At 42.5% G+C, this 144,179-nt stretch overlaps 1 protein-coding gene, 2 long non-coding RNA genes and 1 other non-coding gene across 7 annotated transcripts; 1 reads left to right on the forward strand and 3 right to left on the reverse strand.

Moving 5' to 3' along the window:
* Positions 1–16,847: 16,847 nt before the first annotated feature.
* Positions 16,848–16,954, forward strand: LOC112939757 (small nucleolar RNA R71). Its single transcript, XR_003243627.1, has one exon. It is a non-coding gene; the product is annotated as a small nucleolar RNA R71 (small nucleolar RNA).
* Positions 16,955–62,333: 45,379 nt separating this feature from the next.
* Positions 62,334–66,044, reverse strand: LOC107281501 (uncharacterized). The gene is made up of 4 exons (XR_010742692.1): positions 65,657–66,044; positions 63,641–63,728; positions 63,459–63,546; positions 62,334–62,799 (listed from the first exon to the last, which is right to left on the reverse strand). It is a non-coding gene; the product is annotated as an uncharacterized lncRNA (long non-coding RNA).
* A 19,815-nt stretch (positions 66,045–85,859) lies between these two features.
* Positions 85,860–90,477, reverse strand: LOC4342855 (uncharacterized). 4 transcript variants are annotated; one of them, XR_010742730.1, is made up of 5 exons: positions 89,858–90,476; positions 88,947–89,002; positions 87,928–88,848; positions 86,994–87,318; positions 85,860–86,261 (listed from the first exon to the last, which is right to left on the reverse strand). It is a non-coding gene; the product is annotated as an uncharacterized lncRNA (long non-coding RNA). The 4 variants fall into 4 exon arrangements; XR_010742732.1 differs by having other exon boundaries at positions 86,994–87,096; positions 89,858–90,474; XR_010742729.1 differs by having other exon boundaries at positions 88,947–90,477.
* A 46,195-nt stretch (positions 90,478–136,672) lies between these two features.
* LOC107281585 (uncharacterized) lies at positions 136,673–137,389 on the reverse strand. Its single transcript, XM_015790442.2, has 2 exons — positions 137,245–137,389; positions 136,673–137,148 (listed from the first exon to the last, which is right to left on the reverse strand). The coding sequence occupies exons 1-2, from the start codon at positions 137,387–137,389 to the stop codon at positions 136,673–136,675; spliced, it is 621 nt and encodes a 206-aa protein (XP_015645928.2).
* Positions 137,390–144,179: the final 6,790 nt, after the last annotated feature.

Genomic DNA, 144,179 nt, shown 5'->3' on the forward strand with positions numbered 1-144,179 from the left:
TAGCGGTCAAGCCGGATGCCAAGCTAAGGAAACAGAAGCTACGCAAGATGTCTGCTGATCGCCAAGAAGCAGCAAAAGGCGAAGTCCAAACATTGCTCAAGGCTGGGGTCATTCAAGAGATCGACCACCCCGAGTGGCTGGCAAATCCAGTACTGGTGCGGAAATCGAACGGCAAATGGCGCATGTGTGTCGATTTCACAGACCTAAACAGGGCATGTCCGAAGGATGATTTCCCTTTGCCACGGATTGACCAACTCATGGATTCGACAGCTGGCTGCGAACTCATGAGCTTTTTGGATGCGTATTCCGGCTAGCACCAGATCCACATGAACCTGTCCGACATCCCCAAGACAGCCTTCATCACACCATTCGACACCTTCTACCACCTCAGGATGCCTTTCGGCCTGAGGAATGCCGGGGCAACCTTCGCCAGGCTGGTGTACAAGGTCCTTTACAAGCAGTTGGGGCGAAATGTGGAGGCTTATGTCGACGATATCATCGTAAAAAGCCGCAAGGCTTTCGACCATGCGTCCCACCTACAGGAGACCTTCGACAACTTACGCGCGGCGGGTATGAAACTAAATCCTTAGAAGTGTGTTTTCGGTGTTCGCGCAGGCAAGTTGTTGGGTTTCCTTATTTCTGAAAGGGGTATCGAGGCGAACCCAGAGAAAATCGATGCCATTCAGCAAATGAAGCCCCCGTCGAGCGTACGCGAAGTACAAAAGCTCGCAGGCCGAATTACGGCACTCAGTCGATTCGCTTCAAAGGCAGCTTAAAGAGGCTTGCCCTTCTTCAAGACCCTTCGGCGAGCGGGAAAGTTTACCTGGACACCCGAATGCCAAGCAGCGTTCGACGAGCTGAAGCAATATCTGCAAAGCCCGCCCGCTTTGATCAGCCCAACACCAAGAAGCAAACTGCTACTCTACCTGGCAGCTTCGCCAGTGGCGGGCAGTGCAGCCCTTGTCCAGGAAACAGAGTCGGGCCAGAAACCAGTTTATTTCATCTCCAAAGCCTTGCAAGGAGCGAAGATAAGATACATCGAAATGGAGAAGCTTGCTTACGCCCTAGTGATGGCTTCGCGCAGGCTTAAACACTACTTCTAGGCCCAGAAAGTCACGGTGCCATCACAGTACCCCTTGGGTGAAGTCCTCCGGGGTAAGGAAGTTACCGGCAGGCTCAGCAAGTGGGCGGCGGAGCTATCTCCCTTCGACTTGCATTTTGTTGCCCGCATTGCTATGAAGTCCCAAGTCCTGGCTGACTTCATAGCCGAATGGACACCGGCATTCGCCCCTGAACCCGAGCCTGTCGAACAACCCTGGGTGATGTACTCCGACGGCTCATGGTCGCACAAGGGGGCAGGCGCTGCGGCAGTGCTTACTTCGCCAGGGGGCGTGCCGATTCGGTACACCGCAAGGCTGCAGTTCGACACAACCAACAACGCGGCAGAATACGAAGCTATTCTGCTAGGCCTAAAAATGGCGAAAGCATTGGGGGTTCGACGCTTGCTCATCCGAACTGATTCTAAGTTGGTGGCAAGTCATATTGACAAGTCCTTTGAGGCAAAGGAAGAAGGAATGCAGAGGTATCTGGAGGCTGTTCGATCTATGGAAAAAGTGCTTCGCCGGCATAACGGTCGAACACTTACCTAGAGGCCAGAATGAGGAAGCGGACGCCTTGGTGAAATCTGCTGCTTGTGGGGGCCCGCAGTCGCCTGGCATCTTTTTTGAGGTCTTGTACACACCAAGTGTGCCCATAGAGAGCCTGGACATCATGGCAATCGACCAGGCGAAGCTGGGCGAAGACCCAGAGGATTGGCGGACCCCGTTTGTAAAGTACCTCAAGAACGGCTGGCTCCCAGAGGATGATGCAGAAGCAAAACGCCTACAGCTCAGAGCGGCAAAGTACAAGCTGGTCTCAGGACAGCTATATCGCTCCGGGGTGCTCCAACCCTTGCTTCGCTGTATCTCCTTAGCCGAAGGCGAAGAAGTGGCGAAAGAAATACACCAGGGGCTTTGTGGTGCACACCAGGCCGCGAGAACAGTCGCCTCCAAAGTGTTTCGACAAGGTGTATACTGGCCCACCGTGCTGAGAGTCTGTGTCGAGCAAGTCAGGAAATGCGAAAGCTGTCAGCGCCATGGCAGAAGCCAAACCGCGCCCCAATACGAGTTGCAGCCTATCGCACCAATCTGGCCATTCGCCAGGTGGGGGCTGGACATCATCGGCCTATTCCCAGTGGCGCGAAACGGTTACAAGTTCGCAATCGTAGTCATCGAATACTTCTCCCGATGGATCGAAACCGAACCACTCAGGACGATCACTTCGGCAGCAGTATAGAAGTTCGTATGGAAGAACATCGTTTGTCGTTTCGGAATACCAAAAGAATTCATCACTGACAACGGCAACCAGTTCGACTCTGACAGATTCAGAGAAATGCGCGAAGGGCTAAACCTGGAAATTAGGTTCGCTTCAGTCATGAACGACAAGATTCTTGAGGCGCTCAAAAAAAGGCTTGAGGGGGCGGCGAAGGGTAAATGGCGAGATGAAATGCTATCTGTTCTCTGGGCCCTTTGAACAACCCCCATGTAGACCCCCGATTTTGGAAATCGGAAATCTTCTGTGTTTATCCGTACCAATCCCTGGATCAGTAGTTGGTACACACATACATAGTTGGATCACAACGTATCATGAATGAATTCAGGCTAAAAGAGTTAAATACTTACATTAGGGCCAGGTAGGCCAACAACTATCCGAGAACAACAGCGGAAAACAAAATAATATAAGGGCCCGGTTAACATGCCACAGGCAGTCGACTGGGGAACGAGACCTAGAACAAGACCGCACTCTGATCATCTTGTTGGATACGCAAGCGTACCGACAAGGGCTTCTCTTCAACACTCTCCTAAAAGATATATAAATAGCAAGGGTGAGTACCAACCGTACTCAGCAAGCCACCACAGCAACAATGCACATGATAGGGGTATTCAAAGGATGGCTATGGTTCTTTTGCGCAAAGCAAGTTTTGTAATTCTTTTCACAAGCCTAAGACCTAGCATAGACTGATCAAATTTTAGTACCAGTATTCACATTAAACAACGACGGTTCTGTCCACCATCCATTGTGATCCCAAGGATAGCTTCCCGCCATTGAGTCGTCATGGTTTTCTGAGGACGTCCACCTTCCCTCCTCTCAGGAAGTGGCTCCATCAGCATAAAAATCGTCATGCAATAACCCATCCCACACAAGTTAAGAATTTAGAGTCTAGCCAAGTGTAATACACGTCCCGGTGTTCAATAACCGTGAGCACGGCTATTCGAATAGATTTGGTTTACTCACACTGCAGTGGATGTACACTTTACCCGCACTCCGCGACTGCCCAACACATGAGCCTCGTCCCAACACATAAGACGCGTCACGGCAAAGCCTTTCGATAACCTCGCATTGGCAGTACCCGCTCCATGAACTTTATCCCTCATGCACTCTAGGCGTCATACGTTTCTAGCAGTAAGAGGAGTTCTGGCGCTCCCGGGAAGGGAAAAACACACACATTCCTACGTTGCTTCTTGTCGTTGAACCCAGTCCATCATGATTGTTCTCTTATGGGTATCCTCATGTAGTATTGCCAAGCCAGCCTCTGACCATCCGGAACGGGCATCCGCCATCCACCTGGCCATCCGAACCGGACATCCGCCAGCAGACTGCTTGCCGCATCACACACCTAAAAGAAGACCACTACGCATGGATACTGCCTCCGCTCAGCTATCTACTCCGCTAGGTCAATACCCATACGAGAAGTGCGGTTGTACGGGGGTCGTTTCATGCTTAACTTCATGGCTCGGTCCTTAACTGACCAGGGACGGCACTAGCCTTTTCCGGACACCACCCAAATCGTCCAGCCGCCCCAGTCGAAAATAGTTGTTTCACTTTATTTTCCTTTCACAAATCATGTCATCAATATCATGGCAATGTGGCGCTCATGCCTCCACATGCCGCATCTCAATTACTTTCTCAAAGGTAATTGCCCAAGCATATAGCATTTGATAAATATGAGTATGCATGATTCTAAAATAGCATTTCTAAGCAATGGTCATAGTTGACTAGGGACTCATACGTAATCATGGTTACAAAGATTTAAGGGTAAACAATAATCAAGGCATGGCATAATCACAAGTAGGATGTTCATCATTGCATGCAATTTTATTTGTAAACAAAACAATTTCGCAATTGGGATCAACATGTTCAAGGAATAGTGATGACTTGCCTGCTCAGGATAATCCTTATTCTTGATATAATTCTTGATCAACCTTCACCTCTTGGAAGTTGCAGACGTTGTCTCACGACTAACCGATACACAAGGTCTATAATACGCGAGAAAAACCAGTATTCAACAACAATCAAATATGCACAACAAAATGTACTATTCGTGTTTGCTAATGGATTCCAATCATGCTAAGGGCTAAAGTTTCTTAATCTTTCTGTTGTCATTGTGGTCTATTTAGGAGTTAACCAACATAGCATTTATGGTATACATATATATTTGGCTAATCGGTGGTTTAGTCTATCAAATGGTTATGGAAGGATTATGGCTATATATGCATCTATCTAAATAGCACGGATACATACCAGAGGTTCTATTGTTAGATGGATTTAGGATCAATCAAATAATGAATCATTTGTATTATTATTTAATTGATGGAGGCTTTACTTTAATTATGAACATATTTTACTTGTCACAATAAATTATAAAAGGTTAATAATTATCCATGCTTTGTATGTTAGAGTTGTTTAGGTTAATCATATTATGGTTACAGATTATCCCATCACATAATTTTACAATGAATAATCCTAATTTACAGTTGAACTATAATTATAATTATATGAGGTCAAGATTTATAACTAGTATTTATCTAATATACATGTTTGTCATATAGTCCCTCTAATTTAATATATGCAACAAGCAAATTAATACTATACCGTACAGTTATAATGGGATGTACAGTATAGGTGTGTGCACAATATCTTAATATTGAATCATTTATTTGAATAGTTGCTATTTACTACGAGCTACACAGTACATGTGATTTTAAGTGGATTTATGAGTGAGTTACCGTCTATACAACTTAAGGGTCGATTTCCAACCTAAACATATACTACTGTATAGGAAATGCCGTTAATTAATTTCGTGCAGGTGATTTTAGTCACAGTAGCTCTGTTATTATCTCTCATAAACAAGTTAAAGACTCATCTACGTGTGTTCCACTTTTAGTCACAAAGTATGCGGCTAAACATTATTTATACAATTTGGACGTCATGAGTATAATTATATATTGACATATATTAATAAATGGCACTAGTATTTCCTATGCTTTAATTAATTTGAAACAATGCTCCTAATTAGTTTACATAGGTTTTACAGTGAGAAAGCGTGTTAAGGACAATTATTTGACATCTACTTTACAGTACAATATCAATTTTATTTATTAGCACATTTTTAAGTTAACTATTATGCATCATCTTGATATTAATTATTTAATATTTATAAATATATTTTATTAAATAGTGAATTATATATCATTGGAAAGCTTATGAATTTAGATGAATTTAGGTTCAAGTTTCACTCAAATCCGAGTTAAAATGAATAAGTTATGCTAGTGTAAAGATTCAAATTTGAATTAATTCTAATAATTGCGAAATGGTACTGTTCCTAATTCATTATTTTTATTCCTAAACTTTATCCAAAACTCCAAGTGACTGACATGTGGGGTTTAGGATTGTATTTGCTTTCCTACCGGATTATTTTTCTAAAGCAAATCCTATGAACCATTGACAGGTGGGCCCGGCTGCTCTCTCTCTCTCTCATTCTTTCTTTTCCCGTCGTCATCTTCCTCCAGCCGGGCAGAGGCAGCGCGCATGGCGTGGCTGGGCGCAGCCGAGACGGCGCGAGACCGGCACGGTAGCGGCCGGGAAAGGTGCGCGAGGCTCCGGCGACCCTCCAATTTCGGCGGCGGCGCAAGGCGGAGCAGGGGCGAGCGTTGCGGCATGGCAACGCCATGGCCAAGCTCAGGCTGCAAGTGGCTAGGTCAAGAGAGAGGGTTTCCGACCAATTTGATGGGGGCATGAGCATCTACGGCGCATGGGGGTTCCATTTTACTCACTAGAAGGAGAGGAGGAGCTCCGGGATGGCTTGTCCACGGCGAGCTCACCGGCGGCAAAACGGTGGCCGAACAGGCACGGCTTCGGTTGCTAATTGGCGAAATTAAAGGGGGCTCTAGTTTCTATGGAACTAGGGGAGGCTAGAGGAGCGAGGACTTACCGAGGGATGGAGGAACGATGAAGATCGGTGTCACGGTGGTGGAGCGGAGAAGAAGGTGAAGCACGCCCACAAGGTGTTCGACGAAATGTTTTTGAGGGAGTAGAAGAGGCAGAGAGGGGTGGACGAGCTCGTGGGGGCTCTTGGGGCCTTGTGATATGGCAGCCAACATGGTGTGTGGGGGAGGAAGGGAGATGGGAGGGGGTATTTATAGGGTGTGGGAAGGGTGGCTTAATGGTCGACGCGACGGACGGCGCACGGGGCTCGAGGACAACATGATGGCGGCGCACGGGGCTCGAGAGCGACGTGATGGCGCACGGCGTCGTGGGGCTCAAGGCGGTGATGGCGATACGCGGCGACGCGATGGCGCGGCAGCGACGGCGACGCATGCGCGACGCGACGGCGGCAGCGGCGCACGGGGCGCGAGGCACTGATGTGACGGCGATGGCGACACGAGTGGCGCGGGGCTCGGCGCGGCGCGGGTGACGGCGACGGTGACACGAGCGGCGCGGGGCTCGGCGCGGCGCAGCCGACGGCGACGGCGACAGCACGGGGCGGGTTGGAGATGGTGCGGCGATGGCGACGTGACATGACGCGGCGGCGCCGGGCGCGAGTTGGCACGTGGCAGCGGGGAGGAAGAGGGCTAGGGTGGCTAGGAACTCCATCAAACACCTCATGTGCAATGAACAGTGTCCTTTCCTATTAATCATCTCTTAGCCTATCTCCTGTACAATTTTAATCCTATAAGCTCTAATTTTACTTAGATAAATGTTAACTAAATTTAAGCACTAAATCCTCATGAAAATTTATCAAAAATTATTACCACCCATATTTATTTATTTATCACACAAATAAATTCTTTTTAGATTAATTTAAATTATTGGCCCTAAAGTGAACTTATATATCTTTGAAGACTTTTGGGGTAATATTCAATTTAATATAGCGATGTGTTCTTAATAATACAATGGTAGATTGGTCGAATTTATTTGTATAGCAATATAGTTTAAACGGATAGACTTAATCCATTTATTCTGTAAAGAGTAAATTGAGACTCGGTACGATATTAATCTAATTGTTTAATTAAAACTCACATAATCTTATTTATATATAAAGCTTAATTTATTTATATGACCATTATTTTATATGAGTGATTTTCATGTTATGAGGAGCTTGATAAGGTGTTTCACATATTAATTATATATTCTAGTGAGATACTCTATTATAGATGGGGCCATTGCTGTGATCATTATTTCATGTGTACTAATATTTCTAGGGTTAATAATAAATAACATATTCTCGTAAATTATATCTATTGCTTAAATGTAGATCTTTCCTTTACTTTCTTTGTGATTATTTATGGTTTGGCAAGCAATAGCGATCGTAACAACCAGCATGATCAAAAAGTTTTAAAAAGTTTGAAATTTTAGTGATTTTTATTATTGGGAATTTTCAGGATGTTACACCCCACAAGGCCAACCAAGTTCAGCCCGTTCATGCTTCTCTATGGCGACGAAGCAATGACCCCAACAGAGCTAGGGGCTAATTCACCAAAGGTGATGTTCTCTGGGGGCGAAGAAGGGTGCGAGGTGTCGCTCGAACTCCTGGAGGGGGTGAGAGTCAAAGCACTGGAACACATGCGCAAGTACGCTACAGGCACTTCGGCAACTTACAAGAAAAAAGTCCGACCAACGAAGCTGTTGCCCGGCCATCTTGTCCTAAGGAAGAAAGCAAACTCGGTGGCGGTCGGCAAGCTTGAATCGAAGTGGGAAGGGCCGTACCTCATCAAGCACAAGTCCAGGACAGGCTCCTTTCGCTTAGCGACACTAGAGGGCGAAGAGCTCGTCCATTCCTAGAACGCTGCCTCCCTCAAGCGTTTCTATGTGTAGAACGGGTGGCACCCAAATCGCCAACTTGTAAAAATGTACATACTATTATGTAAGCCTTTGGCATTATGTAAGCCCTTCGGCACAAAAATGCAAAAAAAAAGAGGAAAATGAAAAAAGACAAAAAAAACCAGATGTAGGTCTATTATCCATCCCAGAGGCCCGAACCAGTATAAAATCTTGGTGTCTTTCGCCCATTTATGTGTGTGATTGATAATTTGTGGAAAAACCCCAAGGCAAACGCCTGATCAGCAAAAAAATCAGGGGGGCGAAACGAATTAGCCGAAGCATCGCTCGCTGAACGTTGAAACCGCAACAGCTTGTTTCGGGAAACAATTAACCGAACACCGTTATATTCGACCAAAGTGAAAACATAAGCGCTCCTTTCAAACGCGGAACACAACAGGTCGAAAACGGAAGCCGAAAGCTGAAAAGTCAGCAAGCCTATTTCGCTAATATACACAAAGGGGCCGACATGTTTCGACCTAACAAAAGCACGAAAAGTGACAATGCGAGAAATAGCAAAAAAGAAGTAAAACACATCTTTATTAACTTAAAGAAGAATAATCAAAGAATACACGTCCTACAAATATGATACAGACGAACGAAGCAACGGCTTTACAGCCAAGCTTAAAGATAAATTACATCTTCGCCAACACAAAGGTCCTCACCCTTTAGGGGATGGCTCTACGAATCAAGTTCATCGTCACTACTAATATCATAAACAACCCTCAAAGGGGATGGAGGACAAACACAAGCTAAACTATAACGGCGATGGGCGATCGCTTCTTGGCGAGCCGATCTCCTAAAGTTTCACCAAAAGCTCGAACTATCTTCGCGACGCGATACACGATAGCGATCGTAGTCCTCTAAGGTTCGGCCTGGATGCACGCGCATCCGTTCAGCAACACTTACAACCTTATAGCTGTTGCCATTAATCAACATCTCGCGGTAAATGGGCCGAAAATGACACTTGATCTTCGACAGGCTTTTTATCGCCATGAACTTTTCGTTTTTGTTCCGCCATTTTTTAGCGGGAGGTCGAACGCATATATTTCGGCCACAAGCCTGCTAGCAAAGCACAAAAAAAGGGGGGTGCAAAAAACGAGGGAAATATAGACGAAGATCAGTTCCACTTTCAAACAGAACAATTAGATAAGCAAAAGGATTATACTTCGCCAGTAGAACAAAGATCATGTTGATTACAAGGCGAAAGCGGCTTAAAGCCGAACATGCAAAAAGCCTATATACAAAACTTAGGCTACCAGAAAGCCCGAAAGGACCAAAGGAAAAAAATAAAATAAAAAACACGAGGGCGAAGGGCCTCACACCTCAGGGTGGTCTTGGCCTCCGTCGCCTTCGCCCTCGTGCCCGGGGGCTCGTTCCGACGGCCCGGGATCCCTTTCGGCGTTGACAGCAGCGGCCTCCTCGTTCCTCGCGAATCTTTCATGGTTCTCGCGGAGTCAAGTCTTCGCACAGTCCCGGCCGCCATCCTCCCAAAACCCCTTTCGAAAGGCCCTTAACGCAGCCCCAGAGCACTGCGTATTGCTAGGCCATTCATCCTTCACGAAATCGGGAAAACTCCCGATGTGGTCGCAGCCGTGCGCGTGCATGAGGCTAAGGACGAATCCCGCCGAAACACGAGTGCAGCAGTCCCCGTAGGCACCTGCCACTTCGACAACTGAGCCGGCCGCCTCCTGCATCCAATCGGAAAAATTGAATGTTGTCCCGCCTTCACCCGGAGCACCTTCCGCCCATGCCCCAAGGTCGTTAAGGGCCAGCCGGAGAGTGTAATAGGCCTGCTTGGCAGACTCTGTGGCTGGTACCACGGTCGTGGCGACAGCTTCGGCTGACACAAGACGGGCTTCGAGGGATTTAATCTTCTCCTCGGCCGAAGCAAGTTGTCGGTCTCGTTCGGCATCCCGTTTGAGTGCTGTTTCAAGGTCAGAGCAGAGAGACCTATTTTCAGCATTCGCCTTCTTCAAAGTCTCCGCCAAAACACGTCTTTCGTTTTCCTTGTGGTGAAGATCTTCTTCGATCATGCGGAGGCGAAGGCCATACCCATCTAGTCGCTCTAAGGCAGACTTCTTGGCACTTAGATGCGCGGCAAGGCCCTGGTAAAAAAAAACATTACGACAGGGAACTAGCGAAAGGGCAAAGTTTGGCGCACAGAAAACTCATACCTGCACAAATAGGCTTTCCACGGCCACGTAGCTTTCGGCGAACTCATTTAGCTCGGTGAAGAGCCCAAGGCCATCGGTCGGTGCTATGACCTAGCACACCCCGTCCACGAACGGAGTGATCTCTGGACATGTGGCGAAATCAGCAGGGACGAAATGTGGGGCGGTAAGCGTCACGTCCGAAACGCTCGCTTCAACCGCCGGAGCCTTTCCCTCTCGTTGACGAACAGGCGAAGGAACTGCCTCAACCCGTTCATCCTCAGCAACATTCGCCTTAGCGGCTGGGGCTGAGGCACTTCCACCCGTCGCCGCTTCGGTATCGCTAGCAGGTGGCAGAGACATGCGCCTACCACGGGAAGATGCGCGTCGTAAAACCGGTGAAGTAAGAGTCCCGTCGGACCCATCGCTGTCCAAAAAGCCACGGCCGACCTGCGCAACCTTCCCTTTCTTCTTCTTCCTCCTAGCGGTCATCACCGGTTTCGCGACTGTGCTGGAAATCGCCAGGAGGGTGTTCGCCACGACGATATCTTGCGACCGCGTAGGCGAAACATGAGAGCCCGCCGCGGATTTCACAGTAGTAGGACTGGGGGTATAGCCATGAGAGCCATCATCCTCAGAACCAGCCTCCACATCTTCTTCTTCCTCCTCCTCCTCATCACTTTCGACTGCAACCTTTCGCCCCCGCAGGCATGACGAGCGAAACACGGATGCACATAGGAAAAGCATAGACTCACCGTTCGCCCCCACAGGCATGACGAGCTTTGGCAAACCGTCGACCTCCTTATCTTGATCGACCTCGACTTGCCACGACTGGGAGAGGGGGAAAATGCGAAGCATACAGAACTCCTCCACCAAGTCGCGGCAGCTAAGGCGGGAGCAGACCTTTCGCAGCAGGGCGAACCGGGCCTCCATGGCTCCATCGACGGCGATCTTGGGCTTCCTGTTCAGTGAAATCGCCCTGCGCCGCCACCGGAGGGCTTTCGCCGCATCGGACCCAGCCTCGAAGGGGATGGAGTAGTAGAACCACATCGCCATCCAATGGCGATCCCACTTCAACATGGCGGCGTTCACTGTCTAGAGATCGGAACACTCGGGGCGAACGTTAAAGTTCACACTCCCGAATGCCGTCTTCTAAGTCCCGGCCGGAGTGACCACCGTCTTTGAGTTTACAGTGGCGTAGAACACGGTGCCGAAAAGCTCGGCGCTCGGTTCGAACCCGGTGGTCCGGCACGCCCAGTCGAAGATGGCGATCCGGACGAGTGCCGATGGGCTCAGCTGGGGGAGCTCCACCTGGAAAAGGCGAAGGATTTCCGGCAACAACATGCTGCACGGAAATCGAAGCCCCGCCTCAAAGAACACGGCGAATACCACCTTCCGGTTGTCGCCGGGTTTCGGCACCACGGCCTTCCCCGGGGCAAATTCCTGCCCCTCCACCACCGCGCTGGAGGTGACCAACTTCGCCAGCTCGTCATCATCCACAAGCGAAGCCCCTAAAAAGCCGGTGGTGTCATCGTCGATCCGACCGGGATCGGGGCCCGTCGTGGAGGCTGGGTTCAGCTTGCGAGGAGCCATGGCAAAAAGTGTGCCGTGAAAGGAAAGGACGGAGAAAGAGAGAGCACTCGTGGTGAAAATGACGAGTGTAAGGCGGTGAAAAAGGGGAATATATAGCACACCCAGGCGCCGGTTCGCCTCCCCACCCAATCGTAAGCCGCCACGTGTCACAAGGGTAGGCACAGTGATAAGCCCACAAAGGGAAGCCCATCACTGTCCATTTCGGCCCAGAGAAAAATAAAAACTGCTCCGCCCATCACTAGTGATTCTTACAATGCATAAATATGTTAGAATAATAATATTCCATTAGTATTAGGTTTACTAACCTTTTGCAGAGAATAACTATAAAGTGAAGGAGAATCGATATCAACTCAGACGATAAATCAATCGGACGATGTCGAGAATCAGACTTATGCATGAATGGGCCAAGAACTCAGAATTGACACGATGAATTGGGCCAAAATTCACAAGTCTATGGAGTGGAGAAGCCCAGGAGGCCACCAGCCAAATTATGGGCTAGATGGGCCGGCCCCTGGTTCGGCCGAACCAGTGGGTTCAGCCGAACCTTCCTCGCCGCCGTTGGATGCAGGGCTTCTTCTGGATGGTTTAGATTGGCTCCCAATGACGGTTGCAGGGTATTTCCAACCATTCCAACCATCACAACCGTCATTGGGAGGCTATATAAACCCCTCACCTTCTCACTTCACTCACACACCTCAAGTGTTTGTATTTCTTAACGACATTACTAGAAATATAATTCCCAGCAATGACGCAGAAATACTTCTGGTATATTATGGTTACAGAGTTTGTCCGCAAGCGCACGGATATACCATTGTAGCATTTCACCCGAGAGTATTCCAAGGGTATCGTATTTATTTTATCCCGTGGGAATATCATGTAGAGAGAACATTAACTAATAATTTATATATTACTTGTGATAATCAAATTCTAAGTAGGGGTTAAGATAATCTAAGGGTAAGGGTAGAGTGACACACAAGCATTACTACTCATTCCCATAATATATTATCTAGGCTAAGTGGAAAGAAAAGAGAAACAAAATATATTCCTATACTTCTAATATACATAGTATACATACATTTGAGCTACGTGAACTGAGCATCAGCAGATTGTTGCCATTCTTGCATTTGAGCTATGTGTTCTGTGAGCTTGTACTGGATCTCCCCCGTCTGCACATCAAGGGTGTCCATTCTCCTAGTGATTTCACCTAAGTCCCAACGAGAGGAACTTGAGCGCCATTCACTTGGAGCTGGAGGCACACCACTTGATCTGAGAGGTTGGTTGTCCCCCCATTGGATGTCATGAGACGCACACCACAGGTCCTCACTGGCACTCGCCCAGGTTGAGACTCCGATGCTGTGGCGTGGAGCTTGGGTCCATCCGGGTGCATCCCCAGTCGGTGCCCAACCTGCCTCATACATCTGCACGGGTGTTGAGGATGATGAACTTTCTCATTCGTTCCTTGTCATGTTGCGCGTCTCCCTGTATGTTCCACCTGCACGAGATTCTTCTATAGTCTGCAGGGGAATGGTTAGTTCATGGCAGTTGTACAAATGATACCCCGCATTTGGCAACGGGATTTCATTTGCACAATCGAGGAAAAAGTAAATCAAAGATTCATCTGCTCCATGTTTCAAAATATGCCCTTGCACTAGATAAGCCTCATCAATACATGGACGAGCAGCTGAGCAAAAAGCAATTTGGTCGCTAACGACCCCTACCCCTTTTGCTATCCAGGTAATCAGAGAAGTGCACTTAACAAGAGCAGAGAACTTTACACTTTCTAACCATTGCCTTATCATACATTTCACAGGAGCAATTTTGATCTTTCTAAGCATGGCAAACATGATAATCAATTCATCTCCCCTGATGGGTCTAAGATCACCTCTAGGAAACAAAGTCATAAGAATCCATTTGTGCATGAGCCTAAGTGTAGGACTATGGATATCATTTGTCCTAGGTTTCTTGCAAATTGGAGCACCAAAAATGTCTTTCCAAAACCTATTTTTCTCGAATCCAGGAATTCCTTTCTGGAGATCGATTTTACAGGAATCGTGAAAACCAAGAAGTGTACTTAAGCCTTTCCATGTAAGTGTGAACTCCTCATGGAAAAAGCGAAAGGAAATACCATCTTCTATTTCTTTGAAAGTAAGCAGACGAGAACCAGGCTCATCTACTACAGCAAATCTCTGCCAACCAACAGCTTTCCAAATAGAACGAAATTCAACAACCATACCTATCGTTTTGGGAAGCTCTGGTGAGTATTCTCGCGTGTGAGTATACTCCCGGTCGCTCAGCATGTAGTAGGCTTGTCTCTCCCGATCACTGACAAGGTTGAGGTCGGTGTCGTTCAGGAGTCGTCGCAGAGCTTCGGCATCTTCCATCGAGACGTCTGCTGATGAATGACTACTAGACCCATCATGGCGACTTGATGAAGACCCATACCCCTTGAACAGACGAGACAGTCGCCTCCTCATTCTGCACAATGGAGCAAGAACGGACTAGCTCGGCCGGGGTTAGGAATAACAAGAATTTCACCCGCCGGTTAGTTTCACCAAAGCAACTTGTGTATATGCAACTAAGTGTTTGAATTTGAGGGAAACTATCAAAGCTTGAATGAACTTGAGAGCAAACTTTGGAGAGGGAATGAAAATGTGTTGAAATGGGGTGGAGTTCCCTCTCCCGGCTGGTTGGCTTAAGTAGTGCACCCACAATGGTCAAAACTGATATGGGGGCCCACTAGCCGTTGCCTCAAAAAGAGAGGCAGTCGACCATTGGCCTAGCCGGTTCGGCCAAACCACCCCTGGTAGGCCCAACCGGCACCACTTTCGGCCGTTGGATTTCAACGGTCAGTGTGGTCGTGGCACAGCAAATTTTCGTTGCAAATTTTATTTTGGTTTGCTCTTAAAAAATTCATTTGAAAATTTTCCTCAAAATTCAAAAATCCTGAATGCAATTTTGAAATTCAAACATGTGATAATGCAAAAAATTCAAATTATTGAAAGCAAATATGCGGATACATACCAATTTTCCTGTTGGTGAAGGTCGCGTCATTTAAAGTCCGACGTGCAAGACTGTACCTCGTTCCGATTTAGTTCGCGGATTTTCCACCTGTCTCCGGTGGTGATGGAGCGGGCGTCTTTGGCTTCTCCCTCCACACCTTCTTTGGTTTTGGTGCGGACGGCGGCTTCTTCTGAGCCGGCTGCTCTAGCTTCTTGGCCGGTATGGGTGGTTTTACTGTCGTCTTCCAATAACGGTTCCTGGGCATCGTTGTTTCCATCTCCAGAAAATTCTGCATGGATTTCACCAGGCTATCCGTTTTGGGTGGCTCTACTTCGACCACTCAAATATTCTGTGGGTTCGGCCCGTACTTGATTCTGACCATGGAGCATTGCTCCGTCCTCGGTTAAAACTCAAACTTTTCTTCCTTGCCATTGATGTGGAAACCGATACTCCCCGTTCCAACGTCAATGTTGGCTTATGCAGTGCTAAGGAATGGACGCCCCAGGATGAGTGGCGTCTCCTTCCCTGTGTCCATGTCCAGCACAATGAAGTCAACCGGGATGAAGAAATCCCGTATCTTCACTGGAACATCCTCCACTATCCCTGCCGGGTAACGGATTGACGAATCAGCCAGCTGAAGGCGCATTGGTGTTGGTGTCAATACGTGAAGTTAAGCTTGTCGAAGACGTGTTTTGGCATGACGCTGACACTGATTCCAAGGTCGCACAAGGCCTGGTCGAATTGTTGTGCCCCGATCGAGCAGGTGATCGTAGGACACTCCGGATCTTTCTACTTCTCTGGGAGCTTGTGGAGTATCAGGTTGCTGCATTGTTCCGTCAGTTTGACCACCTCCATTGTCGGGAGCGGTCTCTTGTTGCTGAGTATGTCTTTGAGATAACGGGCGTATGTTGGCACTTGCATGGCGTCAAACAACGGCACGTTGATGTGGATCTTCTGGATTACTTCAACAAAACGAGTGAATCGCTCGTCCACTGACGGTTTCTTGCTCCGTTGGGGAAATGGTAGCAAACGTGTGTCACAGTACTCCTGCGGCACTGTCCTTTCTGGCTGAACTTCCTTGTCAGCTGAGTCATTAGATGGCGCTTCTTTTGATATCCCACTCGTTCCTGCAGGGTTAGGATACGGCGGATCACGAGTGGACTTACCTCCCCTCGTCGTGATCGCCTTGACATTTTCAATGAAGGAGTCGGGTTGCCCTGGAATCCTCCCAGTTTCATTTGCAGGGACTAAGGATGCCAACTGAGCTAGCTGGGTTTCTATCATTTTGTTAAAGCTCAGTTGATTTTGAAAAGCGGAAGCAAAGCCATCTAATTTGACATTTATGTTTTCTAGGACCTTGTCATTGGCCGCAAGCTTTTTGCTTAATGCATCAGTGGTTTTAGCTTGCGCAAAAACAAGATCATTCAAGGAGGGCTGGTTAGAAAAATTACCGTTGTTGTTACCTCCTTGTTAATATGGGCGTGGTTCCACCCTTGACCTCCTTGTGGATGATACCCGTTGTTGTTGCCCATGTACATCGCCTCCTCACGGGTTTCCGGGCAGTCATTCCCAGAATGACCCGTGTTGCCGCAGACCTCACACGTAACGTGTGAGTCCAAGGCCTTGACGATGCCTTGTGGCCGTTTCTCGTGCTCGTCCAACCTCTTCATGAGGAGGTCTAGCTTGGCAGCAAGTAACTCCGTCTCCTTGATGGTGTGCATGCCTCGCTGACGGGTCTGGAGTCGTTCCTCGCTCCAACCCATGTTGGAGACCATCTTCTCTATTAAATTAACGGCTCCTTGAACCGTTTTAGAGAAGAAAGCTCCTCTAGCTGCTGCGTCGAGGTGATCGCGGGACATCTGGTTGAGTCTATTCTAAAAGTTCTGCAGAATCAGCCAGTCATCCATCCCATGATGAGGACAGGCGGCCACGTATTGCCGAAGACGTTCCCATGCTTCAGGAATGGACTCATCTCTTGTCTGTTGGAAACTAGAAATCCGTCCACGAAGGGCATTGGTTTTGCCCATCAGGAAGAATTTCGAGAGGAATGCCGTCGAGCACTTATCCCAGGTATTGATAGCAGCACGGTTGGCATAGAACCACTGCTTCACTCTCCCAAGAAGGGAGAACGGAAACAGTTGTATCCTGACGACATCGGGACTGACGCCCTTGATGGTGTACGTGCTACAGATCTCCAAGAACTATTGCAGATGAGCATTGGCATCCTCATTAGGCTTGCCACTGAACGGGCTAGCCTGCGCCATCGTGATGAGGCTGGACTTCAAGTCGAAATCCACGTCCCCTATGTTGACCTGCGGCCCAATGGCCACGTTGTCAGCAGAGGGAGCAGCAAACTCGCGGAGAGCCTTGTTAGCCACAATCTTGAAGGTCTGTGGGGCTAGTACGGCTAGTTTCTCTGTCGGTAGAGTTTTTTGCGGAGCAGCGACTCGCGGCGTGACGCTCTGGAAGAAAGCTTCTGGATTTTCTTTGAAGTTTTCCGGCAAGTTGAAACCAGTCATGCACTACCCTATTTTCACAACAAAAGTGAAAACAACTAAGGTTAGCCTGCAAAGAAAAATGATTATACAGAGGTAAATATAAAGTATTAGTTCAAGTAATCTCTATTATGAATCTTCCCCGACAACGGCGCTAGAAATGCTTGTTGATATTTCTTAATGACATTACTAGAAATATAATTACCAGCAATGGCACAGAAATACTTCTGGTATATTATGGTTACAAAGTTTATCCGCAAGCGCACGGATATACCATTGTAGCATTTCACCCGAGAGTATTCCAAGGGTATCGTATTTATTTTAACCCGTGGGAAGATCATGTAGAGAGAACATTGACTAATAATTTATATATTACTTGTGATAATCATATTCTAAGCAGGGATGACACACAAGCATTATTACTCATTCTCATAATATATTATTTAGGCTAAGTGGAAAGAAAAGATAAAGAAAATATATTCCTATACTTCTAATATACATAGTATACATACATTCTAGTTAACCAATTGTGGACCCCCGTTTTTATAACAGGAATCAATCGTGTAAACAGTACCATTTCCCTGGATCAAGTAGTTTGGTACACACGAATTCATAGCTGGAATATCAAGTGCACATACACGAGTGTTTAATACGAATTATTACATCATAGGCCCGCAGGCATAGCCTTAAATCATCGGACCGAGAGGTCCGGAATACATCCAAAAGCAGAAATAGATAAGGCAGCGGAATTCAGGCAGCGGCATGCCATTGCCACAGGCAACGACCGTGCTAAGACCTACTGGACGCCATCGTCTTCATCTCCTTCCTGATAATAGGCATAGGGATCCTCCGAGGCTTCATCTCCCACTTCTGATAAATTTTATATTTGCAAGGATGAGTACCAACCGTACTCAGCAAGCCACCACAGCAACAATGCATATGAAAGGGGGAGTTCAAAGGATGGCCATAGTTCTTTTGCGCAAAGCAAGTTTTGTAATTCTTTTCACAAGCCTAAGACCTAGCATTGACTGATCAAATTTTTAGTACCAGAGTTTGTATTTAAACAACGACGGTTCTGTCCACCATCCATTGTGATCCCAAGGATAGCTTCCCGCCATTGATTCGTCATGGTTTTCTGAGGACGTCCACCTTCCCGCCTCTCAGGAAGTGGCTCCAACAGCATAAAATTCATCATGCAATATCCCATCCCACACAAGTTAAGAATTTAGAGTCTAGCCAAGTGTAATACATGTCCCGGTGCTCAATAACCGCGAGCACGGCTATTCGAATAGGTTTGGTTTACTCACACTGCAGTGGATGTACACTTTACCCGCACTCCGCGACTGCCCAACTCATGAGCCTCGTCCCAACACATGAGACGCGTCACGGCAAAGCTTTTCGATAACCTCGCATTGGCAGTACCCGCTCCATGAACTTAAATCCTCATGCACTCTAGGCGTACACGGTTTCTAGCAGTGAGAGGAGTTCTGGCGCACCCGGGAAGGAAAGACTCACACATGCATTAAGTTGTAATTATGTTTAAATTCTCACATGGTAGTCCTACTGATGGCGACACCACTGTAGACACCCGCCTCGCGGTTCTACCAATGGCTGCCCCACCGTAGAGCCCCTACCTCACACATCAAGAAACCACTATGCATGGATACTGCCTCCGCTCAGCTATCTATTCCGCTAGGTCTATACCCATACGAGAAGTGCGGTTGTACGGGGGTCGTTTCATGCTTAACTTCATGGCTCGGTCCTTAATTGACCAGGGACGGCACTAGCCTTTTCCGGACACCACCCAAGTCCTCCAGCCGCCCCAGTCGAAAACAGTTGTTTTACTTTATTTTCCTTTCACAAATTATGTCATCAATATCATGGCAATGTGGCGCTCATGTCTCCACATGCCGCATCTCAATTACCTTCCCAAAGGTAATTGCCCAAGCATATAGCATTTGATAAATATGAGTATGCATGAATCTAAAATAGCATTTCTAAGCAAGTGTCATAGTTGACTAGGGACTCGTACGTATCTATGGTTACAAAGATTTAAAGGTGAACAATAATCAAGGCATGGCATAATCACAAGTAGGAGGTTCATAATTGCATGCAATTTTATTTATAAACAAAACAATTTCGCAATTGGGATCAACATGTTCAAGGAATAGTGATGACTTGCCTTGCTCGAGGTCTTGCGGGTCTTGGCCTTCACCTGGATCCGCGGCTCCCTCGGTCTCTATAGTTACGTGCGAAAATTGATTTGAATTCGGTTAGAATTCAAATAAAAATCCAAGTAAATCCGAATGGAAGTCGAACGCGAAAGTCAATTCCTTTTTATTAATTTTACTATCCGCGAACTATGGCAAACCCCAATTTTGGTTTAAATTATTTTGCGGTTACAATATTTTGTTGTCGTATGTTTTTAATTTAATCTACCCTAGCATTATATCCATATATTAGGTTAGAAATTTCTTATCGCGAGCTAAATGTCGGGCGGAATCCTAAAATTATCTTATAATATTATACGACTTAATTTAGTCTATGATTAAATATAATACACGGTTAACACCCTAGTAATTAAATCCGAATCGCTACCGTTGATCGATTATTTATAGAGATTACCCAGAAATAATCCACAATAATTTACGAGAATTCATACATTTGTTTAATTATTAATTACATCTAAATTAATACCGCGAATTGATTTCTTATGGAGAGTACTAAAAGTTATCTATAATCTATAGGAATTTATCCCATTATATTTTCATTAATCCTATATTTAAATGCTAGTATTTTAGGTATTTAATTAGTAAGAGTTTATCTAACTATATTTTCATTAATCCTACAATTAAATTCTAATATTTGCAAATATTTTAAATTTCCCCCTAAATTTTTCTTTCTCTTTTTCTTTCCCTTTTTCCTCTCCTCTCTTTTCTTTTCTTTTTCTTTCTCTCCCTTTCTTTTCTTTTCTCTCCTGGCTTCCTCCTCCCTTCCTCTCCTTCTCTTTCTCGGCTCTCCCTCTCTTTCTCTCGGCTCTCTCTTTTTCCCACCCGAGCGGTGGCGGCGGCGGACTCGAGGGAAACGGAGGGCGACTCACCGGCGGCGGCAGCGGCGATGACGGCGGCAGCGACGGCGACGCACGGTGGCGCGAGAACGGCGGTGCGGGCACGGAAACGGTCGGCGCGGCAGCACGACGGCGGCGGTGCGGCGGCACTACGATGGCGGCGCGACGGCGTGGAGGAGTGGGTGGTGGAGACGGGGAGAAGGGGGGGGAATAGTGAGGCTTTTATAGGGGAAGGGAGAGAGATAAGGGGGAAGGAGGAGGAGGGAAGAGGGAAGAGGGGAAGAGGGGAAGAAGAAGAGGGGAAAGAGAGGAGGGGGAGGGGCGGCGACGCGGCTGCGGTGACGGGATGGCGGCGCGGGGCTCGGGGCGGCGCGGGGCTCGGCGCGCGGCGGGACGCGAGACGCGACGGCGACGGACGAGCGGTGACGGGACGGCGACGCGACGGGCGACGGCGCGCGGCGATGGCGACGAGCGGGCGGCGCGGCGCGGGGCTCGGAGCGGCTCGGCGCGGGAGGGGACGGCGACGCGACGGGCGGTGACGGGGTGCGTGGGCGCGCGTGGCGAGGTGGCAGGCGGCGATGGGACGGCGACGCGACATGGGACGGCGACGCGACGCGGCAGAGGGGAGGCGGAGCGGCGCGCGTGGCAGGGGAGGGGAAAGGCTGGGGACCAGGTCGAACACGTGGCGGGCAATGAACAGTGCACTTTTCCAATAAACCGATTTTAGAGTGTTTCTCATATGAATTTGATTCCGAAATTCTTAATTTTTTGCATAAATGAAGTTTTACCCCATATTTATATTATTCTAACTAAAGATTCACCTAATTTAATATCACTCATATTTTGTTTATATAATTCATTTGAATTTTTAATTAAAGTTAATTCTCATTCCATCGTATTAAAATTTAATTGTTGTTAATATGGTTGCGATAACATTTTATTTATTTCCAAACCCACCTAATCTTTATTTTAATTTATATTTTAATTATTTATTTAGCCCACTTGATTTTTAGGGTTTATTCCTAGTTAATTTCCTCCCATTTGTGATCGATGAAATCCGAAATCAAAATCCAATAAAATCTTCGAATAAAATTGGCATGATGCAATTTATTTAAAAAGTTTTTTTTTTGAAGATCAGAATTTTTTTTTGGAGTCTTTGATTTTGTTGGTCGAATTTTCAGAATGTTACAAACCTACCCCCCTTAAATAAATCTCGTCCCGAGATTTCTTACCGGTTTTCGAATAGATGTGGGTACTCTGTCCTCAAGAATTCTTCGCTTTCCCATGTGGCTTCATCCTCAGTGTGATTGCTCCATTGTACCTTGTACATACGCCACACTTTGCTCCTAGTCCTCTTTTCGGCTTCATCCAATATCCGGATCGGGTGTTCTGGATATGTGAGATCATTGCTGATGTGAATTTCTTCCAGCGGAGCTTGCTCTTCTGGCACTCGTAAACATTTCTTTAGCTGAGATACATGGAAGACTGGGTGTACATCCGCGATATTCTCTGGCAACTGTAACTGATAGGCAACTTCTCCTCGCCTGGCAATGATCTGGAATGGTCCCACATATCTTGGTGCCAGTTTTCCTTTGACCTTAAACCTTTTTGTTCCCCTCATCGGAGAAACCTTTAGATAAACGTAATCTCCTTCCTTAAATTCCAGGTCTCTTCTTCGAGTGTCGGCGTAATTCTTTTGTCGTGACTGTGCTACTTTCAGACGGTCACGGATCAAACGAACCTTTTCTTCGGCTTCTTGAATAATGTCAGGTCCAAATACCGCCCGTTCCCCAGTCTCGGACCACATTAGCGGGGTACGACATCGTCGACCAAACAATGCCTCATTGGGTGACATCTTTAGGCTTGCTTGAAAGCTGTTGTTGTAGGAGAATTCGGCGTAGGGCAAACATCTCTCCCAATCCTTGCTAAAATCCAGAGCACAAGCCCTCAGCATGTCTTCCAGGATCTGGTTGGTTCTCTCTGTCTGGCCATCTGTCTGTGGATGATAGGCCGTGCTAAATGCGAGGTAACTCCCTAGGGCTTCATGGACTTTCTCCCAGAAATGTGAGGTAAACTGGGTGCCTCGATCAGATATAATCCTCTTAGGTATACCATGAAGACACACTATCCTGGTCATGTACAACTCGGCTAGCTTAGCACTGCTATAGTTTGTCTTAACGGGAATGAATCTCGCCGTCTTGGTGAGTCGATCCACGATCACCCAAATGGAATCATATCCTGTTGCGGTTTTGGGCAATCCAACAATAAAATCCATACCTATCTCATCCCATTTCCATTCGGGAATCCTGAGAGGTTGCAACAAACCTGCCGGCCTCTGGTGTTCAGCCTTCACCTTCTGGCATACGTCGCAGAGTGCTACGTATTCGGCCACATCTCTCTTCATGTTGGGCCACTAGTATCCTTCCTTCAGATCTTGGTACATCTTCGTACTTCCGGGGTGCAATGAATATGCCGATTCGTGAGCTTCCTTTAAAATTAATCCCCTCAGTCCACCCTGTTCGGGTACGTAAATTCTCTTTTTATACCATAGAACATCTTTTTCGTCGGTTGAAAATTCCTTTGCACGTCCTGCAGCTAAGCGTTCCTTCACCTCTCGGACTTCCTTGTTGTCCTTCTGGACTTCTTCTATTTGGGTTCTCAGAAGAGGTTGAATGTCCAGGGTGTTTATCTGTCCACGGGGTACTATATGTAGGTTCAGCTGAGCTATTTCCTCCCTAAGCTTAGGGACCATCCCTTCCATTCTCAGATGATTGCAATGGCTCTTACGACTCAGAGCATCGGCTACAACGTTTGCTTTGCCTGGGTGATAGTGAACCTCTAAATCATAGTCCTTGATTAATTCTAACCATCGCCTTTGCCTCAAGTTGAGATCTGACTGGGTGAAGATATACTTTAGACTCTTGTGGTCAGTGTAGATATCACAATGGTTTCCAATCAGATAATGTCTCCAAATCTTTAGCGCATGAACCACAGCTGCGAGTTCTAGGTCATGGGTAGGGTAGTTTTCCTCATGTGGTCGTAATTGTCGCGACGCATAGGCCACAACTTTTCCGTCCTGCATCAGTACTCCTCCTAGTCCTTGCCTCGACGCATCACAATATATAACAAAGTCTTTCCTGATGTCGGGAAGAACTAAAATAGGCGCTGAGGTCAGCTTTTCCTTGAGTTGCTCAAAGCTTTCCTGACACTGTTCTGACCACACAAACTTCTTTTCCTTCTTGAGTAGTTGTGTCATTGGTCGGGCTATCTTAGAGAACCCTTCAATGAACCTTCGGTAGTATCCAGCCAAGCCTAGAAAACTCCGAATTTCAGTCACAGATTTGGGTGCTTTCCATTCCGTGACAGCCTCCACTTTAGCAGGATCCACTGCTACTCCACCGGCCGAGATTACGTGGCCTAGAAAAGCGACTTCTTTTAACCAGAACTCGCACTTGCTGAATTTTGCATATAACTTATGCTTCCGAAGTTTCTGGAAAACCAATCGTAAGTGTTCCGCATGTTCTTCCTCATCTTTGGAGTAGATCAGAATGTCATCGATGAATACCACCACAAACTTATCCAAGTAATCCATGAATACTTTGTTCATAAGATTCATGAAGTATGCCGGGGCATTGGTTAGACCAAACGACATTACTGTGAATTCATACAACCCATAGCGTGTTGAAAACGCGGTTTTGGGAATATCCTCGGTCCTAATCTTCAGTTGGTGGTATCCTGATCGAAGGTCGATCTTTGAGAACACCTTAGCTCCCTTAAGTTGGTCGAAGAGGTCATCAATCCGTGGTAGTGGATACTTGTTTTTGATAGTTACTTCGTTCAGTGATCGGTAGTCTACACACATTCTCATGCTACCATCTTTCTTTTTAACAAACAACACTGGGGCTCCCCAAGGTGACGAACTGGGGCGTACAAATCCCTTCTCTTGCAACTCTTTGATTTGCTTTTTAAGTTCTTCTAACTCATTGACCGGCATCCGATATGGTCTCTTGGATATGGGGGCAGTTCCGGGTATCAGGTCAATAATGAACTCTATGTCACGATCTGGTGGCATTCCAGGTAAATCTTCTGGGAACACATCAGGAAATCGCTGTACTACGGGCATTCCCTTTAGGGGTAGCATGGTAAATATACCCCCAGCACGTTCGGTTAGCCTAGGATCTTGATCCATGGTTGCTCTCATATCCGATCCCCAGGGTGTGGTCAGGGTAACCTCTCTACGTCTACAGTCAATTACTCCTCTATGCTTTGCTAACCAATCCATACCCAGAATGACATCAAGAGTTTGGGGTATTAGCACCATAAGATTGGAGGGAAATACCACATCCCTAAGGCGAATTGGTACGTCTATGCAAGCATGACTCACAGTTATCTCGCCCCCAGGTGAGTGTACTATCATAGGCTTTCTAAGTCCCACGAGGGTCAAGTTGTGCTTTTGACTAGCCTTCAGAGATATAAATGAATGCGATGCACCAGAATCGAAGAGAACTTTAACCGGGGTGGAATTGATAGAGAACATACCCATTAGTACGCCCTGATCTTCCTGGGCCTCTTCAGCTCGGACATGGTTCACTTGTCCGCGCCCAAATCCAGTGGTGGTCCTGTTCGATTGCGGAGTCTTGAATAGGCCTCGCCCGACAGCAGGGGTAGTAGTGCTGCGAACAGTCATTGCATTCGCGCCAGTTCGGACAGGGGTTTTGCGTGGATGAGGGCAGTTGTTAGCGTAGTGCCCGTATTCCCCACAGTTGAAGCAGTCCACATTCTTCTTGGCTCCAGGGGCAGCCAAAGTTGGCGTAGGGGTGCGGTTCTGAAGTGCAACTGGCCTGTTGAAGTTGCTAAGTGCAGCGGGACGGTTGGTCACCATGACAGGGGGCTTCCATCCGGACGGAGTGGCTTCCTTAAGTCGCTGAGGCACTGTCTGAGGTGGGCGACTCATAGCAAGCCTCCTCTTGCGGTTGTGTTCCACCGTCCTTTGATCGTTCTCTAGCCTGACGACCTTGTTGATCAGGCTCTGGAAACTCTCGTGATCCTGCCCGATCATAGGTCCACGCAATTCATCATTCAGCCCTTCTATGAACTTGTCGATCTTTTCTTCTTCATCTGCCAGGTCTCCAATTGCGTAGCGAGCCAACTGAGTGAACTTGTTTAGATACTCCTGCACTGTTGTATTCCCTTGCCGCAGTCTTCTAAACTCGTTCTTCTTCATGCGCATCACTGCAGCAGGTACGAAATTCTCGCGAAACGCTGCAGTGAACTCCTCCCAGGTGGGTTCTCCAGCACCGTCTTCTCGGGCCCCCTTGTAGGTATCCCACCAATCACCAGCGGGTCCTTCCAGCTGGTTCACTGCGAAGATCACCTTGTCGGCTTCGCGTACCCTGACTAGAGTCAGTTTCTTTTCTATGATGCGTAGCCAGTCTTCTGCTTCCATGGGCTCATCGGCCGTAGCGAACGTGGGCGGCTTGGTCCTCATGAACTCTCCAAAGCTTGACCCTCCGCGGTTGCCTTGGTTGCTCGCGATAGCTTGCAGAAGTTGAGTTTGGGTGGCCATAATTCCGGCCAGAGCGTTTAAGTCGGGTGTCTGAGTTTCGTCATTGCTGGTTGTTGCACGACGTCGGCTTGCCATCTGTGTAGGTTGATGGAGTAAGCATCCTAATTTTCTAACTAGCTCCTATGGCTTTATCCCATTAAGGGGGGTTGTGTTGATATGAACTTTGTTTCGCAAGCATGGTGGAATAAACTCATTTATAATACAACAACAATAGATACCATAAATAACCTCACAGAGTTTCACAAACAGTACATAAATCATGATGCAATCGACTGCATACATACGCAGTCCAAATAAGGTTCATCCAAACGATACATCAAACCAATCATCAAACTACTCGTCAATCTAGGTAAGGGAAGAGGGTGTCTCGCATACTATCCAAAAACCATCTGATACGAGATCGAAGCTGCAAGGAGTCCGTCAGTCTAGTCCTCCAGCCATCCGCAGGATCCCGGGGCAGGTAGAGGGTGGTCGCTGGCTCGCGCAAACCGGAGTCCCCACGGCTCAGAGGTAGTGGCCTCTGGATCTGGCTTGGGCCTCTTGCCCGGGGGTCGTGTGCTCTTGCGAGCAGTGCTGAGGGTGCGAGGGCCTCCGAGGAAGGTGATACAGGGAACAGGAGCCTCATCCTCTGAAGGATCAGTGATGTCTGGCTCGATCTCTGGCTCGGTGTCGGTCCCCTCTGTCTCGGAGTCGACCTGGATCGGAGTCTCCAAATTGGAACCCAGCTGCGGAGAAGGTGTAGGGATCAGTGGAGTGTGAACCAACTCCGGAACAGGTGGCTGTGTCGCTGTAGGGTCCACTAGGTAGGGCGCTGACTCAGTAGCTAGCATACTAGCCTCTCCCAGAAGAGCGTGGAACGCCGGTGGGTACGGCGGGGTGAGGAAGAAGTAGCGGTCACGGCCTACCGCTGTGGAAGTAGAAGCCCCTGTAGTGCTGATCTTGGCTGCTCGAAGCTGCTCCTCCAGCTGGCTGACGTGCTCCTGACTCTCTCTCAGCTGCTCCTCAAGAGTATCCATCATCCCGCGGCGATCGTTGTACTGGTCGGATAACTGCTGGAACTGATCGCCGTGGACCTGGAGCTGTGCCTTCAGTGAGTCTATCTCACTGCCCCAAGCCTGGTGCTCCTCCTCCAACTGAAGCTGCTGTGCCGTGAGGTCGGTCACCTCAGTCTCTAACTCCCCCACACGTCTCTGGTGGTCGTCAATCTCCAACAGAGCCTCCTCGTAGTAGTCATCTACTGCCTCAGCCCATCGTGACAACCGAGTCACCATCGGGTTGTAGCAGCAGGGCGTGTCCTGAACTGTGCAAACTGAGTTGCCCTCCTCCCGGAACGGGTGATGAGCAAACTCGGTACTCGCTAACTCAGCTCGGTGGATAGAGCTGAGTCGGAGGAAGGCCTCCCGGGCAGCATCCTGCATCGCGGTCTCTGGCAGGTCTCGGTGGTGACGTGTCTGAAAGCTGTAGTCCAACTCGGAAGGGACTCGGGGGTGAATCTCGACCCGAGCCTCCCAAACTGAGCCACACTGCCTCACTCGGTAAGACGGGAACCCAGGGTATCGCAGACGCCTCAACATCCGATGCAGCTCAATGACATACCCCTCTGATTGAGGTAAGCTCAACTCCCAGGTAGCGGGTGAATCCGAATCTGCCATCTAATTTTAAGAAAAACCCAAGGTCAGTCGAGAGTAAAACTTGCTTTGTAAAGGAAATAGTTAAGAGTAAGATGAAAAGTGTACCGAGTTTTGTAAACATAGAGTTTTTATTTTTGAAAGTATTGCTAAATGGGAATTTCTCCCTTGGCCAACTTAGAAAAGGTGTGGGGCGCCTTTTGGTCTTTTCCTACAGTCGTATGGCTCTGATACCAGCTCTGTGGACCCCCGTTTTTATAACAGGAATCAATCGTGTAAACAGTACCATTTCCCTGGATCAAGTAGTTTGGTACACACGAATTCATAGCTGGAATATCAAGTGCACATACACGAGTGTTTAATACGAATTATTACATCATAGGCCCGCAGGCATAGCCTTAAATCATCGGACCGAGAGGTCCGGAATACATCCAAAAGCAGAAATAGATAAGGCAGCGGAATTCAGGCAGCGGCATGCCATTGCCACAGGCAACGACCGTGCTAAGACCTACTGGACGCCATCGTCTTCATCTCCTTCCTGATAATAGGCATAGGGATCCTCCGAGGCTTCATCTCCCACTTCTGATAAATTTTATATTTGCAAGGATGAGTACCAACCGTACTCAGCAAGCCACCACAGCAACAATGCATATGAAAGGGGGAGTTCAAAGGATGGCCATAGTTCTTTTGCGCAAAGCAAGTTTTGTAATTCTTTTCACAAGCCTAAGACCTAGCATTGACTGATCAAATTTTTAGTACCAGAGTTTGTATTTAAACAACGACGGTTCTGTCCACCATCCATTGTGATCCCAAGGATAGCTTCCCGCCATTGATTCGTCATGGTTTTCTGAGGACGTCCACCTTCCCGCCTCTCAGGAAGTGGCTCCAACAGCATAAAATTCATCATGCAATATCCCATCCCACACAAGTTAAGAATTTAGAGTCTAGCCAAGTGTAATACATGTCCCGGTGCTCAATAACCGCGAGCACGGCTATTCGAATAGGTTTGGTTTACTCACACTGCAGTGGATGTACACTTTACCCGCACTCCGCGACTGCCCAACTCATGAGCCTCGTCCCAACACATGAGACGCGTCACGGCAAAGCTTTTCGATAACCTCGCATTGGCAGTACCCGCTCCATGAACTTAAATCCTCATGCACTCTAGGCGTACACGGTTTCTAGCAGTGAGAGGAGTTCTGGTGCACCCGGGAAGGAAAGACTCACACATGCATTAAGTTGTAATTATGTTTAAATTCTCACATGGTAGTCCTACTGATGGCGACACCACTGTAGACACCCGCCTCGCGGTTCTACCAATGGCTGCCCCACCGTAGAGCCCCTACCTCACACATCAAGAAACCACTATGCATGGATACTGCCTCCGCTCAGCTATCTATTCCGCTAGGTCTATACCCATACGAGAAGTGCGGTTGTACGGGGGTCGTTTCATGCTTAACTTCATGGCTCGGTCCTTAATTGACCAGGGACGGCACTAGCCTTTTCCGGACACCACCCAAGTCCTCCAGCCGCCCCAGTCGAAAACAGTTGTTTTACTTTATTTTCCTTTCACAAATTATGTCATCAATAGCATGGCAATGTGGCGCTCATGTCTCCACATGCCGCATCTCAATTACCTTCCCAAAGGTAATTGCCCAAGCATATAGCATTTGATAAATATGAGTATGCATGAATCTAAAATAGCATTTCTAAGCAAGTGTCATAGTTGACTAGGGACTCGTACGTATCTATGGTTACAAAGATTTAAAGGTGAACAATAATCAAGGCATGGCATAATCACAAGTAGGAGGTTCATAATTGCATGCAATTTTATTTATAAACAAAACAATTTCGCAATTGGGATCAACATGTTCAAGGAATAGTGATGACTTGCCTTGCTCGAGGTCTTGCGGGTCTTGGCCTTCACCTGGATCCGCGGCTCCCTCGGTCTCTATAGTTACGTGCGAAAATTGATTTGAATTCGGTTAGAATTCAAATAAAAATCCAAGTAAATCCGAATGGAAGTCGAACGCGAAAGTCAATTCCTTTTTATTAATTTTACTATCCGCGAACTATGGCAAACCCCAATTTTGGTTTAAATTATTTTGCGGTTACAATATTTTGTTGTCGTATGTTTTTAATTTAATCTACCCTAGCATTATATCCATATATTAGGTTAGAAATTTCTTATCGCAAGCTAAATGTCGGGCGGAATCCTAAAATTATCTTATAATATTATACGACTTAATTTAGTCTATGATTAAATATAATACACGGTTAACACCCTAGTAATTAAATCCGAATCGCTACCGTTGATCGATTATTTATAGAGATTACCCAGAAATAATCCACAATAATTTACGAGAATTCATACATTTGTTTAATTATTAATTACATCTAAATTAATACCGCGAATTGATTTCTTATGGAGAGTACTAAAAGTTATCTATAATCTATAGGAATTTATCCCATTATATTTTCATTAATCCTATATTTAAATGCTAGTATTTTAGGTATTTAATTAGTAAGAGTTTATCTAACTATATTTTCATTAATCCTACAATTAAATTCTAATATTTGCAAATATTTTAAATTTCCCCCTAAATTTTTCTTTCTCTTTTTCTTTCCCTTTTTCCTCTCCTCTCTTTTCTTTTCTTTTTCTTTCTCTCCCTTTCTTTTCTTTTCTCTCCTGGCTTCCTCCTCCCTTCCTCTCCTTCTCTTTCTCGGCTCTCCCTCTCTTTCTCTCGGCTCTCTCTTTTTCCCACCCGAGCGGTGGCGGCGGCGGACTCGAGGGAAACGGAGGGCGACTCACCGGCGGCGGCAGCGGCGATGACGGCGGCAGCGACGGCGACGCACGGTGGCGCGAGAACGGCGGTGCGGGCACGGAAACGGTCGGCGCAGCAGCACGACGGCGGCGGTGCGGCGGCACTACGATGGCGGCGCGACGGCGTGGAGGAGTGGGTGGTGGAGACGGGGAGAAGGGGGGGGAATAGTGAGGCTTTTATAGGGGAAGGGAGAGAGATAAGGGGGAAGGAGGAGGAGGGAAGAGGGAAGAGGGGAAGAGGGGAAGAAGAAGAGGGGAAAGAGAGGAGGGGGAGGGGCGGCGACGCAGCTGCGGTGACGGGATGGCGGCGCGGGGCTCGGGGCGGCGGGACGCGAGACGCGACGGCGACGGACGAGCGGCGACCGGACGGCGACGCGACGGGCGACGGCGCGCGGCGATGGCGACGAGCGGGCGGCGCGGCGCGGGGCTCGGAGCGGCTCGGCGCGGGAGGGGACGGCGACGCGACGGGCGGTGATGGGGTGCGTGGGCGCGCGGGGCGAGGTGGCAGGCGGCGATGGGACGGCGACGCGACACGGGACGGCGACGCGACGCGGCAGAGGGGAGGCGGAGCGGCGCGCGTGGCAGGGGAGGGGAAAGGCTGGGGACCAGGTCGAACACGTGGCGGGCAATGAACAGTGCACTTTTCCAATAAACCGATTTTAGAGTGTTTCTCATATGAATTTGATTCCGAAATTCTTAATTTTTTGCATAAATGAAGTTTTACCCCATATTTATATTATTCTAACTAAAGATTCACCTAATTTAATATCACTCATATTTTGTTTATATAATTCATTTGAATTTTTAATTAAAGTTAATTCTCATTCCATCGTATTAAAATTTAATTGTTGTTAATATGGTTGCGATAACATTTTATTTATTTCCAAACCCACCTAATCTTTATTTTAATTTATATTTTAATTATTTATTTAGCCCACTTGATTTTTAGGGTTTATTCCTAGTTAATTTCCTCCCATTTGTGATCGATGAAATCCGAAATCAAAATCTAATAAAATCTTCGAATAAAATTGGCATGATGCAATTTATTTAAAAAGTTTTTTTTTTTTTTGAAGATCAGAATTTGTTTTTGGAGTCTTTGATTTTGTTGGTCGAATTTTCAGAATGTTACACCAATATACTAGCTAATACCCTCTATCCGATGCCCTCCTGGTACTTCGAGAAGCCACCCCTGACTGCCGAGTTCCTTACGACAGCCCGTCATGACCATACAACCAGAGCTAAATACGGTGGAATACCCTCCCCAGGGAATTAACTTAGAATTACATATCGGCGCGAAGGAATACCCATACTGAGCTGTCACCATCAGCGGCTCACCTCTCATCCGCAATATATAACACCAAATATTGATATCTCGTAATCTAGACACCACGTCTCAACTACAAGATACTACTCTAATATCATCGTCATAACAGAGTAATTGCATAAGCAAACATTATACCCGCACCAAAGCATCTCCCAGATAAGCTAGCCGTATATTCTGTATAACATGAACATAATGTAAAGTAGGTACTCAGATACTCGGAAAGTATTTCAATGCCATAAATGTATCTAGAAGAGTATTCTAATAAAAGTAAAAAGCTTACAAAAGAGAAGAGAAAAGCTACTAGAGCCATACCCGAACTCTTCCGAAGACATCCGGACTCCTGATTTCTACTCTATTCCTATTCTACCAGCTAGATACTACTAAACTAAACTTGAGGTGTGTGAGTGAAGTGAGGATGACAACTCCTTTTATAGCCTACCAATGACGGTTGTGACGGTTGGAATGGTCGGAAATACCCTCCAACCGTCATTGGGGGCTAATCCACACCGTCCAGGCGAAGCCCTGGATCGGATGGCGTTGAGGAGGGTTTGGCCGAACCCCCTGGTTCGGCCGAACCTGGGGCCGACCCAATCCAGCCCAATTTCGGCTGGTGGCCTCCTCCGTTGTTCTTCTCTGCAGACTTGTGAATTTTGGCCCAGTTTGTCACGTCAATTATGAGTTCTTGGCCCATTCATACATAAGTCTGGTTCTCGACATCGTCCGATTGATTTATCTTCTATGTTGATGTCGATTCTCCTCTACTTTAGTGTCATTCTCTGCATAAGGTTAGTATACCTAATACTAGTGGAATATTATTATTCTAACATATTTCTGCATTGCAAGCATCACTAGTTCTCTATTTTGGTAGTATTGACGGTCGAAACTGATTGATAACGACTGTCAACATCAAGCAAGAGCTCTTTCATATTCTCTCAAGTAGTTTAGTGTTCTTAAGCTAGTGGAATAGGAATAGAGTAGAAATCAGGAATCCGGAAACCATCGAAAGAGTTCGGGTATGGCTATAGTAGCTTTCCTTTCCTCTTTTGTAAGCTTTGTGCTTAATTTAGAATACTCTTCTTTATACATTTATGGTATTGAAAAACTTTCTGAGTATATGAATGCCAACTTTACACTATGTTCATGTTATACTGAATATACCGCTAGCTTATCTAGGAGATGCTTTGGTGCGGGTATAATGTTTGTGTATGCAATTACTCTCTCATGATGGTGATATTAGTGTAGTATTTGGTAGTTTAGACGTGGTGTCTAGATAACGGGATATCATTATTTGAGGTTAAATGCTGGGATGAGAGGTGGGCCGCTAATGGTGACAGCTCAGTACGGGTATTCCTCCACACGTGTATATAGTACTAAGTTAATTTCTTGGGGAGGATACTCCTCCGTATTTAGCCCCGGTTGCATGGTCATGACGAGTTGTCGTAAGGAACTCGGCAGTCAGGGGTGGCTTCTCAAAGTACCAGGAGGGCATCGGATAGAGGGTATTAGCTAATATACCAGATGACTAGAATATATATATATACTATGTATACTAGAAGTATAGGAATAGATTATCTTTCTCTTTTCTTTCCACTTAGCTTAGATATTTTATTATGAGAATGAGTAGCTTGCTGCTTGTGTGACACCCTACCCTTGGATTATCTTAACCCCTGCTTAGACTATGATTATCACAAGTAATATATAAATTATTAGTCAAGTTCTCTCTACCATGATCTCCCCACGGGTTTAAATAAATACGATATCCTTGGAATACTCTCGGGTGAAATGCTACAATAGGTTATCTGTTCGCTTGCGGATGAACTCTGTAACCATAATATATCAGGAGTATTTCTGTGCCATTGCTGGAAATTATATTTCTAGTAATGACGTTAAGAAATATCAACAGTGATGAAAATGGTTTTTTAAAAGTTTTGAGTCGATTTGTGGTAGAGAATAGACAAAATGTGTATATGAAGTTAGTAATAAGTACTTCTCAAATTTTAATGGAATACATACAATATTATGTTTTTCAAATGAGTAGGGTTAATCATTCGACATTTCTTAATAAAAACTATAGCTAAAGAGACGTACCACCATGAAAAACTGCAAAACACCATATCATTATTATACTTTAATAAAGATTTATACTTTAGCGCCAGATTTGTTTCCACCATATGTTGTTTACTACCATACGAGACTCATTAACTAATTCTAAGAATGTACTTATTTTCACAAACTTTTTTACACTAACTAATTCGCTAGAGTGCATTTACAGTTGGGTTCAGTGGTGTATACATTTGTCCATCAATTATACCCGGTATATTAGAATCTCTATCAACTATAAAAAATATAAGTAGTTTTATGCGTATTTTATTGGATTATTCATGTTTTTCCAATACTACTTGGAAAAGAAAATACATAATTCTCGTGATGAATTAAGGGTTGTATTGTAGCAAATTAACTGCCTAAAATCTTATTTATTTATTTATTTTCACATATATCTATCATGTATGCTTCTCACTCCTCAAATAGCAATAAAAAATTTCAGATACTTTTAGAATCTCAATCTCACACAAAATAAACTTAAAAATATTCACTTAAAAATCAAATCTAAATTCTGTTGTTTTATTATCACTAGCTAGAATTTAATTTAATTTTTCTCATCAATCTATTAATTATGCTTCTCATAGCTCAAATAAGAAAAGTTATCAAAAATTCCAAATACTTTGAGAATCTCAATCTCTCCCAAAATTAAATAAACCTAAATAGATGTACTTAAAAAACAATGCTAGGTTTTCTTATTTTAATTTTTACATATGTAGATCTAAATTAACGCTCTACATTTGTCAAGTAATATTTGACACCATAAAATATGACATAAAATTAATTGAAACATTATTATCGCGTTTGCTATTACATGCTGGTGTCATTTGTCATGATATATTTATCACTACAATAAGTTTATGATTAATTTTGACTGTGCATGTGTAGTATTATTTTTAATAAGAGTAAAGTACACGAGCGGTCTTTAAACTTGAAGAGGTGTGTCATCTAAGTTTCTAAACTCTCAAAATGCATATCCAAGTCGCAGAACTTGTCATAGCGTGTCATCTAGGTTCCAAATTGCCACAGCCCCTTCAAGATCCTACGTGGCGCTGATGTGGCACGCGACACAAACAAGACGTAGCATAATTTTGACTGACAAATGGGACCCATTTAAAAATTTCTTGTTTTCTTTTTTTCTTCTTTTCTTCTCTTTTTTTTCCTTTCTACTCCTTTCTCTATGACCCGAGCAGAAGAAAGGAAAAAAAGAACGAGACGAAAACGAAAAAGAAAAAAAGTAGAACAAAAAAAAAGGACACATCACGTCCATGTGGCATGTCACATCAGCGTCACGTAGAATCTTAGAGGGGCTGTGTCGATTTGGGACCTAGATGATACACTTTGACAAGTTCTAAGACCTGGAACTACATTTTGAGAGTTTGGGGACCTAGATGGTACAACTCTGTAAGTTTAATTACCGCCTATACACTTTAGTTTTTTTATAAAATCGTAGATTAACGGCTGTTGACAACAAAACAGTGCTGGCACTGATGATTTTTCCTTATTCATATTTCTTTTCGATTCTACTATATATATGTGTGCATGTTTTCTTTTTATTTTTTGGCTTTATCTTTTTTTCGATCGTATATGGTGCAGGTATTTAAGTTTTTTTTTGGGAGGGAGACGATCGTAACGTAAGCATGTCATGTTTTTTTTTGATAGAGATTAGCAGCATGGGAATTTTAAGAGCTCTAATCCAATGTTTAAAATAACGGGTCCACTAATTTAAGTAAAAATATAAGGTTGGATGCTTTTCTTTTTTTAAGCGTCACGTAACAATATAGGAGCGTTTGCTGGACATATAATAGATTTTTAGTATATAATAGATTTCTATGATTTCTCTAATTTATTTGTGAGCCACGTAGCGGTGTAAAAGCATTTGTACAAAGTTTAATTAACTTTTAGTGTATAATAGATAGATTTAGAAGATGGTTTAAAAGAACATTGATTGAATATTTATTATAGATCTTAATTTAACAACATATTGATATTTGTGAAGTAATATATTTTATCTTTATATTGTAGAAAATCATATTTTAAAAAGACCGTTGATTTTTATGAATGTATGTTTTTTCTGTCCTTTTTATGTAGACATGTGTATTTGGTTTCTTCCAGCGAAAATTAGGAAACTTTTATCGTTTTATTTTCACAATCATGTACGTCTGTATACGTACGGAGAGAAAAATCATTAGCATTTGTATCGTACAAACTCATGCCTACGGGCAGTAGTAGCGCTTGTATGTTATAAACATGCAGAAGTTATTATTCCCGTAGTAGCGCTTGTATGTTATAAACATGCAGAAGTTATTATTTTTAAATAATAGGCTTGATCTAATGATGTAAAATAATGCGTCATCAATTTAAGTGCAAATCGACGATAAGATTAGATTGTACCATGTGATGACTTAGAAGCGTTTGTAGGAGTACCACGTGGTGACTTAGAAGCGTTCGTAGGAAGTTTAATAAACTTTTATTATAAAATAATAAACTTGCATTCTACGTACTCAAGTAGTACCTTACCTAACTCACCATAACTCACCTGTTCAGTTAAACAAATAATGAAGTAGTAGATGCATATTGGAAGGTGTAATTTTGTTGATTCCCTACTACTATATATGTTTATTGCCATAAATGTTTGTTCTGGAGATGCACATGCCTAAAATATTTCTATGATATGCATTGCGTTTGCACATGTATTACCACCGTAGCGTTAGCATGGGCAAATTACTAGTACATTATAATTAACGAACTCAAGAAAAAATAAGAAACGAAGTTAATCTAATGGACCAGAGGAGAAATGTTAAACCATTTTGAGCGGGTCCACATAGATCCAATATGGTTATGAGTATTAAAGATATCACCGTACCAGTATCATATATTGTTCGTAGGTGGTGAAACATAGAAGATATATATGATTGGTAGATTCTTTAAGTTTCTGATTTCCAGTGTACATACTAATTGCTGTGTGAATGATAATAGCATGAATGATATCCATGTACGAGCGCAATTCCATGTTTTTCACGAAATAGAAGATCATGATGAGGAAAATATGAATTACCAGAGCAGTTGCGGGTGACATTCTGCCATGCTGTCCATAATAAAGCTAAATAGGAAAGGGGGGTGCTAGGAACCAGAGCAGAAGGGAAGTTAGGAATATCTTGCCCGATTAATAATCCATTTCATATACGTGCCGGATATGATTTACTGATTGTAATCTCGAGTTTAGCCCAAATTCTGAATACCTACCGGATACTGAAGGTTCATGGATTGTTTGATTTACTGCCAATAGAAATATCGGCAAAGGGGCAAGAAAATCTACATGTTTTTTTTTCTTTCCAAAATTTTGGCATTCCCAAATTTTCAGTAGCAAAAACAAATGAACATTTAGGACATTATTCCCACAGTATTTTTTTATGTAAATTACTGCCACGTGAATTTCACTAAAGGAAAACTATTTACATAGAGGATTGCTATGGCACGGGATTCCGTTCCAACGGGATACTTTATGAATCTTCCACCTCTCGTCTTCCCAATGGTCAAGCTCCAATGTTGAAGCAACAGCAACCCCTAGCCTCTTGCCCCCATCGACCACAACAGTAGAGGGAGGAGGAAGGCGTCGATGAGAGGGAGAAGAGAAGATGAGACAACAACAATTGACTTGCTGGTCAGCCAAACGGTAACAACGCACTCTCTCTCTCTCCATGCCTTGACTCTACCGGATACCACATGTACCCGAACTAATACCTAACAACTGATACCTATGGGTACTGGTTGGTACCTAAGGTATCAGGCACGATATCCTGAGATGACCTTGGTAGGCTGGTACCTGGGTACCAGGCATGATACCCGAGGTACTAAACCCTAGTACCAAGGTATCAGGCACGATACCCGAGGTACCAACCCTGGTACCTAGGTATCAGGCACGATACCTGAGGTACTGATCCCCTGATACCTAAGGTAACAGTTGTAACATACCTATACACAACACCGGTGAGTAATGAAGAAAACCGACAACCTCTCATCCATTTCATATACTTCAAGGTCACCATCTATGTCGATACCGGCCGCATCCACCTTCCTGTCGGTGTCCAGGGCCTTTCCTTCTCGTCACACATGACAACCCCCAAACCTCACAGCCATAGTTGGCTCTCTCGCATGCCCTCTCCAACCTCCACTCTCTCACATGCTCCGAATCTGGTGTAGGAAGGAAGAAAAGAGGATAGGGGATGTCATCGGTGTTGACGGTCGTTACAGACAAATTTCGACGTTCAATATAACTAAAATATTGGAGAATTAGCTATGCTTGCAATGTATATTTATTTCAGAAAAATATAGTTCCACATGTACTTGGAGAATAATATGTTGCAGGAATTATCAAATAAAATAAAGAGAAAGTGAAGAAAACCTCACTCCTAAGCAAGCTTATGGATAAGAGGGCCCACAAGTCAGGTGTAACTGTCTGGAAACCGCCTTAACTACCACAACCGCCTAAAAGACCCATCTGTCAGTGAGCAGACCGAAACTGGAGGCCTGTTGGGCCGGCCCAGGTTCGGCCGAACCCGAAACCTGGCGGTGCCCAACCAGCTTGGCCCTCCACGTGTACGCTCCAGATGCTCTCTCAATGTCGGTTGCAGGGGCAAAATGGACATTTCCCATGGCTACAACCGTCATAACTGCCCTATAAAAGGAGGAGCTCACTTCACTTCTCAACCCACTTAAGCAAGCTCAAATTCCTCTTCATACTTTAGTATTAGTATTTTTGTGCTAAGTGGAGTAGAGTAGAATAGTATTCGAAGTCCTCGAAGTCTTCGGAAGAGTTTTGGTAGCTCTTGTACTCTCTTTTGTAATACTTTCGGAATTAATGAAATACTCTTATTTATGCATCTACGGTACTTTGTTCAGTCTGAGTACTATTCAAAATTTATATCTGTGTCATACTAATTGTGTGGGTAGCCTACCAGAGAGGTGCTATGGTGCGGGTTTAATGTCCAATTTATCGGTTGCTCTATGTTGTGTGCACGGGTGTAGAGTAGCATTTAGTAATGTAAGCGCGATGCTAAGATTATTAAATATCATTAATTGGGCATATATGATGTGGGACAGTAGAGGTGGGCCGCTGATGGTGACAGCTCAGTATGGGTATTCCTCCACGTTAGTATATATTCCTAAGACAAATTCCTAGGGAGGGTACTCCTCCGTATTTAGCCCCGGTCGGATAGCTATTACAGGTTGTCGTAAGGAACTCGGCAACCCGGGGTGGTCTCTCGAAGTACCAGGAGGGCATTGTCAGGGGTATAGGCCACACGATTGTATGCTAGCAGATGTAAATTAGGGATTGATTGTATACTAGAAGTATAGGAATTGATTGCTTTCTATTTCTTCTTCTACTTAGTTAAAATTGATTATCATGAGGATTTGAATAGCTTCGCTTCGTGTCACTATATCCTTATATTAAAATTAACCCCTGCGTAGACTTTGATAAGTACACATAATATATGTATAAAGTGTATTAGCATAGTCCACTTCTATTATCTTCCCTTTGGATAAAAAATACGATACCTTGGAATACTTCTGGGTGAAATGCTACAATGGTATATCCGTGCGCTTGCGGATTACTTCTATAACCATAAATATACCTGGACTGTTTCTGCGTCATTGTTGGGAATGAATATCTCTAGTAATGTCATTAAGAAATACCAACAGTCGACGTCGGAGACGATAGTCTTGGAGTCGAGGAGGGAGAGGAGGAGGAAGGCCATTTGGATGGAAGAGTGGATGGAGGAGTGATGAGGACACAACTAGCTCGGATATAACCATGACTACCTTATGTATTAATTAACAAAAGGTGCATATGTTCTATATTAGATTTACTTGTTATATATTTGAACAAACGTTGCTACACAATTAGTTTTGTGTGTTTTCATTTGTAGAGGTACTTGCTTGGGCGAAAAAAAAGAGACCGAGCATACGGATTGCATGGATGATTGAAGAAGTTGATTGGGGACCAAACCAACACCTTCTCCAAGTCTTATTTCATATCACCATGTCACTTTTGGTTCTACACGTTTTGGATTCGGATTCGAGTCTCCTGATAGCATCAACTTCAAACGGACCTAGCTGCTGATCTAGAAGGATTTCATGGCCAATAAGTACTTGTTGGAAAGCTTATGAAGTCTACTTTCAGATGGTTTTGGTCCCACGTCAGAATTCCTACCGAGCCACGTACCTCATCTAGTCCGAATCTGATTTGAGTTTTGGACCTTGTAGTTGTGTCGTGGGCTTAACCCAAGGGGGTGTGCACCCTAGGGCAACCCTAGGACGTCCCTAATCATATTTATTCAGTAGCCATCATCGTCTAGAGTCGGGTTTTGCTTACATTAATCTGTCAAGAATAGTTTCGCCGCTTGATCAGTTTGTGGAACCCCAAATTCAAGTGCTTAATCATTCATATGCAATTTGGTTGCAATCTATCTTATTCTTCCTTGTGTTCTTCGTTTCGCATGCAGGGATTAGCCTTCTCGGCGAGGTCAACCGCGTTTCGGCATAGTTGATAACCAGAGGAGATGTGGTGCTGCAATTATGTGGCTCAGTAGCGTGTTCGTTCAGAAGCCAGATCGAGTTCTGTCGCGACTCCACCCAAATCAACTATTTATCAATACCTAATGGAAGATCGGAACCTAACATCCTTATCAGTTGGTATCAAAGCGCGATTACCCGTTAGGTAATTTATCTTCCCACAACTAGAAAATTGCCACATAAAAAAATTTTATTCTTTACCTAAACAATTTGAGCAATTGCATTGTTGTATTAGATTTTGCTTCGTTGAATTTTAGATTGCATCATCGTGTCAACTGCTGGTTTAGTTCTAGATTTAATTTGTAGTTTTGAGTATTGCGTCTGTCATCACATTGAGTCTAGGGTTGATCAGTCAAGTCGGTGTGAGTTGTACGTCAATTTTGGGTCCAGTTTTGCATTTCGTCGGTTGTTGCCGGGACCTTGAAAAATTGAATCTAATCATTGTCGGGTTTCCGTTTTTGGGATTTGGAGAAATTTTTGTACAACGGTTTTGGAGTTGCTCGATTTCAGGAGTTCCTTTATTGCAGTCTTAGTGCGCGTGTGAGGTAGAGGAAATCTGATCCATGCTGTGACTAGTCCCACCTCTCCCGTCCGTAGCATTAAAATTGTTAAGTAGCGGATTTGATATATTTTAATAAAAATGGAACCTACGTGATGTGAGCATTCCATTTTTGAGGTGATCTAATTTTAGTTTTGTACTTTGCATTTGAGTCCCTGTAATATTCATATTTATATTTGAGTCCCTGTTCAAGGTCAGTGGTCGGTTCTTGTTGAAAAAAATAGTAAAAAATTGAAAAAAAGAACAGGCAGAAAGGTGCAAAAAAAAGAAAGAAAAAACGGCACCTAAAAAAAGAAAAAAAGGGTAGAAAGGTGCTTAAAAAAAGCCGCACCAAGAAAGAAAAAAAATCATTTATCCTTTGAGATGTTTTCAGAGTGCAGAGTTGTGCATTTATTCATATCTAGTCCGTAGTGTTGTCGGGTGCTTGCTTGAGCTAGAGTTGAGTCTAGGCTAGGCCAGCACATTGACTAGTACTTTGAACTATTATTCAACTTTGCATTTTCTGATTAGCATAATTGTGTTCCTTTGCTACTATATATTGTGCCTCCCAAGCTCCACATATATACTTCTGGTCAGCACCACTTTGATCCTTGCAATCGCCATATCACGTCCTTCAAGGTGTCACGAACCAACCACCGATTGTACTGTCCTTAGCACACTTATAAGAGCTTGGTAAGCTTGGTATGTCTGATAATCTTCTTGAGTCCGTGTAAGTATGTTACAACTTTATCACTACCGAGCTCCACATATCAGCCTATAGAATAGGGATAAGATTGGCACAATCTGCCTTGGTGAGGATCCACAAAGACAAAAACATTTGAGTGGCAAGAGAGAGAGAGTCAACAAGAGGAAAAGAGCTGGTTTGCGAAAATTGATAAAAAAAACTCCAAGAGTCTGACAGGTGAAGCAAGAAGGACTGGAATCGAGATCGTTCCATTTATCAATTACCCAAGATGGTAAGTTAGCCACTGATAAAGTTCACAGGTACAGGTATGGTTTTGAATAATTTATATGCTTGAATTATATCTTGGAGAATTTCATTCTACACTGACCTTTACTCAAGGATGAGTAAAGAGCTAAGTGTTGGGGGTTTTGTTGGCGGTCATTAAATGCCAATTCTATACCGCCAACATCTGCATAAAGTCTAGATAATAAAATATCCAACATAGTGATAGGTGTTAAATCTCACATAATCCATATGTGTTGGTATTTATTTGATGCATGTAATAAACCTAGGAGTTAGGAGGAAAATTGGACCAAAGTGAGAGAGAAACATGTATCCATACAAGGATGGGTTGTGAACTTCATCAAAATACCGGAGAATCAGTCCAAAATTCACAGAAATAGATAAGGACGAACAAAGGGAGTCCATAAGCTGGAGGCCAGGCCATGAGGGCCCAGCCCAGGCAGTTCAGGCAGAGGTTTGGCATGGACGTCCCACATTACTCCCTGACGACGGTTGCGGGGCAATTCAGACAATTCACAAAGAGGACAACCGTCGTACCTGCCTATATAAGGACATCATTTCCTCCACTTTCACACACACTTCCAAGCTTGAGCTAAATTACAAGAGACTCTATTGTACTATATTGTATACTAGAATTAGGACGAGAGTAGAGTAGAAGAAGTCGGAAGAATTCCGGAGTTGCCGGTAATCTTCTCTCATTTCTTTTATTCTGTTTGCTAGATCCTAGTTGCTCCTTTATTCTTTTCTTTTCTTCATTGTTTCTAATATATTGATTTCACTCCATCCCCTTCCCAAAAATTCCAAATCAATTATCACCTCCAAATCCTCAAATCGATCATCTCCAAATACATCCCAAAATCTTAAAAAAATTACATAACAACTTCTACAAAATTCATCACAAGTACATTACATATTTACATACTACACAAATCAAATACATCTAAACCCTCAAATCCTAAAAAAAAAAAAAAGAAAACAACACAAATCCCGCGTGGCGCCGCCCGCCGCCCCACAGGGCGCCATCTTCCGTCGGCTGCCCGACCGCCGCTGAGCAGGTCGCCGCCTTCCGCCGGCCCTGGCATCGCGCCGGCCACCAACCGCCCCCTGCGCTGCCCGGCCGCCGCCATGCGCCGCCGTGCCACTGCCTGCAGATCGGGGAGGAGGGGGAGGGGGAGGAAAAGGACAGGATCCTCTGCACGTGCACGATGGCGAGGAGAAGGGGAGGAGAGGAGAAGGAGGAGGAGAAGAAGAGATAGGGTGTGAGGAGAGGAGGAGAGGAGTTAAAGGAGAGGAGGAGATGGAACTGGGAGGGAGGATGTCTCGATCTGATTCGCACACGCCTCGATGTCTCCGCACATGACGATCTTTTTTCCCGGTTGGTAACACCAACCGGGCCTAAAAATAGATCTTTAGTCCCGGATGGTCTGACATCACTTGCCATTTTTTAACCGGGACTAAAGATGGCTATGACCTTTTGAACTGGGACTAGTCCCCATTTTTATTGCAACCGGGACTATTGTGGAATTTGGTCTATCGATCAAAGATGGTTTCTCCACCAGTGGCTTGACGCATTGCAAGGCACTGACAAAGACCCCAGCAGAGAGTTCTTCTCTCCTCCAAGGTGTTAGATTTGCATTCAGAGTTCATCATGTGGAGAAAAATATAATTCGACCATAGAAGACATGGTATTTATGAATTTGAAAGGTGAAATGGACATTTTTTTTAAATCAATGGTGTTTTCGATTATTATTCTATGATTAACAATTGGCATTGGAGATTATTGGTTTTGATATTTGGAATTTATTTGCGAAGTGGTTTTGGAGATAATTGGAATTTACAGGTACTGCTGTGATTTGGGTCCGGTCAGACCGGGCATGTGCTGCCGGTCAGACCGGCGTGTATCGCGCGGTCAGACCAGCTAGCCCACGGTCTGACCGGCCGATGTTGTGTCGGTTTCGGTTTCGGGTTGTTTGTTTGGATATCCGTCATTCTTTCATATTTATGGCTTCTAGATGGATACTATACGTATGTAATACTGTTGTTTGCTAACAATGAGTCAAGTTGGGGATAGTTTGGTCTCGGAATATGGTTTCTTTGTTTGATTCATGTGTAGGTGACATGATGCCTCGGGAGAGTATTGCCGGAGATGGATCGGGAGTCGGCTTGGGGATTGACGGTCAAATATCATGCGCATTCCTAGGCTAGAGTTCAATGCACGTGGTTGGTGAAGATTCCATATGGCATACGATGGAGGTATTGTGTGCGTATGGGATGCGGAGTCGAATTTGGAAGGAGTCCAAATTTGGTATGATTGGAGTTTGTAAAGTTTGTTTCTTGTACGAGAAGGTTTTCTAAGTGGTTTAGGACTTCTAGTATGAGTTTGGTTCGTGGCTTTAAGCTGCCTACCTCATGTATTAATAGAGAGGGAGCGTGAAGCTTCCCGGTATCGCTTTTGAGAGCAATTGAGTTGATAGTTTAGTTAAGGTTTCGAGTTTAGTCAAGATTTTTGTAAGGAGTGCTGTTGGTGCACTTTGTAAACATAGAGAGAAGCAATAAAGTTGTCATCTACTTTGAGAGTTCTTCGATTTGTGTTTCATCAGGTTCGGCGGTCTAACCGGCGACACACCGGCGGTCAGACCTTCAGCATCGCGGCGGTCAGACCGGCGTCAGAACTGCGGTCAGTCCGGTGGCGGCGACAAGAGCTGGCGGCAGATTTCGGCGGTTCGATCGATCGATCTATATCGGTCGGACCGACGTTTCCCGGGCGGTGAGACCAGCGCATCTACTTCGGTCAGACCGCGACCCGTCGAATTCGAGGGTAACTTTTAATTCCGTAAAAAGTTGGGTTTTTAGGTATACCAACAATTCCCCTTCTCTGGTTGGCTTAGTTCTGGTGTTTTGATCCTACAATTTTGTAATAACAACTAATTCTTCAATAATGTACAGTTCGCTGGTGGATTCGATGCCGAGAGCATGAAGGCTTTCGAAGAAATGAGAAGCAAGATGAGTACACAAACGTCTGCTCCACAGATATCAGATGTATAGCTTGGACCTTGCATTGAACACTTGACTGGTTTCTTTGTTCAAATGCGTGAATAGTTCGAACAGCTAAATTGTAGAAACTGGGAATTGTAGATGCCAATGTTGTCCCATCCAATACATATACAGCAAGAAAGGACTACAAGTGTACAGGCTTCTGAATACATGTATACTGAGTTATACTACACGTGTACGTGTCTCTGAATTCAAAGGTTAATCCTAATTTTTTTTCGTTCAGAATATAACGTTCAGTAATCCTGAAAAAGGAATCCGCGATTTTGAATGAAAAATAAATTCTCTTTGAACAGAATAAAAAATAATTTCTGAGGAAAATAGAGAAAGTATAAGAAAACAACATATATATATATATATATATATATATATATATATATATATATATATATATATATATACTCACTCCATACTCATAAAGGAAATCGTTGTGGACAATGTTCAAGTCAAACCTTAGAAATATAAATCATGAATAACTCTCAAGTTGTTGAGTTTAAAAATATAAAAATTATATGTATAGATTTGTCTTGAAAAATACTTTCATAAAAGTATACATATATCACTTTTCAATAAATATTTTTATAGAAATAAGAAGTCAAATGTGTGTTTTGGAGACCGTATCGTTGTCCTAAATGACTTTCTTTATGAGTATGGAGGGAGTATATATATGAGATGCGCGTACAGGGCTCACAAGTTAGCGTGAGACATCAGGAACAAGTAAGGATATGATGACGCAAAGTTGCTAGTGTCAAAATCGAGCATACTTTCTGAAACCAACTTTTTCCGAACTTAGGGCAATGGCCTAGAGATTTGTGCACGTTATAAGTTTCGATTATGTAATTGCATATACTCTTATACTCTACAGTGACAACTATCACAGTAATATATATATAAGAACTTTTACCATCATAATTAAGAGGAACCAAAATTTTTACTGCAAGTTTTCGTACATCCTTGTACCGGAGGTATAAATTTTATACATTTTCTTAAAATCAATTAATACTAGCAGTCTCCAGAACTTTCACATTGAATTTCATCGTGTACACAAGGCTGCTTGGTTATTGAATTGTTTGATTATGTTGTATATCAGGGCATACACCTCCTTTTGCTGACTTACAGATAAATAGCATGCATCACCATATTGATATATATTCAGCATATGGCAAAAAAAACATTGAAGCAATAGAGGACTCTCCAGGAAAATACTAGCAGCAACGAATGAGAGAATATGTGAGTGAAAATCATTACTATCCAAAATTTGAGACGGCCTTCCCAATGGGAACATGAGGCACTAGGAAGATGACTTCAACCGATAGATCCCAACAGATGTTGAGTGCTGATTCAGTTACACATCAAACAAAGAATCGAAGCATATCAAAAACGATTCCAGCTTTAAGTTTTATGCTAGAGGACACATTTGCCATGGTAGTAGCTACATATTCCAATGGCTTTTCCTATCAAAGAAAATCCACATTGTTAATTTCCTTGAGAGCCCGTTTGAAGGCCACAAAATGGTCGGCATTGCCTCCTCCTCATCTGTACTACCCAATGTTCATGCTTTGCGCAACAATTATACAGTGTCTCGGACTCTCGGTGACAATGAAGCTGTGTCTGGCACCATTAGAAAAAGGATCAAAATGCTAATGGTAACTGGCCGGTCACCGCTCCTAATTAAGTTGGTAACATATGTTATCAATCTACTGGTGGGAATATCTTAAACGGAAATTCGAAATTGGGAATTCGTTTATTAGACTGTGTTAACTACATCTTCTCTAGCAAGTTGTTCTGTCGCTTCATTCAAACTGAAGAAAAGGGGAAAAAAGACAGATGCTCACTAGATCCGTTTCAGATGGTTATAGAATGTATGGTTCACTAAACATTTAGAGCAATGACACATGACGAAATCTCTGTGATTTGGCTTCCTGATAAGTGGCTTGGTTATAATGTCATCCGGAATGATATCAAAACTATAGAAAAACAATTACGACTCTTCGACCAAAGGGAAAATGCAAAATCATTTTGAGCAGGGTCCACATAGAGCCATATTATATATTATTGTGCATATTAAAGATGATATGTATCGTCCTACCAGTATCACATATTGCCACATAGGTGATGCAACATATATAGGATTGGTGGATTTTTTAAATTTGTAGTGTACAAACACACTACATTGTGAATGATAATAGCATACAACACATATCCATGTACAAGAGCCAATGCCATCTGTTTCGTGCATGGAATAGGAGGTCATGTGGAAAATATGAATCGATCACTACTGCTGTTGCAAGTGACATTTTCTACCATTTGATCCATAAGTCTCAATGAGAAAGGATGTACTAGGAATCAGAGCTCTAGAGAAGTTAATAATATCTGGCCTAAGTGCTAATCTATTTCTTTAAAAAAAATGTAAAATCGAAGAGAAGTTTAATTATGGGTATTGCACATTTTGCTCGTAGTAGCATGAAATTCAGCCTAAATCCTGAATATTTGGAAGGGACAAGGGAGCCTTGTTTGATTTATTGCCAATACAAGCCTTACCAAATACGTAGTAATTCGTAATGGCAAGCTTTGGCGTTACCAACATTTTGGCATAGAATGGTTACTTGGTTTGTGCACAAATTAATTAAATTTTATTGTTTTTGTAGCAAACCAAATGCTTCCCAGAAGAAATTTCAGCACAATGAGCTACACTGTTAGCTTGCATAGCAAAAACCTTAGTGCCTGTACGTGCTGTGGTACGCTAATGTTTGACATACAATTAATTAAATCATACAACCTATATCAATCTTGTTTTTTTATTTAAATTTGTATTTTATGTTTTGGATGGAGCCTGATAAAACAAATTATTTAGAGTTTTGTTTGAGACATACTGCAATTTTAGTTCGAACATGTTAAGACGTGTTGAAATTTCCTGTTGCTTTTGGATAAACTTGTTGAAAATATATATGACCCAAAATCGTGAACTAGAAAAAAAAAAACCCTTCGCATCATGTTAGAGAAATAAATGTTTTCATATCTAAGTTGGGATTTTTTATTGTACACAAATGTGACCCATTGGTTTGGTTCTATCTGGCGGGTATTACATAAAACCATCCAATGTTACTGAACTAATTACATTTATTATTTTCTTTGGAGTTCATACTTTTTGAGAGCTGACAAGTACAAGACATACTGCCTATTAGAGAATTCAGTTTGAGAGAGAGTTTTCTAGAGGAGTTAAATTGGCATTTACAATTCAGACAGTTCCCTGTGGTTGTAGGAGGAGATTTTAACTTGTATAGATTTGCTAGTGAGAAATCAAACAATAACTTAGATTTTAGGTCCATGGAGAAGTTTAATTCTTTCATTGCTAACTTAGAATTAAGAGAGCTGTCTAGAAGTGGTCCCACATTTACATGGACTAACAAACAAGAGATTCCTGTTCAAGTGGTCTTAGATAGCGTACTGGTCAGCACAGATTGGGATGACAAGTTCCCTACCTCTCTTCTTTCCTCTATCTTGAGAGTTGGTTCTGATCACAACCCACTCCTTTTAGATACTAATGAGCTAGATGTCAAGAGGTGTAGTTATTTCAAATTTGAGTCAGCATGGCTGATCCAAGAAAGCTTTGTGGAGATGGTGAGATTGAAGATGACCCCCAGAGACGACTCTTACATTCTAGAATACTGGAACAAAAAACTGGTTGCTCTGAGGAGATTTTTAAAAGGCTGGTGGATAAATGTACAAAGAGATGCTAGGATTAAGAAGGTAGTGCTGAAAGATCAGTTAGAAGAATGGGACTTGCAGGCTGAACAAAGAGACTTGTCCTGTGAAAAATGAAATGAGAGATATGCAAAAGAGACTGAACTTGAACATATATATGAGTTGGAGGAGCTCTTATGGAATAAAAGAGGTGAAGGCCAATGGCTACTGGAGGGAGATAGAAACACGGAATTTTTCCACAGAGTTGCTAATGGTAGAAGAAGGAAATGCACTATTGTTTCATTAGAAGAGGATGGACGCTTGATAACTAATAAAGATGAACTCTCTGATCACATTGTGGGTTACTATAAAGAGCTGTTTAGAGCTGATACTCCATCTAACATACACTTATCTCAAGGGGTTTGGGAGGAGAGTTTTTCACTTACTAATGATGATAAGCTAAATCTCATCAGACCTTTTACTAGAGTAGAGCTAGACAAAGTGATCAGAGAAGCCAAGACTAACATTGCACCTGGCCCTGATGGGTTCAATGTACACTTTTATAGAACCTTTTGGGCTGAAGTGAGAGAGGACTTATTTGAGATGCTCATTCTCCTCTACAATGGGAAACTTGATCTAAAGAGATTGAACTTTGGTGTGATATCTTTGATTCCCAAGAAAAGTGACCCTTCTGACATTAGACACTTCAGACCTATATGTGTGCTGAATGACTGTTTTAAATTCATTAGTAAAGTAGTTACCAATAGATTCACAGAGGTGGCCAACTCCGTGATCTCACCCACACAGACAGCTTTCATTCCAGGAAGGTTTATTTTGGAGGGATGTGTGATTGTTCATGAGGTGCTGCATGAGTTAAAACTTCGAAGGGATAAAGGGATCATTTGGAAACTAGATTTTGAGAAAGCGTATGATAGAGTGTCCTGGAATTTCCTCTTTGAAGTCATCGAGAGGAAGGGTTTCCCAGATAGATGGCTGAAATGGGTGGAAGCTTGTGTCACTGGGGTTAAAGTGTGTGTCAACATAAATGGGGAGAGAAGTAATTTTTTTAGAACGTATAGGGGTTTGAGACAGGGGGGTCCCCTCTCCCCATTGCTGTTTAATATGGTTAGTGATGCTCTGGCAGTTATGCTTGACAAAGCTAAAGGTAATGGTGTTTTGACTGGTTTAGTCCCTGAAATCTTTCCTGGGGGTATCACTCACCTACAATATGCTGATGATACTGTGGTGTTTATTCCTTTTGATGAAAATCAAATCCTAGCAACTAAATTTATCTTATAATGTTTTGAGGATATGGCTAGTATGAAAATCAATTACCATAAAAGCAAGGGGTTCACTGTGGGGTTGGAAAAAGAGGAAACATATGGAGTTGCTCAGATGTTGAACTGCCCTGTAGGTGCTTTTCCCATGAAATACCTAGGCTTTCCAATTAGCCCAGAAAAAATTCTTAACCATGATTTTGATTTTCTGGGACAGAAATTGGAAGAGAGATTGGGAACTTGGGAAACAAATACACTTTCATGCTGGCAGAGCTGTCCAAATTAATGCTTGCTTATCATCCATCCCCTCCTATGCAATGGGCTTCTACCAATTACCGGAAGGTATTCATAAGAGGTTTGACTCTATTAGAGGGAGGTATTACTGGGCTGGAAACAAAAAAAGAGGGAAATGCCATATGGTGAAGTGGGATGACATAGCTTTTCCTAAGCATTTTGATGGGCTAGGATTCACTGAAACCAGGAAGATGAATGCTGCCTTAATTGCTAAATGGATCATGAAACTGGAATCTGAGGAACATAGCCCATGTATAGAGTTGCTGGGGAGGAAGTATTTACAGAATAGTCGGGTGTTTCAAGTTAACCTAGGGGACTGCTCTCAATTTTGGAAGGGGGTTCTCAATTCCAGAAAATGGTTCATGTTGGGGGCTGAGTGGAAGCTAGGTAGAGGTGATCATATTTATTTTTGGCATGATTTGTGGGTTGGGTCATGTCCTCTGAAAGTGAGGTTTTATAGGATCTTTGAGATCAGTAACCAACAAGACATTCTGGTTAGAGAGGTGTTAAAGGAAGGACATAACTACTTATCCTTTAGAAGGTCTTTTGGTCCAGATGAAGTAGAGGAGTGGAATGAGTTGAAAACTGTTATTTTAAATACTAAGTTGGAAGATAGGCAAGATCTGCTCTGTTGGGGTCTCAATTTGGAGATGGAGAAAATTTGGAAAGCGCCATGTCCAATGAAAATCAAACATTTCTTATGGCTGGCTCATAGAGATCGTATTCAATCTGCTGAACAATTGCAAAAGAAAGGATGGGGGGATGTTAATTGTGGCCTGTGTGGAGATTTTGAGTCTACTAATCACATCCTTTTTGTATGCCCTATGGCTCGCTTTGTGTGGTGTTGGTGTAGAGATGTTCTGAACTGGCCTTACCCTCCTAAAAATCTTGATGAGTTTTTTCTCTTATGCAACCACAGCTATGCATTTATTAATGATAGATTACATATTATGTTGTTGGCTGCCATTTGCTGGTGTTTGTGGCTGACAAGAAACAACATGGTTTTCAGGAAAACTCTGCTTTATTCGCCATTAACTTTGCCGTTTCAAATTATTTCTTTGTTGTTGCAGTGGAGGAAACTCTGTTGTGCTGAGGAAGAAGGGAAACTGGAACAATTTGCTGAGAAGATGAAGGAGCTGACCTCTAATCTGAAACCGAGAAGAACTGGAGTAGGGTGAATTAGTTTTTCTGTTGCTTTCCCTTTTGAGTTGTGCTACCCTCCTTTCCAGGCCGGGGTGTGGCCATCTGAACTTGTACTACATTGTAAGCTGGTTTCCCCAGCGCTACCACTTTGGCTTTCAGTAAAAAGCAGGGTCCCTAAGGACCTTTTGTCTAAAAAAACGATTCTACAGTTATCATCCTGTACACATCTCAGTAAAATATGTATTGACATATATAGGAGTAGCTATACACGCCTACACCTGTTAGCAGCTTATAATTTTCCTTTCTATAGATAGGTATAGATAGGTAGATAGATAGAAAGATATGTATAAAATTAACTAAGGCTCAGATTCATGAAAGAAAAACAACAGAAATGGAATGCAACGAGATGTTATATAGGAAAGGGAAGCATAAGGAATTCAAATCTTTGAATAATTTGTGCATTCTTAGCTTTTTGCGTTGCTGCAATTATCAATGCCTATTTTGTGGCACAATGGCCAAACGAAGGTGGTTCCTTCGATGGCCCAACCAGCACTGATTGACCTAATTCGGCGAGCTCTTCTGCTATGAATTGCAAGCTAATTTCCTTGAGCCAGATTCATACAAACTATAGATGTGATGGGAATGACCATCGATCTCCAACCCTCCATATGACTAGGAATTGAGATATTATAAGGAAGTCCAAAGATCAGACCAGGAGAGGAGTTTTCTACAGTTTGATCTTCATTGATCGGTACTTGCCAGATATCTGCACTTTGTATATAAACTTTAGTGCATCTTTGCTTGGTTTGGATAAATATCTAGTGTAGTGAATTACGATATAGCACCACACTGTCTCCTGACAAATTGTGGGCATACGTACCCTGAATCCATAGCTATTGTTCACAAAATTGTAGCTGTAAAATTAAAGGTGTTTTTGATTATTATTCTGTGATAAACAATTGGCATTAGTGATTATTGGTTTTGATATTTGGAATTTATTTGCAAAGTGGTTTTGGAGATGATTGGAATTTAACAGGTGATCTACAGGTACTGCTGTTTATTTGGTCCGGTCAGACCGGGCATGTGCTGCCGATCAGACCGGCGTGTATCTCGCAGTCAGACCGGCCAGCCTGCGGTCTGACCGGCCAACTCTGTGTCGGTTTCGGTTTCGGGTTGTTTGTTTGGATATCCGTGATTGTTTCATGATTATGGCTTCTAGATGGATACTATGCGTATGTAATACTGTTGTTTGCTACTAATGAGTGAAGATGGGGATAGCTTGGTCTCGAAATATGGTTTTTTTGTTTGATTCATGTGCAGGTGACTCGATGCCTCGGGAGAGTATTTGCGGTGATGGATCGGGAGTCGACTTGGCGGTAAAGCGATGTTCGAGATGGTCAGATATCATGAGGGATACTTAGGCTAGAGTTCAATGCATGTGGTTGGTGAAGATTCCATATGGCATGCGAAGGAGGTATAGTGTGTGTATGGGATGCGGAGTCAAATTTGGAAGGAGTCCAAATTTGGTATGATTGATTATGTAAAGTTTGTTTCTTGTACGAGAAGGTTTCCTATGAGGATTAGGACTTCTAGTATGAGTTTGGTTCGTGGCTTTAGGCTGCCTACATCATGTATAAATAGAGAGAGAGCGTGAGACTTCCCGGTACCACTTTTGAGAGCAATTGAGTTGATAGTTTAGTTTGGGTTTCGAGTTTAGTCGAAATTTTTGTAAGGAGTGCTGTTGGTGCACTTTGTAAACACAGAGAGAGGCAATAAAGTTGTCATCTACTTTAAGAGTTTTTCGATTTGTGTTTTCTCAGGAACGGCAGTCTAACCGGCAACTCAACGGCGGTCAGACCGGCGGCAGACTTGCGGTCAGACCGGCGGCGGCGACATGAGCTGGCAAGAAATCTCGGCGGTTCGACCGATCGATCTACATCGGTTAGACCGACATTCTTCAGGCAGTCAGTCCGGCGCTTTTACTTCGGCCAGACCGCGATTCATCGAATTTGGGGGTAACTTTTAATTCCGCTAAAAGTTTTGGTTTTTTGGTATACCAACCATTCACCCTCCTCTGGTTGGCTTAGTTATTGTGTTTCGATCCTACAGTAGCAAATAGCCTCACTGATATGCACCTACATTTTCTGACTTTAAGTTAAAGATAAATAGCAAGGATGGGTACGTATGTCCATATCGAGCCTGTCAACATCAAAGAAAATAAAATGCTCATGCCAAATGATAGCAGTGGAGAAGAAATATCTTAGTGAAAACAATAATTATCCATACGGTCTTACCCAAAAGGAAAAGGAGGCCCTGGGAACTCGAGTTTACCCAAGGGATCATGTCAGCCAAGTGTCGATTCATTTCGCACACAAAGTTGAAACACAAGAAATACATTTTCTAGGATGGACTTTTAGGGTGGAGATGTACTGGTCTTTTAGTTGTACCAGACATATATACGCCTGCTCCCTCGTGCTCCATATTTATGTTGTTGAAGCATTTTTGGGCTAGATGAAAATTTCTATTGTCGGGGAGATCAGTGAACATTTTACATGAGTTTACCCCTACGGTAGTTAATGGGGCCATGGTTTACATTGTGAGAGAAACATGTTGAGTTCAAAGGTAATTAGTATGGGAGGAGCACTGAATAGACACTCTAATTAATCATTCATTAGTAAATAAGACCGTCCCCATGACAACAGGAAGTATGGAATCAGTGGGCACTACTGGAGAACAAATATTTGCCCGGATGGCAAAAATCACATTAGTTCCGGTTTGATTAAGAACCGGTACTAAAGTGTATATTTAGCCCCGGTTAAAAAGTGCAACGAGACTTTATATGTTCTTAAGTCCCCGGAGTAATTATTGGCTTCCATGAAGCAAGGAAACTGGCAGCGCTACCCTGCAAATTACACAGTTCCATCATTCACGTTCGATGATCTGACTATCATGTGAAGAATTTCTGAAGAATGATGTATTCCTTGCTTCAAAAGTATATTAGCATCTCTTCTGAACTAGTGTTCTCCCAAATTCCATAGTTCTTCAGACTGAGATAATAATAATAATATTTTATCAAGCCCAAATTAGAGAACTTTTATAGTCCTTGAAAAAGTACCTCCAGGTATCTAAATTTTACTAATTTTTTTGGTATCTCGAGGTACTTAGTATCTGGAGGTATCAAAATTTACACTAGAAAGTGTGCTACCTTCCGGTATTTTTTCAAGGATGGTAAATTTACCCCCCAAATTGACATCTTTAAAAAGCACAAGCATCTATTGTTTATGCCAGAGTGGAGTAGAGTATGGAATTCCAGTGAATTGTCAGTACCTTTTTATTTGGAACACTGTGGATAGTAAATAAGCAAAAATCATTTTCATTAGGTATATCCCAGTGTTAACTATCAATATTTTGAATGTATAATAGAAGACATTCTATTCACACTGAATTTGCTAACTATATCATATTCAATTTCATCTTGCACACATGGTAGGTGGTTGAATTAATTATGTTGCATGTCATGACAAACTGCATATGCTTTCGATTATTTACAAATAAATAGGAGGCATCACCATGTCGATATATATTGAGCATACAATAAATAAATATTGAAGCAAGAGAAAACTCTCAAGCAAAATGCTAGCAACAATGGAGCAGGATTTGTGTCACGCCCCGAACTAGTCCCGAGCGGAACTAGCCCGTGACGCTCCAAATTAACCTGTTAATCGATACCAGTCCCAGGAAACAGTGCTGGTATCACAGGAAGACAGAATATCACAGCAACAGAGGTCTCTTTATTATGGAGTAGGAGTACAGTCATGTTGGGCTGCGGACAGATCCCAAGCTCACAACTGCATTACAAAAGGGAAACGGAAGCCAAGACTTGGACCAGACATCACAGGCGCGACTTGGGAACTAGGCCGAAACCCTAAAACTCATCGTAGCCGGCTTGCTCCTGGAAGAACTCCTCGTCAGCGGGATCTGCTTCATCTTCTTCAGCAACTGGGGGGGATTATTTATATAGAGCAAGGATGAGTACGGGAGTACTCAGCAAGCCATGGGAAATAAGTGTTTAATGCAGGCTTCAAGGAAAGGCTGTTGTTTTTGCAATTGATTTTATTTAAACTCTTTTCTGAAACAACTAAGTGAGTGCTTCTCAAACGACACAGATGAGACAGTGCGTCTCGTCCGGTCGGAGTATGTGCAAGGTATCAGTCTTTTGAATTGATCAAGGTTGGCACCCGACCAACGGCTTTTAAATGGCCACCCGGGCCTGGCTGATCCCATCAGCCGCAGGTTTTCCAAACATCGAATCCAAACCACATCAGCAAATTTCACAAGCAGTAGTCAAACAAAACTACGCTAGGAATCACCTCACATCCGCCCATGACCGTGGGCACGGCTGTTCGAACAGTTTAATAACCTCTGCAGAGGGGGTACACCTTACCCACACGACATTACTAACCCGGATCATCCAGCCCGTGCAGAACGGCCACGACTAGAGACCTTAAGGCTTTCATGACAAGGCATTTCGAAAGCCGATACAGGTTCACCATATGCCAACGAGAGGGGTCCCAGACCAACATCAGATTAGGTCCCAGACCATACTGTGCCAGGAAACCCGGGGGTCCTCCCCGACACCACCCCGTTGAATCCACATGTCTCTTGGCATCATGGCTCCCCCGATTAGCTAGTTACTCAGCCAGGGGTGTCCCATTCCACCCATGTGGTCGTACTTGTCTTATGTTTGGATGAAATTCCAAGGAAACGGTCCTTAAGTGCAAGAGCGGGAAACCGTACACCCGGTACGTTCCCCGGTCTGCGATTTTGGAAATTCATTTAGGTTCGCAAGCACCGACCCAGGTGTCGGGTTTTCCAAGTCTTTTGTAAAACCCAAGTTTTACCCAAGATGTTTCTCAGATTTTAAGTTTGAAGGCGTCTGTCGATACTCGTGCAGAGTGCACGATTACCGAGGCGCAACTAGGTGGTTACAAGGGAACATGGTATAACAATTACAATGGAAGGGTCAAGTGCAACAAGTTAGGTAGGTCCGCCAATCTGCCTTGCAGACGGGACTTGCAGATTAAGTGCAATCCTATCAATGCATAATATTTTTCAAGCAACATAATTAAGTTCAAATATAGGCTCAAGATGTTCAAAGGTGGCTTGCCTTGCTCGAGATCTTGAGCTTGATCCTCGAAATCCTCGCACTGCGGGTCTTCGAGCTCCGAAACTACACGCGAAACGGGATAACTCAGCAAACGGCGAAAATAAAGCCCTATTATTGACCTCTAAGCGTGCCATTAGATAGATCTCGAGATTGGAGGAATTTTGGAAGTTGAACGGAGACAAACGGACTTACGGTTGGGAAGATATTGAATTTCTTAGATTATTGGATTTTTGGTCTAAAGGAAAAGGATTTATTTAAATCCTTTTTGAAAAAGAAAAGAAAAGAAAAGAAGGAGGGAGGGAAATTAGACTTTCCTCGGGCGGCTAGGGCGCAGCCCGAGAGAAAGGGGCGGCTCGGCCGAGCTTAATGGGCCGGCCGGCCCAAGAAGGCGGCCCAAAGCGCGCGGGCGGGGAGGAAAGAGAGAGAGCCGGTGGGCCGTGTCCATCCCGCGTGGTCCCCGGTAGGACCCGCTTGTCGGCGACTCGGCTCACCGTGAGCGAGGTGCACGCGGGCCGTGCTAGGGTTTAGGGAAGGAGGCGCGGCGCATGCGCGCGGTTCACGGAGGACGTGGTGTGGCGGGCCCACGCGCAACCTCTCGGCTCACCGCGGACCATGCGCAGGGGGGGGACGGAGGGAGCGGCTGGCCGGGTCAGCCGATCCGGTCGTGCCGAGGTGGCTCCGCCGTGGCGCCTACGTGGCTGCCACGCGGGCCGGCTGGAGGACGACGAAGGTGCCGACCGTGAATGGATGGCGGGCGGCGGCGGTTTCTCCGGGACGCCGTGCAACGACGAGGGGCGACGGGGTGTACACCGGGATGACGAGGGAGAACGAGAGGGAGCAAGCCAACGGCTTGGATTCGCCGGAGGGAGTTCGTCGGCGGCGGATTGCGGCGGCGGCAACCGGCGGAGAGAAAAGGGGGAAACGGCGACGAGGTCACGAGGGGCCGATTCCTGGCGATGAGAGCATCTACGCGGCTACGGGAACCCATCCCTTGCGCCGGATTAGGAGGAAACGCATCGAGGGAGGCCGGCAACGAGAGACGCTTCCGAGCTCGGGCGGCGACGGCGGCGAGCACACGGCGAGCGACGGCAGCAGTCGGGGCAGCGCCAGCTAGCTACTGGGGTACTACTCGAGCGGCTACTCAAAGCTAAGGGGAAGAGATGGAGCGAGGAGGGAGAACGAAGGGATGCACTACCGTGCGGGACGGGGCGCAGTGACGAGGGGCCGACGGCGCGGGAGTGTTCTCTCCGGCCTCGGGCCGGGGAAGAGGAAGAAGACGAGCTCCTGGAGTCCCCTTCCGCGTCCACGGACGCGCCGGCTCCTCCGGCACGCGAGGCAACGAAAGGCGGCGGCGAACAGAGCACGGGAGGCGGCGACTATGGAGTGGAGGCGGTGGGACAAACGAGAGGAGAAGGGAGGGAGGGAGAGATGGGCTTTATAGGGCGGCAATGTCGGTTTGGAAACCGAACTTGGGCGGTCAAGTCGCGAGCAGGCGCTCGGCGCTCGCGGCCAAAACGGCGACAGAGGCGGATGACGCCGGCGGGGAAGTGAAAAGGAAAAAGGAAGGGAGAAAAGGGGCTTGCCCCCTTGCCACTTTGGGAAAAGGAGGAGGGAGAGAGGGCGATAAGGAGGAGCCCTGCCTCCTTTCCTTGGAAGCGCGCACGGGGAGAGGCGGGGCCGAGTCGACGACGACGGCGATGACGGCCGGGCGGTGTGGAGCGGAGCGGCGACACGGACGGCAGGCGCGGACAGGCGCGGCAGAGGCTGACGGCGGCGGCGACCAGGCGGTCGGCCACCACGGTACGCGCGCGCGGGAAGCAACGGGCGGCGCGGCGATTTGGGCGGCGCGGCTCGGGCAGCGAGAGCGGAGAGGGAGGGCTCGGCTCGGCGCGGCTCACGCGCACGCGTGCGCGGCGCGCGGGCAGAGCGGGGACAGAGAGAAAGAGAGATGGGGAGCAAGGGAGAGATGGGCCGAGAGGAGTTCGGCCCATTGAACCCGAGGGAGGCAAAATAGACTTTTGCGGAGGGATTTGATTTGGGAAGGATTTGGATTCGGGATTGAACTTGACGATAGATCGGGGATTTAAGATCTGAGATGGCACGGACACTAGACAACAAGCAAAGAAACAGATTTCGCAATTAGGGTTTTTAAGAGATAGTTTTTCCGCTAGGCGCCACGACGGAACGGGCGCTACAATTTGTGAGTGGATATGATAATAAGTTTCCAAAATTCGGGGAGGTCTTGCCCAATTGGAAAAGGAGGCACCAGCTGCTGAGTGCCGATCCCTTTGCACGGCAGACACATAACAAAAGCACATGCGGAAACGTCGCAAATTGAACTTATATGCTGGAGGATACATTTGCCATGGTAGTTGTCACACACACCTAACAGCTTATCCAACCCAGGAGAATTGCCCATGTTGCATTGACAGCCTTTGCGGGGTCATCACAGATGGCACCGCTTCCTCTTGCTGTTGTGCTGTCAACGAACCATTGGGAATCTTAAATTCAAATTTGAAACATGAAATTTATCTTTGTAAAAAAATGTGCTAGTTACATCATCTCTTATTCTTCAGTTTGGTTATGTGAACATTCCATAAGGAAAAAAAAGGCAGATACAATTTAATTTAGTCCATTGTTACATTTGTGATGGACTATCCGTACTAGCAGCTCCCAAGATCAGTTGTAGATGGGAGGTTTTGTCTTTAGTGATTTGGCATTTTCGTCGTGATGAGTGTCTTGGTATTCACAGAGCATGCCCATGAGGCAATGATCTCAATGAAACCTCATGACTATCGACTCATCATTGTCAAATCAGCTTCTGCGTCTCAGCTCCCAGAGATGAGGCTAACACTATAATGGAGTTGCTGCCTGTTCAATGACTAGGGATAGAGCCATGATCAATCATTTCGTTCATGGCAAATATTGAAAGAGCAGTCCTCGTACTGCTTGACAGCCCATGTTAATTTGATTCTTCGTAACCTTGCAACGTGCTCACATTATACATTAAGCTTAATGTCCCATGTTCGTGTTTTGTTCTTCGTTTTGAGATCGCTCAATGTCCAGTGTTTGATCCTCTCCAACGCGCTCGCCATCCTTCTTAAATCATTTGCACTAAGCTTAGGGTGAGTTTGAGGAGGAGGAGATTAAGAAGATTGGGAAGATACACAAACCGAGGTAAGTCATTAGCACATGATTAATTGAGTATTAATTATTTTCAATTTAAAAAATAGATTAATATGAATTTTTAAAGCAACTTTCCCATAAAAATTTTTTGCAAAAAATACACTATTTAGTAGTTTAGGAAACGTGCGCGCGGAAATCGAAACAAACTCACTCACTTTCTTTAGCTGCCGAACGCAGCCTTAGTCTCCCCTGTATTTCTCTTTGTTTGGAGACTGCCCTATAGTGCACATGGCAAGAGCTACTGCTCAGTATAGCCCCACGTCAGATTTATGTGTCCTATGTAACTGCAATTGGTATTTAATTGTTATGAGTGAAGACCAAATCAATATGCAAATAAATGGAAATTACTGCAAATCTGCACCAATAGTTCCATACCAACTTACAATTAACCTATATGTTCTCTTACAAATTAGAAAAGAAACGCCACATTTTACCGCCTCCATGTAAGGGATAAGGGAAACAAGCAATGAACACTGAACCGGTCAAGTCATGCGTGCGACTCCACTCCATCCATTTCCTTGGTCGAAAAAACAGTGTGTAGTGAAGGCAAGCACAGAGCCAACTTGCCACACAACGACAGCTGTTCATTGATCTTCCTAGCTGAGCTGTTGACAAGGATCACAAAGTATATAAGAATGCTCACTCATCATATATTTAGCATCTAGGGAGATTTTGTTTCTGATATACCCAACATCATTGGCCTATTTACCCTCCACAAATATTTTCCTTTACCAGGTGGATGTTACGTTCCTGAAAACACTGAAGGCTCGAATGGTCCGTACTCAGTAGCATATATGTGATAGTTTCACTTCACTGAAGGCAAGACTAGTTTTTCTCATTGGTTTGCTCGATATGCCAAATTCAAGTGGTGTTGGGATGCCGGTGGCACCAGACAAGGGTGTGCATATGATTCCCCAGCTGCGTGTGGCAACACAAGGCTCGGAACCATGAGAGAGTGGGCATGTCAATGCAACAGTGTAGTCCATCTCTAATACCACTGTGCATGGGCCAAAACTTGTCATGCTGGATGGTGATTAATTTCCAGCATATAGTTTGTTCTTGGACGTCCATGGAGCTAACCAAGTCACACGTGCATATAGCTCATAGAGCTAGATAAGTTGGATCAGGTTGAAGTTGATCTGCTTAAGTACGTATAGCCTCGTGAGCAAAATTCACTAACGAAATACTCCATCCATTTTAGGTTATAAGATGTTTTAACTTTAGTCAAAATTAAACTGCTTTAAGTTTGACTAAGTTTATAGACAAATATAGTAATACTTACATTACCAAATTAGTTTTATTAAATTAATAATTAAATATATTATTATAATAAATTTATCTTGGGTCAAAAATATTACTTTTTTTTATAACTTAGTCATATTTAAAACAGTTAGACTTTTAACAAAGTCAAAATATCTTATAACTTGAAACGGAGCGAGTACACCTTTTTCTTCATATTAACATGTGTTCTGACTCATCCTAGTCACATGCATGCCCTCGTTTGGAATTATTATGAAGTGAAATGTGACAAAAGTGTGGATGGAATTTTTATTCAAATGAATTTATTTTTCTTACCTAAGGTATAAATATTTCACAGATGTTCCTTCGACGGTAAATAAATAGAGCCTCACTTGATAGGAGAAATGGGTGTGCTATCCGTCCTCAAGTCTTCTTTCGGCTAATTAATCAGATGCAATATGATGCTAAGTTCCTCCTAGTATCTTTATTCCAATATTTAAAAATTTAAAAAATTTTTTGGTCTTGCCAAGTAAGCCTAAAGCTATTGCCATCCACCATTCATAATAACATTGTCCGTTTTAGTTGCCCATGTGCATATATATGCACCCTGTACTGATGCCAATACAGGAATGGGCTCAGATAGCCACGAGGAACAAGAAGATATGATCAAACCCATAACCAGACGTGACCTTGGAAAGTTGGAATCGACGGTATTAGGAAAATATGTTGGTCAAGATGTTTGCTTTCAACCACTCCCAACTGTGGTTACTGTTCTTGGGCGTAGTATAGCCCGTCGTAGTCGCTCATTCAAACCACAGGTGTAAGTTGTAATACCACCTGCCACTTGAGAGAATACACCCACTGTTATGCAACAACTGTTCATGTCACTACACCATGGCCAAGTGTTTATAGCAATACAACTGCCCTTAAAAATAGTTTGTATGGCAATTCATCTGCCGGTAAAAGGCTTTCCTGGCACTTACTAACTGCCCTACAAAGTCCTGTAGGGAATGCTCTTAGCCGGCAGATAACAAGTTCCTGGCAGTTAACTGCCGTAGTTGCAATTCGGTTTCCCCGGCAGATGTTCACATTACCGGCAATTAAATGCCCTAAATGTTTGAAACATCCTCAGCACATCATTCAATTATCCCTGGCAGTTATATGTGTTTGCTGGCATGATTTTTTCACAAGGCATGCATGCACCAAATCAATTGTACGATTTGTAAAATAGATAAAAATTCAGATTGCAGACATTAATTCACCATGCATTCAATAGTTCAGATTAAACATACATCCATCAACACTGTATAAAACATTCCACTGTAGAATTCCAAATCAGAACTTCAGAAATAACAAATTCATAAGTAACAATTCTATTGCATCTAGGATAGCAATATATACATGCATCTGCATAGAGCATATGCATACAAGAGTACAGACAACTTTTAGCATTCATTAAATTTAAGTCATAACTTCTCAACAAAGTTTATCGAATTACTCTACATTGAAGTGGCATCTCTTCTAGATAATATAAATACAGAGAGAACTTCATTGGACAAGTGACATCTTAAGCAGGTCTTTATTGGACACGTGATATCTTTAGCTGGTCTCCATTCAAAAATAACTTCATCAAAAAAATCTTCAATGGACAATTTCTAGGACAAGTGACATCTTTAGCAGAACAATTTCAGTAGCCCTTTCGATTTTGACCTAAAAATAATGGTTTGAAATCTGTGAGCAATATTGCATGTAGAATATAAAGAACTATATATCATAATATAAATACATTCTTGATCACAAACTGACAAGACACCATGCAAACTGGCCAGGATCAAAGAAACAAAATAGCTACATATGCAATCAATGTATATTATTGAGGTCACTTGATCATGTAGCACCAATAGGGAACACTTCAGACTGTCCAGGTTAACAGTCTATCCAGACAACATAATATCACAAGGATAGTGTGAGATGGGAAATCACATCAGACCACTAATGGTTCTAGCTCCATATGCCCTTCTCACTGTAGCACATGATCGACAACATAACCTCCCAAAAGGTTTCATGTGGATAAAATGTTCTAGGTGCGGTCAATTTGACAAACAATCATAGGCGGTCCTAAAATTATCAGGTAGAATTGTACCTAGGAAGGTCCATTCATCTCTTATCCATATAGCTGATATTGACAATCAAATTTCACAGGCCACCTAAATTATTCTGTGTTTCAGTGGTGTTTTCTACGCACGCGTACAAACCATTGTGCTCATGGGAAAAATAATAAAAAGACTTTGCACAAGACAAACATAACACATAGATATAACATTTCAGCCTTTAAGCACAGTACTGATGGCAAGTTGGATGATACTAACTGTGGTACGATGTTTTTTTAGATCTCCATCTCGGTAGATGCTCAACAACGTAGGTTGATTGTAGCAAAATCGATAGTGGCAAACTAAACTGCACCATAAATCCAAATAGTTCACATTTAGAAACAGATTATAACATTTCAGCCTTTAAGCACAGTACTGATGGCAAGTTGGATGATACTAACCGTGGTACGATGTTTTTTTAGATCTCCATCTCGGTAGATGCTCAACAACGTAGGTCGATTGTAGCAAAATCGATAGTGGCAAACTAAACTGCACCATAAATCCAAATAGTTCACATTTAGAAACAGATTATAACACTGACTTAAAATTAAATGCTTGCGTTAATAATTTCAAGGAACTCCCAAGATATCAATCATGCTACAGAGTGCTAGAACATTAAAGTGGTTGCCCATTTCCAGATCAATATAACATTTAACGAAATCGTTATGTAGGAGTACAACAGGTTACCTTCCTATAAGCTATGCTCATTACATGACCGACTTTATTGAAACAAATCAACTTCCTATAAAAAAACTAGAGTAAAGTCCATCACCGGTCCCTAAACTTGTACCGTTGTGTCATCCCGGTCCCTAAACTCGCAAATCGACCGTTCAGGTCCTCAAACTTGTTTGACTGTGTCATCCCGGTCCCTAAACTTGCAGATCACTCGTTTAGGTCCTCCAACTTGTTCAGTTGTGTCGCCCCAATCCCTAAACTTGGATTTGAATATCATCTGGATCAAATAGGACGGTCTAAAGACTTTATATTTAAAAATAATTCATAACTTTTTCATGTGAACTCTAATGAAGACAAACTTTATATCAAACTTGTAGCCCACGACGCGATCTAGAACTTTGTAGTTGAATTTTTTTTAATTGTAAGTCATTTTTTGTCCCAAAATGTAATTTTAAAATTAAAATTTCAAAATCTATAAACATGAAACAATATTTTGGGACCCTAAACAGTTTTAATTCAAAAACTTTTCAACTACAAAGTTGTAGGTCGCGTCGAGGACTACAATTTTGATATAAAGTTTGTCTTCATAAGAGTTCACATGTAAAAGTTATGAATTATTTTTGATATAAAGTTTTTAAACCGTCCTGTTTAGGGACCGAGGTGACACAACTGAACAAGTTAGAGGACCTAAACGAGTGATCTGCAAGTTTAGGGACCGGGATGACACAGTCGAACAAGTTTGAGGACCTGAACAGTCGATTTGCGAGTTTAGGAACCGGGATGGCACAACGGTACAAGTTTAGGGACCGGTGATGAACTTTACTCAAAAAACTATATTCATCCATGAGCATAGCTTATAAACAAACGAAATTGATCGATGAAGACAACCAAATTACCAGCATGTTATATGCAGGGCAGAGATATAACAAACAGATTTGTAGCTTGCATATAAGGTGCTTTATACTTATAAGTAGACATACAAGACAGAGGGTTCCTCATGTGTGTAATATTGGCTAACACAAGTATTTAGCCCTAACGCTTCAGGAGTCATTGCTGCCATGATGCACATATTCAGAGAGTGAAGATGAAATCTCCAAATTCTAAAGGTATCAGAATTCAGGTGAAAACTACAAGAACATAGATGGCCCTGAAAAAATTCAGGTGAAATCTTTTTACTACTGTATCTCTGAATTATGTTCATGTATGTAGCTACATATATAGAGTTACAAGCTGCCAAAGAGCATTCCATGGTTCACTGTTTCGTATCAAGGCATGTGCTAAAATTAGTGAGCTGGTAGCCCAATCTGGCTGGTGCAGTGTACTTACATGCAGACTAATTCAGGTAAATCACAGGCTAACCAGGCCTATCAGTCAACAAGTATGAAATATGTCAGGTAAAAAACATGCCGTGCTAAGGGATTACTGTTCATAAGCTCAAACAACACCATGGTTACCTCGTTGATCTAAGATTCATGGCTACCTCCCTTGTCATTCTCTCAATTCTAACACCCGAAACAAATTCTGATTGCAATCGGTGCAAAATTCGTTAAAGTACAGAACAAGCAAGCTGGTCAATCAGTTACCCTCGAATTCTAAGCAACTAATGGCTGCAAGTTCCCCTCCAAATCCATCATGCAAGCACCAATATGCAGACAAATTAAGTAAATCACAGGGCAAACATACATCTTATAGGCAAGGTTGTAAAAAGAAAAACACATATAACCAAGAGATTTGATTTTTACCTGAACAAGGGGACTTCCTTGATGTCAGAAGAGGAGGTGGAGGCAGGCACCGGAGGCGGAGGCGATGGGGAGGCGGCGGAGGAGGTGGGGAAGAGGGTGGAGTCAACTGCGGCGATGGGAAGGCGTTGGGCGGAGGAGCCGATAGCGGAAGCCGGCATGCAGGTCGAGTCGGAGGTGGGGAGGAGGGGAGGGTTTGAGTGGAGTCGGAGTTAGGGAGTAGCGGCGGCCGGCCGGTGGAGTCGACGGCGGCGTGGGGCGGTGTGGGTGAGGCGGAGGGGGCTGCATGGTGGAGGCGGCGCGTGGTGGGAGAGGAGCGAGCAGGCGAGGGGCGCCGGATTTGGCGGAGGAGGTGGTGCGCGGTGGCGGGGGCGCGCGCGGTGGATTTGGCGGAGGAGGCGGCGGCGCGTGCGGTGGATGGCGACAAAGGCGCGCGCGGTGGAAGGGGGCACGAGGTGGCGGCGCCTAGGGTTTTTTTTGCGTCGATTTTCTTTTTGGCGTGGATTTTTTTTTGGCGTGGAAAAAATTTGGGCGATTCTTTTTTTTATTATTTTCCTGCGCACCTAAATTAATTTGCCACCCGAGTATACACCTCACTCTATCTTAACCATGGGATCAAGATCTGACGGAGTTCAGCGGAGATAGGGGAGATTGAAACTCGTTTTCCGCGCGCACGTTTTTCAAACTATTAATCGGTGCATTTTTTGTAAAAATTTTCTATAGAAAAATTGTTTTAAAAAAATCATATTAATCTATTTTTGAAATTTAAAATAGTTAATACTTAATTAATCATGCGCTAATGGCTCACCTCATTTTGCTTATCTTCTCAATCGTCTCTTTTCCTCTCCTCTCAAACACTCCCAGATTTTCATGACATATAATTGGTTTCTGCTCATAATATTGCTGAAAGATATTTTGATCAAAAATATTTAGATTTGCCGACATATAACATGTCTTATTACATAGCATTGCCAACACATAATTTGCCAAAAGCCTTTACCAACAAATAGTCTATCAATAATTGTTAATCTTTACCGACAGATGTTTGTTGATAATCTAGTGTCAGCGGCGCAGATGAGGAATCGGGTGTGGAGTAGGACTATGGCACAGATGAGGAATAGGGTACGCAGATGGGAGTGGAATCAAGTGTGGCCCACGAAAGTTTTCGCACCTTGGCGCCTTGCTCGGCCCAATAATATTTTTAGCCCGCCAAAATTTCCTCAAAAAGTTAACTGGAAATTTGTTTTCCCGGTAACAAAATTCCCGGCAGATTATGTGTTGTCTTAAATTATCTATGGCAGATCAATTGACCTGTTATATTAGTTCATTGGGCACTTAATTTGCTGCTCTATTTTTTTAATTCCCGGCAAATGAGATAATGTCCAAGATTATTTCCGGCACTTGATATATTCCCGGCAAATAGTTCGCCACTAACTTCATTTTATTGCCGGCAGTTAACTGCCATGAATACTAGGTCATGGTGTAGTGTGCTGGCTGGGTACTGGATAGACTATCCTGTCCGGGGATTAGAAATTTTGAACATTGTTTGATGCATCCAGTTCTCATCAGATCTGTCCGTTCTTCTAAATAGATGATAATATACTGTGCAATGAAAACTCGATATATGTACATGCAGTGTTGTCAAGCGTGATGCTTCACTTTCGTAGTTAATTAGTTTGACAATTTAAATGAAAATTTTGGTGCCATTCAGTAAGTGAAATTCTTGTGTGTCATACACAGAGTAAAGCACACACCGTTTCCACGTTCACTTGCATTGATCATGTCTATAATTATGAACAATTACATGCCGGCTCCTTCTTAACAGTATTTCAGTACTTCAAGCATGTCTAGCTACTAGCTAGCTTGATGTTATCTGTTATATACTAAAATCTATTAAACTTCCTACAAACGCTCTTAAGCCGCCACGTGGCACTCCTACAAATTCTCCTAAGTCGCCACATAGCACAATCTAATCTCACCGTCGATTTTCGCTTAAATTGGTGGACCCGTTATTGTAGGCCATTAGATCAGATCTATTATTAAAAAATAATTACTATTGCATTGTTTATAACATATGAGCGCTGTCTGTATGTATGATTTTGTACGATACAAATACTACTGCTGTTCTTCCCGTATGTATACAAACGTACATGATTGTGAAAACAAACGATAAAATTTCCTAATCTTCGCTGGAAGAAAACAAATACACATGTATACATAAAAAAGACAGAGAATTTATATATGCATTCATAAAAATCAACGGTCTTTTTAAAATATGATTTTCTACAATATAAAGATAAAATATATTACTTCAAAAATATCAATATGTTTAGTTAAACTAAGATCTATAATAAATATTTAATCAATGTTCCTTTAAACCATCTTCTAAATCAATCTATTATATACTAAAAGTACATTACTTTGTACAAACACTTTTACATCGCTATGTGGCTCTCAAATAAATTAGAGAAATCATTGAAATCTTTTATATACTAAAAGTCTATTATATACCTGCAAACGATCCTACATTGTCACATGGCGCTCTAATAAAATTAGAGAAATCCAAAATATTTAGAGTAAAAACAGAAAAGCATCCAACCTTATATTTTTCACTTAAATTAGTAGACCCGTTATTTTAAACATTAGATTAGAGCTCTTAAAATTCCCATGCCACTAATCTCTATCCCGGGAAAAAAAAACATAAAGTGCTTATGTCGTACGATCGTCTCCCTCCCAAAAAACAAAACTTAAATACCTGCATTATATACGATCGAAAAAACAGTTAAAGCCAAAAAAAATAAAAAAGAAAACATGCACTAGAATCAGAAAGAAATACTAACAAGGAAAAATCATCAGTGCCGGCACTGATTTGTTGTCAACAGCCTTTAATCTACGATTTTATTAAAATAATACTACACAGTTAAATTTAATCATAAACTTATTGTAGTGATAAATATATCATGACAAATGACACCAGCATGTAATAGCAAATGCAATAATAATGTTTCAAATAATTTCATATCATATTTTATGGTGTCAAATATCACAAATATAAAGCGTTAACTTGAATCTACATATGTAAAATAACAAAACCTAGCATTTTTTTAAGTACATCTATTTAGGTTTATTTAATTTTGGAGAGATTGAGATTCTCAAAGTATTTGGAATTTTTTCAAAACTTTTCTTATTTGAGCTGTGAGAAGCATAATTAATAGATTGATGAGAAACATTAAATTAAATTTCAGCAAGTGATAATAAAACAACATAATTTAGATGTGATTTTTAAGTAGATCTTTTTAAGTTTATTTTGGGTGAGATTGAGATTCTAAAAGTATCTGAAATTTTTCAAAACTTTTTTATTGCTCTTTGAGGAGTGAGAAGCATACATGATAGATAGATAATTTGCTACAATACAACCCTTAATTCATCACAAGAATTATGTATTTTCTTTGCCAAGTAGTATTAGAAAAATATGAATAATCCAATAAAATACGCATAAAACTACTTATGTTATATTTTTTATAGTTGATAGAGATTCTAATATACCGGGTATAATTGATGGACAAATGTTATACACCACGTAACTCAACTGTAAGTGCACTCTAGCAAATTATTTAATGTAAATAAGTTTGTGAAAATAAGTACATTCTTAGTATTAGTAAATGAGTCTCGTATGGTTGCTTACAACATATGGTGGAAACAAATTTAGCGCTAAAGTATAAATCTTTATCAAAATATAAATAATGATATGGTGTTTTGCATATTCTCATGGTGGTATGTCTCTTTAGCTATAGTTTTTATTAAGTAGTGTCAAATGATTAACCCCACTCATTTGAAATACATAATATTGTATGTATTCCATTAAAATTTGAGAAGTACTTATGACCAACTTCATATGAAAAAAATGCATTTTCATCACCTCCTCCTTTCTGTCCCTCTATGCTTGAATGCAGGGTGCAGTACTTGCTATGCCATCGTAAATATTGCATGGGTATGTACATGGTTGAGTTAAGGTGGTGTCCGTGAAAGGCCACCATAGGCAGTGTAACTAAAGTGACATACTGATAGTAAACTAAGTGTTAAAATTGTACTCTAGGATGGTTTTTAGGGGTATGGCTACATCGATGCGGAACCTATATGTTTCAAGGCATTACATACAAAAGCCTTCGTTCGCAGATACAGTCGACTTCATCCATTAGAGAGGCATTCATGTTTATTTTAAACAAAGTTATCGTATTATTCGGTAGATATGGTATATTTAGACTATTTATTTATATCAAGATGCGAAAATAAGTGATGAACACCGGGTTATGCAGGTAGATGAATTTTTTAGTGTATTGATAATGTATTATTTGTTTTAGTGGTACTAATACAGTTTCATTTATTAAAAGTTGACCTAACTCTTAAAACAATGATAGTAAGTAGTGATGACAAACTACAAGTTTATATATGACCAGGACAAAGGTATTTTTATTTAAATCTAAGAGATATTCTTATCATGTTAGAAGTATATTAAAATCTACCGTCTATTTTATGGTAAATGTATTTCTTTTTTTTCTTATTGTAGAGTAATCTAAATTCTCTTACAGTGTGTGTCTCTCTCTATATATATGATTCCTTTTAGCATTATTTTTTTAATAACAAATAAGATGCCTGTGCATATGTGTGAATTTCCTTTCCGATTTATATTCCACAAATGTTCTCCGGTTCATATCCTGTCGTTATAGCGTTTGAAACACAAACTATAATACATGCCCGCACGAATGCGCGGGCTACCTTCCTAGTTATATAAAAAACATGTATAGTTCAATTAGCTCCGAGAGGCGAGAGCTAGCATGCATTCCAGCCGGTACGCATAGTTAAATCCTGGTTGAAATATTCGCTTCTCATGCATGAAACAAGTTTTAACGATTGGAACATTTATAATTTTTTATCAGAATATAATCATGAGAAATCTTGTTTTAAAGATGTAATCGGATTGCACCTTGGATAAGTAATTTAGAAGAAAAAGTTATTTGAGTCTTTTAAATGAGATGGTTAATATATGGGGAGAAAAGAGAGTGGTGAAGGAGAGAAGGCAGTGCATGCATGGGAGACAAGACAGTGCATGCACTAATCCAGTGTCTAAGCAAATCTGGCCAACTGGGATAAATAGCGCACAATCTTTTGGCATCGACACTACTATATGGGGGAAGGACCGCCTATAAGCAAAGGCTAGGTGGCCCTCGCTGGCGGCATATCTATCTTCGCAGGTGTTATATATCCAACTGCATGTGAAAATATTCTCAGCGTACAAAAAAATCCACCGTCACCACCCCTACTCGCCGGCACCGCTGCTGGCCTCCCCATCCGGCCCCTCCTCCTCTGTCCGGCGCCACTGCCCGAGGGGAGCGACACCTCCACTGCCGCCGCCGGCCAGCTCTCCTCTTCCATTCAGATCTGGGAGGGGAGGGGCTGGCTCTGTCTACGCCGCCGTTGCTGTCGCCTTCTCCTCCTCCGCCGCCGCCGGTGGATAGATCTAGCAGGAAGGGAGGGAGAGGATTGGAGCGCCGCCGCTGTCGGCTCCTCTTCTGTCTAGATCTGAGAGGAAGGGGAGGGGCATGCGCCGTCTTCGGTGGCCGCCGCCGCCTCCATTGTCGGCGACGTATCTGGGAGGAAGGGACAGAGGGAGGGAGGGTGCACCATCGCCATCGGCTCCTCTTCCCTTCTCGCCAAGCCACCACTACTCCTCTTGGCCTCGCCTTGCCAAATCGCGCGCTGACTCCCCCGACGGCTTCCGCCTCCTCGTTGTGCGCGGCGACGGTCGTCGGCTCCTCCCCCTCTGTCGCCACCGCCTCCATCGCCTCCTTGCATGCGCCGAGCCGCTGACAGCCGTCGGCTCCTCCTTCCGCGTACGTGGTTCGAGGAGAGGGAGAGGAAGAATGAGAGGGGGGCAGAGGATAAGGATGTGTGTAGTGGGTGATTGTGGGGAAAGTAACATATAAATTTTTTTTTAGCTAGCGGTCCTGTTTTTGCAGGCAGACCTCTTAAGTATTTCACAGGCGGATCTCTTAAGAGATCTGCCTGGAAAAATTAATTTTCACAGGCAGACGATAGTAAGAGATCCACCTGGAAAAATTAATTTTCACAGGCAGACGATAGTCTTACCTCCCGTTGCCATTTTCGTAGGCGGCTGTTTGGCTCCAAGAGACCTACCAGCCTGGAATAAAAACCCACGTCTGTGAAAAGATTGTCGCCAGGCTAGGAAAGGTCGCTTTGTGCTTTTGCATCTGCATCATTTGTTGGCTAGTATCCCAAGATTGAGAAAATTTAGGCATTTCATTGTCATATCAGTGAAGCGACATAGTTTAACAATTATATAATCCGTTTGTATAAAAAAAAAGATACGCTATTTATAACCGTTGCTCGAAAATGAATTTTGTTGTGAGAGAAAGAACAGGTGTATCCTTCTTTAATTAGAAAATAGAATTGCCAGGTGGATAAGAAAGTGATATTGAAGGGATACTTATAGGTTTACAGACTGAGTGTAGAAACAGAGGCTAAGAATCAACACCTTTCAGACAAATTTTCAATGTAAAAAATAAATGAAGACACGCACTGGTGGAGAAACCCTTTGTAGTCCCGGTTCGTAACCCCCCTTTAGTCCCGGTTTCCAAACCGGGAGTACCAATCCGGGACTAAAGATCGCTATCTTTAGTCCCGGGTGAAATAACCGGGAGTAAAGATCGATCTTTACCAACCGGGACTAAAGATGGCTCAGCCGGCCACGTGGCTGAGCCATCTTTAGTCCCGGTTGGTAACACCAACCGGGACTAAAGATCGAGCTGACCTTTTTTTTTTTGCATGCCCCTGTTGCTGCATGGTTTATATATATATATATATATATATATATATATATATATATATATATATATATATATATATATATATATATATATATATATATATATATATATATATATATATATATATATATATATATATATATATAAACCATGCATATATATGTTTCAATACATATATATGCATACATATATATATATATGTATTTATACATATATATGTTATGCAAATGCATATGTATATAGATATATATATGAACAAAATATATTTACATTATAGAAAATGTGTACACATGCATATAGAAACATATGTAGTCATGTATTAATTACAATCCATTATATGTCCTAGCTAGCTACGATTTCGACGTAGTAGTACTCGCTGCTAGCTCAGAAGCTAAGGACCGGTGAATTGTGTTTCCGTCGTAGTAGAATTCACCCTTGGGATCAAGGATTTCTTCGTTGATGAATCCCATGAGTTGTTCTTGAACCGCCGCGATAAATTCCTTGTGTGTGGTCAGGTTATCCCTCATGCGAATAAACTATATGAATGTATGAAATTGATTAGTAATTAAACAAGAAATCGCTACGTAATGAAATTTTGAATTTATTTGTACGTACATCGAGCTCTCTTGTGGTGATGATTTGGTCTGCAAGGCAGTGGCAATACTCGCACACGTAATAGCCGCACAAGTTAGTTCCCTGCTTTTGCTTTGCGCACTACAAATAAATGACGAACAACGAGAGATCTAATTAATATACACTTGTATGTATTTGAATCGGAGAAATATAAATGTAGAGCATGTGTACTCACAGGAAATTTGAACTTCCGCCTAAGTCTTTCTCTCCATTTGCCGCGGACCAAATGACGGAACCGATACCAAGCCCTACATGGAGTTTAAAGCTATGATTCGTAGTAGCAATTAACATAACAAGATTTTCTTAATTAACAAAGGAACTTATGACGGTACCTGTCTATAAGTTCGAAAACCTTGTCAAACGTAGACTCTTTTTTATCCATTGAGTCATATACGTTGACGGTGCAGGCCTCCAGGTCGATGAGTAAAAGCACCCAGTGGAATCTGCAATGTGCGTGGGATGCATTACATATGAAACACTTAGCAAGTTCGTACGGGAATGAAATTTGGTATGTAGGAAGACAGTAAAATTAAACTAACTCTGTGTTGTATGGCAACAGTATGAACGTCTTGTAATGCTGCGCCTTCAGGAGATGGACGAGATTGTCCTCTGTTTCTTGTGGATATTGGTCGAGCATTGCGACGTTTACTTTCCGAGGGTCGATGAATCCAGTATCGAAAACCCTCCGCCGTCGGGCCCTTTGAATCTCCATTCTACAACGATAAAAGGGAGTATATTATTTTCTATGGTCTATTTATATACAAGGACCTAATTAATTAAAGGAGACGTATAGTAAGAAATCTAACTGAACGATATACTTACAAAATCCAGCAACTCATAATAGAGACGTCGAGGGCGTCCAGCTGGTATAGTTCGTAGATTCCCCTGAAATTGATCCAGAGAATGTCATCTCCTTGCAAGAAGTCCGTGTCCCTGATCCTCGCTCCGATCATCTCTCTACCGGTGGCGCTCATCTCCATGTACAGCTGATGGAACTTGTACATTTGTGTGGGTAGGGACTGCAGCAGCTCAGGCTTGACAAGCGGTTTACCAAGTTCGTACATGTATTTCACTTCCGCCTTTTCGATTGGTGCGACTCCTAGCAATTGATCCGTAGTTAGACCGGTGTCAGTAATAAATTGTTCTATCGTCATTTCTTTACCGGTCACCAACGGCTCGATCTCCTGGTTTGGTTGCTCTCCAAGCTGAGGGACTGGTTTGGACTTTCCAGAAGATGCTTTCTTCTGCGTTCGCTCATAGTCCGATAGCTTGATGGCTTCCTTGACAGATGCAGACATACCCCTGAAGAAGTTCCTGACACTGGGGTCTATAGGAATCTTCTTTTCTGGACTTCGAGGCTTGAATTGTCTCTTGACTTCTGATGCAACGTAAGCGTCAAGCTCCTCTTGCGTGCAATCGTACCCCGGGTCCTTGTTCTTGGCGGCGTCAACTTTCGCCTTCTTTGTTGCCCTTGTGTGGGCAAGCGGTGGAGCTGGGGGGGCCCTTGACTTTGAAGGTGCCGGAAGAGGAGCTTGCGGGGGAGTAGGTGTAGGAGCACGAGGAGGAGTCGGTGCAGGATCCTGAGGAGTCGATGCTGGAGCCTGAGGTGGAGACGGTGCTGGCGGAGCATGAGGAGGAGACGGTGCAGGATCCTGAGGAGGAGATGGCGGAGCCGGAGGAGATGGTGCACGAGACGCCGCTTGTCGCCCAGGGAGGATGATGTACCGCCTGCGCCATAGAATAATGGCATGGCATGTGTCTCGTAGATGCGTCTCACCGTCTCCTCCAGGGTAATCCAGCTCGAGGTCCTCGTACGCGCCTTCGACCAACTCAACTTTGACCTTGGAGTATCCTGCTGGAATCGGCCTACAGTGGTAAGTACCTGAAGGGTCCGTTGGGATGGCCATGCCCGACGCCACCTTCATGTTGTGAGAGATTATTTATTAGTAATCAACATATATAAGCAGCAACTAGCGAAATGGCTAAATCTTACCTTTATTGATAAGTTCTTGAAAGGAATATGCAGCTCACATGGTGTCCGCTGAGTGATGTCATCAACGGGACAGGTCGATTCGTCCTGTGTTTGCATGGCGTCCATGCTCTGTGATCCTACCTGCCCCGTTGAGGCGCAGCTGCTACGGTTTCCTGACGGGCTCACCATTGCAGGAGGAATGGTCGGCTGGGGATCATGAGACCGATGTGCGGCCATGCGTTCATCAACCTTCCTTGCCACCTCCTCTTGCATGTTGAGTTCGTAGCTCGATACCCGGAACTCTAGGTCTGCAATCTTCGCCTCGGTATCTCTCTTGCTCCTCATCCGACTCCTGTACGTGTGGATGTCCTCCTTGAAACCAATCTTCCAAGGAATCACCCCTTTCCCTCGAGTTCGTCCTGGATGCTCTGGAGTCTGCAGGGCGAGTGTCAGCTCGTCCCTATCTCTGTCTGGTCGGAACGTGCCCTGAGAGGAGGCTTCCACTGCATCTGTTAGTCGTCGCGCAGCCTCTTGTATCTGATAGCCGAAGACCAGTGAGCCATCAGCTGGGTTGAGCGTTCCACCGTGAGCATAGTACCAGAACTTCGATCGTTCCGGCCAATTGGCTGTTGCCGGTTCGATACCCCTCTCAATCAAGCTAGCCTCCATCTGCTCCCACTTCGGCATCGCGACGCTATAGCCTCCTGACCCCAAGTGGTGATGGTACTTCTTCTTGGCGGCATTTTCTTTGTTTCTTTCCATCATCGCCTGTCCTTGTTCACCTGTCTTATATGCAACGAACTCGTCCCAGTGATCCCTTAGCTTTGGGAATGTGTCGAAGTTCGGTGTCTGCCCCTTCAGTATATACTTCTGGTACAGATCTCCCTTGAAGCTCTGAAACTGTTCTGCCATTTTCTTCAGAGTCCACCTTTTCACTTTGTCCTCTGTACCTGCAGGAAGGGTGAATGTCTCAAGCATTGTGGTCCACAGCATCTCTTTCTCCGAATCTGGGACAAAGCTCTCATGATCTCCGCGTGCCCTTGTTCTTCGCCAGTACACCGTACTGACAGGCACGTTATCCCGCACAACCCAACCGCTGTGACGTACATAGTTCTTGGCGGCTTCGGCCGGGGCACTAGGACGTCCATCTTCTTCCACTTCCGTTATGATGTGCCGACCCTCAAGCTTCTTCGCTGCACCTCGTTGCCCGCGTGCCCTCTTCTGTCCAACGGAGGGTTGACTACCACTAGCCTCCTCCTCCTGGTTCCCCTCCACATCCCTTTCCACGTGCCCCTACTGGTTCCCCTCCGCATCCCTCTCCACGTTCCCTTCCTCGTTCAAGTACTGGTTTGGATCCTCGTTCCCCTCTTCTTCATTCCAGTACTAGCTGCTTCCCTCCGCGATTGTATCGTACAATATCTGTTCCTCATCGCGGTCAGCCATCTGTTGATACAAGAAACATCTACTAAGTCACGAGACATTTATGTTTTAACAATCTAAGTCATGTATGCTAAGTGTAAATGTCGTACATTAGAACCCTACACAACCTTACGTGCTAAGTCTAATTACAAATCGTGATATAAGCTAAGTCTAGTTGACGTATATTATACAACCCTAGCTAGTAAATAATTATATACTAAGTCTAATTACAAATAAAATAATCTTATATTAAAACTCAAATAATATTACATGCTAAGACTAAAATAGTCATGTATATGCTAAGTGTTTCGTGCGTATATGCTAAGTCTAATTAAGACTACAATAGTCAATTGCTACTTGTCGCACCAATTCCGTAGTCAATAATTACATACCAAGTCTAATTACAAATAAAGTAATATTATATTAAAACTCAAATAATATTACATGCTAAGACTAAAATAGTAATGTATGCTAAGTGTTTCGTGCGTATATGCTAAGTCTAATTAAGACTACAATAGTCAATTCCTAGGAGTCGCACCAATTCCGTAGTCAATAATGTCATACTAAGTCTAATTTGCAATAAAATAATCTTATATTAAAACTCAAATAATATTAGAACACTACACAATCTTATATGATAAGTCTAATTACAGGTCTAATAATCTTAATTAATTGCATTACAAATATAACAATCATTTATATTATTACGTCACTTGCCTGCTCCAATTCCTTCTAGGGCTAGCTCTTCCACTCAGGCTTGACGGACGACTCCGACAACACGTCTTTTCTGCAAGATAAAAAAAAGTATTAGGATAAATGCGAAGTAACATATATATATATATATATATATATATATATATATATATATATATATGTATATATATATATATATATATATATATATGTATATATATATATATATATATATATATATGTATATATATATATATATATATATATATATGTATATATATATATATATATATATATATATATGTATATATATATATATATATATATATATATATATATATATATGTATATATATATACATATATTTGTATATATATATATATACATATATATATATATATATACATGTATATATATATATACATGTATATATATATATATATACATGTATATATATATATATATACATATATATGTATATATATATATACATATATATATATATATATATATATATATATATATTGCATTTCACGTTAACGTTCGTCCTCGTTCGTTCGCTCGTTCACGTTCCCTAGCTCGTTCACGTTCGTTCGCTCGTTCTCATTCACGTTCGTTCCCTCGTTCTCGCTTGTCTTCGTTCGATCGTTCTCGTTCTCGCTCTCGTTCGTTCGATCGTTCTCGTTCTCGTTCACGTTGTCGCGGCAACGTACGTTGACGTGTTCGTTCTCGCTCTCGTTCGTTCGATCGTTCTCGTTCTCGTTCGTTAACGGCGGTGTGGCGGCATCGGGGCGGCGGTTGGCGCGGCGGCGTGGCGACGGCGGCGGCGGCCTGGCGTTGTGGGGCCGTGGCGGTGGCGGCGTGGCGTGGCGGCGGTGGCGTGGCGTGGCGTGGTGGCGGCAGCGTGGCGTGGCGGCGGCGGCATTGCGCGCGCGGCGGCGAAGGCGGCGGCGGCGTGGCGACAGCGGCGGCGGCGTGGCGTTGGCATGCGGCGGCGGCGTTGCGCGGCGTCGAAGACGGCGGCGTGGCGCGTCGTCGTCGTGGCGCGGTGTCTCGTGGCGGGCGGCGCGACGGAGAGAGATCGAGATCGGAGAGATCGAGATGCATGAAGGGAGATCTGGCGGCGGCGGCTCTCACCCCAGAGATGCGGCGGCAACGGAGGAGGCGGAGGCGGCGGCGAGGACGACGAGCTCGAGACGACGGCGAGATACGGCGGCGTCGGCGCGGGGATTTGCCCTAGGCAGTGGCGGCGAAGGAGAGAGGCCGAGAGAGATCGATCGGCCGAAAACGTTTAAGTGTTGGTGAAGAAGACGAGGGCGCACCGGGAATATATATACCCCTGGATCTTTACTCCCGGTTGTTCTCAACAACCGGGACTAAAGATATCTTTAGTCCCGGTTGTTGAGAACAACCGGGAGTAAAGAAAAGATTTTTACTCCCGGTTTCTGAGAACAACCGCGACTAAAGATATCTTGATATCTTTAGTCCCGGTTGTTGAGAACAACCGGGAGTAAAGAAAAGATATTTACTCCCGGTTGTTCTCAACAACCGGGACTAAAGATATCTTTAGTTTCGGTTGTTCTCAACAACCGGGAGTAAATATCTTTTCCCGCTATTTCGAAATTCTTTTTAAACCCGGTTAGGGTTAAGAACCGGGACTAAAGATTATAGCACTGCATATGATTTTCGCTTACATATGTGTTTATAAAATAGAAGTTAATGCATTAACATTATTTAAAGTACAAAGATTAATGACAATTACTTCGAAAAATTATTTTTGGCTGTAATAAATTAAGTGGATAAATCGTAATAAGCAAATATAATTAATAAAAATTCCAATAATCATATATACTTAGCATATATATGAATGATATTATTATATTGGTAAAAACTCTAATTAAGATATGTATGTACATACTGCATGATTTAAAATTAATAAAAATTGTAATCATCATATGTACTTAGCGTAGGAATTATATTAAATTAAATGCTAAAAACTCTAATTAACATATGTAAATGCCACATGCATGATTTTAACCTTTTAAAAATTCGAATAGTCATATATAAGTAGCATATGAAAGATAGTAAATTAAATTGTGAAAAACTCTAATATATGAATGATAGTTTTAAAAATATATTAAATTTAATACTTTTAAAAATTCTCCAGTCAATTATAATTAGCATATGAATGATAGTAAATTAAATGTTAAAAACTCTAATTAACATATGAAATTGCCACTTGCGTGATTTAAAACTTTTAAAAAACCTCTAGTCAATTATAATTAGCATATGAATGCTAGTAAATTAAATGTTAAAAACTCTAATTAACATACATATGAAATTGCCACCTGTGTGATTTAAAACTTTTAAAAATTGTAAGTATCACATATAACTAGCATATACATGATTTAAACTTGTTGAAACCTCTAATAATCGTGCGTAATTAACATATGCCATACATCAATTGATTTATATGGATAATCAATACATCCAAAATAGTTTACATCGTGTACACAATAATTACGGCACGTACTTTCTCCTCACTATTGTTCCCTCCTTGTGATCGCTGCGTGAGTAAGGGGTGTCTTCATTTGATAGGAGGATGCTAGGGTCAATCGTCACCGTGAAAGGGGGTTGCCCATCCAACTGATCGTAATCCTCGTCAGTCTTGTCCTCAACTCCAACGATTTTTCTTTTGCCTGGGAGAACCACTTGACGCTTAGGCTCATCAGGCCCTCTGCCCTTCTTTCCTTTGCTAGACATGTCCTTCACGAAAAAGACTTGTGTTACATCATTGGCAAGGACAAAAGGTTCGTCCGAGTATCCAACCTTGTTAAGGTCAACAGTTGTCATCCCACTGTCATCAATCATTACGCCTCCATCAGTCAACCTAACCCATTGGCACCGGAACAGAGGAACCTTGAGAGGACCATAATCAAGTTCCCATATGTCCTCGATGGCACCGTAATACGTGGCAGTTGTTCCATCATGTCCCATGGCATCGACACGAACAGCGCTGTTTTGGTTCGTGCTCTTCATGTCTTGGGCTCTCGTGTAGAATGTGTACCCATTGATCTCATATCCCTGGAATGTCGCGATCGACCCAGACGGTCCCCTCGCCAGGAAGGCAAGTTGTTGGTTGATCGACTCGTTACCCATGAGATGTTGTCGTAGCCACGCGGGGAAAGTATCAATGTGATGCCGTGTAATCCATGCATCGGACTTACCGATGTTCCTTGCGCGAACTAGAGCCAAGTGCTCCTCGATGTAAGGAGCTACCAATGAAGAGTGTTGCAGAACAGTGAAATGGGCTTTACGGAATAAATTGTTGTCTACCGTCGTTATTGCTTTCCTTCCGAGAGTTCCCTTTCCCCGTAGTCTCCCTTCATAGCGTGATTCAGGTACCCCGATTGGGCGAAGGTCTTCGATAAATTCTACGCAAAATTCGATGACCTCCTCTGTTCCATAACCCTTGGCGATGCTTGCCTCTGGACGAGCACGGTTACGAACATACTTCTTCAGAACGCCCATGTACCTCTCGAAAGGAAATATGTTGTGTAGGTACATAGGCCCGAGAATACAGATCTCTTTCACAAGGTGACAAAGCAGATGCGTCATTATATTGAAAAATGAAGGTGGAAATATCAACTCAAAACTGACGAGACATTGCACCACTTCATTCTGAAGGGCTTCTAATCTATCCGGATCGATGACCTTCTGCGAAATTGCGTTCATGAATGCACATATCTTTGTTATTGTTGCCCGGACATTGTCTGGAAGGATACCCCTTATTACAACTGGTAGCAGTTGTGTCATCAACACGTGACAGTCATGAGACTTTAGGTTTGTGAACTTCTTCTCCTTCGTGCTTATTATTCACTTGATATTCGTGGAGTATCCAGACGGTACCTTTATGCTCTCCAAGCATTCAAACATACTTTCCTTCTCTGCCTTGCTAAGAGTGTAGCTGGCTGGACTCAAGTAATGGCTTCCTTTCTCCTTTGTTTCCGGGTGAAGGTCGCCGCGTTGTTCCATATGCTTCAGATCATTACGTGCTTCCAGTGTATCTTTCGACTTTCCGTATACACCTAGGAAGCCAAGAAGGTTTACGCAAAGGTTCTTAGTGAGGTGCATCACGTCGATTGCGTGGCGTACGTCCAAGAATTCCCAATATGGTAACTCCCAAAATATAGAGTTCTTTTTCCACATCGCCGCGTGACCATCTTCGCTCTCTATATGCTGGCTTCCAGGCCCCTTTCCGAACACTACTTTAAGATCTTTAACCATAGCAAACACTGTTTTCCCGTTGCGATGTTTAGGCTTCGTACGGTGGTCGGCCTTATGTTCGAAGTGCTTGCCTTTCTTCCGTACCGGGTGGTTTGCTGCAAGGAATCGACGATGACCCATGTATACAACCTTCCTACAGTGCTTAAGATACGTACTTTCTGTTTCATCCATACAGTGAGTGCAAGCCTTGTACCCCTTGTTGGACTGTCCGGATAGGTTGCTAAGTGCAGGCCAATCGTTGATGGTTACGAACAGCAGCGCTCGTAGGTTAAACTCCTCCTGTTTGTCCTCGTCCCACACGGGGACACCTTCCTTCTTCCACAACTGTTTAAGATCTTCGACCAGTGGTCTTAGGTACACGTCGATGTCGTTACCAGGTTGCTTGGGGCCTTGAATAATAATCGGCATCATTATGTACTTCCTCTTCATGCATAGCCAGGGGGGGAGGTTGTAGATACACATCGTAACGGGCCAAGTGCTATGGCCGCTGCTCATCTCTCCAAAAGGATTCATGCCATCCGTACTCAAACCAAACCGTATGTTTCGTGCGTCCTTTCCAAATTCTTTAAATTTTCTGTCGATGTTTCGCCACTGCGAACCATCGGCGGGGTATCTCAGCATCCCGTCCTGTTGACGCTCTTCAGCGTGCCATCGCAACATTCTAGCATTCCCCTTGTTCGTGAACAAACGCCTTAGCCGTGGTATTATAGGGAAATACCACATCACCTTAGCAGGAATTCTCTTCTTTGTTAGCTGCCCGTCAACTTCTCCTGGATCGTCCCGTCTAATCTTGTATCGTAGTGCTTTGCAAACAGGGCATGCTTCTAGGTTCTCATACTCCTCACCGCGATATAGGATACAATCGTTCGGACATGCGTGAATCTTATGAACTTCCAGTCCTAACGGGCAGACTATCTTCTTAGCCTCGTACGTTGTCTCGGGCAATTTGTTTCCCCCCGGAAGAATGTTCTTAATGAGTTTCAATAAATCGCCAAATGCCTTGTCACTAACCCCATTTTTTGCCTTCCATTGCAACAACTCCAGAGTGGTATCCAACTTTTTGTGCCCCTGCTCGCAACCTGGGTACAACGAAGTTCTGTGGTCCTCCAACATCTTGTCCAATTTATGGGCCTCCTTTTCACTTTCGCAGTCCTCCCTAGCGTCCTGCAACATCTGACCAAGATCATCCGCAACGTCGTTACCATCAGCAGCTATTTCCTCCTTGCCCGTTTGATTTCCTTCAAATCCAACATACTGAGCAAAGTCCGGAATATTGTCGTCTTCCACTTCATCTTCTTCCATTTCAACACCTTGCTCTCCGTGGGATGTCCAACAATTATAGCTTGGCATGAACCCCGACTCAAACAAGTGGAAATGAATAGTTCTGGATGCAGAATACTCCTTCTGATTCTTACACTTATTGCATGGACAACAAATAAAACCCCTTTGCCTGTTAGCTTCGGCCACTCTCAAAAAATAGTGCACGCCGTCAATAAACTCTTTGGACCGCCGGTCAGTGTACATCCATTGCCGATCCATCTACATGAGTCAAAAAAACCGCACACAAATAATTATTCTTACAATAATGACAGTCATACAATAATTATAAGATATCTTTATTCATACAAAAATCATAAAATATTACACCAAATAATTCTTAAAAACTATTTTTAAAGTTTTAAACTATTTTATAAAACCTTGTTTAGCAAATGAACTAAATTTCTATATATTCTTTCTTCCCCACACACATTTTCTCTCTCATCAACTTACAACTAAATTTTGGAGACAAAAAAAAGTGTGCAAAACATAGGTGCAAATGTAGTATGACAAAAAAAACATTGGAGGATGAAGTTGCAAACCTTTTAGGCACCTCCGATTTGTATGTAATCACCAAAATAAATTCAATAGAAATTTTGGCATGACCTCCCCTCTTTTTTGAAGTAATTTTGAAGCTTGCTCGGGCAGCTGGAGGAGGAAGAAGACATATATATAGGGGTGGGACTTTAGTCCCGGTTGGTAGCACCAACCGGGGCTAAAGATCACCGGGATCATTAAGATCTTTAGTCCCGGTTGGTAACACCAACCGGGGCTAAAGATCACCGGGATCTTTAGCCCCGGTTGGACTAAAGTTAAGATCTTTAGTCCCGGTTGGTGTTACCAATCGGGACTAAAGATCCCGGGGGGGCCTGACAGGTCCTGACAGCATTCGAACCGGGACTAAAGATGATGTTTAGTCCCGGTTGGTAACACAAACCGGGACTAAAGATCAAATATGCCCGTTTCCCTTTTGAACCGGGACTAAAGATCATCTTTAGCCCCGGTTTTTATTGCATCCGGGACTATTGTGGAAATCGGCCGACCGACGAAAGATGGTTTCTCCACCAGTGACGTATATGCACTCAATGCATCAGGTTCTAGTCTATACCGCGATGTGATATATATATATATATATATATATATATATATATATATATATATATATATATATATATATATATATATATATATATATATATATATATATATATATATATATATATATATATATATATATATATATATATATATATATATATATATATATATGTTAAGACTATTTTACACCCGGGGTATGGGTATAGAATAGTTATTCTATACCCCCTCCCCTTCTCCTCTGATCCACCCCTCTCCCCCTCCCTCCCTCCCCCTCCCAATCTCTCCTCCCGATCTCTCGCTACCGATCCCCCTCTCTCGCTCCCGATCTCCCTTCTCTCTCTCCCTCCCTTCTCTCTCGCTCCCGATCCCCCCCTCTCGCTCCCGATCTCCCTTCTCTCTCTCTCGCTCCCGATCTCTCTCTTTTTTTTATTTTACTAGTAGGGTGCCCGTGCGTTGCTACGGGGAATTTTGTTGATCACGGGGGATAAAATCTGGCATCAAAATGACAAATATGGCATCGTAATGAAACTACATGTTATAGTTATTATGAGATTAAATTGAAAGCAAGATATATGTTATCATTACAGAAGCGTAGTGCAACCTTTTTTGCGCTTAAAACAATCTCATGGCGTTTATTAAATTATAAAAAGCAACATAGATAGAAGACTATGAAAATTTGATGATGTCATACAAATAAAGCGAACATCCAGCATTTATAGATACGGTATTTCTAATGGATGACCACCTCAAATTAAATCACTCCATATTATAGTTAAATAAGTACCCTAATGTTGTTCCATATAGTTAAATAACTACCCTAATGTTGTGCATTTTTTATACACTTTAGAAAATCTTGTGCGCCGTTAGAGATGTTGCTTTCATACTCATTTTGTTGGTACATCAGTAGATTTATCAAAAAAAAGTTTCCTTAGCTCGTCACCATCCTGCACATGTATTTAATAAGTTAAATATTGGTAAATATGTAATAATGTAATATATGAATAATCAATGCCTGTTACGACTTACATTAATTGCAGGCAAATGTGGTTCTTTATTATGAACAAGAAAACCCAATAAACTCCTAAGGAAATTGAAGAGTTAGCTTCCCTTTCTCTACACAGTTAAATTTGTTGGTTTGAACAAGTTTGTAAGAAGATAACTTACCTGTTGTAAACCGGATTATTGACAAATACTTGCCTCCACAAGTTAATGTCTTCATTCCACCTAGAGCCAGGGCATACCTTCTTCATAGCTTTGTTGAAGTGATCACAAATAGTTATCAGTTTTCTGGTGTATCTCATGTTTGGGTTATTTTTATATTCTGGCATAAGTGGATTTGGGTCTAATACATAGAGCGTTTGACTTTCTTGGTCCACTATAATCACGATAAAACTTCGAGCATGGCGTACTAGTATAAGAATCTACAAAAGATCAACCGTCAAGATAATATATAAAACACGGCCATTTTTATATTCTGGCATAAGTTTTTTTTTCAGTTGCTAATCCACGAGATAGATTAAAGATCAATATAAAGAAAAAGAGAGAAAAGATAAAATTATTTAGCACTAAAATATCAGCACATTCTTCGTAAACCATCTAATTCCAGATTACTCCATATTCTAGTATCATGGAAATGTAATGCATATTTTCCTGTACTCGTACGAAATATGCAAACACGCTCAAATCTAACTTGTCAAAGCTTGGAAGGCTCAATCCAAGAGACCTATGATTTTCAATTAGTCACAGGAACTCCAGTATCCAACTTTTTCTTAAAAAAAAAAGTATACAGTATCTGCACAATAGCTTCATGCCAACCAAAGTAACTTCAAAATGCAACCCTCTCAATCCAACACCAGTATCTAGTATCTACACAATAGAGCTGACTGCACGCATCTGGAGTCAGTGCTGAGAAGCACACAACACACACAGAGGCAGGCAAGCATAGGCAATGCATCAGTTCATAGAAGATCCAGTAATCAGCCATAAGCAAAACAATGGAATAGCTGATGCTTATAAGCATCAGGCTAGTTCTGCTGAAAAGCAGCAGCAACTGCGAAACAATGGCGCCTAAATACACTATTGTCGGAGCATATTTTATTCCTTGCAAGTAAAATCATAGGCAATACCACAATATGCTATGCTTCATAAGTCAAATTTCGTATAGATGAAACGGTGTCCGCGGAGTAGATCGGCGATGTGGGCAGCGGCGACGATCGGCAGCAGCTACAGAGGAGATCGGCAAGGCGGGTGTTGCTGGCTTCGGTGGTCCTCGACGTGGATCGGTGGTCTTTGGCTTCAGCGGTTGTCGTTAGGGGCGAGGCGGCGACGGCGTCAGCGGGAGTCCCTGCTTGACACAATTTAGTTTCTTAGCCCAAACATCTAGGCATTATGTACCAAGAAAAAAGAAAGATAGTAGGTCAGCAGATCAGAGAACCATAGTTGTAACCCACTGAATTCCTGAAACAAATAAGTAAAATGTACAGAAATTAAATCATCAAGTTCTCTCACAATCTAATTCCAACTGATGATATATCATCATGCAACTACCATCTGATCATGAGTAGCAGCAACATAGGTATGTGCACAGATAAAGAGTACAAAACCACATATGGTCAAATGATCAGCGAAAGATAAGAAAAATGAACTAAAATGCCACTGAATGTCTAAAATCAGTAAACAGAGATCTGTAAACAAATACAAGTTCTATTATACATGCAGTTTCAGAGTGTATGTCAAGTCAAACACTGACCAAATAAATATTATTAATATATTAAATATGCCATCAGTCCACATTAACTATATAGATACCCTTATTTGACCAAAAATTTGATCATGCATTCAAAAGGCATAAATGGGTTCGATCTATAAAATCAACAGCTACATATGCAGATCAAAGGCTCCAGGTTTATTTCACCGCACAAAGTTCACATCACATACTTGCCATCTTTTAGCTTCAGGGCTTCTTTGGAACATAAGACTTTACAAAAATTAGTTCAAATCTGGTAAACTTCCTCCTCTCCAAAGAAGTCCTATATGGCGATTGAAATGGAATTGTAAGTTAATTTTATACAATTACCTACTGTTAACAATGAATGTTCATCAGGAAGGAAATTTGTGCTAGATGCATCCCTTCACCATTTCTTGCACACGCTTACAATGCTTCTACTGGGTCTATCCATCTTGCATATGAATAGACAAAAGTGCAGAAATGGTCAGAGAAAAAACAAAAAATGAAAGAAATCCACAAATCCTAAATGTTAAAATAATAGTGGTCCCTATAGTCCATCTTGCTTTGTCATCCTGACAATAATAGATCAAGAGCATAATAATGTTTTAATTTGCTCCTAATCCAGGCACAGCACCCCATTGCCAAAGATGCAATCCGACATCTCCCCAGCTATCTAAGAAAGTAAAATCAATTATTAAATGGAAGATGGAATGCTTCAGATAAATTTGTATTTGTATTATCTAAAGCCATGGAATGCTTCAGATAAATTTCAGGTAAATTGCATGATCCACTATTATTAAATGTGGACCTCATTTAGTCACTGTTGTTTCAAATTAACCTAATATACTTCAGTTATAACTTGGAAAAATAAAACATTTGTGCAATTCTCCTATCCTAATCGGGCTAGTGACACAATATATTTGCAACAGTGATTCCAATAGCAAGTTTTATATACAGGGGGTTCAGATGTAAACATCTTACAAAATATAATTTTTGATGCAGCCAGTTGCACAAGTACTGCTAGGAATTAATGGCATTCAAGTGAATCACATATTTTAAGGAACAAAGGTGCAAAGCAATCGCAGAATTTCAGTATAATAATATTCAACATAAGATATTATCCTCCAAAGATCAGATCTTATAGGTGATTTATTTCACCGTCTTCAGAAAACACCTAATACATACAAAGCCATACGTGAACTAAACTGTGAAGAAGCACTCAGCAGTAAGAATGGAATTTAAGCAAGCATATTGTGGACGGTTAATTAGTCACATAATATACCTTTTCTAATATGTGAGGACCTCTCTAAACACAATATTTTTTGTGTATGTTGCAGCCTGTTTAGACAATTCCTTTCCTTTCTTCTCATTGTCCTTCACGCCAGTACGCTTAGACTTTTTATTTTGTTTCTTGTCTTCTACCGGCATCGATAGTATTTTTATGTTTGTTCTAGAGGTTGCTCTAGACAGCGCGACGTATATTTGACCATGAGAGAAGACAGGCTCTAGTAAGTAGACGCCTGCATTTGGAATGGTTTAACCCTGCGCCTTATTGATGGTGAATGCAAAGCTCAATCTAACCGGAAATTGCTTCCTCTTGAAGCGAAACGGGAACATCTCATCATCAGAAGGACATAGAGGTATCCGAGGAAGGAAAACTCTCTTTCCAGCATGCTTCCCTACAACAATCTCCGCGTCAATAGCATTTTTTCCGAACTGATGAACCACCAGCCTTGTCCCATTGCAAAGCCCGTTGGCTGGGTCAATGCTCCTCAAAAGCATGATGGGGCAGTTTATCTTCAGCTTAAGCACATGCGGAGGTAGCCCATTTGGAGTTAGAGAGTTCAAGAATTCCGGCGGGTAATAGTTATGAGGGTCATCCTTTGCTCGGTCAAAACTATGATATGTCATCACATCCCATCTAAACCGCTCAATCATCTTCACGTTTATTCGATCGGCGAACTCATTCCGAGTGGACAATATGGCCCTACATGTGATGTAGTTTGGGTCCGTCAGGTTATCGTTTAGGTTGGGGAACACGGTATCGATGAGCCTTTCGAGGTCCGTTTCATTCCCTTTGCACGACACGCAAATATCCGAAGGAAGGCCTATGAGTCCTTCCTTGTTCACCTCCTCGGTTCCATTCCCAAATCGAAGGAGGTAGTCCGCAAACCACGTGTCGCTCTAGGGGGAGGATCACCGGCTGAACCAAGAATGGAAAAAATATATGAATGGAACAAATAAGAACATAGGGCAAAGGTTGAGCTATTGACCTATTATTATATTTTTTGAAAAACTCACCTGATCCTGTCAACGATGTCGGTCGAGAGGCCCCAAAGTTGCTATCCATTGGAACCCTGAAATGCATAAGTCAAAATTTTTTAGAGTTCAATCCAGTACAAACCATCAGGCAGAATCCCAGTGGTGCTGATGGTAGTATTATAAAAACGTTGAAAATTGGCAACACACAGTAAAGGAAATTAAGCGAATTAATTGGATATACCTTCAATGCAGGGAAGGAGGTTATGTGGGTGGGAAGCAACTGTTCGAACTGATATGGTAATGAAGGATCGCATATATATATAAAATACGCCTACCGAAATCATCCGTCAAAAGTATATACCAATAATATATACACAAGAATGATTGCAACGCTGCCCTCCTCCAATCATCATGTCATTAGCAAAATAGTGAGGTGGGTTGGAGAAAAAATGGTAGTTCTGCATTTGTAAACTAATGATTTTTCAACCCTCATCTTTCATCTAAAAATATTGTTGTATTCCTAAGCACTCAAGCATGCTACTCTTGACACCATAGTTTTTCAATATAATTAAGCTGAACTGAGAGTCATCATGATAAAAATAACATTACAAGCATTGAGGGGTAGTAATATTATATAGAACAACCCACGTAAAAAGCATGAATCGTTGTTTGTTCTATAGCTCATGTGTCAGCTGATTGAAAGGTTTGGAAGTGAGGCAGGCACATGGTAACCGAGGTATTATTTCATATTCAACCTATGTACATGAAGAATTATAAAAGAAATCATACATGTAGCAATCGATCTGTACAATATTCAAGTGCATGTTCATTTGGTGCTCATTTCCCCATTGCAGATTGAGTCCACGGATGGAGCTTCTTACTGGACATTTCATCAAACATGCGGCGGCCATATCGTCGGGCGTCATGGTGGGGCAGGAGGGGATACATACCTTCAGATGACGGCGTCTGTGACCACCTTGAGTGGTCGAGGGCGTCGAGGGGCGAGGAGGCGACGCAGGTCGAGGGCGGTGGGGAGGCGAGGGGCGGCGGTGCGGTGTGGGGATGGCTTCTGGTGGAGGTGGAGGGGCGGCACGGCCGGCGCCTCTCCGGCTAGGGGTGGAGGCGCGGTGGGGAGGCGATGGGCGGCGGCGCGCAGTGGGGACGGCGGCGACGCGGGTGGAGAGGAGAGGGGCGCCGGGTGGAGGTGGAGGGGCAGTGCGGCCGGCGCCTCTCCGGCTAGGGGTGGAGGCGCGGTGGGGCGGCGATGGGCGGTGGCGCGCAGTGGGGACGGCGGCGACGCGGGTGGAGAGGAGAGGGGCGCCGGACCGCGCCGGCTGCTGGTGGAGGGGCGGCGCGGAGGAGAGGCGAGGGGAGGGTGCGGGGCGGCGATGGAGGCGCGCGGAGGAGGGGGCGCGGGTTGCGGGGCGTCGCGGCGCGGAGGAGAGGCGAGGCGAGAGTGCGGGACAGCGGTGGAGGAGCGCGGAGGAGGGGGCGCGGGTTACGGGCGACGCGGCTTTTTACGCTTTTTTGTTCCGCATTTTCGTCGCTCCAAACATGTCAACGTACGTTCCTACGTTGGATCATATGTCTGCTTTGGTGATTTCTATGTTGGATCACATGTCTGCTTTGGCTTCACCGTCACCAATCCGATTTTTTTCTGTTTCTCTCGCTCCCCCTCCCTTCTCTCTCTCGCTCCCGGTCTCTCTCTTTTTTATTTTATTTTTTTCTTTTTTTTCTCCCTGAAACATTTTTTCTCTTTTTTAAAAAAATAAAAAATAAATTGCCAAATTCAAAACTTGAACCCATGATCTCATAGTTCAAAGCATATTCTTCTAACCAATTCATCTAATGATGCTATTTGTTTTAAAAATTTTATGAGAAATGAATATGATTATCACTTCTAATATCTTTTACTATCGAAACTCATAACATGTTACTATACTCTAGTAGTAACATTGTTGTAAAAGTACAGTAACATGTGACGTTACTATATAACACATAGGACGTTACTGCACTTCTGGTAGTAACGTCATGCACTTCTGGTAGTAACGTCATAGTAAAATTGTAGTAGACCAGGAATCAACATAAAAATATATGGGTTAAAGCCTCACATGCTAACCATATACTTACTGTACAAAAGTAGAAGTGTTACTACATAATAAGCGCATATTACCACTTTTAGGTAGCTATATTATTGCACGATAATTATAGTTTTACTATATCATTTTTACGAGATGAAGATCGAATAGGTGGCTATAGGTAAAGTCTATAGGTGGTTTTGAGCGAGATCTGATTGATGTAGGAGTGTTTTGAACAATTTTATACATTTGGTAAAACCATGTTACTGCATATATATACCTTTGTTACTGCAAGTTACACATTCTGTTACTGCATATGGAGGGTTAAAGTTCAAAATGACAATCTTTGAAAAGCAATATCTCACAAGATATGTATTATTTTTTAAAATCGTTCCCACCATGATGCTATAGTGTTACTGCATGTGGAGGGTTAAAGTTCAAAATACATCTACGCACTCCCCTCTTTAAGAAACCGGTCTTTCTCCCTCTTCTCAAGAAAATCGGTCTCCTCCCTCCAATATAGTGTTACTGCATGTATATGACATTACTGCACTTTTGACAGTAATATTGTGGTGAATTACAGTAAATCAGGAATTGAAACAAAAATATATAGGTTAAAGGTCTCAGATGTTACCCATATACTTGTTACTGCACAAAAGTAACAGTGTTACTGCACGGAAGATGCACGTTACCACGTGTTTATGCAGTAACACTACCCAAAAAATACAGTAAAACGCCGTGTAGTAACATCATGATGCGATTGTTGTAACGTATAACAGACAAGTAGTAACAAGTAATAGTATAGTATTACTACTTGTGGAGAGACAAATTGCAAAAATTTCAAGCTTTGAAGAACAATATCTCCCAAGTGATGTAAGGTTTTTTGAAACCGTTTGCACCATGATGCTAGAAAAAAATAGCTTATCAAAAGTAGATCCGTCATGACTATATTTTAACTATATTTTAACATTGTTACTGCACGTAAGACACAGTGTTACTGCACAGTGGTCGTCGTGTTACTGCACCATCCTGGAACGAGAGCTGAGAAGAGATAGGTTGTGGGGGGAGTTTGTAGGCGGGTTTGACCGGTGGGAGGGGCCTTTGACCGAGGTGGGAGGTGGGTTTTGGGCCTTGGTAAGGAGGGGGAGGTGGGTGTGACCTTTGGGAGGGAGGGGGTATAGAATAGCTATTCTATACCCCGGGTGTAGAATATATATATATATATATATATATATATGTATATATATATATAAGAAAATATGTAGGAAAAAAACCTGAAAACTATTGGTTGGATTTAAAAATGGACGTCTCATATTTGTCTACATCACCAAGTAAAAATTTTATTCATGGGTCAATCTTAGAGTAAAATATTTACACTGGGTGCTGTGGACAAATTTCAAGCGTTCATTTTTAATTCTGCATCTGTGAGGGAAGGGGGAGGGGGGGGGGCGCAGGTGGTATTGGTGTATTTGTGAGGGAAGCGTTTTAGTTGTGGCGTACCCTGGGTGCAGTTTAGCGTATCCCAATGGAAATCGAGGAGGAATTAATTCTGCATGTGCACTCTGCTGACACAGTTCTACTTATGTAAACATTGCAAGTGATGCTTCTTTCGTTAGTTCACCAAAGATGGGCATTTTACTAAGAGAGCTAAACTAGTAAAACATAATCTGCAGGTAATACATATCCATATTTTGTTTCCCTTCAAATCTGCTAGACTTCAACATACAATTTTCTCAAAATAATATATCACTACTATAGGATTGATTTTCCTGAACGTCACCCCATTTTGTTTCCATGCGGTCCATAAGTTAGACTGCACGGAGAAATAGGGGAGAGCGAAGCTGGGTCATCGCCCACACACGAAAATCAATTTTCGTGTGCGGGTCACTTAACAGGCCCGCACGCAAAAATAGGTTATTTTCGCGTGCGGGCCTCCTAATCCACCAGCGCAGGAAAATAGGCTTCCCTCCCATCCTATTCAAAATAATTTAACTTCCTTCTTTCTCCCCTCGGGCCCCCTCTCTCCTCTCTCTCTCCCTTATCTTCTCACCTTCATTCTCCTCCTCTCAAATTCCTCTCTCTCTCACCATCTTCTTCTGCCTCCTTCTCCACAGGCGGGACGGTGGTGAGCTCGGTGGCAGCAGGCGGATGTGGGGAGGCGGCGGCGGGCACAGGCGGGACGGGCGGCCTGCGGCTCCTCCCCTTCCCTGCGGCGAAGGGAGCGCACGGGCGGCAGATCTGGCGGACGGGCGGGCGGCCACGGCTCCTCCCCTCCCTTCCCCGGTGGCGACGGGAGCGCGCGGGCTGCGGATCCGGCGGGCGGGCGGGTGACGACGGCACGCGGCCGTCTCCGCCTAGATCCGGTGGCCGGCCGCCCTGCCCCCGCCACGGATCCGGCGCTGGAGGCCGGCGGGAGGCGGCGCCGCCGCCGACGACAACGATGACGAGGCGGGAGCGGCGACGCCACCACCGCCGCCGACGAGGCTAGAGCGGCGGCGACGACCCAATCTAGGGTTTTCTGTTTTTTTTTGAAATCTTAATTTTTTTTTGGTTTTTTGTTTTTCCGTGCGGGCGGCATAAGCCACCGGCAAGAGAAAATCGTGATTTTCCCAAGCGATTTGTTCCAGACGGGCCGAGGCTCCGCATGCAAAAATCCGATCGACCGCACGAAAAAACGCTTTGTGTAGTAGTGTATGCGTGGTGTGTGTGTGTCAAGTGCTAAGCAATCACACTCTTGTTTTTTGGTCTGAAGTGATTATTTGGTTTTATATAAAATCTTCCTTTTCTAACTGACTTAATTAATTCGATTTCATGGATCATATTTCTGAGTTGATATGAACACTTCCATATAATTAGCTTTTTAGAATGGTACTACAGATTTATAGGATCTCATTTTCTTTAAGTTTGTTTTCACTTGTTAATTTGATGAGGTTAGCTAAATGAAATGAGTTATGATAGGATTATTAAATCTCTTTAGAAATGCACCCTATTTATTGACTTTAACTTTAACCACATGCAAAAAGAGAGAAAAAGTGGATAATGAAGGATAGGATTTTTTTTTAAGCAATGGATGCTTCGGTCCATAATCTGGACAAACATGCTCATTTTGTGATTGTCTATTTCAGTCTGATTCAAGGCTAGCTACTGTGATTTTTGGGGTGTACGGAATGAGATGTCTTGTTTCATCTTTTCCCTTTTAGTATTAGCACAATTCAAATTTATGTGATCAATTAACTATTCATTAACTGTATTTTCCTCTGCAGGAAAGTCAACCATACTGAGGCTTTTTTTAATTTGATCGTAGTATGTGTGTATATGCAGGTGATTTGCAATCACCAACCCGAGAAATTTTAACCCTTGTAGCTAAACTTTGAAGTCCAGATGTTAGGTGCAGAGCGGTAAAGTAGTTTATGTACCTATTTTAATCGAGCAGTTTGGTGAGCGGAGACGTGGAATTATACCATGGTAGTTCAGGAGAATTGACATAGCCTATAGGTACTATTTTTTTATTGATAGATTTATTTTGAAATCTTCCTGGATTATGGAGCGGAATAGCTAAACTTTGCTCTGTTGTCACTTAGCCCGAATTGTGCAGTGTTCATGCTATGTCCGACGTTGCTTACTGCGATGTAGTTTTCTTTTCAGTTTTGGTGAGTTCAGTGCTGCTATTTTTAAGAGACTTTCCATTGTGATCAGTAAACAAGCATGTAGTAATCAGCTGGTGGCGCTGAGCATGGCTCTTTCTTTTTAGATTAGATATGGTGTTTCTTGCACGATCATAGTTGCTAATCGTGTTTCCTGCATGATCATAGTTGCTAATCTCCCATTGCGGTGGCTCTAGATCACTGCAACGATCCCATCTAGAGCACGATGAAAAGCTACATCTTTTCATAGTTGCTGATCCCCGTCGCGGTGGCTCTGTATTACTGCAACGATCCCATCTAAGTCATCTACAGCACGGTGAAGAGCTATATCTCTTCATTTCCCACCTTCACCAGTGACGCACGACGCTCATGAAGAGTTCTCTTCATTTCCCACCTTCACCAGCGACGCCGATCTAGAGCTCCTTTAACCACCGGTCAATACCAGTTACGAACTTTCTCATGCCGTGGCTAATCATCAACCTGTGATTGTTTAGTTATGAACTTTCTCATGCCATGGCTAATCATCAACCTGTGATTGTTTGCAATTTGCTGGTTGTAAAGAGAGGAAAGTCCAATTGCACTGGAATATCTTTTTTGGCTATGAAGATTCATCATACACCATCAGGTGCTATGTTGACTACTATTTGTTATAGAAGACATTGGATGTGGGGTAAACATATAAGTCCTGAATTAAGGAAGTATAGGAGGTGGAGCTAATCTATTTTGGAGCTAGGCATGTCTTTTATGAGATAGCACCAAGTCACCTAGGATGAGAGGAGCTCATACTACATGAGTTTAGTGTTGACTGCTCAAATTTATCTATTACAACTTTTAGGATTAAATCTTCAGTATTGTGAAGGAAAACAAGAAATGATATTTATTTTATGCCATTCTTTATACTTGGTATCCGTTTACAACCTTACATGGAGCTAAATAAACATGCACGATGTATCTTGAATTGTTTGATTTGTATTATCAAATGCAGCCGCCGTTGCGTTAGCACGGACATATTACTAGTTACAATAGCTGAGGGTATAAATCGAACTTAACCCATATTATGAAGATCGTCAGATTGAGATGTTCTTGGCCTAGAAACCCAGTACGTACATCAGTTCATGCCATGAATGTTCAGTTCGGTGACAACAACAAAGTGGCGGTTGAACAAAAGGCAATTGATTGATAGATCTACAGAATAAGTTCTATGTCGATATAGGCTGTGTTCTTCCCCCAATTTTCGCAACTCACATCTCTCGTTTTCTGCGCGCACGCTTTTCAAACTGTTAAACAGTGTGCTTTTTGCAAAAAAATTCTATACGAAAGTTGTTTTAAAAAAAACATATTAATCCATTTTTTCAAAAAAATAGTTAATATTTAATTAATCATACAATGATACGTACTTCGTTTTGCGTGCCCCAATCCCTCCTCCTGAACACAACCATAATGTACTTCTGAATCATGGCTTTAATATCATTTACTCACCCATAAATGCATATATATATACAGAGCAATTTTATGGTTTTTGAGAAGGTATCATGAGGTACCAAAAATATAGTGTAAAATTTGATATCTTATAGTACCTCGGTATCAAGAGGTACCAAATTTACAATAGAAAAAATAGTACCCATGATACCTACTCAAGCACTGTAAAATTGCTCATATATATAACCACAGGACACCTTTTAATTTATGCTCACCACCTCGGTGTACCTGGAATTCCTCTTTTTATTTAGGTATCCGCTTATGAAAACATGATTGATTGACTCTTTTTTTTGTTGAATTTGCCACATACATAGACTGATCAGCCATGGACACGGATGACCTCGACGTCTAATGTGATGTGCATTCGTGCGAATGGTGGACTCGCGTAGTAAGGAATGAGTGGCGTTGGGTAAACACCTTCATCAACCTTTTCCAATCGATCGTTAGGATATCATGATTCGCAAGCTCAAACAAAACACACACTGGGACACCCAGCAAACAGTACAGGTTTGAGACCGTCGTGCTGTCAGTACAGGAAGCACGGGTGTAGAGTGTGAACCTTTTCTTGGCACTATAAGGATTAGACGTATTAAACGCTGCAACTTGTGTTAGAGTTAATCTTGTTGTTTATGTTTCATCATATTCAGTCTACTGTACCTAGTGGTCTGTGTCCAAATTTAGCGTGGTGAGCTGATCAACCGTTAGTGAAAGCACAACGTGTGTGCAGGGAGTTTGGTAAATCAGTGCGTCATTAGTGTGCTAATTGGAGTCAATGGATGCAGCTGCGTGTTCATTTGGCCGTCAGTACGTGTATGTAGGAACGATGAGTGGAGTCTGAACTATATACGCACATCATTAGTTGGTGAGTGGAGAAATTAGTCCGTGCATGCAGAAATAATGGAGGTGATCATGCTGTATTCGTGGAGTTAGTTGTGTGACAGATTGACCGGGTTGTGCGGCTAAACGTGGCTAAGCGTGTGTGCGCGCGTGCGTGTGGGGCTATTTAAGCCATGTAATAACCTGTTAATCGGTGTGGTGAATAGAAGTGCAGCAGTGTGCTTGCGTGTGCATTTGCTGCTGGTGTGCAGTGCCGTTGTGTGTGCCATCCAGCTAGTTAGAATTCTCCATCTCGTGTGTGTGAGATCTTGTGTTCGAGCTAACAACTTGCACCATTAGGATGCGATGTTGAAGTACGAGAAGAACCCTAATCTCCGCATTCTGGTGTCTTTGGACCATTTTTTCTCATTAAAGGTCAATGGGAGAGAGAATCACCAGCCGAATATTTATTCAAACGACAACATTGGAAAAATACATTGTACACGATCAGGACATGCTCGTAGAAGGGTTGAGACTTGAGTGCATCTCTTTTGATGAAGTTATATATTAAATAAGGATTTGTCGAATTAAATACAATTTGCCCAGTGTTTTGCATCTTCAATGCATTGATGGAGGTATCGGAAGATCACACAGTTTCTTTGGTTCCAAACCCTTCACAATCATAATGAAAAGAACGTTTCACTACTACATAAACAATTTTTCTGCACGAGACCCTTTTTAAGTTGTAGAAATCGATCGGCATTTCTGTATACGGCTCCTTAAGAGGGCTCGTATGCAAAAATCGATTTTTGCATACGAACCTCTTAATATATATTCACGAGCAGGCCTCTTAGGGATTCGCCTAGAAGTCTAACTTACCTCCTCTTGTTTTTCCCTCTAAACACTTCGAAAATTTTCAAGTATCATCACGATCCTCTTATCTCTCTCACCTCATCTCTTTTCTCTCTCACCTCTCCTCCTCAGACACCTCTCCTCTCTCTCCTTCTGTCCTCCTCACTGGCCAGCAGTGGCATGGGGCTCAAGCGGTGACGATGGTTGGATGCTGTCAGGACACCCGAAAATTATATTGTCCAGTGTTGTTTGCGATCATCACATAGTTTTGGATGAGTGGAAGCTATTATTATGAATATGCTATTAAAGGATTTGTAAACTTTATATTTACTTAATATTTGGTCACAGGTGGTGTTGTTAGACTTGATCCTTATGTCTTCATAAATACTTCCCAAAGGTATTTGGAAGTTTGTATGCATGTAGATTTGTGTCCTACTTGGTAAAGCTTGAGGTATAATTGAGTTAATATGTTTTACTTATCTTTTATATTCATGAGACCTATTATGGAATGCATTCAAAATCCAAAAACACACAAAAGACTCAAGTCACATCAGTACATTATGCAAATGCAAGCACTCACCAAGTTTTAGCTTTATATGTAGGTTGGTAAGGAAAATGTTTTAAATTATTCACAAATTTACTTATGAGAGCTAATCATATTAGGCTCACCTAGGTCTTTTAGCGGAAAAAATTAGTCATAAATTTAGAAACACATTTTTATTGTTTTATCGAAGTCAAATTTAAAAATCACATTTTGGGTATGCTACAGAGGCCGAGCCTACCTTCGCCCAAGACCTTGTTGGTGCCTCCGCTCGTCATCACCGATGCTGCTGACGTTGCTCCTGCCGTCGCTCGAGAGGTTGGGGAGAGGGGGGGGGGAGAAATTGAGTGGGGAGAGAGATGTTGTAAAAAATGAGAGGTAAGGGGGAAGGTAAGGAGATAGGGATGGAGAGTTAGAAATTTTTGAAGAAGCTGAGTGGGAAGAGAGGAGGGAGGTTAGACTTATATGCGGGCATTTAATAGAGAGCATGAGTGCATTTTCGCATGCGGCTCTTCAACGGACCTCCGAGAAAACCTTTTTTTTCTGGTGGGAGTAGTTATGACCCGCCTACAATCTAAAGGAACTCCCGTCCAAAAAAAAATTTTTTTAAGGGAATTTCCTGAATTTATTTGTAACCTGGTGAAGATTGATTTAGCTGTTTCGTTCGAGTAATGAAGTTCTCTTTTCCTCTCAAAAAGAAAGTATAGCTTTTTTTTTCTTGCCACCTGTAAAAACTTGTACTACCAACTTTAATTTACTCTGTGAATGACGAGTGAGGCACAGTACTCCATCTAAAAAATCACTTTATATATGCATATGTCGTGCCATGCCAGCTGCTGTACTGCTAGCAGGCTCCTTTCCTTCCAGATCAATTAGATGTTTTACAGCTGAAGAATCAATGGATGTATGAGAGATACAACCATACACTGAATTTGTGCATTTTCAATCGGAATGAGTGGCGTTAGGGAAACAGCTCGAGCTGGACGACTTCATCGTGGAGCTCTCCGACGCTTACATTTGAGCGTCCGCACATGAACACGACATGATCGAATCATCGAAGTGATTTTAGTGGCCCCATAGCAAGCACTCTTAAAACTGAGCTTGTGATTCTGCTCACGCGACAGCACCGAGCGAGGTCATCACTTCGCTAGTTTGCTCCCGTGGGGACATTGACATTGTAAAATGCTGTCATGTATGTAGAAGACTACAAGCCATATGAAGATGGTGCTCGTACAAGGATTGAAATTTCAGAACGAAATTTCTGAAATTTGCATAATTTCCCCAACCCCCGGCAAGTAAATATTCGGTCCAAAATTTTCAGAAATTTTCAAATATTTGTGAATTTGATCATAATTTATTCAAATTAAGTAAAAATGTGTTAAAATTTCAAGAGATTGTAATCCTGGTCAGTTTTTTGCGGCCGTGATTTTGCACCTGGAATCACCTCCTGAGATTGATGAGCTGCTCAGCTGAGATTGTAATCCTGGTCAGTTTTATCAATAATACACTCTCTTTTCGCGCAAAGAGAAAAATAAATAATCGAAATTTCGGTGCCCACAAAAATTCTTGGTGCCTTCCCAAAGTGCAAACACTGATCCACAAGGACACTACCGTCGCCACAGTGCATTGTTGTGTACTCCTGCTTCGTGGCTTTAACTACCTCATTTTGTTCATCCATGTGTATAAGCATATGCTAGCCAGCTCTGGGTAGTTGCCTAATACTCTATTTGTTATTTCCATGGTTGCTCAGTTGTTTAAAATTTCAAATGGAAGAGATATACCACCATGAACGAATGCATCAGATGCGACCGTGCCAGGCTTTCTGCCTCAACAAACAACAGTTAACAGTTGAGACAGGACCAGTGTCTCCACTGCAAGAAGACAAGACATTCCAAGAAAGATCATCCTGACTTCCTGATAGTGATCATGGCAAAGAAAGGTGAGAACATTTTTACATTTGTAAATGAATCTCATTATGATTGGTTATTCTAGATCCACATAGTGGATTTATTCTAGAGCAACTATTCATATGTGTAATTGTTTAAAGGGATTCCGTTCAGTGAGGACTACGCAAAAGAAGTGAAAGATCCATTAGAGTTGCCAATGGAGTTGAAGCAAAAGTTGAAGCTGTTGGAGATCTTCGCCTAGAGCTCGTGAATGGCTTCACACTTTTACTTCCAGATGTTTTTATGTCCCTTCTTTGCAAAGAAATAAGTGTATCCAAATTGGATTTTGATATATATGATTGCCATTTTGGAAATGGCAAATGTGAACTATGGTATAATAATGCATGTATTGGTCTTGTGTTGCAAGATCAGCTTTATTTGTTATCTCTTTCTGAGAATGTGAATGTTGTGTCCTCGTTGACAAAAGAAAAGAAAGCGAACTCCTGATGTCTCATCGAAATTATGGTACTGACGTTTAGGCCATATTTCGAGGGGGAGAATTAAGAGACCGGTTAAGAATATAATTCTTCCTCCATTGGAGTTCTCAGTTTTAGAACAATGCATACAAGCATATAATGCATCGGTGCCCAAAACACCGTATGACCTATGGATCCTTCGTGTGTGGGGGAGTCTTGCAAAGGATAAAGTATTTAACCCAAATCTTAGGAAATTGGATCCCAAAACAGTAAGCTGCCATTTTATTGGCTATTCTGAAAGATCAAAGGGTTATCATTTCTACTATCCAAACAGTTGTGCAAAGTTTGTAGAAACGAAACACGCCGTCTTCTTGGAAGACGAAATGATTAGGAGAGCTCGGTAGTTCGAGAAATTGATCTTGAGGAGAGGCGGGTGTCTGTACCCGCTAAGTCGACTCAGGAACCTTTCTTCTCTCTACCTGCTGATGTTGTGCTTGCAATGCATGACGTTGCGGTACCAACACATGTTGCTATCTCTCCTGTGGCAACAATGAATGAAAGTGAGGAACCTGTTCTACAGGATTCAACAGAAATTATTGCCACATCAGGGGAGGAGCTGCAACAGCCTCAAATAGATAATGTGCCAGAATAGGAGGCCCCTAGAAGGTCTGAAAGAGTAGCATATGGAGGATGATCCCACCTCATATGAAGAGGCCATGAGAAGCGATCGCTCACCTGAATGGTTGGAAACCATGAAAGATGAAATGAAATCAATGAAATTAAATGATGTCTGGGATTTAGAAGAAATTCCTAAAGGAGCCAAAACAGTAGGCTGTAAATGGGTCTACAAAACCAAATATGACTCCTGAGGGAATATAGAAAAGTTTAAAGCACGACTTGTGGCAAAAGGCTTCACGCAAAGAGAAGGGATTACAATGAGACATTTTTTCCAGTCTCTTGTAAAGATTCCTTCATGATTATAGTGGCACATTATGATTTGGAATTACATTAGATGGATGTAAAAACGGAATTTCTAAATGGTGATTTGAAGAAAAAAGTATACATGGCACAACCGAAAGGTTTCGTTATGAAAGGAAACGAAAATATAGGATGATGTATAAAGAGATCCATTTATGGATTAAATCAAAGCTTCGAGACAGTGCTACTTGAAGTTTGATGGAACAATAAAGAAATTTTGGGTTTTCAAGAGAATGTCGAGGACAACTATATTCATTCAAAGTTAAGAATGGGAGATTCATTTTCCTACTGGCTAGTAGTGATGTCAGTCTACTGCAGGAAACAAAGAAATTATTGTCCTCAAACTTTGACATAAAAGACCTCAGTGAGTCTTCATATGTTTTGGGCATAGAGTTTCACCGAGATAGAATAGAGTATGCATTGGGACTTTCTCAAAAGGCATATATAGAAAAGGTGTTGAAGAAATTCAATATGTACAGATGCAGTGCTACACCTGCTCCTATAGTCAAAGGCGAAAAGTATGGGGGCATTGCAATGTCCTAGAAATCAGTATGAGCTCAATGAAATGAAAACCAAGCCATATGCGTCAGCTGTAGGAAGCCTGCAGTACGCGCAAGTGTGCACACGACCTGACTTGGCATTTGTTACCGGGATATTTGGCAGATTTCAAAGTAATCCAGGCCTAGAGCACTAGAATTAGTAAAGATTATTTGCAAAGAACAAAAGGCCTCATGCTGTCTTACAGAAAATCAGAATAGCTCCAGATAGTAGGGTATTCAGATTCTGACTCTGCAAAAGATAATACAAAGTCAACATTGGGATACGTGTTCACCCTGGCAGTAGGAGCTATTTCATGGAAAAGCTCAAAACAGACCATCACTGCAGGGTCTACTATGATTGAGAAACCACTAAAGTTATACTGCGATAAAGAACCCACAGTAATGTACTCTCACAACAATCAGTCAAGTGGTGCTGCCAAACACATTGACATAAAGTACTATGTTGTGAAAGACAAAGTCTGGGATCAAACAATCAATCTCGAGCACATAAGAACAGAAAGGATGCTCACGGATCCGCTCATGAAAGGCCTACCTCCCAACATGTTCAAGGAACATGTAGCATGCATGGGTTTAAGGGAAGCCTTATGAATCCTGGACTATAGGGCCCAAAAGTTAAAGTATCTGTTTCTGAATAGAGATGTGTATAGTGGCTGTCGAATCCATCGGTAATTAACCGTGACGATGAAACATGCTCTATATGTAAATCTGTGATGGAATAGAAGAAGCTAAAAGAAATAGTGAGATCAAGGGGGAGAATGTTAGATAGATCTCCCTCGCCTTGAGCTCCAACGGCTCAAGGGGGCCTTGACCCGCGCCCTGATCGGGGGCGCCCAGCCCAATGGCTGGTGGGCCCCCGTCACACTGTGCCATATAAAGAGGGGTGGAGGATGGGACGGCACAAGACACGAGATTCACCGCCGCCGCCACTCCACCCCATAAACCCTAAACCGATCTCGAGGGGGCGCAGCCAGTGACGGGAAGTCCACCGCCGCAGCACGCCTCGTCGTCGACACCGTCACCGCCGTCAATGTCAAGCGCGCGACGACAACGACGATGGCCGGCCGGACTTCCTCCTTCTCGACAACGACTGGTCACATCCCTAAACCCTCTCACTCCCTCTTGTTTATTCAACCATTGTTGTTCAATCATCCATCGTAAATAGAACCACCCGACTAGATCTAAACCTAGGTGAATAGACAACCCTAACACCACTCATTTTCATAATTCAAAATTCCTCCACTGCTTCCGCATATGGAGCAACGGTGTCTTGCATGATCAAGCCAGCTAAAGACATACATAGATTTTTATGGTGTGCAGGGAACACTCTGAGGCATGGCACGGATGGTGTGTGATGTTCAGTGGTGTTGTTATAATGTGCAGGGTTGAAATAATATAGCCATATACAACCAGTAGCCATGTCCCTGTATATATATTTGTGTGGCAAATTAATTAATGGAAGGAAATGTGCATTTACATGGTGCATACTGATGAGAGGCAAACTTGACATGGAAACCTTTGGTAGTCAAGAATTGATTCAAGTAATTAATTAATATACAAAAGCAGGTTCGAAATTAATACCATCACACTAGTCGTGAGAGAACATCGACCTACATTCTGTGCACTTCACCATAATCAACATGTGTTAAATCTGTCCAAAATTAAAATAGGTAGGTAAGTTTATAATACTGATGAAGTCTCTTGAAAATAAGTAAAACCGATGAAATAGCAATTACACACATGACACTGATGTATCGCGCGCGGTCAATTAACAAGAAAGAAGGAAGACGAAAAATGCAAAAAAATGTTTTGAATTGAGTAGCTGCCGTTCCTATTGAATGGTGCGATAGTGGTTGATTCCATGAACAATCAAAGTGGTAGCATATATTTCTTTTTTTTACAAATCTCACAAATTAACATGCAGATGCGGGATCTAAGGTGCACTCTGCAAACTGACAGCTTGGGTAAAGCTCGTTCTAGCTAAAAATTTGGGCCATCCCACAGTAGGAAGCCATGAAAGGAGCAAAATGCACCTCGAAAAGAGGTATATTAACCGAAGCATATACGTGATGATCACCTCTGAATGATGCGGACCAACGCATTGGCGATGCAGTCCGGTAGCCATATAATGGTACAATTGTGTGTATGTATGCATCATTGGCCGTGTTGCAACAACTAAACCGATGATGGCTCTCTCGATGTCACTCATTCCTAATGAGGTCTACTAATGTTGAGGTGCATCATGGTTAACACCTGATACATGTCTTTCAATCTCCGTCAACAATAGAAAGAAGCTACAAGCTAGTAGTGAGACAAGTATATATGCACGTAAAATGAGTACATACTCCGTTGTTCTCAGAAGATGTATATTTTGGAGACAGAATGAGTATGTGTGAGAAATAATAGGAACTTCTGGGGATGAACCTGGACTTGCATTGGTCTAGATTCATCCTCAGAAGTTGCCCTTTTGAGGACAGAAGAATGAGTATGTATGAGTAAATAATAGGGGGGCACGTGGTAGCACAACTCTATGTATGTTCAATTCATAATGGCCAAAATAGCTGGTGTTCTTTCAAGATGTAGCTATTGACTGGGCATTTTTTCCTTGCCAGGCCGGCCTGTATTGGCTGCTGGTAGGCCTAGCCCATTCGATTGTCTTGTTGTGCTAATTAATCAATGGGCTGATATTAATAATCTTACCCCAAGTTGACCAATTAATCAATGAAATGCAGCAATCACGGCCTAGAGAGTACTATGCTAATTGAAAGGAAGGTTCACTAGAATGTCTCAAAGACTCAATTAGGGGTTGTCTGGTTTGAGAAATCAAAACCCATTTAGGATTTGTGATCCATCATGGGGTCATTTTTTGGACTTGGTGGGATCATTCCATTCTTCGTCTCTTAAGCAGTTTATATTTCGGGAGAAGAGGGACAAATCCATTTAATTCCTCAAACCAAACAAACTATTCAGAATCTAAGTGATGGACTGACCATCTTAATATTCCTTACCCAAACATCATTTTATATATTCTATTATAATGAAAAATTACAGCACGAGCCTCTCCTATTGTGCTCGGATAAAAATGAATGGAGTCACTGAGGGAAGCAAGACCTACATAAGCATTAGGAGCTAGGGCCGGAGCAAGAACGAAATAGAGCGGGTGCCACACGCTTGCTTTGCTTTACTTTAGACCGTGTTTAGGCTGATACGAGTGTCTGAGTTTGGATTGATAGGACGTGCATACGGTGCAAATAGATGAGTTATAGTTAAAAAAAAATTCTTGACTGGGTTCTTGGGCACTCCGTCTGCTATGTAGCTCCACCCCTAATAAGGATAGATCCAGTTGTGCAACCCCAACCTATTGTTCTTTCAGTTTTCTCTCAATCGTTAGTTCAGACCCAAAATTAATAAGTTTAAGGCAATGCATAATTCAATCATTCAAAAGAAAGTTCAAAGTTTTCCTTCATTCAATCTAGTGCTCTTTCCACCTTTTCTGTCTTATGTTGGATCAGTAGCGAGAGGATGCCAACCAACATTTTAATGGCCATCGCTTAGCATGCTTCCCGATACAATTCATTCCGATCGAGTTGGTATGTTGAGTTAAGACAAGGAAACACCAGGCAGGCCAGTTATCATGCTTATATATTTACATGTGTTGTTCTTAGGCAGTGGCGGAGGGCCTGGTAGGGCAAGGTCTAGCGCTCGCCATATATACCTCACGACGCCCGCGAATACCCCGTAAACCTCCCCTTATTCTTCCCTACTACGGCATGGCGGTGTGACGGTGTCGCTGTGTGAGAAGGGCGTGCGACGGGTGATAGCGGTAGGCATGCACTCACTGCTAGGCCTCTTTATAGGCGCACTAGGCTTGTGTTGTGTTGTTGTGGCGTTGACTCATTGATTCTTGAAACATATCCCTTCTCGTCCGGCGATTAGCGACCGCAACAGGCAAGACATCAGATGAGGCTAACCAGGTGGATATCATGGGCAGGCACGCTAGATCGGGTCCCAGGCTTAGGAGGGGCAGCAGGCCAGCATGCATCGGTAGGGCATCGATGACTGATGGGGAAGCACTTGCCGTGGGGCGTCGTTGGATGCCTGGGGGCCTTGGATCTCTATCCTTAGGTAAAGCAACAAAGTGAATAGGCTAAGAGGGTACATTTGATGGATAGGTCGTCTAGCCCCTCGGGCCCACATGTCGGTGAGCGTGCAGTACTGCAGGGGATCTCAATTGATATTTAATTTTTCCTGCTAGTTTGCAGTTTCACCTAGGAACGAGATAGAATGTGTTTTCTATGCACCAAATTAAGGTACCCTACAGATTGTTAACTTGCATAAAAAACATCGATCTTTTGCAATTTATATGTGTAGCGACCTTAGCTCAGTTGCTGAGAGTTATAAGTGTTTATTTGCAGCACTGCAGACTGACAACACACAAGCATTGTAATCGAGTCATTGACAACACAAGTTTCTTATTTCAAATTTACCACAATATTGTTTGTGGTTGATTTTTTTGTTTTTTTTTTCCGAAGAACTTGTTTTCTCAACACGGTCAAGACATACTATACAAAGATGCAACGTGCGCAACGAAGACTCTCTGAGGTGCCCCCGCGGATGGTGCAGGTGCCCCTGCATATATACGTGTGACAAATTAATTTATTAATGGAGAGATATGTGCATTTACATGGTGTACATAGATGAACAGATGGTGTACAAATTAATTAATTAATTTTTGGTGAACAAGAACCGGTCAAGGTAATTATTGTACATAAATAGTTTGTCAGAAAATAAAACGAACTAAAATAACTGAGGAATAGTCCGCTGAGTAGTTGTTTGTACTCCTAAGAAGCTAGTTTTAGCTTTTCAATATTTACATTCAGAATATTTCAGTGGATTACTTGACATTCCTTTCTTTTTATTTGGTGAGGGATATATTATTCGAGCTTGAACAGATAATAAGAGGTTAGCATGTCATATTGAATTATTTTAGTTCATAGTAGTATCGCATTGTACGTACTCTGCTTACTGAAAAGGTCATCACCGCCAGGCCATTAATTACTTCCGGTTCGACGTGAACCGACATGATAGAGTATTACAATCGGTCACCGTGATTTTTTTTCCTAAACCACCTTGAACCAACAATGATACCACTACTGATTCAACGTGAACTGATAGTATAGAGTATTATTGCCGGTTATGGTGTTTTTTTTTTCACAGTGATATATATCACTGCCGGTTCGTTACACGATTCCTAGTATGAACTAGCAATGTTGTCAGGCTATGATAGTTGTTTTATCCCATGAACCGGGCGGCGTTAGCTAGAAACACGGTTAGCTTCCTAATTAACTGACACTGTCGTGAGCCTATGGCTGGTCAAATGACCAGCTTGGATATCCATTTCTAGCAAATTGGTACGTAATCCGATGAAATACGGTGCACACTACTAGAAAAAACATTATCACTGGCGGTGGAAACCGGTCTTCGCAGGCGAGGCGGCCGTCCGCCAATAAGCCAACGACTGTGAAGATCGCTGATCTTCGCAGGCGAAGAGACAATTTCCGCAGACGGACGTTAGCTAGACAGGTCCGCCTGCGAAAATAGGAAGCGGCCGCCTAAAAAAAACATCCGCCTACGAAAATACGTAGAAAATTTTAAAATTTGATACAATAATAATTTGCCTATAAATTACTTTTTAATTATTTAATAGAAATTGATGCATGAAGATTATTAGTGCCATTATCAAGTGGGACTGAGAAATCTACATATATTGCATAAGTGAAAAGTGTCAAAGTGTTGCGCAATAAGCTAGTTAGCCAGTCATTAACTCGGATGCAATTTTTATGGCACATGTACATATGTACTACATTCTTGAATCGATCAAAGCTTGGATTATCCATGCACGCACAATATTAAGGCTGAAATATTACATTCTCAATTCTAGTTTGTATGCTTGCCAATCTCTATACGTACATACACGTGCCGTTTTGGACAGATGCTGCAGCTGCAACTCTAATAAAGTAATAAATTAAATCGAGATCTTTCTGTTCTAGCTGTGGGCTTTCAAAAGAAAAGGCCTCCCTCTGGCGAGCATTCACGACGATGGCTGTCCAGTGTATTCGAGTAGACTTGCTGCCGATTGCTGCTACTGCTTGGTGCCGCTCATTCCGATATAGTCAAGCAACCATCCAATGTATCCATTATCCGTAACGAAACATGTTGAGAAAAGATGTACTGTATAATCAAGTTACTGTTATATATGAAACAAATAATAGTGCAGGGACGTATGATATATAGAACAGCAATGTGTTGCACAAGACAGATGGTGAATACATTTTTAGTAGAAATTAACGGAGAAGCAGAGGTATAAATAGAACTATATGGGATGGCCGGTTAAAAGTAATTGTCTCATCTCTGTTTTAAGACGGCACTGTATATATGTTACTCTTGTGAAAAATTTAGTAGATACACTCAAATTTCTGTCTGTGAGATGGAGACACATGTCACGATCTCCTCCCCCAAGCGGAGCACAGCCACCCCTGTCTCTCCTCCTTCTTGGGTTCGATCTGCTCTCAGATTTTGCATCTGTTCACATGCATGTTTTGTGCTGTCCAGAACACAGGAAGATAGCCCAGATCGATCACACACAGAAAAACAAACATCACAGGCCCGTTTTGTTAAGCCCAAAAGCACACGAAAGGCTATAACATAATCAGGAATTTTGCTATGGGTGTTTATATTGATAGCTAGATCAGTGTGTGTATTTAATTTGGAGTATTCAGAAATCGCGGAAAGTTTGTTTTGTACTGCCCAAAGCCTTCCCAGTATCAATAATTTGAAAAAAAAAACGAATTACAAAGACCTCAATTAATGTGTCCTTGTTTTTGCTTGTATCAGTCATTTAATGTCCCCCCACAGGCGAGACCCATCCCTGAACAAACATAGATAACTGTTTATCAGGAAATTTATGTACTCAATCATTGTTTTGAAAACAGAGATCACAGAGAGAGTACTCAATCACTTGAACTTAATTCATTCCATAAGCCATTAAATACCAAATTATTTCCAGATTCCATAGCCAAAGGTATACTACGAATCATTACTACTTTAGAAATAAAAGACAGTTAGGCTGTGTTCGGGAACCTTGCCTCCTGACACGGAGAACGAAGCACACGATTTAGTGAGATTAATTAAGTATTAGTCTAAAAAATTTTAAAAAATAGATTAATATGATTTTTTAAAACAACTTTCATATAGAAGACTTTTACAAAAATACACCGTTTGACATTTTGAAAAGCGTGCGCGTGGAAAACGAGGGAAGCGAGTTGGGAAAGAGGGGAAAAGAATACAGGTAGCCAAGGTAGCCACAGTTGGTTCCTATCTTTAGTTTCCACAGCTGCCTTAGATACTTGCACTTCATTCAATTTGCCATCATAACCACAAAAATGAAATAAATTCATAAAGGATAAGAAAAAACAACATTCAGTGTATACTTTCAGATCATATACACACAGGTGAAATCATTTTCCCAAAAAATAAAGCTAAACCTATTAATTTTCAGTGATAACAAAACAAATTATCTATAAATTTAATTAACAAAACATTACCTTCATTAATAATGACAATAATCTATCTTGATTAAAATATTCATAAAATATTTAACAAAACTGAAGTGACAAATAGAATAAGAAAAATAAGTCTATTTGGAACAAACAAAGAGATTTGAAACTCTCGCATAGGACCAATGCTTTTGAAAACAAGACAAATCTAAGCTGTAGTAGTTAGAGCAAAAACATATATGGTAAAAAATATAACTGAACATCTCAATAAACTACAGTATATTAGAACATGTACACTTGCAAAAGTTTCTGCATGAAGTAAAACATTAAGCAAGACGATCCATCTGACACTAACAAAATCGCTAGTGTGCATGCAAAACATTTTAAGTGTACACTAAAATGGAGCTGACAAATCATTCACTAACATGGGAAGCCATGAAAGCCATGGTATCTAGAGTATATCTTTTGATTTCATGGCCTCCTTGATGCAAGCCGCTTTCAGAATTCACTGCTGAAAAAATAAGACAGATAAAATTACAAACAAAACTATGTTTTATTACTACCTAACAAAACTAAGAAGTGTCGGTGGAAACAAAACTAAGAAATATCAGCAAAATAGCTAGTTAAGACTAAAAGGACCAAACAGAACTCATCCAAAAGAAAAAAAGGGAACAAAACCATGTGATTTTAGTAACAGAGAAAACTGTGTTAAAAAAACAATTTCTAATTCAGAATCAAGTGTCGCTCCCTTAAAATTGTTTATTTGAATATCCACCTTCCATTTTCTAACAAAATTAACTCTAACGAATTCAAAGAATCGCTAAGCCCACCTCCTAAAAACAAAGTATTAGCTAACAGAACTTAGCATATAATACATACTCTTCATTACTAACAAACTCATATGTGTTCATAGTTTAATTCTGATTACTAGTTTCCTTCTAAATTTGTTAATAGAACTAATAAATCTTGGAGAACTTCACTAATACTATTGTTAGTGAACTTAACAAAACCATGCATATAAAATTACTCATTTTACTTTGATTCAAACTAACTAGAAACAAAACCTTATGTGTAAAAACCATACAAAACTAAATGTTATTAGTGCCTAAAAAAATAAGAAATGCCAACAACTAACAAAGCAAACATACAAAACCTTTTGTGTAAAAACGATACAAAAATCCATCAATTATTATCATACAAAACTATCCATTAATTCCTTTAAAGCAAAATCATATACAGTTAAATGCCTCAATTGAGCTTCACATAATGCATATTGCAAAGTCTGACTTGCCGTATATTTACTAATCATGCTTGAGCAGACTCCATTCCATAAAAAGGTCAATATGAAGATCCATTTGCAGTAATCTAACAAAACAAAAAACCCTAATAAACTTTAGGAATGCTTGAGCCCACATCCTAAAACCACCAAACAAAACTAGGCAATATTTCACAAACAACAAATCAATTGTATCGATGATTTAAAGTAGGCAACTTTCAGGCAAGATCGTGTACAATTTACAACAAGAAATAGAACAAGCAAGAGTGTGAACATGCATAAACCAACAAGGGAGCTCACCTGCTTTATCTGCTGATGGTGAGAAGCAAGGCTCAGCTCAATGCCCGTTGAGAAGCAAGGCTCAGTTCAATGCCCGTTTATTCTCCCTCCTCCCCAAAGCCATTCCAGGCCGTATGTCTCTCCCCTCGTCCCCAAAGCCATTCCAAGCCATCTTTCCCAACGTGTTTTCCCATTGCCACTCATTCCTACCGAGTCACCATTCGCATGATTGCATGACACATTCAGATTGAGGTCATTGCTGTCCATGGCTGATCCGTCAATGTATAAGTGGTCAATTCAACCAGAAAAATGAGTGAATCAATCAGGTTTTCATAAGCGAATACCTAAAGAAAGCAAGAGAAAGATACACGGAGGTGTTGAGCATGAACCAAAAGTTAGCCCGGGGTTACATTTTAGTGCATATATGGGTGAGTTAATGATATTAAAGACATTGAAAATAACTCTCGCAATTGATGTGTCAACCAATTGTGTTTTGTTCAACTGTGTCGCTGTTGTTGCCGATCTGAACGAAGATGGCATAAACAACAACATGTACATACTAGAACATCTCAATTTTACAATCTTCATAATAAATGCGTTTTTCAATATTATAGCAATTAATATTCGATAAATCATGCGCGAATAACTTGTCTCATTTCATGTTGCATCAAAAATCCAAGCCTTAGAGGAGTTGTGTGGTTTGACCAATCAATCACTACTATATATTTAGAATTAAGTGGGAAGCTACAAGCTATAGCAGTAGTAGTTGCACAACAACCATATAAGAGTACATATGTGTGTTACATCCAACTTTGTTGCAATTAGATAAGGACACCATCCAGAATCCTAATGATCATATCTTAGCATGCTTCTTGGTACCATTCATTTCAAACAAGGTGATAATCCGCAGCATCATATATATTCACATCTGGAGAAATGTTGTCGTGCCCTCATGCTTAGGATGGCCAAAGAAACATAGATGCATTTTGCAGAAAGTAGACTCCGAGGCATTAGGGAATATATAGTGTGGAAAGTTGGGTGTAGGGTGGTGCTGGTGATGGCATGCAAGGGTGAATAGTACATAGGTATACATACTATGGTTGGGTTCCTGCATATATATGTGGTAAATTAACAGAGGGATATGTGCATTTTACATGGTGTGTATGGATGAACAAATGGGCAAACATGACATGGAAACTTTTGGTGATAAGTAGGAACCGATTGAAGTAGTATACATAAAGTTTGTCAGATTCTATTTTATGAACATACGAAAGCTGCATATTGTATTCATAAAGAGGTACGAGAGTTTGTCAGAATATAAAACAAACTATGAGTGGTAATTGATCAACAAAGCTAGTTCAATGGTACTTGTTCTTAAGTATATATCAAGTTGCAGATATTGTTGGCCAATATAGCCTGTAAGGTACTAGGCATCATCATCACTAAGGCTGTGTTCAGGAGGAGTTAGAACTTCTCCTCGCACGAAAAACAAGATAACTCATTAACGCATGATTAAATAAGTAGTAGCCAAAAAACTTGAAAAATGGAAAGTAGTATTAAACCAAATTTCTTATAGAACATTTTTGCAAAAAAAAAACGTTTAGCTGTTCGGGAAGCATGCACACAGAAAATGAGGGAGTAGAAGATTGGAACTTGTAGTTCTAAACGCAACCCGAGAGAGTTGATTGGCTAAAGTCCACAAGTTTAGTAGTATAGTAGTATCACACTTATGTAATGAACATCACCATTGTGCCGTCCATCTGCACAGTCTTTGATGTGCTTGTCACACCACAATTGCGGCCCCCTGACCCAGTGCCGTCGTGCATCACGTCACCATCAAAAGGCCCTCCTGTCACCATTCCGATGCCCTACTAGCCATCTTTGGGGCTTTCTTTCCATTGTCATCATGGCCTTTGTCCACATTGTTAATGTATTTAGAATTTGTGCTATATTAGGATAGGATTATTTTGTACCATAGTCTTTCTTATCTCTAGGCCATACCTTATCTTCTCTCTATGTTCTGTTATATATACGAGCCTCCTAATAAAACAATTCAATACAGGATGTCTAATATTCGCAGTAATTGTTTCCTTCCTTGGACTATTTTGTCGTGGGATCTAGGAGCTCCTCTGCTTCTCCACCCACTCTGGTTTTGATCTAACCTATAGTAGGTGGTCTTTATTATGTTTTGACGCTGTTGGCAAGTACTAGTTTATGACATGTCTAGTCTTTGTTCTGTTTTGCACTAGTTCACAACATGTCAGATCAATGCATTCGCTATGAATATCATTGTTGGTTATCAGAACAAGTGGGAAGAATAGTTTTTTTTTGTAGAGACTGCTTTGAGGGATCATGGTTTACCTATTCATTTAATTGAGGACCAACTTGTGCCTAAGTCAATTCATGGGATGGAATATGTTGCAATTGAATTGAATTAGATATACAAAATGGTCGCCAATGAAGATGGCCTGCAAGCTACCAAGATATCAGCATGGAAGATGAGATATTATATATATAATCGCACGAGTGAAGATTCCAAAATAGTAATTATGCTACATTCTATGAATATCAAGAGAAAAGAAAGAGAAAGATAAAGAAATAATGTCACGCCCTGAAAATCGCCTAATTTAATAATTCATCTTTTAAATCATTTTTTTAGAAATTATTTTAAAAGCCTACAAGTTAAACTCTAATAATCTAGGAAAAATTTCAACATAAAATTAAGCTAGATAAAATTCCATTAAATACTTTGCTTGTTTATCTATTTTCTAGATTTTTCTGGGAATTATTTGAGCAAGGAAAGTATTTTTAATAAATGAAACATCATTTCACGAATTATTTTAATTGAAAAATTCTTTAAAATCCTCCCCTAAGCCGTTGGGCCGTTTTCGGCCCAACATCTCTCTCCCCTCGCACGTGGCCGAGCGGCCCATGCCGGCCCAAGCCGAGCCGCCCCGCCCTCCTCCTCTAGCCTCCGACATGTGGGGCCCACATGTCGGACCCTTTCCCTACCTCCAGCCGGCCGAGCCAAGTCCGAGCGCTGCCGCCTCTCCACCAAATCCGCTTCAACCGGTTGCCCCCGAGTCCGATTGCTTGAGGGGAAATCATCTCCTTATCCTCTCCCTTTCCCCTAAAGTCTCGGAGGCCAATTTCGCCCGGATAAACCAAATCGAGTTCGTTTTGAGTTTATCCATCCAAACTAACTTTAGATTTTTCCGGTTTCGATTCCTCTCAGTTGGAGTCCGATCTCTCTAATCCGAGCCTATAAATAGCATCCCCTAGTCGTCCTCTTCCGTTTGCCCCAAGTCCCGAGCTCCCTCGTCGCCCGTAGCGCCGCCGCCACTTTGCCCTAGCCGCCGCCGCCACTGGCGACCGTCCAGCCGCGCCGCGCCGCCGCGGTAGCCGTTGCCGTTGCCGTCCGTCGCCGTCGTCGGGTGCACACGGAGGAGAGGAACCCCGGCCGCCCCTTTGCCGCCATCACCAGTCGCCGGAGAGCTGCCGCCATTGCCGACCCGAGCCGTGCAGCCGTCGGAGCTCGTCGCCGGCCGCCGTTCGTCGTCGTCCGTCGTGTTTTCTTGTACCGGTGAGTTCACGTCGTCGTCCTCTACGCGTAGGTGCCCTTAGATAGCCCGGCCGACCCCTCTAGCGCCGGTGGTCGCGTCGCCCGCGCCATGCCGGTGATGATGATGTCATCATGACGTCATAAACCTTTTTTTAGTTTTCTTTATTAGATGAAAATCGATTAAACTTCGGAAATTCATAACTAAATCATCGTAACTCGGATTCGAGTGGTTCAAGTTGCTAAATTTTTCTAAAATCAAGATCTACATATTAAAAATATCCACATGTATTGTTTATGCTTGTTTTTGTACTGTTTTGTTGATTTTGTTGTTTTGCTTTAGTTTCCGACGTTCCGGAGGAGAGCGTTTTTGTTGAGGAAGGTTCGGAAGCGTTTGCGGTAGCTCATGGCAAGTCACACAGATCCCAAATAACCCTTTGAGCATGTTGAACCCGTTTAAAGCTAATGTTTTATTTCAACTTATGCATTATTTTCGAATGTCATCGAGTGGTGAGCCTTTCCCAATTAATTTATGGCCGAAGATGACTTTATTTTCCTATGGGTTATAATTTGATTAGCTTGGACCTTATATATTGGATTGGTTCAGCTAAATGCTATATGTATATATAATTGCTTAGACCTTCTTAGAAACATTAGCTCATTAATAGGATGAATTATATTACATTATTAATCATGGTTATATTTAATGGTAGCTCACTATGTGTAATCATGTTATGATAAATAATTGATAATTAAAACCTGATTAAAGGTGGGTTGTGAGCATATGGTTTTGATGGTTGTGCTCATGACAATTAAGGACCGGTTCGCGAGCTACTGTTGTGAAACATTTACTGTGCCAACCACAAGCCAGCATGGGCAACGGCTTTACCTTTTGTATAGTATTATTCATTACGGGGTGCCAGACTGTGAAGCGGCGAGAAGTCCGTGGGGGTCGCTGGGGAGTCCATTGCCTCTGGTTTTGAGGGGGAGATTACGATCCAGGAACGGTGCACTGTAGTGAGTTGTGTTGTGTAAGGGGTGCTGTCACAGTTCCTTTCCGAGGTACCGTGGTGGTATTGAGGCGCATGGTGACATGTTGTGGAGCTGTGTCTTGTGGGTACAGTGGTGTACCTCTGATCAGAGTAAAACTATTCGAATAGCCGTGCCCGCGGTTATGAGTGAGTTTAACAATGTTTTTCATGATTAGTCTCACACTACTCATTAATGATAATATTGTGTTAATTAATTTGACTCCTGGTTTGGAATGGTATATTCCTGGTATGGAGGTTTGATTTGTACAACCGGGGCTGGTTGTTCAGATGAGGTTGGGCCTATGCAACATGGGTGTGTTGTATAGTGTTTATTTAATACTGATTAATTATTCAACTGTTTTATTATTCTCTAAAATGTTTATTAAATGATGTTTATGCAAATGAGCTTTACTATGCCATCCTTATTTATCCTGTGCACTTGCATATTTGCTGTGTGGCTTATTGAGTATGTCATATGTTCATTCTTGCAATATTCATTCATCAGAGGAGGAGTATTTCAGTGAAGGTGATGATCTGGAGGATTAGGTTTTGTTCGGGTCAAGTTGCTTGTGGAGTGGAGTCGCGATAGCTGTTCCGTATTCGTTTTATTTCCGCTGCGTAGAATTTTATTCTTTGAGAGGAACTATCCACCTCTGTAATAATTTACTATTTTGCGAATATTAATTAGCTGTTTAATAGTACTCTATTATCAATTTGTTATTGTGTGTCTCGGCTGATTCCTGGATGAGGATTTAACACACATGTAAGCGTCGGGAATTTCGGATAGAAATTCCGGGCGTGACAAATAATATTCAAATGGAGGAATAAATGCTACACTATTTGTGATCAGCTTCCTCTGACCTGCTCTCTCTCTTTACTCAGGGTGTACATAGCCTACGTCAGAGCTACACAAGCAATGAGTACTTCCCTAATATTTTTCCCTATTGAATATATATATATATAGGTGCCTTGGCACCATTGTATGAAATACACAAAACCACTTAATTTTTTCAAAATTTTCAAATTGTAAGTATATACCTAATTATTTAATTCATACCTATACATAGCAACAAAACAACTCAAATTTAACTTTATTTCAAAGTCCATTATTACATACCTCACTAATTATATGTTTTGATGCTATATACCTAGAATCAAAATCTAACAAAAACATATTTAAATTCAGTTCAAATTTTGAACTGGTTAGTAAAGTAGATAATATGGTGCTATAGTAAACATTTAAAAAAAATTTCATACTTATTTGAATTGGGTGTATACTTAATTTCAATTATGGTGCCGGTGCACCATGGAGCACCAAACAAATTTACTATATATAGACAGTTAGATCACACACACAGAGACCCTGCAGGCTTCACACAAGGCAAGATGGCTTCGTTTCAGGGTTGGAATCGTTACAATTAAGGCCACGAATTCATTCAGAATATAATGTTGCATAACTGATTGTGATAAAGTATATCTTTCGTGTAGTTTAGGTGCTCTCTCTCTCTTAATGAATGAATTGATCATCCAAGATAACAAAGCCTCAATCTTGACATACATAGCATGCATGTGAACCATAATCAATGGACAAGTAACTGTTAATACTAGATGGTACTCCAAACTATTAATACGTATTAGCAGTTCCAAACACGCCTATCAGCCTTGTATTAGCAATCTCCAGCCATGTGACCTAGGGAAAGCGGAGAAATCTAATTGATTATTTTTCCACGTTGGCGGCAGCGGTTATAACAAATTATGGTCTCAATAAGTGATGGAACCGAAGAAGTCACCATATATGGATAAAAAAGAGGACCAAGGGCCCGATTTGTGGCATAGGTTGGAAAGGAAGGCGATTGAGGATGTAGGCTGGGACCTCTATAGTAGATTCATTGTGTGTTGGAAGTGTTGGGGACGGTGGAGTGCGGACTTGCGCTGACTACTTTGAGATGTGCTCCATGCGTCCTCCATGGGATGACGGATTTGCGACGGATTGAACCAATTAAATGGGCCAGAGCAGAGAGCACGACGTGAAAGATCAGACGGTGGTACAAAGGTTCTCCGGGAATGGATCTGACCATCTATCTTATGATGTGGCGTGGCTTCACAAAATCTATGCTTTATAGATGTAAATTACCCTTAGTGGGTTACCACTATAAATATAGAAAGATGTGTGTTCCGACAAGTAAAGCCACGAATTCATTAAGAACAAAATGCTGCAAAATCTTTGCTTGTGATCAAATAAAATACCTGTCCTGTATTTCAGCTGCTAATATAATCTGAATTAATTCTGCTTTTAAATGGTCTCTAAAAGTCTCTGTGCTACTGATCGATATGAAATTCTCGGGCATCTTAGCACAGTTGGATGAACCTCGCTCCTTACAGCAGTTTCAGACAGGGCCGGACGAACTCGAAGTCTGGTGCTCTGACTTATCATTTGCAACTACACTGACTCCAGCCAGCCAACACATTGTGTGGGTGTGTTGCAACTCAGGCCTTGTTGGGGAAAATTTTTAGGTTTGGTGTTGTCACATCGGATATACGAACGCATATTTGAACCATTAAATGTAGTCCAATAATTAAATAAATTACAGATTCCGCTAGGAATGGCGGAATCGGGAAGACGAATTTATTAAGGCTAATTAATCTGTCATTAGTAAATATTTATTGTAGCATCACATTGTCAAATCGTAACGCAATTAGGCTTTAAAGATTCGTCTCGTAATTTATACGCAATTTGTGTAATTGATTTTTTCCTATATTTAATACTTTATGTATGTGTCAAAACATTCGACGTAACATCTTAAAAATATTTGTTTTGGAACTAAACATGGCCTCTGCCTCGTGCGCTTGGTATATATATCTTGTATTACAGTGCTCTTCTGTCCTGACACGCCCAGAGTAAGCCTGGCACGGCCGCATCCCACGGATTCGTTCATTGTGGTATATATCTTGCACACTAAGGCCTCCTTTAGTTTCTAAGGATGTGGTTAGTTTCACGCTAAAATTAGAAGTTTGAAGAAATTAAAACAATATGACAGAAAAATTAGAAGTTTGTGTACGTAAGAAAGTTCGATGTGACGAAAAAGTTGAAAGTTTGAAAAAAAATGTTGGAATCTAAACATAATTTTTTTTTCTCAAAAACATCACATCGAATCTTTAGACACATGGAGCATAAAAATAAAACTAATTGCACGGTTTTGCATGGAAATCGAGAGACAAATCTTTTGAAGTCTAATTGCGTTATGATTTTATAATGTGGTGCTAGAGTAAACATTTGCTAATGACGGATTAATTAGCTAGGCTTAATAAATTCGTCTCGAAGTTTTCTGACAGAATCTGTAATTTGTTTTGTTATTAAACTTCAAATGTGTGTCCGTATATCCGATGTTACAACCAAGACTAAAATTTTTCCCTAACTAAACAAGGACGAATATTTTAGTTAAGCAACTGAGCAACCGAGATGAGGAAAGAACAAATCGAGTACTGACTACTGGCAAAAGAAGGCAGCTGGCTAACATGGATGGATGAGTGAGATAGTTAGATCCACCAAGTGCGGTGTGAGGCCATTTGGGTGTGGTTTTGGGCAATTCGGCTGTAGCATCTTTGTTGATCTAGCAACGAACGGTCACGCTTAATGACAGTTGATGCGGTACTAGACTTCTAGAGACCCGTGTAGGTGCTAACGGTGTGAGGTGGTGATTTTTTCTTTTTTTTTTTACTGGCTAAGGTCTTCCATGGCGTTAGCTTTATAACTTTTTCTTATTCTATTCAATGAATCATCGCATCCTCTTGTGTTGATCGTTGAAAAAAAAAAACACCAAGCCTATCATATGCCTGTCGCGTTTCTCGTCTTATAATCAGCCAAAACTTATAGGGAAAAAGAACGTGCGTCTTCCACATGCCCTCACACATGGCTTTTGTTTTCACTAGCTAGCCTTTCCTCTCCAATCTCGCAAGGTAGGCAGAGCACCAAGCTATCCAGACCAGGAGTACACATGCCGCGCCTCCAGCCCTCCTACTGTGTCAATGTCGTCACCGGAACGAAAAACTCGACGAGCATGCTCGCTGCTGTCGCCCAAGCAGGATCATCACGAGCTCAGTTTTGAGAATGGTTCCTTTGGGGCCAGCAAAATCACTTCTCTCATGTCGTGCTGATGTGTCGACGCCCAAATATAAGCGTCGGAGAGCTCAACGAAGGAACGGACCAGCTCGAGGTGTTTTCCCAACGCCACTCATTCCGATTAAAAATGCACAAGTCCAGTCGGTATGGTCGTATCTCTTTTGCGCATCGGTTTGATTAATTCTTCAGCTGTAAAACATGCTAGCTATTTCCTGTTCTGGAAGGAAAGGAACCTGATAGCAGTACAAGAGCTGGCAATGGCACGGCATATATGGTGGTGTTTGAAACTAATGAAGATGAAGATTAAGTTGGCGCATGTAAAACGAGAAACTTATTAGCACATAGTTAATTAAGTTTTAATTATTACTAAGTTGACATTTGATATTTTAAAATAATTTTTATATCGAAAGTTTTCACATGGAACACACCGTTTAGTAGTTTAATATACGTGCTAACGGAAACCGAGGTGCAGTGTGCCCCACTCGTCATTCAGAGTACAGTTGTTAGAAGTTTTTACTGTTGTCACGAAAAGAATAGCTATATATATACTTCGATCTTTCTAGTGCAAAGGTTCCTAAATATTGCAGCGGCCGATTCATCACCGCCCGGCTTGGGCAGGCAGGCATTTGACTGGGCTACGCAAGTGCAAACGAGACTGGAAAAATCCATCTATCTATCTATCTTCTATCTATCTATCTATCTATCTATCTATCTATTATATACTAAAAGTCCATTAAACTTCCTATAAACACTCTCAAGCCGCCATATCGTCTCCTACAAACGCTCCTAAACCGCCATATGGCATTTTAATTTAATAAAAAAATCAAATAAATATCTAACCATTGATTTTCCTTTAAATCGGTGGACCCATTAATTTTAACCATTAGATCTACATCTAAAATAAAAAAGGAAAAAAGTGGTATCCCCACCTCCATTGCGTACGTACGTACGTGCTCCCTCCCACCCTCCTACTCTCCCCTTCTCTCCTATCTTTTAGCTAATTTATCCTATTTTCTAACTAACACTCCATATATTAAAAAATAATTCGGACATCTAAATGATCATAACTCTCAAGTTGCATATTTTTCTTTTTTCTTTTCAATTGTTGAGTTATTTATAATTAAATACATAATTCAAAATTCATATTGCTCATATTTTATTATTTAAAATTTAGATCATGTGACTGTTCTAACTATGTGGTACGCCTATAGGTACACCTATAAATACTCTTAAGTCGTTATAAGGAACTCTAATAAATTAAAAATTTAATAAATATGTGCAATAAAACATCTAACTATTGATTTCAACTTAAATTGATGGACCCACTATCTTATATGGTTAGATCTATCTTTTAAAAAAATTGCAAACCAACCTTCTTCCCTCACCCATCCTCCTATTTCTCTCTCCTTGCCATTCCTTCTTTGTTTTTTCACTCCACGCAACGACTAAAATAAAAATTATCTTTACCCAAAAAAAACTCAAAAATGGACCTCTACCTAACACATGTAGCTGGCTCTCCCTCTATCACATGATTTTCTTCTCTTTCTCCTCTATCTAGCACTTTAAAATAATCATAATTTCTTAAATTATATAATTTAAAATATGTATAAACTACTGAAATTTTTAATTAAATCAATAATTTAATATGCGTATTGACTTACATTGTGGAACATATCCACCTTGAGGCCTCCACTAAATAAAATAAAATAAAAATTTCTCATTAGAAATTCAAATATCTCACCTTATTTTTTTTAATAAACCAGTAAACCTATTATTTATTATACCCTGCTAGACATCTAATGTCTTTCTACCGACTACTTCCGTTTTGAATATATTATAAAAAACAAATATATTATAAAAAACATATTCAATTTTGAATTTACTAAAAGTAATTTGGTGTTGTAATTATTAATATATTTTTCCAAAAAAGAGGAAGTAATTAATTTCTCTTAATAGGCAAATAGGGGCTATTTACTTGTACTTAATTTTAGATACGCTTTTGTGAATAAATTATCTTATACGAGATAAATAAATGTTCCTAGGATGATCATAGCATATAAATTATACATATGATATATGGTGTCACTAATAGATTAGAGAAAAAGCTTTTGATTATATCTTTTTTTAGTCGTAACGTGTACCCCGTGTAGGGTCTATTTGTCATATATAGATAACAGATTGAAAATAACCAATATAGTGCGTTGAGCATCATATAAGATCGTAGCAAGCACATGGTTTGTGCCAAGGAATTATAGCAGTGAAACAACCATATATATCAAATCAATTCTATGTGGAAATTAAAGACCATGTATATTTATATATTTATTTATTTGGTAAATCCAGAAACACTCCAGTTTAGTGGTACCATTACTTAATTCTTAATTGGAGAGAGAAATTTAGAAAGGATGCCATTACCCCATGCCAAGTTGTACCACCTTAACCCATTTATATTTTCATTCCAAATTGCAGAGATGAAAACATTTAAGAGATGCTTGACGGAATGGAAATCTAGAAAAAAAAATTAAAATAACATGAAATAAAATTGAAAACTGAACATTTATTTTTTTCTAAATCTAACATTTTTTTCGAATTTGAAACCCATTCTAAATAGCAAAGTCATATATGTCATTTATGAATATTTTTTAAGGATATTAACATATATAGTATACAAGAAAAATGTTACTCTGCAAAAAATAAAATATAGTAAATATTAAAAAAGAAATGCATTATGTACAAATGATATTATAGTTTCATAGGAAACAATTCCACTGTGACACAATAGTTTCTTATAAATTTAAAACTACAATGGTTTTAAGTAATTTTAAAACTACAATGGTTTTAAGTAATTTTAAAACTACAATGATTTTAAGTAATTTTAGTTTAGAATTCATACACTACAGTGGTAATTAGAAAAAGAAATACTAGCACTCAAAGAAACCCCAAGCAAATTATTCAAAAAACATGTTTATAATAGAGTAATCATAAAAATTCGTAATAAAATTTCAAACACATTAAATAAGATGCCCGCGCATGTGTGCGGGCTACCTTCCTAGCTGATTTAATGACTTCCCAGCAAACCCAGTAGATTAGACTTTTCATTACTTCTGTTGGGCCATACAAGCAGCAAGCCTTTAAGCCGTTTAGAATGCAATTGAACTGAACTGTTCACCAAAAGCCAATTTACCTGAATCACAATGGATGATGTGATGCACTCAAGCTTATACGAATAATCTGTTTTATAATAATATTTCTTTTCAACTTTTGAAAATTTACTTGCATTTTTTACCTGAATCACAATGGGCCCGACCGCATCCGGAACCCAACGACTCTTCGTTACTTTCTTGAACATTTCATCCCGATGCTACATATTGTAGCGTTAATCCATCTAATCCTTCCAATGGCAAGAGTAGATTCGGTGTCTGTCGCTGTTGTGTATCCTCGGTAATGACACCACGATAGTCTCAAGCTTGTTTTGATTTTGTGTGCTTGGTGTACCACCAGAATGCATTTTGTTTCAGCATGCAAATCATGATATCCGAATGATCAATTTGAATATATTGACGAAGGTATTTCCCCAATGTCACTCATTCCTACGAGTCAGCCGTTTGCACGAAATGCACGTACGTCACGTGCACATTGAGATCGTCGCTTCCGATCCCATGGTTGATCAGTACGATGTATGTGGCAAATTCAACCAAATAAGTGAACTGATCAGGTTATCACGCATGCTGATACCTAAAGAGCAACACAACAGGAGTGCAACACGGAGGTGGCATGAACCCAAAGATGGCTTGTGGTTACATACTTACATATTTGCATATATATGGGTGCGTAAGTGGTACTACGGCGACCTACAATAATTGCAATGACATACAACTCTGTCGCCATTGATGTGTCTATCAATTGACTTTTGGTCAACTGCCACTACATTGTTGTCGATCTGGACGTTCATATGGCATGTTCCCATCGGTCACGAACTCACGATGTGATTTCTTGGGCTGTTCTAATGCCAAGCAATTGATTACCAAAGTGACCGATCGGGAAATATATTCAATTTTTACGCACCCACACCCTTAATTTCACTACCGAAGAAATGACGTTTGGTGAGTCGGCTGATTTCCATTAGAACCGAGACTAAAATATTGTTTTTAGTCCCGGCTAAATAAATTTTGATCTTTAGTCCCGATTCATCTCTTGTCAGAGGCCTGTCAGGGGCCAAGGATCTTTTATCCCGGTTGATACAACCAACCGGGAGTAAAGATTATTTAGATAAATACCAACCGGGACTAAAAATCTATCTGTAATCCCGATTGGAGTTACCAATCGGGAGTAAATATTTATATCCCATCTCTGATCGGTTAAGTCCCAGACGAGACTTTCCTCCTCACCGAGATATTAAAATAAGATCGGATCGATCATTCCCTCTCCTACTCCCCGCAGATCCCCTTCCTCCTCCTTCCATCCCCTCTCCTCCCCCATTCTCCTCCCCTCTACTCCCCCTCCTCACCTCCCATCCGATGGTCGGTGGCAGCGGGCAGGCGGCCAGCGGCCAGCGGGACCGCGAGGGGCGGCGGCCGACGGGGCCGCAGGCGGCAGGCGGCCTACGGCCGGCGGGAGGGGAGGCGGGGGTGGTGGGGGTGGGCGCATGCATGGAGGCCGGGCGCCCTCGCCCCTGTTGACGTCCTTTCTTTCTTTTTTTTTTTGATAATTTGTGATCTACTTCGATGTATAATTTCTTTTTAAAAAAGTTTGTGATTCATTGCATGGATCTGAGATGTATAATCTGTGGTATATTTAATTTGTGTGTATTTTTTTAGGATTTGTGATGTATTTGATTTGTGTGTGTAAGTAACTTAGGATTTGTGATGTGAATGATTTGGGATATTACTTTGATTTGGGGATTTGGGATTTGATTTGAGGATATGCATGGCACTCGATTTGGGAGAAAATACAGGGATTAACTCTAGCAAGTAGCAAAGAAGCAGTGAAAAAAAAGAAAAGGGGACCAATCGGGACTACCGCTACCCTCTCTTTAGTCCCGGTTATGATTCAACGATTTTACTCCCGGTTATTTCACTCGGGACTAAAGATGGACATCTTTAGTCCCGGATTCGTAGCTCGGTTGAAAAATCGGGACTACAGGGGGTTCCCAGCCTATAGTAGAAATGGTTTCTCCAATAGTGTTTCATTCGGATTTACTCAGCTATGGTCACCTTCAAGCATGTTCATGTATGAGTGTTGTAAACTGGTGCATTGCAAATAGTGCCTCGTAAACTCGAGGGATCGGGGCTCAAGACATATTTATACCTGGCGTGGGCCAGTGATTGGTACTTTCATCGAAATGGGTGATTGGTACTTTCATCGAAATGGCCAATTCTCGGTATGTTCTATGTACTTAGCTTTAATTAATAATAAATATATTTAGAAATCTTATATACATGTTCCTCTTAGGGCAACGTATTTGTCGAAACATGAATTCGGCAATAATAAAAGGGGGTAGCGCACGAGACCTAAAAGTAGATGGATGTGGAGACAAGGATTTAGATAGGTTCAGGCCCTCTCAATGAGAGGTAATACCCTACTCCTGTTTGGGGATTTGAATCCGCCGGGTGTAGTATAGATCTGACGATCATATGTGCTCATGCCCCCTAGAGGGCCTGCTGCCCACCTTATATAGGATGTGGCGCAGAATTATAAGATAGAAACCTTAACCAATACGGTATCGGTTTCCTAAATCTACTTTACAATATTATCAAACCAGGACTTTAGGCTATTCCATAATATACAAGGAAACGTAATACCCAAGTCATGATCCGTTACATATTTTATAGATATAAGTTATCCCCTATAACTAGTTGTGTGCCATGCCGTGTGGGTATGGGGTACCCATAATCTCCACAGTAGCCCCTGTGACCTTCACAGTTGAAAAGATAATCTTCTCTCGAACTAGATTACTCCAAAGCTGAGTGCTTCAATCATCTTCACCATGGTCTCCTGAGTACTTTTACCAAATCTGAAGACTGTGGAGGGCTCAAATATAATTGAATGTAGACTTAGGTGCATCGACTAGATCATAACGACTGCTTTGTAAAAATTGATGCGAGCAACCTAAAGTTGACTACATCATTGAAAATTCACATAGCAAAACAGCTATAAAAAAGCTTGAATGCTGTGAATAAAGAAATTTCCAAAGTATTGGGCATATACCATGCGCACACTGCTTTAACAGATGTGCTTAAGTCCCTAAAAGACACATGGTTTCACCACACCTGGAAATATATGGCATATGTGGTGCAATATCCGAGTAAATAAACTCATAAGGATTTACCAACCGTCTGGAAAATGACCAAAATATATAATCAGCCTAAGCCATAATATTGGTCAATAAAAATGCACACTTACGTGGCAAAAAGCAACGATATTGTATCCAATCAGTTGCTTAAAAACCCAAACAGCACCTTGACTTATATAAAAAAGTCATCGAGGCAGCTATATAAAGCTTTACTGTTTGACAACTTTTAAGATGCATTGTACCAACTCCTAAAAAGTTGAGTAACTGTGGTATAAAAGGATTTTAAGGTATTGGGCACTTGATCACGCGCACTTTGACCTAAGAAAAAAGTGCCTAAGTCCCTAAAATAACGTGACAGGCCACACCTGAAAATATGGGCTGCAGACATATTAGGCCTAGACCAAAAGTATATCTACCGATACCCTTAAAATATGACGTGTAGAACACTCCAATTAATATGATCACGAGTGATAAATATCCTGGGTGATGTAGAACATATCTCATCTGAATAGCTTCTGATCCAAGAAATTATCCCTCATGGAGAATATCAAAGTAGATGTGATAATAAAATCCCGACTGGTGCAAATAGTCAGCCGATGGCCCTTGTGGGGAATAATGAATAGTCCAGTCGTTGAGCATAAGAAACCGACTCATGACCATAAATTCATATTGAATGTATCCGGAACAAGTCCAAATTGAAGATATAATCCTCACGCTTGAGTTGATGAGCCCCTATGCATGTAGCTTATCCTTCTGTTGTAGTCATAATTGTCCATTGATGGTAGCTGACGCAGTCAGCATGAAGATGAAATGACCAGCATGAAGATGATATTACTCATCAGAGGTGACGGAAGATGTCAGTGGTAGTAAAAACAGTGACACCAATCAAAGGTGATGAAGTCGCATAGCCGTGGAGGCAAAGAAACCAGTCGGCAGCAGTCAGGTCAGCTAGCAGCGAAGATGAAGGGCCCAACAACAACAACAACAGAGCAGTCGGTGGCGACGAAAGCAAGTTGACGATGAAGTCGTAGACGCACATCAATGGTGATCACGAAATCCACCAATCATGAAGATGAAGAAAATAGTCGGCGACGGCAAACGCATCCGACGGTAATGATGATTAGCGGCAACAGAGATAGCCGGCTATGATGACGAAGTTGCCCATCAACGGCAGCATAGTAGGCACAACCGAAGAGGCATGGTAGGATGTTGATGAAGATGACGATGTCGGTGATCCAGTCAATAGCAGTGTAGCAGCCAATGATAATGACGAAGACGCTCATCAGCGTTTGCGTAGAAAGTCAACCGTGAAAGCGAAATAACAAATCGGCAATGACAAAAGCATCCGCAGGCGAAGACGTAGTCGCCCATTAGCAGCGGTGGAGATGTCAAGGTCGATGAAGTAGAGGTGCTGATGATGATGTCAGTGACAATGATCCATCAAACTGTTGAGAAGATATCAAAGCTCGAGTAGTTTCCTTGATGCAAGCGTGTGCATAAAGAAGACTGATGCAACGCTTCTTGATTTACGAAGATGAATGCAAAACTTAGTGTTATAGCTGTTGTAGATGCTTCACTTAGAGGAAAGTAGATGCTGTTGTCCAACTCGTCTAAACTGAGCTGATTGGTTGATAACTCCAAACTCCCGAACATGTAGATTAAATCTTGAGCTTGATACTTTGAGAAATTTGGAGTAGATTATGGCAGCGTCCAGAAACCAAAATTGCCAGTGAAATAATTGGAGTTGCTGAAGTAGAATGTCTGCTCCAAAGCAAAGATGAAGATAATGACTCCTAGAGTTGACTCGTTGGCTGATTAATTGATTTCTTCAGCTTGTCGAATTTTGGGAGTCTTGTATTTGTGTAGCCCCTGACTCTTTGGTTAGTTGGAAAGCAACTGATCATAGAGTCAAGAATTGTAGCTTCTTGTCGTCGAGTAGCCATCACTTGAGTGAAGATATGTATTGAGGATGTCCGGGTAGAAATCTTGAATACTGGAACACCAAAAGTAGAGGCAATAGAGTTTGCCGGTGCCGAAGACAATGAAGATGATGTAGCTCCACCATGGTGACAAAGTTGCATAGCCGTGATGACGTTAGAACGAGTCGGCGGCAACATAAGCAAACTGGTGGCGAAGACACATAGTTGTGAAGATAAAAACACCAATCGGCGGCAACAGAAGCAAACCGGTGGCGACGATGACATCAGTCAATGATGACGATGACGCGCAGCTATGGAGGGGAACAAACCAGTCAGCGTCTGACAAGGCGGTCGGCATTGAAGATGATGACGTCCATCGGTAGTGGTAGCGGCATAAACCAGCCGTAGAGGCTAGGGCACTAGCAGCAGTAAACGAGACAACCGGCGGTGAAGACGATAAGGCCAAAGAACAGTAGTAGAATCATGCAGCCATGGAAGTGAAGAAACCAGTCGGCAGCAGACGTAAGCAGCTTGCGTTGATGATGATGATGCCTATTAGCGATGGCGGCGATGTGGCCGGCCGTGAAGATGATATCACCAGTTGGCGTCATACGAGGCGGCCGGTCGGTGAAGACGTAGACGCCCAACAATGGCGGCATAATAGGCTAGCCGTGCAGGCAGAGACACTAGTCAGCGACGGCGAAGGCAAGCCGGCGGTGAAGACGTAGACGCCCAACAACATCACCTTAGCAGGAATTCTCTTCTTTGTTAGCTGCCCGTCAACTTCTCCTGGATCGTCTCGTCTAATCTTGTATCGTAGTGCTTTGCAAACAGGGCATGCTTCTAGGTTCTCGTACTCCTCACCGCGATATAGGATACAATCATTCGGACATGCGTGAATCTTCTGAACTTCTAATCCTAGAGGGCAGACTATCTTCTTAGCCTCGTACGTTGTCTCGGGCAATTTGTTTCCCTCCGGAAGAATGCTCTTGACGAGTTTCAATAAATCGCCAAATGCCTTGTCACTAACACCATTTTTTGCCTTCCATTGCAAGAACTCCAGAATGGTATCCAACTTTTTGTGCCCCTGCTCACAACCTGGGTACAACGACGTTCTGTGGTCCTCTAACATCTTGTCCAATTTATGGGCCCCATTTTCACTTTCGCAGTCCTCCTTGGCGTCCTGCAACATCTGATCAAGATCATCCGCAACGTCGTTACCATCAGCATCCCTTTCCTCCTCGCCCGTTTGATTTCCTTCAAATCCAACGTACTGAGGAAAGTCCGGAATATTGTCGTCTTCCACTTCATCTTCTTCCATTTCAACACCTTGCTCTCCGTGGGATGTCCAACAATTATAGCTTGGCATGAACCCCGACTCAAACAAGTGGAAATGAATAGTCCTGAATGCAGAATACTCCTTCTAATTCTTACACTTATTGCATGGACAACAAATAAAACCCTTTTGCCTGTTAGCTTTGGCCACTCTCAAAAAATAATGCACGCCGTCAATAAACACTTTGGACCATCGGTCAGTGTACATCCATTACCGATCCATCTACATGACATGAAAAAAAATCGTACACAAATAATTATTCTTACAATAATGACAGTAATACAATAAAATAATTACCAACTCTTTCAACAGTCATACAATAATGACATATCTTTATTCATACAAAAATCATAAAATATTACACCAAATAATTCTTATTTACTATTTCTAAAGTTTTAAACTAATATTATTGTGTTTTACTTCTTTTAATTTTCATTTTAGTTTGTTTTCTATTATTTAAGATTAACTTTCACTATATTTTCCTTCTCAACTATTTTATAAAACCTTGTTTAGCAAATCAACTAAATTTCTATATATTATTTCTTCCCCACACAAATTTTCTCTCTCATCAACTTACAACTAAATTTTGGAGACAAAAAAGTGTGCAAAACATAGCTCCAAATATAATATGACAAAAAAAAACATTGGAGGATGAAGTTGCAAACCTTTTAGGCACCTCCGATTTGTATGTAATCACCAAAATAAATTCACTAGAAATTTTGGCATGACCTCCCCTCTTTTTTGATGAAATTTTGAAGCTTGCTCGGGCAGCTGGAGGAGGAAGAAGACATATATATATATATATATATATAAGGGTGGGACTTTAGTCCCGGTTGGTGTTACCAACCAGGGCTAAAGATCCCCGAGATCTTTAGTCCCGGTTGGATCCCGAGGGGGCCTGACAGGCCCTGACAGCATTTGAACCGGGACTAAAAATGATCTTTAGTCCCGGTTGGTTAATGATCAAATATGTCCGTTATATTTTTTAACCGGGACTAAAGATCATCTTTAGCCTCGGTTTTTATTGCATCCAGGATTATTGTGGAATTCGGCCGACCGATGAAAGATGGTTTCTCAACCAGTGCAAACAACACATGCATCACCACCTGTAGCCATCCATTTTCTCGTGTGCGCCAACGTTCTCGGGAGCTGCTCAACGAGGATTCCCTTCCGGATGAGCACCTTTTCCAGATCTGACTTGTAGTCTTCTGCAAACGTCTGCATCTCAACTGCGCTCTGACTTGTAGACTTGTACAAGTCTACATGTAGTCTTCCGGATGAGCTAGAGGTGTTTACCCAATGCCGCTCATTCCGACTGAAAATGCACGAGTCCAGGCATATGGCTGTATCTCAAATCCATTCAACATTGTTCAGATGGAAAACATGCATGCTATATATTACACTTGAAAGAAAGGAACCTGCTATAGTACTACTACAAGAGCTGGTACTGGCATGATATCCTATCTTAGTATAAAGTTTATGCTCACTGACTACTAAAGCTCAGCATGCAACCATACCACATCAATATCCATTAGCAATAATTATATATTTCACCACATCCAAGCATACAATATCATCTACAATTTATTTAATTTTACAAATCAACATGCAAGTATATCTAATCATCACCATCCACATCATTTTCACGATATTTTAACAAATCTACCTATCATTTTTATAATATTTAACGTATATTTATCAATATGATCCATATCAAATCGCGGATATCATTTGTTTTTAAAGATAAACCCTCACGTTTCATTATTTTCTTTTCTTTTTATTCCTAACTCGATTGTCAAAAAACTATATATTGAAAAATACTTAGTAATTCCCGCAGCAAAGCACGAGCAATCACTATGAGCACTTAGATGGAGTACGCCCCCAATCGTCATGCATGGAGTAGAGTTTGATGGAAGTTTTTACTAGTGCCAGGAAGAAAATAGTTATACTGCTTACAGGTGCAAAGGTTTCAAAATTGATTGAAACTGGCCTACCTCAAGACTTCTAACACGGGCCGTTTTTTGTTAATTCAAGAAATATTGTTGTTTGTAATTATAGGTTGAGAAAAAAAATCAAATATTTTGCAAGACAAAATGATCGCAAGAATGGAAGAAAAAAAAAGAAATAATTGGAAAGGAAAACATTGAATACTCCTACGTTTTTTGTTTCTCCGCTATATTGGATTTAGGGCCGGCCGACTAATGAAATGTAAGAACGGATTGCAAGATTGCAACACAATAAACACTTAATTATAGTTTCCTTTTGCCTGCGCAGCAGGTGGTTAGGATCATAGATTGTCAGGACAATATAGATTAATTGGTTGGCAACTCAAGAAATCAACGCGAGCACAATATACAATTTAAGTTGCCTAAAAAAATGTCTGAAACCATCGAAAAACGTCACAATATTTCCATAACCATATCTTTTTTCAAAATGGAAAAAAAACTGTAAAGCTGGAAACGAAAATGATATCGGAAAACCGGCCGAAACAGACTATATGGATCGAAACAGGTCGGTATTAATCGCATATTAGCTTTGCATAACTATGTAATATGATCAAATAAATTCAAGGTTACATTATGTAAATTATAAATTGTCTCCTTTTTACCTTGTACTCAAGTTAAGGATTTGGTTAAGAAGTTCATGGGTCTCTAAACTATGGGTAAAACAAAGAAATAGACTATAAATACTACTCCCTCCGTCCCATTTTAAGTGCAACCATAAGTTTCCACGCCCAACTTTAATCGTTTATCTTATTTGAAAATTTTGTATAATTAGTATTTTTGTTGTTAGGATATGATAAAAAAATGAATAGTACTTTACTCGTGACTTATGTTTTTAATTTTTTTCAATTTTTTTCAAATAAGACGAAATAGTTAATGTTGGGCGCGGAAAACCATGGCTGCACTTAAAATAGGATAGGATGGAGGGATTAGTGTATTTAGAAATACAGTAATTACGATAATATAAAAAGGATAATTACCACAAGAATACAGTAAAAGCTGGAAATGGTCAGTATGCGCAGCAAAATCTTTTCCATTTCCATATTTTTTTATCATTATCATTTTTGTTTTCATCAGTAACCATTTCCACATTATTGGCTGGTAAAATTCGAAAACGAGCATTCGTCGATCATGAATTTCGATGACTACTTTCACCCCTACCCCTCCCCTCCCTCTGTTCTATACCATTTGACGTTCTGGGTTTATCTTTATAGAGAGAGCAATTTTACTGTCCTTAAGGAGGTACAATGATTTACCATTTTTTCTATTGTGAATTTGGTACCTAGGTATTATGAGGTACCAAATTTTAGACTAAAATTTTGGTACCTCATGATACCTCCTCAAGAACCGTAGAATTGCTCTTATAGAGAACCATAGCAATATGTAGAACATCAAATTAGTTTCATCACATTCACCATTATATAACTAAGGTTTCTACATGCATATACCTTATCTTGTACGATGTTGTTTTCTCATATTTGCCTTTGAATAAATATTTGGGTGGGGACTATCTCACCCAGTCTCCCCCATGACCATTAAAGGAAAAAAATGGTCGAAACACACGAGCAAGCTCAGATTAGCCACTTTAGAGCAAGTATAATTGGACGCTAGCATCTGGCAATACGTATGCCATGTCGTTTTGTTGCAACGAACTGGAGGAGAGAGAGGTGGGATGAGGGAGAGCAAGCCAGCGACTAAATAGTCGCCGACTGTTCACAGGCTCTAAGAAAACTTGCTGCCATCCGCAGGCTTGCTGACGCCATGTTGTCTTGTACGATCGGCGGTGCACGCATCCACCTGAAGACTAGCCCAACCATGGAGGGGAGAGAAGCGTGGGAGGTAGGGGTGGGCAGAAAAAGACTGAATCGAAATACCGAGACCGAGAGATTCGGTCACAAATTTGGTCTGCACTTTCAACTAACTGATTTTAGTTCGGTTAATTCGGTATTGGGTCTCGGGTAATCGAATTAACCGAAAAAACCGAAATATATAAATGGCCCAATAACACATGTGATATCTCAGCCTACAAGGCCCAATACCTCCGCATCTAGAGTAAAACTAACACCCCATCCGGCTAAAGTTTAGCTACCAAAACTAACTCCCGTGATCCCATCCCCACGACAAAGTTTAGCGACAAAAAAATCGCTCCTTCCGCCTCTCGTGGCGCAACCTTATCCTCTCCTGTCCCCACGCTAGCGACGACCTGCATGGCGCCGCGCTGCCCTTCCACCTTTTCGCGCCACCCTTCCGCCTTTCGCGGCAGAAGAGACTGTCTCTGGCGCCGCACCACCCTTCCGCCCTTTGGTGAGTAGCGACCCCTACCGGCTGCCGTAAGCTGGCACTCTCTGGCACCTGTCGGCCAGTCACACCCCAGTGGCGAAAGATGTTGTTTGCTGGGGATTTCGATGCCGGAGAAGGCCGACCGTGAGCCCATGGTGGGAGACAAGATGGATGGGATCTGGAGCTTCTGGTGGAGTGGTGGAGATCGACGGGGATCCAAGTTGTAGTAGGATGGATTTGCTCGATTTGCTTTTTTTTTTCTTTCCTAAATCATGCTCTATTTACTAGTGGCATCATATTGTGTCTTTCATCTGAGTTGAGTTCCTTTGATTCGTCGATCTTGTACGTTTTATTTTGTTGTTCAAAACTTCAAATCACTGTTAATGTTAGTTTGGTCTATGACCAAGACCGAACCGAACTATCCGAAGACCGAAGCTCTCGGTCTTGAGTTTTCTTGAAGACCGATCGGTCTTTGTGATTTTGAAGACCGAATTTTCTAAAAGACCAAAGAACCGAACCAAATTTCTCGGTTAGACCGAATGCCCACCCCTACGTGGAGGTCCATGGCTGCCGTCCATGGCAATGGTGTCGGAGTAGGCGCTCTTCAGCATAGAAACAACCCGCTCGCTATCGAACTCGACTATGGCATGTCGGAGGAGGCTTTCGAGCTCGGCGGAGCGATGTGCTCAACCGCATCCTCTCCAGCTCAGTCGTACTGTGCTCAGTCCGCAAGCTCTGCTGAAATGTTTTAACTTGCTCCTCGAAGCTAAGCTCATGGTGAGAACACTAGTGAACAATTAATAAAGAGAAAGGTGAACAACTGGGAGAGAAGGGGAATAAAGTATGATGTTTATTGGAGGATGTGTTGTACAAAGCTGTTGATGAATTATTTGCATTGACGCCTATAGCTGAGGTTGAAATGCCACATAGACTACAAGAGTAAGCAACGGGCAGCACTTTTAACGTTGCTCTTAACGAGTCTAGCTTTTTGTAGTAGAACATCGCATCCCAATGCTTTAAAGTTGTAGCCTTGAGGTGCTACTGGTCAAAACCCATCTAATCCTTATTCGTGCATTGCAATCGTGCTTCCTGGGTAAGACGCTATGATATTCTCAAACTTCTACTCTTCACTCATGACCGCGTATGGACTTCTGTTTGAGCATGCAAACCATCATGCTCCAATGGTCAATTTTGAATAGGCTAACAAAGGTATTTTCCCAGTGCCACTCGTTCCTACTGAGTCCTCCATTCACGCAATTTCACATCAAATTCACATTGAGGTTAGCGATGCCCATGGTTGATCAATCGATATATAACCCGTGGCAAGTTAAACCTGAGAAGAAGTGAATGAATCAAGTTTTCGTAAGCCGATACCTAAAGAGCATGAAATAGGTACACGAAGGAGCCAAGAGCTAAAACATGGCTTGTGGTTATATATATATATATGCATATATGCATATATGGGTGAGTAAACGATACTCCCTCTGTTTCACAATGTAAGACTTTATAGCATTGCCCACATACATATAGATGTTAATGAATCTAAACACATACATATGTCTAGATTTATTAACATCTAAATGTATGTGGGTAATGCTAGAAAGCCTTATATTGTGAAACGGAGGGAGTACTAATTAAAGCCGAAGTAGTACATTACATTGACATACAACTCTTAGCGTTGCTCTGTCAATCAACCGCCTTTAGTTCAACTGCCACTTTAATGTTGTTGTGATCTGAACATCCATAGCATGAACTACAATATATACGTACCTGGTTTATAGACCAAGAACATCTCAATCTGACGATCTTCATGATCTTCATAATATATGGAAGGAACAATTTTTCTTTTCATGGAGAATGAACACTAGAATTCAGGACTCAGGAGTAACAAACAACTGAAGAACGAATTTCATACATGTATCATGCTACGCTTTGGTCAATTGCAGCTTGATTCCCCCCATATGTGCCAAAACAGGTTTACAAATTACAATGAAATGTATTCGGCCCATAAAATTGATAGGCTATGCTAGGACAACTTTGTATCGAACCATAATTGGATGCGCATGACCATTTCAATTCCACCATGGATGACTGCATGTGAGACAGCCATGGTAGCATGCGAGAACCAATGTGACCCGGTGAAAGCGAAGAAATCCCCGTAGCTGTTCTCTAGCAGTGGCAGCAGCCGTGGTTACAAATTGTAATCCGCAATGAGTGAAGGAAACCGGGCAGAAGGCAGCAGGTGGCTGCATATGAATAAATAAAGAGGATCAAGGGCCCTAGTCGTGGCATCAGATGCGAAGGAAGGAAGGAAATTGAGGATGCACGCTGGAACCTCCCAGCAGCGTTTGTTGTGTGTTGGGTGAGTTTGGGACGACGGAGAGCGGCCTTGCACTGACTGCTTCGAGATGGTCTCTGACTTGCCATTTGCAAACCATTGGCACCAGACAACACCGCCTCATTTTTTCTTATGCTTAATTAGCAGCCAAAATTTAAATTTTCAACTTTAAATTTTAAGCTGATTTTATGGTTTTCATCGAAATTTATTTTCAGCCTTTATATGCTTTTAGATCGCTAAGAACACGCTTATAAAAGTTTTATTCGCAAATTACTTTTCGTTTATAAATATGCCATTTGGATTATTCCACGAATAAGCCAAAATGATGAGAACCTGTGTGTTGATGTGTTGCCACTCAGGCTTTTGCGCACAAGATTAACTATCGATGGGATCGGCATAAGTTGGAATGTAGAAGGTCTTCTCTCCTGACACTGCTCATGCCAGTCGAAAAATTGCCCAGATGCTGAGGCTATTTTGTTTTTGAGGAGGGTGACCTGTGGCTCTTTTCCTTGTTATCTTTAACAAGGTTAATGGAGCCACCATTGATCTCTTTGAGTCTTTCCTCCTCTTGCACACAATTAGAGATGTGCTCTTCAATATCCCATTTCTCTAGACTTATTTTGTAGTTGACAACAAGGTTGTCAAAGTTCTTTGGCAAAGAGGACATAACCAGATGGACCAGAAAGTCATCTGAGATGCCCAAATCTTTTTGCTTCAACTTGGAAGCCATGTTGCTCATCCTAAGAATGTGGTCTTTTACACCACCTCCATGGTACCTCTCTGTCACAAGCTGCTTTATCAGCTGTGTCGCATGAAACTTTGAAGAACCAGTAAATTGGCTCTTTATACATTCGAGGTACTTAGAGACAGTGTCATACTCTATGATTGAGCCGAATATGGTTGGCTCAATCATGTTCTTTACCGCAGCCAAACAGTTCTTGTTGGCTAAGGACCATTTCGCATGCTCAATGTCATACGACATGATGAGGGAAGCATTGTCCCTCTCTCTCTTTTGCTATTCAGCATCTGACTCATTTTCACCTCTGAAAAGTTCAGCAGGTTCCATAGGACATGGGGTAGTCAACACCCAGTCCACCTCTCTCAAGATAAAAGCAAAGTCGAGTTCTCTTTTCCATTCTTTGTAGTTATCTCCTTTCAGGGTCGGAATATCTTTAATGTAACCCATCAAGGAGTAGCCACCTGATATGATCATGTATTGTGAGAACAAAATTAACATTAAAATATTATGTATTAAGTGTATATCACCGTTGGGCAGAAAATAGACATAACACATAGAACCATAACTATAACATTGCAATTATCAACGTTGGTCAGAAAATTATAACATCATAGCACATAATTAATGTTCCTAAAATTAAAATCTCCCGTTGGTTCGAAATTTAATTTTAGAAACACTAATTTTCATCAATTTCATCTATTTGCAGTGGAAGATCTATATACAATTCATATGAACAGTAACAAAACTCTGTTGTTTACTCTCTGTAAAAATTCTCCCGTTGGTTCAAATTTAAACAGAGGTAAAACATGTAAAAACAATTCAAAATTCTATTGTAATTTGCATGAAAATATACAAAATACATGTTCAGAAGCATTTCTCACATTTTTCTATTCTCTAAACAATTTTCACGTTGGTTCAAATTTCTTAGAAATAAACACATTTACTAACTATAATTGTAAATGCTTCTGAAACAAGGACTTAAAATAGACTCTTTTCCTTTTCCTTTCGGCCCCGAGGGACCAAAAATGAACTTTTGGCCGGCCTGGCCGGTCGGCCCACGGCCGCCTTGCGCGCGGGCGGGCGCCCCCTCCCCTCCCTAGGCCGCAACCTAGGCCTGGGCCGGGAAAGCCGCCGCCGTGCGCTCCCCACTTGGGCCGATTTCGGTCCGGCCACCGTCGGCCGTCCGATCGCTAGGGTTTCGATCGGACGGCCGGGCGCTGAGATTGGAGGGACAAAACCCGACCCCAGCTGCCGGCCGGCCGAAACCCTAGCCTCTCTTCCTCTTCTCTCTTGCGGGCGTGCGCGGAGCGGCGTCGCCGTTGCCGAAACCCTAGCACAGCGCCGGCGGCGACACGGCGGCGCCGTCGCCCTTCCCCTTCGCCGGTGCGCGCACTCACTCGTGGGTGAGTGCGCCGCCGTTGAGCGGTTGTGCCACGGCGCCCCCTCCTTCTTTCTCTTGCGGGCATGCGCCGTGCCGAGCGCCGACGCCGTCGCGCCATGGCCGACACCCTCGTGCCACCACGCCCTCTATTCTTTTCTCTTCTCCCCCCCCACCGTCTCGCCCCTCCACGCGAGTGAAGAGTGAGAGACCGGCGACGACGGAGATGGTGGCACCGCCGCGGGCCCCCTCGCCGGCACGCGCGTGCACCCGCAGGTGCGCGCACGGCCGTCGAGTGGCTCCTCGGCGGTGCCTCTTTGCCTCTCCCCCCCTCCGTGGCCGACGTCATCGACGGCCGGCGACGAGGTAAGATTAGGGTTAGGGTTTCAATCTTTTCGATCTATCGGATCGTTTGCTTTTCTTTGCTTTTCTTTTGGATTTTTTCCTGAACCAATCTAAACACTAGGGTTGCTCTGATACCATTGTTAGGGTTGTCTATTGGATCACCTAGGTTTAGATCTAGTCAGGTGGTTCTATTTGCGATGGATGATTGAACAACAATGGATGAATAAACAAGAGGGAATGAGAGGGTTTAGGGATGTGACCAGTCGTTGTTGAGGAGGAGGAAGTCTGGCTGGCCATCGTCGTTGTCGTCGCACGCTTGACGTTGACGGCGGTGATGGTGTCGACGACAAGGCGTGGCGCGGCGGTGGACTTCCCGTCACTGGTTGCGCCCCCTCGAGATCGGTTTAGGGTTTATGGGGTGGAGTGGCGGCGGCGGTAAACCTCGTGTCTTGTGCCGTCCCGTCCTCCACCCCTCTTTATATGGCACAGTGTGACAGGGGCCCACTAGCCATTGGGCTGGGCGCCCCCGATCAGGGTGCGGGTCAAGGCCCCCTTGAGCTGTTGGGCTCAAGGGGAGGGAGATCTATCTAACAAGTGGTACTTAGCATAAGCATATATACTTACCCAAGCTAGCATGGTTGGCTGGGCATGGACTATTTTTCTAGCGGGCAAGCGTTGCACAGCCCATGGCACAACACAGCATGGGCTGGCCCATTTTCCCATTTTTATTTTCCTATATATTTCTCTATATTTTTTTTCATTTTCATCTAATTTTTCAGATGCTTTTCTAGTTTTGCATATTTGTTACCCATTTTCCTCTCCCATTTCTTTACTTTTTTCCCTTTTTCCTCATCTTCTTTTTCTAGCACACGTCAACCGCGGTCCAACACCCATTTGGCCACCTATACTAGCATGATAGATTAAATTGGAATCTACTTGTTGATTATTTGTACGAGGTGTTATAGGGACTTTGATCACTGAAGGCCTCTTAATTAGCATCGTGTACTGTAAAGCGTTATTCTATTTTCTAGGTGTTATTGCAGTACATTTTCAGTTTTACTCCTATATAAAAATAAATAATAGCATGCATTACTAGACACGCCTATATTTTCAGGAGTTGTGACTCGATCTTTCGTTTTCTGCCAACACATGTGATGGTTTAGTGACATATACACCAAGGAGCTAGCCATCGGGTGTTACACACGCATGTCCCAACATAGCCCCGGTCGATTGGAACGGGCGGCTTCAGGAAGCATTTCATGCGAACGGTGTGCGTTCTCCGTACGAGTGGCCTTAACATACATCTGCACGGTTCCACAACTCAGCTTAAGCTTTATACAGAGGCATTTAGGTCCGGGTGCTGCAGTGTCCAAGGACAGCTAATGATTTCAAATGAGGTTGCATTATAATGATATCACAGATCGTGCCATTAGTGACAAACTGGAGTACTAGTGCGGAGCTTGAACCAAATGCAAGAGGTGGCAAAATAACTATTATAGTGAACAGCACTAAATAATTTGGATTTCAAGATTTAACTAGTGTAGACAATATTTGCATGATATGTTACGAAAAATTTTTGGGATAATTACATCTATGCCCTCATTTTGAAAGCCAATTGCTGTTTTACCCTTACTTTTTAGGGTTTGCACTTTTACCCCCACTTTTTGAATCTGAACCAACCGTCTACCCTTATTTGTGACATCCATTTGGTGGGTCCCACATTTTGTGTTAATGAAATACAAAAGGAAATATAAAAAGGTTTTAGAAAATATGAAATTACCTTTGTACCTCTGAGGGAATGGATAAGGCCTGAGTAGTCTGTTTCGTGGGCGAGGCAGCTTCCCTAGCGTCGACGGCGAGGGCGCAGGCGGTCGCGCGCGGAGGCGGCGGCGGCCGTGGGCATGCGCTGAGGCAGCGGCGGTAGCGGCCGCGGGCGCGCGGGGAGGCGGCGGCAGCCGTGGGCATGCGCTGAGGCGGCGGCGGCCGCGGGCATGCTTTGAGGCGGCGACGGCAGCGGTAGCGGGCGCGCGCGGAGGCGGCCGTGGGCGAGGCGGCGCCGGTGGCCGCAGGCGCGTGTGGAGGCGGCGGACCCTAGCGCCGACGGCGAGCACGCGAGGAGGAGTCGCTGTCCAAGGAGCTCATGTCCATCGCCGGCGAGGCGCTGCGCACCAACATCACGACGCTGGGCCCGCTGGTGCTCCCGCTGTCGGAGCAGCTCCTGTTCCTCGCCATGGTGGTGCTCCACCGCGTGTTCCTCGCCGGCGTCAAGACCTACCTGCCGGACTTCACCCCGGCGCTCGACCACTTCTGCATCCACGCCGGGGGCCGCGGTGTGCTGGACGAGCTGGAGCGGAGCCTCAAGCTGAGTGCGTGGCACATGGAGCCGTCGTGGATGACGCACGTACTCCTCCTTCAAGCAGCATGGCATTCACCAGCGCATTTTGGTTAAATTTTGTAAATACTATTGAAATTTTATTCAAACTTTGGTCAAATTTTGTAATTGGTGCTCATATTTGTTCGAAATACTTATCACACAAGCTAAAATCACAAAATAGGGGCAAAAATGCAATAACTACCAAGGGTATAAATGTCCTTTTTTCTATACTAACACCGTTAAAACTGGCTGTTAAAAGTGGGGGTACATGGATGATTCAGATTCAAAAAGTGAGGGTAAAAATACAAACCCTAAAAAGTGAGGTAAAACAGCAATTGCCTTCTTAAGTGGAGGCACGGATGCAATTGCCCCAAAAATTTTCATGATGCTTGGTACGTGTGTTGCTTGAGGACGCCGGGTCACTGTGTCATCTTTGGGCCTAGATCTGCCACAGTGGTTTACGGGTTGGAGATGGCCAAATCCAAGGTCCATTGCCTATAGCTGGACCCCGCAGAGCATCTCCATCCTCCTTCGACTTATGTCGTGGAGCACCGTTAGTGCCTAGCATTAGGCATCCGCTTTGCCATGCCTCTCTACCCATCCATCTCGGCCTAGGCACTCGGTGCCGATGGACTATGTTGATTGTTGTCGAACGACAACCATGTCACGTCGAAGGACGTCGAAACCAGGTAGGTGTTTGGAATAATAAAGCAATATATTAATTGGTGAAAATTTTGGGATCCCTCCATTACATGGCCATTGGGGACTATTTATAATGCAGGTACAGGCTCATACCCTCTAGGGTTTGATTATTATAGGGGAATTTACATGGTTACCCTTATGATAGGGACATTACAGTGTCATACAGTGTCTTTTGTACCTATGGGCCCTAGGGCGGTCTTCCTGGGCCAGACCGCTAGGTGGCGAAGGGCCTCCACGGGCCACCAGGTCTCTTAAGCCCTTAGCCGAAGGCATTCTCTACTTAGGGCGACGGCTTCATGCTTCACTTGACGGCCTTCGCCCTTGGTAGGCCTTCGGTCTATTGTCGAGCTTGGCGGCGAACCCATCGATCTCCGCCACCGGGCTTCGCCTAATGCTTGATGGCGAATCCCTTGGTCTTTGCCCTTAGGCTTTGCCCAATGGTTTCGCCCAAGGGACTTGGCTGATGTTTTGATAGCTTAGATGGTTTTGGCAAGCTGGCCGAAGGCCCTCGTGACATACCTCCAACATTGATGGAATAGTCTGTTCCTCCGAGCAACGGCACCGAGACGTTCTTCCTTGTTTGTAGTGACCTTGTCCTCCCAGCGCCAGCCCAGTGAGAGGTAGAGGTCATGACGAGGTCATTGGCCGGTGATGTAGATTGGGATGGCGGCAACAGACGGATCCATGCAAGGGAGGAGGCACGACGCCACCGGATCTATTGGCAGGATGTGCGGTAGGGCCATCGTCTTTGTCACTCTTCCCTAAGGCAAGTTGCCACCAGGTTCTCAGCACAGCCACTCAGCTTCTCCTCTTCTCCACCAGTGAGCCAAGTGGCAGCCGCTGTCCAAATGAGTAGGCGAGCACCCAAACACTAGTCAACCATCTCGATCAATGGGTGATGGCTGGTGGGAGGGCAGAACTGGCTGAAAGCGGGTAGCAACACATTGAGGAATGTTTGATGTCCATTCATCCTTTGGCCGGAAGCCCCTACCACCATCTCTCGGTGCCAGTCACCACGACACCACCACTGCAACCTCTCTTCTTTCAAAACCTTTAGATCCGCCCTGGGAAGTGGTTGCCATCTCTTGCAGGGCACTGGCCCAAGGAGGCAGTAGTGTGGTCGGCCAGTGGAGCGGGGAAACCTGGAAAGCCAAGTAAGAGATCAATGCCTGCCAGCATCTTGTGCATCGGTTGCATGCCCTTCCGGGTTCCTGAAATCCCCTCCGGTTGCCCACCCCTTCAAGCACAAAAATTCCTCTTTTATTTACTGGCTATAGGATTGCTTAGCAAGTTGGTGTACCCAAAAACCAAAACTTTTAACGGAATTAAAATTTACCCTTAAATTGATGGAGATCAGTCTGACCATAGGTCTTGCGCCAGTTTGACCGTGATTATACTGCCAGTCTAATTGGTATATATCAATTGGTCTATCCGCCCTTTGCGTTGCCTCCTCCTGTCGCCACCGCCGGTTTGACTGCGGTGGATTCACCGGCCTGACTGGGACGATGCCATCGGTCTGAATATCAATGTTCCACTGATTGGACCGCCGCCCTAAGAAAACACAAATCGAAGATATCTCAAAAATAGCTTGACCCTTATTACTTCTATTCGTGTTTACAGAGTGCAACAACAGCACTTCTCTCGAAAATATCGAGTAAATTCGAAACCCCAACTTTTTTGTAAACTCAACTCTCACACAATCGTTACCAGGAGGCTTCAAACACCCCTCTCTATTTGTACCCATAGATAGGCAACCTAAAACCACAAATCCAACTTGTAAAAGAAGTTATAATCCCCTATGAAACCTTCCCAAGACACGAACTTTACAAACTCCAATCATACTAAATTTGGTCTCTTTCCGAATTCGACTCCTCATCCCATATGCACACAGTCTCCCTATCATATGCCGCATGGAATCTTCACCAACCATGTGCATTGTTCTTCATCCCACATGATATCTCGATCGTCTGGAGTTTATTTTCTCCCAAGCTTACTCCCAATTCATCATCGGCAATACTTTCCGAAGGCATCAAGACACACCTACACATGAATCAAACAAGAAACCATATCCGAGCACAAATTCTCTCCAACTTGACACAACATCAGCACACAACAGTATTGCATACGCATAGAAATCATTTAGAAGTCATAAACATGTGTTAATCACAAGTATCCCAATAAACAACCTGTTGATATTTTTTACGACCACAGATAAATCCGCAAGCGCACGGAGTACCGCTATAGCACTTTACCTTCCGGTGACCCCAAAAGGATATCGAACTCAGGGAACATGTGTAATCTACCTAAGGCTAAGACTATCCAACGACAACAACTAAAGGTAGGCAGGTGTCACGCCTAAAAATTCACGAACCGGAATTTCTAACCTGAATGTGCATTAAACCCCTGTCTAGGACCAGCCAGGGTACACAAACGATAAT

Source organism: Oryza sativa, chromosome 7 (assembly GCF_034140825.1).
Source record: "Oryza sativa Japonica Group chromosome 7, ASM3414082v1".
In the NCBI taxonomy this organism is placed as follows: domain Eukaryota; kingdom Viridiplantae; phylum Streptophyta; class Magnoliopsida; order Poales; family Poaceae; genus Oryza; species Oryza sativa.

Excerpts from the sequence above, each read along its gene's own strand:
- LOC107281585 (XM_015790442.2), bottom strand. The coding sequence starts at position 137,389 with ATGGGTTACATTAAAGATATTCCGACCCTGAAAGGAGATAACTACAAA. Across the intron at positions 137,149-137,244 it reads ACCTGCTGAACTTTTCAGAG|CCAACAAGAACTGTTTGGCT; the intron begins GTGAAAATGAGT and ends AATGGTCCTTAG.